Raw genomic sequence first — 143,120 nt, 5'->3', positions numbered from 1 at the left:
GATGCTGCAGTAAATGGTACTCTCCCCTAAGAGAGTACTTAGCCACTCTATCAGCAGACTGGCAGGCCCTGCAGCTCAGTTAACTCTGCTATCTTGGGAAGAGAGGTGAGATGAAGGTGTTTTATGCTCCTGACCTTTAATATGCTGTTATTGAGTTTGAAGTTTAAGCTGCAAGCTCTGGGTCAAATTTCAGTGTAAATGCATTTGCACTTGCTTTTCCAGCTGGATATCATTATTTTGCTTGCTTTTCTCTCTATCCTAACATGCTGAGGGTGCTGCAGTGCACAGCTAAGCAGATGGCTCACTTCATCCTAGAGACAAATCCATTTCTGAGCATGGGGATTCATGTATCTAAAGAAGTGCTTGAGCGAAACCACTTGAGTGAAAGCTACAGTGGAAATGAGAGATCTTTAAGGTCATTTACCACATGTATGGGTGATGTGCTCACAAGGAAGCAGAAAAAGGGAAAAAAGGTCTGCAAGAGGAATGCTTCTTGCTGCATCTCCAGCACTCATCATTCTGCATCACAGGGGGATTTCCTGAGGACACGCAATCCCATATTTGCTAGAAACAGATTTGTAAGGTCTGGTGAACGCAAGGGCCCAGGCAGAATGGTCACAGGGTTACCATCTGTGAAGGACCCTGGTAGCATCAGGCCTGCAGTTCACATGTGAGGTTCTTGACTTTCTTCTTTTATTTTAGAAATCGTTCTGTTCCCCATCCAGGAAGCTTTCCAGGCCAGACCTCATCTCCCAGAACACTGCAGTAGTGGAAGGTGGCCAGTACAGTGTGGTATCAGTATAACTCTGTGTATACTGGGAGCTTAAGTGAACCTTAAGTGAAGAAACATCATTGCTTCATTCCTGCAAAGGGAAGAGAAATTCTAATGGACCTTGATCTATGAAAGCCTTTCAAACTCACTTAGAGGGGCCACGTGATGTTGCAAATGGAAGGTCCCAAGTGTGGACATTGAGAGATTAGCGCTATCACTTTTAAATCAAAGCTCACTGAGGATTTCGCTGCAGAAAAATAGTATTTATTTAGTGGTTCCTACAACACACTGATGCTGCATTATTATAGTGTTTGAAAAGGTTTTCTTCCCCATAAGCTGTTTGGCACAGCTTGTATTAGCAAGATCACACCAAGGAGAGTCCAAAGAGCAGACTTCATGGCCATACTTGTCCATGCACAGCTTTCACAATAATTTTTTAGCCCTGAACAGGAGTGTCCTAGTAGTTCGGAATAGGAAGCCTTCCTGGTGTTGTGGAGATTTTGGCTGCTGTCTTGGCATTTGAGTTTTCTCTACTGTTTTGAGATTTTTCCTGTTGCTGCTTGCCTTGGGAATTTTCTGTGCCTTTTCTATGATTTTTTAATTCACTTCTGCATTTTGTGTGACAGTGAAATGATCCTTGGCCAGGTGGTTCGGCTCCCAAATGTCATTGACAGGCAATATGTGAAGACTTGATGAAATACCTTTGTTGAATGCAAAAATGTAAATCCTGCATAGGTATACGTGTATGTGTACTTATACACACAGGAATTAAAATCCTTAGCTAAACCAGCAGCAAAGAGAATACAATCCAAAGACTTTTTTTCTCAAAATAAACAGTTACCATTACAAAGTATAGTTTTCATCATTTCTCTTTATTTGTTTGAGCTATTTCTAAATCAGGGTGCATACAAAGTCCATCTAAAATGTGAGCAAGCTGTAACATGGGTCAGTTTTGCTCCGGAGAAAGTGTCTTCTACAAGTTGTGTCCCTTGGATAAAACAAGGTTGAATGACACAAAGTTTGAAGTATTTTGTGTATGAATGTTAGGGCAAAATAAAATGCATTTCATCAGAATACATCAGGTTAAAAACAGGTGGTTTCAATGGAGTGATTCCAAATTTCTCAAAACAGGGCCACTGTAAGCTATATTTATGATCCTCTTTCCCTACCCTGCACTTGTCTTAGAGGATCAGAGTATGAAAATCAGTTAAAAATATAGCACATATTGTCAAACAACTATGGGAAATTGCTGCTTTGAGCATCTAAAGCCAGAAATTCCTTTGTCTTGGACTACAGCTATGAGCTTCCTTTCTTGATACATCAGTAACATTTCCTCCTTTATAACGTCCTATTTAAAAACTTTAGTATATAGATTATATAGTATTTACTACAAACAGAGATATAGTCCTTATATATATTGGATATGGAAGTAATTTTCTACTGGAAGTAATTTTCTACTCCAGTCCAGTGTTTCTTTAAATACTGTGTGGTTTCAAGGCAGATAGCAGTTAAATACTAGCTAGGGAAAAGAGAAAATATATATTCTGAAACGGATTGAAAAATGGAGAATCAGTGACCTAAAGAGCATTGGATGGGTGCCCCAAAGAAAGATTAGAACATGGGCTTTGAAATCAGAGGTAGTGAGAATATGAAAGAACAAAGACAGGGTGGAAAGAGGAAAAGATGAACTAAAATGATGTCATGGATAGGGAAGAAAATGGAAAATACTACAAGAAAAACGGTACCTTTGCACTTCAGTGAGGAAGCAATGGACGTTTGAAAATGGAACTGCTGGCTGGAACACCTGTACAAATCAGGATTTCTAGAGCAGGAACAAAGAGAGGCCACAGCAGCACAGGAGGCTAAGAGAAAGCAAAGCTAAATGTCAGTGGCAGTGAAAAATGCATTTTGGGGCATAAACAGGCAAAATGTGCAAAACTCTTTTATCTGTCATCACCCTACAGGTAGCATTTGATATCCAGACAGCTGTTCTCTGGAGAAGCCAATTTAATCCCAAATTAATTTAAAAAATGACCAGCCTTTTTTTAGTAATCCCTGTGACAGGAATAGCAAGCAGAATTTGTCTGAGCCATGACTCACTGTTTTCTTCAGACAAATCTGTGAAATTACAGACATTGATTGTTTTCCAGAATGTATCAGAGGTGGATTGTAGTCGAGATGCCAAAGGTGTGGATCTCTACAAATAAAAAAAAAAGGAGAGAGTATTCCCAAATGAGTAACCAAACTTACCGAGATGGAGAAAGGTGATTAAGGAGAAAACTCGTTTTCTAAACAGGGACAAAAAGTTGTAGGCTTGATCTGGTTCTTGATCTGGTTCAGCTAAAGTCAGTAAGACACCCCTTCTACAAAAGATGGACTTGCAAAATCCTTGTTGCGTAAATTCAGAGCTCTGTGCATATACCAGTGAAGTACGTGGGCATGGGGGACAGACTTTCTGAGAGCCTGTCTGCAGACCTGCCAAATCTGCAGTAGATAACAGACTTTGCAGCTCTTTACGATTTTCTCATGCTGAGGTCAGTTGCAGTGCATGAGGAATTCATCTGAAACCCGGCTTTCCTTGCCCTCATTATTCTCATAATTTATATTAACTAAATCCAGACCGGTTGAATAGAAAGAAAATGGACACTTTTCCTCTAAAATGAAAATATTGGTATTAATACAGATTTATGAAATTGCTCATTGTCCACACCTCTGTTTGCTTCTCTGATTGCATCTCCTGTCAACTACCCACTGACTTCACTATCCAGATTTCATTTAATTCTTGGTCCATTAGTTTTCAATTATGGATGGTTTGCTCATGAAGATCAGCCTAGAAAAATCTCTCACTGGGCTGTTGCATTACTTTGTGGACTTGCCCATCGTCATCACAGTGCAAAGCTTAGAAACTCCTACTGAAAACTGTAGAGCACTTAGAAGTATAAGCTATGCTTGACCTTCTTAGCAAGATCTTACGTATATAACTTACATTATAAAATGTGAAGGGTTCTGTGTAAGCCACACAGTTTACTCAAATTATTCTTAGGTCATCAAGAGATGACAGACATGGACAAAGTATTTAGAAACTTGCTTGTAAATATTTATTGTATATTTTAAGAGTGCTTTAAAATTAAGATGGAAGCTGAAACGAGATATTTGAGCTGTATAAAGGATACAGGAATTTATATAATCACCTAGTGTCATGCTTACATTACAAATCAGATTGTTGTGTAGCAGAGTCTTCTATAGATTGAAAGCAAGCAGGTCACTTCTATATTGCAGCAAATATTTTATTAAAAAGCTGATTTGTGTAGACAGATTGGATAAGCAGCATCATCTTTGTAGCTTCATAGATTCTTTTCTTTTATCTTCTGTTTGAGGGGTGATATTTTGACATACCCTTGCACTCATAAATCCAGTGTTTATCTGCTCAACTGACTGAGGTCTCAAGATGACAGAAATGAGAAATACAGCTCCTAAAAACAGCTAGATTCTGGATGTCATTGAGACAAGCTGTTCCACTGAAAACTGGTATGGGACATGATAGAGTTAATATCTGGAAAAGAAATGCTATATGTAGTCACTTCCACTCCATCAGCAGTGAAAGGTAGTCAGGTTTCAGAAATGTAATATTCACAAATGAGAAAGTCAATGTGTCCTGACATGAAGGGCTTGATATCTTTGGGGTGCAACCCAAGAATTTACAACACTTAATATATACTGTATTTTTCCCTTAGACAGACTGAGAGAGCCTGTAAAAGGTACTGATAAATATGATAAATTATGTGTATGAAATGGAGGTAGACATAGGAATTTTAACAAATGAGACTCATACAGAGAGAGAAATGTGTGATGAATACAGCCTTCCACATCCACTTTTGTAAATGTTCAAAGAAAGGAGGAGACATTTGATGTGCCATAAAAGCCACTGTGCATGAAAAAGTAGAAAACTCACAAGCAACACAAAATTCAGGCTACAGCTTCTGTATCCATGATACTCACCTGAGGTACAGTATGAAATGATCAGTTATTCTACCTAGAACAGAACCCAAGGTTTCCTCTCAAAGGCTAATAAGTCAGAAGCCATCAAATCTTCTTCTCTGCTCTGTTCCCTTTTAGGAAGTAACAACCATCCTGAGTCGCATAGATGGATAATATGGATGGAAGAAATACCCTAGTTGGCCTGAAGCTTAAAGCAGAAGGATATTGCCTTCACCACAGGATCTGCCAGTAGATTTGCAAAAGCAAGGAAACTAATTGAGCTCAACCTTCTTTAAATCCAAACCTTGTTATAATTTGGAATAAAAAAAACAAAACAAAACAAAAAACAACCATGGTTGAGAGATTTGGTAAAGGGGCAGAGACTAAATAAGGGTAAATAATATATTTTGGGGCTGAGTGAACAAGACCATATAGCCTGGTAAGGCTCATGATGTCCTTTGTCAGAATGGAGCCCAGGCTGATTAGGTAAGGGCATTTTTTGCTGGGTAGAAATGCAATTTCTTACAGATGCAATTTTTTACAGATGCAATGGTGCATATGTGAATGAAACACTTTACTGCTGATGTGTCCCATACTGGGGAAGCTTGTCCTGGAGAAACAACCCTATTGATGGAGGGCTTCATTGCCATGCCTTGCATTCTGTTTCCTCAGACAACAGTCTACACCTCATGGCACTGAATCAAGCTGTGAAGGTCAGTCTTGTGGTATACTGCTGATGCTAAATGTTAATTTTTGACAGATTTGTAGGACATATAGCTTGTCTGTATTAATCTCCTGATGTTTCTGTTATCATTATTTATCACTGGATCATCATAGCTTCTGAGTCCCAGTGGAGCAACACTATGTTAAGTACTGTAGAAACACATGCCTGGCTTTGCAGTTTTGGCTTCACTTCAGTAGATCAACTATATTTGTGTATCTCCTGCCTTGCTGTCCTGATTTTTTCCTGTTTGACAAAAGGGATCTATAAAACACTGGAAAGGGGAGATTGCGGGGAATGATCAAATAACATCTGCTGCTTGTTAATGTAAAAGGGGAAACATAAGCTCCATTTATAAAAACAGAAAAAAAGGAAGACCTGCGGAACTACAGAACAGTTAGTCTCACCTCTGTGCCCAGAAAGATCATGTAGCAGGTCCTTCTGGAAACTACGCTAAGGCACATGGAAAATAAGGATGTGATTGGTGACAGCCAACATACCTTCACTATGGTCAAATCATGCCTGACAAATTTGGTGGTCTTCCAGGATGGGGTTACAGTGTTGGTGGATAAGGGAAGAGCAGCTGACATAATCTACCTGAACTTGTGCAAAGCATTTGACACTGTCCCACATGGCATCCCCATCTCTAAATTGGAGAGACATGGATTTGATGGATGGACCACTCAGTGGGTAAGGAACTGGCTGGATGATTGGACTCAAAAGAGTTGCAGTCAATGGCTTGATGTCTAAGTGGAGACCAGTGATGGGTGACATCGCTCAGGGGTTGGTATTGGGACTGGTGCTGTTTAACATCTTTGTTGGTGACATGGACAGTGGCACTGAGTGCACCCTCAGCAAGTTTGCTGATGACACCAAGCTGTGTGCTGCAGCAGACACACTGGAGGGAAGAGATGCCATCTAGAAAGAACCTTGACAGGCTTGAGGGGTGGGCCTGTGCAAACCTCATGAAGTTCAACAAGTCCAAGTGCAAGGTCCTGCACATGGGTCAGGCAATCCCAAGCACAAATACAGGCTGGACAGAGAATGGATTGAAAGCAGCCCTGGGAAGAAAGAGTTGGAGTTGCTGGTTGATGAGAAGCTCAACCTGACCCAGCAATGTGCACTCACAGCCCAGAAAGCCAACTGTATCCTGGGCTGCACCAAAAGGAGCGTGACCAGCAGGTCAAGGGATGTGATTCTAGCCCTCTGTTCTGCTCTGTTGAGACCCCATCTGGAGTCCTGTGTCCAGCTCTGGAGCCCTCAGCACAGGAAAGACATGGTCCTGTTGTATCAAGTCCAGAAGAGCGCCATGAAAATGATCAGAGGGCTGAAGCTCCTCTCCTATGAAGGCAGGCTGAGAGAGTTGGGGTTGTTCAGCCTGCAGACAAGAAGGCTCTGGGAAGACCTTATAGGAGCCTTCCAGGGTGTAAAGGAGACCTACAAGAAAGCTGGAGAGGGAGTTTTTACAAGGGCATGTAGTGATAGGGCAAGGGGTAATGGCTTTAAACTGAAAGAGGGTAGATTTAGATTAGATATAAGGAAGAAATTCTTCACCATGAGGGTGGTGATGCACTGGAACAGGCTGCCCAGAGAAACTGTGGAAGTGTTCAAGGCCAGGTTGGATGGGGCTTTGAGCAACCTGTTCTAGTGGAAGGTGTCCCTGCTCATGGCAAGTGGGGTGGAACTAGATGATCTTTAAGGTCCCTTTCAACCCAAACCAGTCTATGATTTAAGTATCCTTGCTCCACTCTTCATTGCACTGATAGAAAAATGGGACTAGTTCTTTGCTGGATGTGCAACTATCCCAGCACATTCTGTAAGTTGCCACATACCTACTGACTTTAGTAGGATGTGCGGAGTAGAGAGGTGCTGTGGCACTTTCAGTTATACACATGAAGCTCTGATGCTGTACAGGTTTGTCACATGTTTGGATCACATGCTGGCTCTCTGACATGAGCTTAATTGATTTATCCTACTCTTTCCTATTGAACTCTGGTGTAAAATACTCAAGACTGGTCCACTCTTGGCTGATGTGGTTGAGAGAATATCCCCAAATGCAGGTTTCTCTCCTGTGCAAAATGTACTGGAAGTGCCCTCTTGCCAAGATGGTTTCCAGCTTTGTACATCATGAAGGGCAGGGTTACAACTGCAGCCTCTTAAAGTTCGTGTGAAGTGTCTGGGCTAGACTAATCTCAGTCTCTGATGATGGAGAGTGCAGCACCAGCATAATGGGCTGGTTTTTTTCTGATACCCAAGGGATCAACCTAATTTCTTTGGGACCATACAGAAGCCAAAGATGAGATAATCTGTATTTGGGGAGGAAAACCAAACATTTTTTAATGCAGCCTGTGATAGGAATTTTGCTACTCCTGCAGGAGAAGGGATGGGTGCTCCTGAGAGTGGGATTCCTCTGCAAATTGCAGTCTAGAACTATTTGAGTAGACTTACGCTGCTGTTTTAGTTCCCAGAACCCACACTGAACACTGCTTCAGTAGTAGTTTCCTACCCTACAGTGGACCTTGTAGCTTAAAGGCTATTGGGCAACCAGGTGAATCCTATAGTGATGCTTTCTGCAACAGCTTCTAAAGGGAAAGGAAGAGGAACCCAGACCTTCTCAGACACATTTGCGGTGAATGAATAAATCCCCTCAGTGAAAATACCTTGTGCAGACTAATAGGCAAAAAGCCCCATGTAGCTGTTGAGCTGAAAGGCCCCCATAAATTCCTGTCACCTCTACCAAACTGGAACTGTCCTCAGCCCCAAACAGTTTCCAATTACCTCACAAATAACCTTTGATAATGCAATATTACCTGACAGAGAAGGAACACTTTGCTATAGCTCATTTTTCACAGTTTCGGCAAATGGGCCAAGTTCTCCAACTTAGTTAGCTCAGTCGTTAGCATTAATTGCCTCTGGGCCTGAGGACAAGCAGACCTTGCCATGTGGAGATGGCTAGCGTGGTGTCAATGCTTGGCTGACCTGTCTGCCTTCAACATTGTGAAGTGTGGAAGCACAAATGAAGAAGGAACACAGCAGTCAGGATGGAAATAATGTGGGTTTTTATCAGGATCTCTTGGGGGGGAACACGTAAAATTCCTGGGAAGGAAACAGAGGTGTTAAGGTTACCAGGCAACCACCAGTAGGAAAAAATACTGTGAAAGGAGAGCAGGAAAGAAGGGATCCAATCAAGGACCTGCCTGGCTAATTAGGCAATAGAGACAGTGATGGAGTGAGCACATTAAGATTTCATAGTAGGTGAGGAAATCTGTTTTAGGTAGACAGAGAGTATTGGGGGGGAAAGTATGTAACTAAATGGGCAGAGCAAGGATGAAAATTCTTCACTGAAAAGAAACAAAATATTTTATTTTAAGCATTATAAGGCCTGGGGTTGTTCAAGCAGAGTGATTTTTAGGTTTTTCACTCATGTTCTGCCACTAATGCTGCTCGTTGGATTTTGAAGCCTCCTCCAATCTTTAAACACTGAAATTAAGCATTTATTTCCTGATCTGGTCAGCCTGTCCATGTTTTGCATCCTCCCACTGGGTAGCACAGGGCTCACTGCCAAAAAAAGCCCTGTTTTTTAATAGAAAATACAGTAAACCAGGAAAGCAAATCCTAATTTTATTCATTAGGCTAAAAAGACTCTTTATTTTATTAAAACCTCCTTTCAGATCAGCCAAGTGAGGGTATAAAAATCAAGGAACCTGCAATTTGGCCATATCAGTGTTTATAATGCACAGTAAAATCATGGCATTCAAAGCTTACAGAGAGGTATTCTGCAAACACCAGATCTGTAGTACAATCTGGAGATTTGGGTTATTAGATTATCAGGCAAGTGCAATACAGAGGATGCATGGGGAGGCAATTATTTTGCTTTTCTTCCCTCTTCCAGACCAGCCTTGATTGTCAGCTGTCACTCACTGCGTGCTCACTGGCAGCCAGCGGGGCCGGCGCTCTGCTCCCAAGGCCATGATCTGCCCTTTGGAAACTGGGTGGAAATGAAACACCAGCTGATTCCCAGTCCAGGAAACAAATGCAGACAAACAGTGCCGGATGGAGGCTGTGCTCCAGGGGTACCTCGATCTGCTTCTTCCCAGACACCAGCTGTGTCTGACCCCTGTGTCTGTCGGGACATGGTACAGCTTCTGCTTCTCCCACCAGTCCCCTCTGGGTGACCCAACACCCACAGATTGGACTTGTTGGATTCTTCTCTGTTGTGGGCTTTTGCGTCGATGGTGCCAATGCAGCCGCAGAGATGCTGAGATCAGACATGTCTGCAGGAACACAAAAGCCAGCACCAGGAGCCTCAGCATGGTTGTAACATGTGCTCATGCACAAGATGCCACAGCTGGTGCTTCTTACTTGGGAGCTCATTTGCCCCCCTGCCTGCACGTGTTTGGAAAAGAGAAGGCTCTGGGGAGACTTTATTGCAGCCTCTCAGTACTTAAAAGGGGCATATAAGAAGGATAAGGACAGACCTTTTAGCAGGGCAGGACAAGGGGTAATGGTTTTAAACTAAAGGAGGGGAGATTCAAGCTAGACATGAATAAGAAATTTTTTACAATGAGGGTGGTGAAACACTGGCACAGCTTGCCAAGAGAGGTGGTAGATGCCCCATCCCCAGAGACATTCCAGGCCAGGAACCTGATCTAGTTGAAGATGTCCCTGCCCATTGCAGGGGGTTGGACTAGATGACCTTTGAAGGTCCCTTCCAACCCAAACTGTTCTATGATTCTGTGATTCTATGTGACATCCTGACATTTCATCTTTATTAACTTCTTTACAGATAGCCTTTGGGTTTTACTGGGTGATTGTTTTCAGGGAGCTTTTAGACTGTTAGTAAGGTTTTACCTTTTTTTTTTTTTTAACCCATCCCTTCAAACAGGTGACTCTAATAAAGCACTGTGAGGTGTATTAAAATTCTCCAGGGATGGCAGTAGCATCACTCTTCTCACTGTCCCCCAGCTTCTCTGTTCTTTGTAGCCCAGAGCTGAGAGCAATGGGGGGGTGATCCAGTTTTTAAGAGGGCACCAGCTGCAGCCATCATTGCAACCACTTTAGTTAGATCTTCCCCGTGGCAGTTTTCCAGGAGAAAAAAAGAGTACACAAGCTTGGCTATTTTTTTCTATAGTCAATGCATGTGATTAGTGGTATTTATAAAAACCATGCAGAAAACAGCATCTCAGGAAAAGTAAAAGTACAGGCAGATGCGCTGAACGAAAGGAGAAATTAACAGACTTTGAAGTCAGCAAAAGTGCCTGATTAAGGATTTAAAAAGCAGAATTTTGCAATTTGGCTGTGCTATGGATTTCTAAAGCACAATTCAACAATGGCTTTCGAGGCCTACTGGAAGCTATTCTGTAAGTGACTGCAGGTGTACTGCCATCTGAAGATATTGGTAATGTTGTCATTGTTTCTAGGATGGAAAGAAGGAAACTTCACCAGCAAAAATATTACAACAAAATAAGTGGGACAAACTCATACTAGCCTACTCATATCTTCTCTTTCTGCCCTTTAAAATTTTGTGATTTCAGCTTTTTCCTTGAACTGCCCATGACTCCCTGTCCCTGGTTTGTTAATTTTTTAAATGTTTTTCTCCCAAATGAGAAGATAAGCATTTAAAAGAACATTTTCCAGTTCCTACTTACTACAAAACCAGTAGCAAATTGCTCATTTCATTGCTAATTCAAACTCAGCAATTTTGCATTAGCATAGGAATTTAAATCTCCCTTGTAAATTACTGCAGAACTAGATCTGCCCAGAACATGGAATGCTTGTTACTCTTGATCCTTGAGTTCAAATGCAGGTTAGCAGAATCCAAGGCACTGTGATTATCTCCTCATTCAGCAGCCTCTAATATGTTTTGGAAACTGCCCAGGGTATAATAGGGATATGTAGGCAACACTTTTTACCTGATACGCACAGAGACAGTTTTCCTTCCATTTGTAGAGGTTGTCCTGTCAATTTAGCTGTGTTCATTCAAGACTATAAAGGGAATCCCTTCTAGTGTCCCCACTGTACCCATAACGTGACTGGAATGCCCAGCGCTACAAATGCTGCATTCACTCAAGATAAAAAACATTATAAATTAGGGGCAGTCTCTTTTGGTATATATATGTGTAGTGCCTAGCAGAGAGGGCATAGTAGGTCGAGATTTCCCATTAGCGCTGACCAGAGAAATATATAAAAATAATTCCACTGGGATGAGAGTGACACTAAATGACATTCAAACACCAGGGCATGAAAAGGTGCCAGTTTTTATCCAAGTATTTTATGCATTTTTAAAAGACACAAATGGAATTAGTACATCTAAATATTAATTGCTTAAGGTGCCTTTCTTTGACATTAAAAGCAGTGTGCATAAATTCCTCATTTTACCTGATAGCTTTCATTAGCTCTCTATCTGAAATCCACACCTCCTGCTAGCAAGGACAGAACCGCAATACTCATTAGGACTCTCCCTTCAGAGGAAGCTGGGTGAAAAAGCCCTAGACTTTTATGCTGCAGTAGAAGGTGAAAATGTTACCAGAGGAACAATTCTTTCCAGCAGTGCTTTGGCTAGACTTACCATATAATTGAAGCCATCAAACCCCATTATTTCCCATCCAGGAGTCTTTGCTTTTCAGCCCCTCACTCATCCAAAGACATACTTTCTAAGGAGAAGTGCAAAGTCAGCAGGAAAGATGGACAACATGAATAATTAAAATGGAGGTTGAGTTCCCATTTGCTACTGAAGAGAAATGGTTTGCCCAAAAATAAGGTGAGACAGGGCATCAGAGATGCTCCAAAACGGCGATTGTTACATCTGGTGACATTTCTGGTCTCTGGGAGGGTTGTTCATGACAGGGATATTAAAATATTAAGTTTAGAAAGGCAACCTATCATTATTTTATTTGCAAACACTCTGCTGTGGATAACGCTAGAGAGGCGTGTTTGGCAAAGGCAGAATCTGCTAACAAGTAGCAGTTAGCTCATGGAAGGGGTTCTGCACTGTGTGTGCACAAGTGAATTACCCACTGGGGAACTATATTACACGGAATATTATCTCAATAGCAAAGACAAGCACTCAGAAATGATAAAATTGAAAAATTAAAGTTAGCTTTGATTTTTAATGTAGTTGTGCCATTAAAGACAACCAAGTGCTGTGTTTTCATGGCTTCCTTGTGTATTCAGCATTAAGGATGGATGATGCTCATGTGTTCTATATTTTGCTTTCTCCCTTTGTTCAATCTTGTTTTCTTATTTTTTGCACATTAAGCAAATCCTGTTTTGAATCAGGAATTATTAATTTCCACGTGACATTACCACCCCAGCATCATAATATTTTTGCAGACATTATTAAATTTATTTTCACATACCACTCTGAGTTGAGGGATCTGTTATCACTCCCCTAATAGAGGTGTAGTCTGGAGACACAGAGATTACAAAAAATCTTATTTTAAGTGCTTAAAGTGAGAGGGATTTCAGAGAACTTGACTCCTCAGAATGCAGAGAATTATAAAACACACAAAGCACGACCAGCATAACTTCATTTGCAGTGAGGGCTCAGCACATTTGCAGATCGGATCTCCAATGTCAGCCTCCAACAAATGAGGGACTGAAATTAGTGGACAACTGTGAAACATTAGGTTGAAAAATCTTAATTAATGTAATGTATGACTCTATCACTTGCAAGAGTAGAGTCCAGTTCTCCAAAGCAGCATTCTTCTGCCTTAACTGTTTGATCTTGTCGCTTTCGGTAGGCTTCACATGGTAGCTTGGCATCTTTCAATGCTTGAAACATGTAAAGCACCTGCTCTGCAGGCAGCTTTACTTCACCTAAAACAAAACCAGTGTATCTCTGAGTCAGAGTGACCCCAACACGTTGAATGAGATGGGAATCCTGGGTGGGAGGGGAAGAGTATGTGGTTATGCAGTTAAAGTCCGTCTTATAATGTATCTGTACAGTACAAGAGGATGAAGAGCAAATAAGCAGCATCAGCTCTGGTTTGTCCTAACTTTTAGATGGCTCTTGTAAAATATTATTATTATTAGTAGTAGTAATAATAATAATAATATCCCTCTCTTGCACTTTGTGTACCCTATACACATCTCTAATGGAAAGGGAAGAAATTCCATCACCAGTTACCACCGCGAGGTGCCATGAGCAAAGTGTTGAGCTCCAGGCTCCCTCCACAGCCCCCGTGCTCCCAGCGAGGGAAGGGCTGACCTCAGCAGCCCTCTGCAGAGGCTCAGGTGAGATGGGCACCTGGAGCTGTGCTCACAGGATGGGGAGGTATTCCACACTCTGTGCAGCAGATTGGTACGTTGTGGTTCTTAGTCTAGATAAAAAGCTTGTTAATCCTCAGTGTATGTATATTCTTCCACCCACTGAATGTTGTTCTTCACCCTATAAATGGCTGGCGATGTCACTAAAGAGTCAAAATGCCAAGGACCAAACCTAGGACAGGAACCGTGCGATGTTCTGGTGGTGTGATCTCAAACATTCTGTATTATTCCCACGCAGAATCTAAATCAGAGCTACACCAGCCAATGCGACCAGGCTAGGTGTGATGGTGAGCAGGAACCTGCCACCCTCATCTCCTCCATTTTGAAAGTGAACAGCAGTTACCAGAGGGCCAAGGCGAGATGAAGATGGTTGTAAAATGCCCGTATTTCTGGTTTTGAGCAAACAGCTCAGAATCAGCATTACAAACGCGTTTAGTTTTTGTCACTAGCACTGTCGTTCCGGCTACTCATGAGTGAAGAGCCGGTCACCTTGCGGTTGTGATGCAACCAAGGTCGTTAGCCCCGCCCCGCCCCGCCCCGCCGTCTTCGCTCTGGCTGGCCCCGCCCCTTTCCCCACCCCTCCGGGCGCGGCGCCACTCACGTTCCCCGCCGCTCTTGCCGGCGGCGCTCTATACCTCGTTTCCGGTCCTTGCCTCCTCCTCTGTGAGGGTGGTAGGCGGAAGTGCGCGACGCGGCCATGGCGGCGGTGGATATCCGAGGTAGGCCTGGGGCTCTGTGGGTCTGTGCGCTCCTGGGGCTTCCCGCTACCGGTTCTGGCGAGGCTGAGCCACTCCGGGCCATTGGGGGCGGCCTCTGTGTCGCGCTGTGGGCCCTGCTCCGCCGCCGGGAGCTCCGGGGAGCGCGGAGGAGCCGCTGCTGCCGTGGGGCTGAGGGAGCAGAGTGGTGTGATGGCCGCTGTCCTGGTTATTGCCGTGCTGATAGCATTCGCTCCAAGGAGCGTCTAGATGACTGGAAGGGCAGGTGCGGCCGGAGCCATGCGGGTTGTGGAGCTGTTTCTTTATTAGTACTCGTCTGGGGCAGTGGGGCTACTGAGTTTGTTTGTATGTGTTTGAAAACTCTGCACAAGAGGGTTTAGCATCATTGTTGGTCCATCTATGTCTTGAGGAGGAACCGGGAGGAAAAGCTGTGTCCAAAAAGCGATTTTGCTGGGCGTGAGGCAGGTTGGGAGGGTGTGCTCAGGGACACCTGGGGAAAAAAAGTAAAAAGCCTCCCTTCTGCTACTTTTCTGCCTTTTTGGGTCGAATAAGGAGGTCCTGGGGTGAGACGGTAACATAAGAGAAAATCTAGAAAGGAGAGCTTTAATTCTGAAATATGGAAGAAAATGGGAAACACTGGCATGTGTGAGACTTGCACAAGAGTGAAATGTTGAGTTTGTCTCATTTTTTACAGCACCTCGGGTGGATGTGTTGAGGCAGGCCAGGTGTTAGGACAGCCTGAAACACAGCTGGAGTAACTGAGAACAGGAAAAACTTGGGCAAGAATTCAGGGATATGAACAGAAAGAATGTTTTGAAGAAGAAGGGGTGATATTTGAATGAATTATTAAAGAAAGTTTACATTGTAAGCAATATACAAGTTAAGTTGCTGTGGCAAATTTGAACTTTGAGAGAGGAAGAGAGGGTCATGAGTCAATGAGAAAGGAAAGTATTTTTCTCTATAAGAGTGCCTGAATGAAGTCTCACTGAAAGCCTGTGTGGTGGAGTCTCAGAATGACCAAAAGCAGAGATTTAGGGAGAGCACCTGAGGGGTTAATTTTAATAATACCACAGAGGTTTTCTTTTCTTTTCCTTCACATTCTTTCTTAATGATGTCTGTGTCCTGTTGCTTTTCTGACAGCCTTGTTTCAAATTGCAGCAAGGAGCTATGTGGACAATTAATGGCAGGAATGCTGTATTAAATTATTCACTGGTGTGAGAATCTTCTGCCTCAATCCAGACCATTTAAGCTCTCTCTGAGTCTTCTGTGGCTCATAATATTGAGTTTGAAGCCTGATTTTTAAGCTGTCAAACTACTTTTCATGTCAGTTTGTGAAAGGCTAGTGTTGGGCTTTCAACTGATGAGGCCACGTACAGCACATTGTGTTAACTGATCTCTTATTTCTTGCCATGGTTTGCTGGCTCATCTCCCAAATTGTTGTGACAATCATGACAGATTGGTAGTGTTGTCAGAAGCACTTTACTTCTCCATCTGCGATGCAAATCCCACAAAAAATGCTTTTGAGCAAGATGTCCTGTTTTTGAAAAGAACAGGGAAGCAGGAACACCATCCTTTCTCATATCCAAAAGAAACCAGTCCTTCTTAGTGACAATAAACATGCATGTCAGTTCATGGATGATTTTGGTTTTCCTCCACTTTTTTTTTTCAAGAATAGTTTAAGAGAACAATCTTGCTAGTTACAAAGGCAATTATTGGCACTGAGCAGCTATGGATAATTGAGCCTTGGAGCCTAACTTTATATGCTGTTTTACGATAAATTTATCACTCTGTATACAGCATTATGGATATATATATATATTTTTATATATGAAGCTTGCATGACATTCCTCTTGAGAAATATTGTTAATCATAAAAGCAAGAAAAGTTTGTATTTGAAATGCAGTAAGAGAATTTATTATGGCAAGAATGCAAGCACTTAAAATTTTGGTTTTGTTGGGAAGGAAAGCTTGTCTTTTGGTTTTGAAAGGCATTTAGGATAATTAGCACTACCACAACTTAAGTGCTTCATCATGGATCTTAGAGCTGTGTTTTTGAGATTTCTTATTTGTAGTGAGGAGAGAGAATAATGTATGTGAAATAAGATGAATGGCTCTAGACTTTCTTTGGTTCCCCCCTTCTGTGAAAGAGTTAGGCTAGCAATTCTGAGATTAACAAGGCAAAATGATTTACACATGACTATTTATGCTGCGTTTTTCTTAGTTTGCTGGGCAGCTAGTGTTACTTTATCAACTATTCCTCAGAGAAGCTGCTAATAGTATAGGAGCTGACACTTTTGGAACTGATCCAGTCATCCCTGAGCATGCAGAGTTGTCACAGAAGTAAAATATTCACAGTGGAATGATAAGTGGGAGTTCTGGGTGTATATATAATGTGTGAATGTAAGGGAATGGTTCCTGTGAGAAGGGAATTCTAGTTCTTTATTCGGTTTTCAATGACTTCTCATCACTTCTGTTTTTTAATTTCAAAGAGCGCATGCCTTTGTTTCTTGCTTTCTAATGTCTTGGGAATTCTATTTGCTGCTGCAATTTAAAATGGGTGAATTTCAGGGTTTTTCAGGGTGCATCATGGATCTTCAACATTAGCAAATTTGTTGACTATAGGACCAATTACTGACACTGGTTTCTTTGAAGAACATAATTTTGTTGCAGTGTGATAATAAAATCCAGCAATTTTAATTCAGATGTCCCAGATCTGTAGAAACTTACCTGGTGTATAATGATTTGTAGATTACAGTGTATATTTTGTTTATAAAGCTTGCTGTTTTATGTGATTCTTAATACTCATTGGTTAGATTTCTGTAATATCCACTTGTGTTATGGAATAAGAAATTTGCTGCAGGCAATTTGGCAGATAATTGTAGAATCAGGAATAGAATCTGTTGTTTCAGACTACTGGGAAACATCTGCCTAAAGTAGCATCTTTGTGTATGTTTTTTTTTTTTAATTATAGATTTCACCCACAATAAAAAAATAGTCTTTGAAATATAACAGTATCAGCTGCTATGATATCATACAGATAAGTATTTTAATAATATAATTTCTTAGAATGCCACTACTTTGTTTCATTCAGTAGTTTACTCACAGGCAAAAGAAAACTCTTAGTAATTAATAGATCTCCACAGTGTTTTACCAATTTTCAGTATCATAGTTTACAGCCTGGGAACTCTTTTTGTAAGAAAGAAACTGTTCTTAATGTAACCAGGCTCAGGTTTAATGTGAGTTGTATTACTTCCCTCCCCACCCCCCGAATTGATCCTAGCTTAGTTTAGTATCATATAATACAAGGTTGGAAGGAACCTCAAGGGTCATCTGTAAATTCAACTTACCAGAGACCTAGTTTTCAAAAGGAACCATGCTTTGGCTTTGTCTTTCTGCTAAGCTCATGCCGCAGTTCATAAAATAAGTTGTATATAATACTACGAAGTAGATGTAGTATGATAATATTATATACAGCATCAGAGCTAATTAACTTCCACCAATGCAGCGCGCACACATGTGCACACAGCCACTGCTCACATTCTCAAACCAAAAAGGTATAACAGGAGGACAAGGAAGGAGAAGTGCAGTAATAAAGACTGTATTTACATTGTGTACCTACAGAGAACTGCAGAAGATTAAAGGATGTAAATTATTAATTGAACTCTGTGAAACACATTCTTGATTAGAACTGGTTTGTGTGAGGCTGTGTTCCACCTTCTTACCCTGCTATAATCATTAACTGGTAGCAATTTATTCTTGGGGATGTTTGTAGTGTTTCTGGCTGCTTTTGTACTCAGTGTAGATTTCTTTTCTCAGATAATCTCTTGGGAATTTCCTGGGTTGACAGCTCCTGGATTCCAATACTAAACAATGGGAGTGTGTTGGACTATTTCTCAGAGCGAAGTAACCCATTCTATGACCGAACATGTAACAATGAAGTCGTCAAAATGCAGCGGATGACCTTGGAACATTTGAAGTAAGTTGTAATTTGGAACTGCTACCTGTGCAGTATCCTTTGTCCCTCCTTCCAGAGGCTTTGGTAGTTGAATAGGAACATGCTGGAAACCTCCTTCTGTTCTGTGCTTTTTAGTTCTATCATTTGCCAGGGAGCCCAGATTTTTTTTTGTATTTGCATGTGTTCTGCTTCCTCTTATGCCGTTTCAAGGAGGTATTAAGCATGAATGATTATATGTATATCTTGAGATTCCAGTCAATCACCTTCCACGTATTTCTTTGAATAAGAAAAGCTCTCTTCTCTCATCTTCCTAGCTCAACTGAACCCGAGTAATGGTAATGTAGCTAAATATTTTTCTGTGGTGAGTAGGGCTTATGTCAAAGGATACTTAGAGTTCATAAATAGTGAATATCCTGCTGGCTACATGCCATAATTAGTACATAATTCCTCCAAGGAGCTGGCTTTATAGTATAGATAATAAAAGCAGTGAGTGTTGTAAATAAATTGATCCCAGATGGTTGTGTAATGAGATTGCAGCATGCACAAGTTAACTTTCCTTGCAGTTCCCCATCTGCAGCACAAGTGAGGTATTTGAGAACTATTTAAAGACTCTACAATGTGATAGGGAGCATGCAAGCTGAGCTAGAAGTTCATTGGTAAGGTCACTTGCGCTCAGATGTGGTTGTGGAGGGGCTTTTGTGTCAGACATGTATCACAGAATCACAGAATGTTAGGGATTGGAAGGGACCTCAAAATATCATCTAGTGCAGTCCCCCTGCTAGAACAGGAACACTTAGATGAGACTACACAGGAATGTGTCCAGGTGGGTTTTGAATGTCTTCAGAGTAGGAAACTCCACAACCTCCCTGGGCAGCCTGTTCCAGTGTTCTGTTACCCTCACTGAGAAGAAGTTTCTTCTAAAATTTAAGTGGAACCTCCTGTGTTCCAGTTTGTACCCATTGCCCCTTGTCCTACCAGTGGTTGTCACTGAGAAGAGCCTGGCTCCATCCTTGTGACACTCACCCTTTGTATATTTGTAAACATTAATGAAGGTCACCCCTCAGTCTCCTCTTCTCCAAGCTAAAGAGCCCCAGCTCCCTCAGCCTTTCCTCATAAGGGAGATGCTCCACTCCCTTAACCATCTTCGTTGCCCTGTACTGGACTCTTTCCAGCAGTTCCCTGTCCTTCTGGAACTGAGGGGCCCAGAACTGGACACAGTCTTCCAGGTGTGGTCTCACCAAGGCCAAGTAGAGGGGAAGGAGAATGTCTCTTGACCTACTAACCACCCCCCTTCTAATACACCCCAGGATGCCACTGGCCTTCCTGGCCACAAGAGCTCAGTGCTGGCTCATGGTCATCCTGCTGTCCACCAGGACCCCCAGGTTCCTTTCCCTTGTGCTGCTCTCTAACAGGTCTTTCCCCAACTTATCACACAGTAGCACAGTATCACAGTATGTTTGGGATTGGAAGGGACCTCAAAAGATCATCTAGTCCAATCTCCCTGCTGGAGCAGGAACGCATCGGTGAGGTCGCACAGGAACATGTCCAGGCAGGTTTTGAATGTCTCCAGAGAAGGAGATTCCACAACCTCCCTGGGCAGCCTGTTCCAGTGTTCTGTCACCCTTACTGAAAAGAAGTTTTTTCTCAAATTTAAGTGGAACCTCGTGTGTTCCAGCTTGATCCCATTACCCCTTGTCCTATCATTGTTTGCCACCGAGAAGAGCCTGGCTCCATCCTCGTGGCACTCACCCTTTATATATTTATAAACATTAATAAGGTCACCCCTCAGTCTCCTCTTCTCCAAACTAAAGAGACCCAGCTCTCTCAGCCTTTCCTCATAAGGGAGGTGCTCCACTCCCTTAATCATCTTTGTTGCCCTGCGCTGGACCCTTTCCAGCAGTTCCCTGTCCTTCTTGAACTGAGGGGCCCAGAACTGGACACAAGATTCCAGATGTGGTCTCACCAGGGCCGAGTAGAGGGGAAGGAGGACCCCTCTCGATCTACTAACCACCCCCCTTGTAATACACCCCAGGATGCCATTGGCCTTCCTGGCCACAAGGGCACAGTGCTGGCTCATGGTCATCCTGTTGTCCACCAGGACCCCCAGGTCCCTTTCCCCTACACTGCTCTCTAATATTTAATTTCCCAACCTATACTGGAACCTGGGGTTGTTCCTGCCCAGATGCAGGACTCTACACTTTCCCTTGTTAAATTTCATTAGGTTATTCCCCGCCCAACTCTCCAGCCTGTCCAGGTCCCGCTGGATGGCAGCACAGCCTTCTGGCGTGTCAGCCACTCCTCCCAGCTTGGTGTCATCAGCAAACTTGCTGATAGTACACTCTATTCCTGCATCCAAATCATTGATGAATATGTTGAATAATACCGGCCCCAGGACTGACCCTTGAGGCAGACCACTAGATACAGGCCTACAACTGGACTCTGCCCCATTAACCACGACTCTCTGGCTTCTTTTCTTCAGCCAGTTCACAGTCCACCTCACTACCCGATTGTCCAGACCGCAAATCCCTCAGTTTAGCTGCAAGGATGCTGTGGGATAATGTGTCAGATGCTTTACTGAAGTCAAGGTAGACCACATCCACTGCTCTGCCATCATCTCTCCACCTGGTTATGTCCTCATAAAAGGTGATGAGTTTGGTCAAGCACGACTTCCCCTTGGTGAAGCCATGTTGACTGCTCCTAATGACCCTCTTATCTTTGATATGCCTTGAGATGGCACCAATGATAAGTTGTTTCATCCCTTTCCCAGGGATGGAGGTGAGGCTGACTGGTCTATAGTTACCTGGGTCCTCCTTCTTGCCCTTTTTGAAGACTGGAGTGAAATTTGCTTTCCTTTAGTGCTCAGGCACCTCTCCCATTTCCCAGGACTTGGCCAAGATGATGGAGAGTGGCCTAGCAATGACCTCAGCCAGCTTCCTCAGCACCCGCGAGTGCATCCCATGTGGATCCATGGATTTATGGATGTTCGGATTGCCTAATTGCTCCCTAACCCAGTCCTCATCAACTGAGTCAGACTCCTCCATTGTCCTGACTTCCTCTGCAGCCTCAGGGGTACAGGGTTCCCCAGGACAGGCTCCGTCAAAGAGACAAAGGCGGCATTCAGTAACTCTGCCTTCTCTGTATCTTCTGTCACCAGGGCACCCAGTTCGTTCATCAGTGGGCCTATATTGCCTCTGGTGTTAGTTTTATCTGCCAAGTATTTGAAGAAGCTCTTTCTGTTGTCTTTGACCCCTCTCACCAGGTTTAATTCTAAGGAGGCCTTAGCTTTCCTAGTTGCCTCCCTACACCTTCTGACAACAGCCTTATATTCTTCCCAAGTGGCCAGCCCCTCCTTCCATGATCTGTAAACTCTTCTCTTCCATTTGAGCTTACCCAGCAGATCCCTGTTTAACCACGCAAGTCTCCTGGCTCCCTTCTTTGACTTCCTACATGTTGGGATGCTCTCATCTTGAGCTTGGTAGAACACTACCAAGTAGTCTCTGAACACTAACCAACTATCTTGGGCCCCTTTACCTTCAAGCAGCCTTGCCCATGGGATTTCCCCTAGCAATTGCTTGAAAAGGCCAAAGTTGGCCCTGCTTAAGTCCAGAGTTGCAATTCTGCTTGCTATTCTGTAGATAGATAGTCACATCAGACACTGGTCCTCTGTTTCTGTGTTGCTTTCTTGCTGTTTGTTAACATGTTCTACTTAAATGTTGTGTCAGGTGGTTTTATCTCCTTTTGCAGCTACGTTTTGGTAGCTCAAGAAATCCTATGCCTTTATTTGCTGCACATGATATAGAAGAGCTTCCAGAGCATCAGAGCTTTATGCCATTACTGCCAGGCCATTTGCTAGCTTTTCACATCCTACAGATTTTACTTTGAGGAATATATTTATTCTGGTTGCTTCTTTTTCAGCCAGATGGTTGGAGTGGAATACATCCTCCTTCATGCTCAAGAGCCCATTCTCTTCATTATCCGGAAGCAGCAAAGGCAATCTCCAACACAAGGTAAGGTCACTCAGTTCTTGTCACTGTTCAGAAGGCTGATCAGTTAGCCTCTTTTATCTGTTCCTGATTTGTGTTTAAGCACTTCTGGTTTCCCTTTATGTCTTTATTTTAAATATAAATAAAAAAGTATGAGGCTTTGTGGTGACATGGAGATATTTTGGCTGGCAGAGTGACCTCTAGTGTGCTAATAGCAGGGATTGCCATCTTGTGGTGAAGTGTGAAGAATGCAATGAGAAAGTGCTGCCCTGTGTTAGGTGTATTTTACAGTGGGAAATTTATAATAGCGTTCATGCCGTGTTGTATTTGTCTGTTAGGCTATGCAGGAGTTCTTATTTAATTATTTGAATGTAAGACTAACAATATCCTTGCTTGGGACTCATGAGCTTTGTTTGATTTGAGCTAATAATCTGAAGTGGCTAGTATGGGATTGATTTATTTATTGTTCATTCATTTTGCTGAACCATGATTTCCATTAGCTAGGGAGAGGGATCGTTCATCCTTCTGTTTGTGTCGCATCACTCTCTTGTTTTGCACTGTTTCCACCTTCAACTGTGGAGTGGTTATACAGCTGAGTAGGATCTTGTCAGTAGAAGACCATGACCCATGTGAAAAATTACCATTATATGCTCCAAATGCTGGTTGATTTGGTTATTCCTTTGAGAACTGAGTATTTTGGAATAGTAGGGGAATCTTGTGACATCAGCACCAATCTTCCTTAGTGTCACTGATGACCTTTCCAAGTTTTAAATTCCCTAGCACTTATTTTTTTTCCATTTGCATGCAACTGGCTTCATTATTCCTCTTTAACCTTAAATGTGCTTGTGCACGTGTGATTATTTAAAAAAGTAACCACATTTCAATAGTTATTGGACTGTTTTCCGTGTTACTTCATGTATATCTAAAATAATTGGGTTATTTCAGAGTGACTCTGCCCTTCTTCTCTGTAAAAGTTAATGCTAGATTTTTCTTAACAGTTTTTTTTAGTGACTTAGGCTATCCATATGCATTTTGGTCCTGTGCAGGATTTTGCTGTTTCTAGGAATGCTTCTTATTTCTTTATGTCAGGTAATGGCTTCTTTATATTGCAGTTTTGTACTGAAAAAAGAAGAGTCCTCCTTTTAATAGATTTTCAGGTTGTTTCTTTATTAAAGGTTTTGAATCTAGCTTTAAAAAGGTGAGTATGGAAATATCATGCAACCCTTATTTTCCTGTTTTGACACTTTTTAAGTTAAGAGTAGAGCTGGAATTTCCACCATATGTGCGTTCAGACTTCCTCTGTAATGCAAATGTATGTTTGGAACTGAATTGGGACTTGTTTCCCATTTTGACTGTACAGATTGTGCTAGATACATTGCTGGAGTCACATAGTTCCCTAGGAACTGGTGCAGGTCTGTCTTATGAATTCTGTGTGGGGGTTTTTTTTAAGTATATTTATATTTTAAATTCTTTAAGCCAAGTTTTGCCTGTTTGAAGTGGTTTTGGAAAAAATCTTTAGATGCACTGACTAGGGAGAATTACCTGTCTAGGAAAGTACAGAGCTGTGAGACAGTAAAGCTTCTGTTCTTTCTCTCGCTTCATTTCTAAGGAAATGCTGAGAATCCTCTTTCTTTTGAGGAGAAGTGGGTACTGACTGTGATATGCACCCAGCTGTCTTGGTCTGTTAATCTAGGCAGGTGTCCAAGCTTCATAAAATGCAAGTAGTGGATGATTTGGGTCCTGTCAGTAAAAAAGTTGAGACAGAATGTGTTAACAGAGATGGAGGAACTGGGACAAGGGTGCCGCAGGTAAGATCCTTAGGAATGTGAAGCTGATAGCATCGCTACAGTTTCTCAGCTGAAGAATGTTTGGCAGAGTATTAAGGAGGCAATTGTCGTGTTCCTCTACTGCAATGCTAATGAAGTTTTCATGGGTCAGTGGAGGTTCCAAATCTGATTTAGCAAATGCCTTTGGAAGATTGTATTTTTTGGTCAGAATACTTTTTAGAAAGGCATATTCTGCCATCAAGTCTGGGAAATCAAGCTAAGAAGACTGTACAAATTGAAGAAAGCTGAGGCCAAAATAATGAGATCTTATGTTGTTGTGGGTTTCTACCAGTAGCAAAGGCAAGTGGAACTCTCCCAGTGTAGTTCACTTGACTCCTCTTGGGTTGCTCTGAAATCTTAACTCTTGTAAGGTCAAATAGTTGTCCACAGTAGGACAGGACTTAAAGCTGATGTTTTACTATCTGTAAAGCAGAGATTGTGTGGTGCTTGTTGTTGTTGTTGTGGGGTTGTTTGTTTGTTTTTTTGTTGCTGTGGTTTGTTTTGGTTTGGGTTTTTTTTCCTCTTATCAGTTTGTGGCTACTGTGCAAATAAAGTAACTTGAAGGAAAAAGTTAAAAAGAGAAAATTTGGTGATGAGATGAATATTGCAATTTCTGCTGTTCCTGCTGAAATTCAGCAACAAATGCAGAGTCTTCAGCTAGAGCTTTAAACTGATCCTGTGTTTTTTGTTTTTTCCCCACAGTTATGCCGATGGCTGACTACTATATTATTGCTGGAGTGATTTATCAGGCACCTGACTTAGGGTCTGTCATTAACTCCAGAGTTGTAAGTGTTCTGGGCATTTGATACATACCAGTCTATATCTGCTTTTACTTTTGGCTATTCCCCAGGCTGTTTCAGTCTCTGTTCTGAGCAAAGATCTTGTGTAGTATACGCCAACTTAAAACAAACCCCACTGCTTAATATGGTACATATCCCACATGTAAGTGAAAGAACCTGGGAGAGTGCAGTATGGTCCAAAAAGTAGGATACATTGTTTAATGATGAAGGGTCAGAATAACTGAAACTACGCAATTGATGGAACGGCATGAAGTTTGAATAATCAGAAGAAAAATTAAATTACAAATACGTATGAAATAGTAATTAAAAACATATTCAGTGAAGCTTGGTTTGGAATGTTAATGTTAATGTAATATTTCTCTTTAAATGAGGTTTATATTTTAAGTTAATGTGGTATTTCTTTTTAAATTGCATACTTGAGTTTGTTTTGATTTCTTCTGTTATAGTGAACTACTACTACTGATTACCTGAAGTCAGGAAGTGTGTCAGTTTACAAAAGCACTTCAGAAAAGGTCTTGTAAGAGCCTGTTAGAGATTACATTCTTGGTCCACAACTATATGTCCCATGTTTCCTTCTCAGAACAAGAATGGATATAGAATACTAATTTTAAAATCCCTGGTTTCAAAAATTTATACTGTATTTTCTTCTTAAATTCTGAACACTGTCTTATGTTCTTGTTCTTGAAGCTCACTGCAGTGCATGGAATTCAGTCTGCTTTTGAAGAAGCTATGTCCTACTGTCGCTATCACCCATCCAAGGGCTACTGGTGGCATTTCAAAGATCAAGAAGAACGAGGTATGATTCTTAGTTGCTTCTGTGCTCTTTGGGAGAGGGCGGGTAATGCAGGGAAAAGCTTGAGGCAATGCATAGTGATGGTGTAGAGATGAGGTTAAGTGCCTGTCTGTCTGAAGGGTTGGTGCTCCTTGTCAGGTGGAAGGAACGTTGCTTTTTTGTGCTAGTGAGGATGAACATCAGACATGGGTGGGCGATTAAAATGGTGAGCTGTGTGTCAACAAAGTGAGCAACTTTTCAACCCACTAGGCACCAGAGTACATTTTAAGAAGCCAAACCAGTTTGCAAGGAGGTAAAAATTATCCTTAATCTGTCTTCCACAAAGAAATAACTAAAGTTAAAGGGAAAACATAGCTGAAGTTTAGAGGAGAGACAAATACCAACTTGTCATACAAGGAGCTGCTGAGAGAACAGAACTTTTAATACAGCTTTCTCTTACATTTCTATGATTTGCAGAGAAAGCTAAACCAAAAGCCAAGAAGAAAGAAGAACCAAGTTCTATTTTCCAAAGACAACGGGTAGATGCTTTGCTTTTAGACCTAAGACAAAAGTTTCCACCCAGATTTGTTCAGGTATGACACTTACAGGCCATAGTATTACTGTAACTTAGAACCTTAGGCAGTTCTGAGCACTTCAACAGCTGAAACTGAATGGGAATTGTGCTTTTTGCAATGATAACATTAATTAGATAATAAATTTGAAATGGAAAGCTCTGATTGGAGTGTAGAATAAACCTTTGTAACTGAGGGAGTCATTATGACTTTGGCAAAACTACGAGGGAGAAATTTTGGTATACAAATTCTTTATCTAATCACAGAGGGTCTGTTCTTATCAGCCATCAGATTTTGCTTCTGCTTCCAGTTTCCTCCTTTATGAGCTCAGTCAAGCCACCACAGCTGTTTTGTTTTAGTTACTCCATTGTTCTGGAGGCTTATTGATTAGCGTGGAATTTCTTGGCATCCTGTGAAGTTGTTGTGATTACCTCTGATTGTCTTTAGTATCCATTTGTTCCACCAGGTCTTCTGCTTGGGAGCAAAGGAAATAATGTTTACAGCATCTCACAAAACTGTTTACTCCTCAGATGTGGGAAAGACTGACTAGCTGTGTATTTTTTGCTTTAGCGCTTTTTAGTTGTCAGAGGAAAAACTGGATGTTATAAAATGTTACTAGATTTTGTTTAAAGTGTATTTAGAGATCCTTTTTACCCTCAGCTCTTACGTACAAGGGTCATTGCTTGGTTTATATTACTAAGTGAGTAGTAGAAAGGGTTAAGAATTATGACTTTTGTTCCACTGATGTGTTGTATTTTTTTTCTTTCTCCACCACAGCAAAAGCCTGGAGAAAAGCCTATCCCAGGTAAAACTCTAATATTCTCACAAGACTTAAAAAAAAATTAGGCTCTATATTGCAGTGTCTTGCAGTTGCCATATAAGCTACTTGCTTCTGCTGCTGAGGTGGTTAGGAATTCTGGCATTGCCTAATTGTGCAAAGTACTAGATAAGAATTCTCTGTGACAGCCAGAGTGAAATTGAAAAACAGTATATTCTGGTCCTGCCCTTTCTGTCTGTAAGGGTGTACTGCCTGGAGGTCCAATTGCATGAAATGATCTTTGAAAGCAGGAAGAGGGTAAAAGGGCAAATGAGGGAACAGTCTGGTCAGTCCAGCACGTTAGTGATTTTGGGTGGTGCTACAAGTTCAAAGTGTGGGAAGGCTTTGAGTTGACCATAAGCAACTTCAGAATAGGAAAATCATAGATGTTACCTCTTCAGTCTATTCCACTTTTTTACCTTGAAAGGTATTTAGTCCTTGGTTATTCTTATACATTTGAAATTAATTGAGCCCCTTTGACATCAACAATATTTAAGTGCTCTGAACAGCATTTTAAGAATAAAAATTGGAGGTTTAACTTTCTTTTGCTGTTACTTCTTAAGTGGATCAAATCAAGAAGGAACCAGAACCAGCTCCTGAAGCTGTCAAGCCAGAGGAAAAAGAGACTGTAAAGAATGCTCAGCAGAGTGCTGGCACTAAAGGACCACCTGAAAAACGAATGAGACTCCAGTGAAGGGAGAAGTTGCTACACTTCTGGATTAGTCCAGTGCCTGGAAAACAGGAGATTCTGGCTCCACTTTCTTTATATTTAAGCTCTTCAACTGAGACTGATTTAAGGACTGAAATCCCTGTAACAGCTTTTTTTGTAGAAACCTGTCACACAAATGTTAACATTGGGATATGAGCTGCCTCAAAGAAGGTGTTATCGGTCTTAATCTTATTTTGAATGTTGGATTCTGAAGATGGGCATATTTTGCAGCCTCTCGAAATCTTTACAAACTCTTACATCCCTTACGTCTTGTTTCCTATGTAAAAAGAAAAACTGTTATGTATATAAAAAAATATATGAATTCTTGGCAAATAAAACTCCTGAGTGCTGGAATGCCTTTCTTAAATGCTTACTTTGTCAATAGCAAATATACCATATATGCTGGAAGCATTTTTTTTTTTCTTGAATATCAGAATATATTGTGTGCTATTTTGAGGAAGAAAAGTTCAACTAAAGGATTTAGGCTGCCTGCTATAAATTGCTGTGCCTTTAGTACGCTTGGGATACAGATAAAAGATTTGATAACTAGAGGCTGAAATCTATGTAATTAGATGTCAGACTGCTCTCAGTCTCTAAATGTTCTTGGGCACTCATTTTACTTAATGTTTAAGCTTTTTTTTTATTATTATTATAAAAGCTAGTGTTCTGTGAGTGAGATTTATGATGGCATAAACAGCCTAAAACGTCTTGCTGTTGCACACTCAGTGAAGCTGGCTTTATTTCTCCTTTTTTCACTGTAACTCAAATATATCAATTACATCACTTTCTCTGTGCTTCTAGCACTTTCTTGCTGCATTTGATCACCTTGATTAGTCATCTGCCTTTTAGACCTGAGGAGGTAGGTCAGTGGAAGAGAAACATCACTGACAGCTCTACACTGTGCTATTTGAGCATATTGGTTACACAAACCTTTGTTTTTGGTTGGTTTGTTTGTTTGTTTTTTCCCAGAAAATTAGAAGTCATCTATTGCTGAGAAATGACTATTGGTTTGGGTTTGGTTTTTTTCATTGAAGTAATGGAGCAATCCTTGAAATACAGAATCACAGAGTACCAGATTGGAAGGGATGGCAAGGGTTATCTGGTCCAGCTTTTCTTGTCAAAAGCACAGTCTAGATAAGATGGCCCAGCACCCTGTGCAGCTGAATCTTAAAAGTGTTCAACCCACCTGCTTTCTTTTCACAACTGTTACCTGCTTTCTTATATTAAGTTGTAGTAAGCAAGGAAAATGTCTGTACATAGCAAACAGAATGTAGATAGGAAGACTGACACATGGTTAGATAGCTGTGTCAAGTTTGTTTTTAGGTTGTAACAGACTAGCTACTGAATGGTGGAAAGAACCATCAAATTTTTGATGTGTAAACCAAAGCTTTAACATTGAATATGTAGATGAGCCAGTAGCTGTTTGCTGTTAGTGCAGATACAGATGTAAAATTCATGTATCGGTGTACTTAAGTATGTATTTGCTTTATTTCATAACTGAGTGCATCAAGTTTGAACAACTATTTCTCCAAATGTTGATGGAATTAGATAACAAGCTCGTGTGAACTCTAAAAATATGTGAAAATTCAGAAAGCAGTGATTTTGTTGTTGTTGTCTTTGGTTTGGTTTGAGTGGTTTTTTGGGTGCTCAAAGCAAGACAGCAAGGTAGTATTACTTAATTTAGAACAAAAGACTGTTTATTCTTTCTTGTGTTAAAGAAATGTCTCTGAAAGCAAGGAGCTCAGGAAGCACCAAAGCCATCACTTTGTCCACCCCCATGATGGAAAGGGGGATCTCCAGGAATGAGGCATGAGTGGTGAGGAATCTCAAGAGTCCTTACTGGATTTGTGATGTTCAGAGTAAAGTCCTTGGAAAAGGCCATTAAAGCAGCTGAACTTCTATGTAGTTATTCATACTACTAAGAACCTGCATGTCATTTGAAAAAACTTAAGCAAGGAAGATGATTAGCCTGCACTGTAATGAAGATTTAGGGTGCTTTTTTTATTTCTTCAAGGGAGGAAAAATTACTCATACATGAAGGAAAGATTTAACATGGCTAACATAAGATATCTTGCTTATTGCTGAAGGCACATAAAGCTGTGGTCAAAAATGGATGCAAGAACACATAGTATGCTCTAAGTATTCTATCAGTCACTGAACTTCACCTGAAATAAAGTGTATTGTACAGCTCAATGTCTGAAAAAGAATTCTCCTAAGCTGGAGAGGTTTGAAGAAGGGCAATAAAATGAGTAGGAGAAAGTTTCTGCTATTAAGCCACTGTGAGAACTAAGACAGAACTAAGTTCCTCAAGAGAGAAAAGACATTGAGTCTTCATAAAACTAAGTGCTGCAAAGCGGGGAGGAAAGTAGAGACCTCTTGTTCTGTCTTGCAGTGCAAGAATAGAGGGACAAGTTAATGAAGCTGAGCTGGAGTTACATTTAGACTGAATCGTTATACTCCGTGCTCAGAATTTGAGCTGATTCAGAGATGAGGGTGGAACTTGAAGGGCAGTCTGTCTTCACATCTGCATCTCTTAACAGCCTTTGTGCTTTCTGGAGAAATGTCTGGTATTGGCTGGTGTCAGAGGGCATTAGGAAGGATGGACTTTTGGTCTGATCCCATCTGAGTTCAAGTGCCAGCATCTAAGCTATTGAGAGGGTAGAAATTGGCTTCCATGCATGGAACAATGCATTTGAATGTGATAAGCCTCTTCCAGGGGAATGATCTTTTCCAGAGAGAATTATATTACAAAACAGTAAGGGAAGTTGCCAGTGAATATGTTGACTTCTTAGTAGCTGTCCTTCAATGCTGAAGGTTTGCTATATGAGGAAATGAGAGACTCAAATATCTTCTAATTGTGTTACTTGCTGACAAGATATTATAAAATAATTTTATAAGTTGTGTGCTTTGATATTAACTTACTCAAGTGACATTATGTCAGATATTACTATTAAACTCCAAGTAATTTACTGACAAAAAGCTGTTAAGCAGCTATCTTCTAGTCAGTAATGTTTTTCAGTTAATGAGAATCTAAGCCTTTTCTCTCTGGTATTTATACACTGTCTCCTTCTTTGGAGCCTGAGTGCTGAAGTCCTAAGTCCTTCAAAGAACCTTCAGTATTCCTTAAGCTTGTAGATGAAAGGGAAATAAGCAGTTCTGAAATTTGCCCTGTGTGTCACTTTCTTTTGCGTAAGGGAGAGATTTGATTGTACAGGAGAGCTATCTCTGCTTTTGCTCTTAGATAATAACCATTCAAAGGGCTTTTCTTGGCCTAAATAGCGGGGTAGCAGGAGCTATAAATGACCTAGAGCTCTAGGAGAAACATTCTCTTGAAAGCCTGAAAGAGCATATAAATCCACGTATACACAGAACAGATACTCATATGTGTATGTACATGTGCATATATATACATATGCATGCAGAAGTCCAGCCAGACTGCAGGAAGAGGGGCAGTCCAGCTACCTCTGTTCACTGTGTAAAGCTAATGGTGTCTAAGATGCAGCAGAAAAACTGCTTTTTTCAACTCTTCTCTAAGTAAGGACTGACCAGGTGATGTCTTATTCTTACCTGTCCCCCTTTGCCACTCTGCCCTCATACTTTGCATTTTGGTAACCTTATTCTAGCAAAGAAAGACTCCATTTGCAGGGTCAGTATGTGGTGTTTTCCCCAGCAAGCTGTACTTGGAACAAGTTTAGAAGGGTACAGGCAATGGGAGGGACAATGCCAAGGGAAGAGGTTGGCTTTATTTTGAGACATTGAAGGTTCCTTATGAGGAAAAGTGAAGATATGTTATGCAAATAGATTGTTGCTTCACTGAACCAAAACTGTTGGGGTACACTTTTCAATTTTTGTGGTATCTTTTCAGTGATGAAGCAGATGATAATAATGGATTCAATGTTCAAGACAGTTTTTCTTTTTTCTTGGAGATGAAAGTGAATTAAAGTGTTGCCTTGTCCTTGTAGTTACGCACAGAACAAACAAATAATCACTTATGTTGCAAGTATCCTTCTGTAGCCTAATGTGGATCATAGATGGGTGGATGATGGGGAGAAACTTTCTCAGAGGGATGAGTTTTGATGTATTATTGATCTCTCACCTATCAGAAAGCTTCATTTCTTTCTGCCAGGACCGTGGATTTCAACCTGTGATCCACAAGGCTGCAGGGGGTCTGTGAACTGTTCCTAAAGACTCAACAGAAGGTAAGTGAGAAAAGTAAACCTCTTGCTGGTAGCATTCAATTCCATAGGAGTTTGTACCTTCTCTGGAAATGTTAGGGGGCTACAAGGTTGGAAAAAAAAAAAAACAAACACAACAACAAAAAACACTGATGAATGATGAGAAAGCTAGTTATACCTTCTGCAGTTGAAGATAGCTGAAGGAGCTATGGATTGCTGCTCTACTCTAAGGTCAGTCACTTTTTCTTCCAACAGGAACTTTTCCCTCCCTCCTATTTGATCTTTATCTGATCAGGGTTCAGAAGTACAAGATTTAATAACCTGAACACAACAGCGTCATCCCTTTTTATGTAACCTCTGTTCTATTCTCTACCCCTCACAGAATCCCAGAATGATTAATTTTGGAAGTGACCTCTGGAGATCACCTTGTCCAACCCTCAGCGCTCGAAGGGCTTGCTTAGGTGCTCAACACAGTGCTGCAAACTTACGTTGACAATTCCCCACCAAGAATAGCCTGCCAAGAGTTCAGCAATGGAAACAGACCGCTTCCTAGTCCTGACTATATAGTTAGGGCAACTTGGAGGTGGAGGGCCAAGATGTTTCTGGCAAGTTGGCAGAGTGATTTAGTAGGACCTTCTCTATAACTTAGGGAGTGGTCACACAGCAGAGTATGCATTTAAGAATAGCACTACAGGCACTGCACACAAAGATTATGTAACAGAATTTTTCTATTATGGTTATTGTGGTCTGAGTTATATTTATTTCAAAAGACACAATCTGGCGTAGTTCACAGCCCTGGAAAGCCATGCAGATACTCGAAAAGTAGTGGACAATTATTCAACAACTAACTGCACATACCAGACTTCACAGAAAATAGTTTCTATAATTTTAAAAGTAATAAGAAAATTAAGGCTAACACAGGTCATGAGTTTGTTCACTTTTAGGTAAAGCAGTAATAAATTTGAACAATACACAATTATGTATATCTACAAAGATCCTATTATGAGCAAGCATCCTCATGTTCATTCCTGTAATCCGAGGTGCTGAATTACAAGGTGTGTGCTACTAATGCTGGCCACGCTTGCAATGAATGAGCAAGGTGTCAGTTCACAGAATCCGAGGCCCCTTTGGGCAGCTGTTAGTAACCTCCCCGGTTGTTGGTTAGGTCTGCCATGTGCCCGATGCAAGGTACCAGCCCACTCAGGACCCTGGGGCATGAGGCCACAGAGGAACGCTCTGAGCACTCTGCCAACCTCTTCTCTCGCTGCTCAGCCTCCTGAGGGGCAGTGCCTGTCTTGGGTAGTTTGCTGCCCATGCCAGGGTGATGGTCAGAAGTTTACAAGGTTACAACCCAGAAGTTGATGCTGAAAGGCAGGATCCCTGAGATGGAAATGAGGTAGTGAGAGGGTGCACCTCCTGCAGCTGAGAAAAATAAGGGCCGTAGAAGGTTGGACTTCATCACAGACATGTTTTCAGTGCTGAAAAGGAAGTTGTGAAGAGTTCCCAAAAGATAACAGCTGTGGCTATGTCGAATCCCAGCAGTACATGCCAAAAACCCAGTGTGCGTTGCTGTGCTGCACAGGACATCCTGTCTTACCACAGTCCAGATTGCTGTCTTAATGGAGCTGTTCCCTAAAAGAGGGATGGCAGCCAAGTGGTAGACCTACCTGTGAGCTCTCTCTTTCCAGTGCTCTACAAGCACAAACCTTTAGAAAAGCTCTGATACAGGAAAACGGCTGTTGGATCAGTGCTGTCTGTAATTAAGGCACGTTGCTGTAGGTGTGTAGCAGCTGTGGCCTAGTTAGGCTTTATGCTTTTATACTTGCTGCTTTTAGTTTGCCTCTATATTACTGAACGTAGTGGACATGAATTCTGCCCTGGATCTACCTTTTTTCTTGATGTGTGTACATATAGCTGTAGTAGCTGTAGTAAGACACGTGCTGAGAAAGGGCACCAAGGAGTTCTGTGTCCTAGTAACCAGCTAGGAGACTACTATTTCTGTACTTTTTTCATTTCAGACCCTAAGCTTTTCCAAATATTATTTTGAGCTGAAATAGTCTGTTCCTGATCTCCACTCACAAATTATCCTTCAATAAAAAAAAGTGAACAAAGCAAAAGCCAGCCTTTGAGCTATTAGAATAGGTTTTCCCCCTTGTGGTCTAACCAAGTGATCCCTTTGCTCAACATAAGCATCCATGGCAAGGAGTGTGAAGCTGAGCCGGGGCCTGTCCTTGTTGTGTCTGCTCAGAAGGAGAAACACCCGTTAATTTGAAAATGAAGGTTATAAAAAGCTGGGAGCATGCTTGTAGTAGGTTAATTATTTTTTCTCCCAACAAGAGCCTCCATACACACTCAAAGAGCAGGGGATGGCTGTCTCTGGGGTCCCTCGCAGCCACCAGGCCATGGGGTGTCATTTTGGCAGGGGGGATGCGAAGGGGCTGCGACGCCACTGCTGCTGCCCAGCTGCGGCCCTCCCCGCCCAGGGACAGTTGGTGGGGACAGTTGGAGGCATCGGGCCGGCAGTTCTCCCCCAGCAGGGCCATTCCGGACTACATCCCCTCAACAAACAGGGCGTGAGGCAGCCGGCCAGCAGTGATGGGGGTGCTGCTGCGGCTGCTGGTGCTGCTGGGCCTGTCGGGGTGCCCTTCCGCCCTGGGGGAGCTGCCTGGGGAGCTGCGCGTTGCTGCCAAGTGGGTGGCGGTGCCGCGGCAGCTGAGCCCCCGGGCTGACACCGACCCCCCGGCCGACACCGACCCCCAGGCCGTGTCCTACTGGCTGGAGGTGGAGGGCCGGCCGCGGGTGCTGCGCCTGCGGCCCCGGCGGGGCCTGATCTCCCACCCCTTCACCTTGATCACCTACGGCAAGGACGGGACCCGCTGGGAGGAGCACCCCTTCGTGCAGGACAACTGCTTCTACCAGGGCAAGGTGCAGGGGAGCCCCGGCTCCCTGGTGGCCCTCAGCACCTGTGGCAGGGGCCTCCGTGGCGTGCTCTGGGTGGAGGATGGCACCTACGAGATAGAGCCCATCCCTGACGATCCAGCCTTCCGGCACGTTCTTTACCGCATGGAGAGGGCCAACGACTCCGTGGGTCCCACCTGCGGGCTGACCTCGGAGGAGATGAAGCACCAAGAAGTTTTGCGGCCCTGGTTCAAGGCCTTCCGGGCTGTGCAGGAGGAAGAGGAAGAGGAGGAGGAGGAGGAGGAGGAGGAGACAGTGAAGGACTGGTGGTTGCATGTCAGGTATGTGAAGATGGTAGTGGTCGTGGACAACGTGCGGTTTGTGAAGTCAGGCAGGAATGAATCTGAAGTCTTGAGGCAAGTCATAGAAATCATCAACATTGCAGACTCTCTGTACAACCAGCTTTCTGTTCATCTGTTTCTTTTGGCATTGGAGATTTGGACTGAAAAGAACCCTATAAACCTTACAAAGGACATCGGCAAGGCACTCGATAGCTTTAACAAATGGCGAAAATCAGAGCTGTCTCCACGGGTGCGCCATGATTCTGCTCACTTATTCGCATATCAGCGCTTTGGTAGGAGGCTGGGATTGGCGTTTCTAGGGTCTGTGTGTGATAATCAGTGGTCGTCAGCAGTTTGTTCCTTCACTAATAGGAAGTTGTCCTCATTTATTGTCACATTTTCCCACGAGCTGGGCCATATTCTTGGGATGCGCCATGACACTGAGCACTGTAAATGCAGACGGAAGAAATGCATTATGCATGAACACGATGTCGATACCGATGCATTCAGTGACTGCAGTTACAAAGACTACTTTGACCTGCTTTCCTATGGTCTTGGCTGCATTCGTCGACCTCCAGCACCTGGCACTTTCTACACCTTGAAGCATGAATACTGTGGGAATAAGATAGTAGAAAATAGAGAGCAATGTGACTGTGGTTCACCATCAAGTTGCAGAAAGGATCCTTGTTGTCACCCAAACTGTACGCTTACTGCAGGTTCAATCTGTGCTTTTGGAAAATGCTGCAAGCGCTGTCAGTTCCTTCCAGCAGGAACTCTCTGCAGAGGAAGTACTGGCTACTGTGACCTGCCGGAGTACTGCAATGGGACTTCCCCTCAGTGCCCGCTGGATATGTACATGCAAGATGGAACCCCTTGCAAAGGTGATGCTTATTGCTATCAAGGAAAATGTCCTTCCCACAGTAGACAGTGCAAGCATCTCTTCGGCAAACGAGCCGGGGTCGCTCCTTTAGATTGCTTCAAAGCAGTGAATACTCGAGGTGACCGGTTTGGAAATTGTGGTATTCGTGACAATACCCATTTTACAAAATGCAATATTGAGGATGTCTTATGTGGTAGGATCCAGTGTGAAAACATAAACAAATTGCCTGTCTTGCAAAGCCATGTAACGCTTCTCCAAACCCCTGTTGGAGATAAGAAGTGTTGGGGTCTCGACTATCACCCAGGGATACCAATAGATGACATGGGGGCTGTGGAAGAAGGCACACCATGTGGTAGTGAAAAGCTTTGTATCAACAGGACATGTACCAGCTTGTCAGTGCTGAACTACGACTGCAACCTGACAATGTGTCACAACAGAGGAGTGTGTAACAGTCGTAAGAACTGTCACTGCAGCTATGGCTGGGCTCCTCCATATTGTGACTTGGAGGGACTGGGAGGGAGTGTTGACAGTGGACCCCCTCCACCCAGGAAGCTGTTTGAGGCAGCAAAGACAGGATTCATGGTGTTTAGCCTTGTTTTACTCTTTATTCTTGGAGTAACCCTTGCCACACGTTATAGACGGGTAATAACGGGATGGGTTCGGAAGAAAAAGGCCTGGTTCCACAGAAGATAGCAGTTGTTTGAGACAGTGGAAGTGCCAGCAGTTCCTAAGGAGAACGCCTGCTGGTGAGTCAGAATCTACCGCAAAGCAGTTGCTGAAGACCAACAAGCAGTAGCTTTGGATGCTCCTTTGGAAGTCTCCCTTGAATCTCCCAGCTGATAACTCTTCAAAACAATTCTTCAGCACATTCTGAATAGTTCTGATTTCATGTAGTATTATTAAAAGAATAGTAAATGTTATATTTGTTTTATTTTGGTTTGGTTTTTTTTTAAGCTAATAAAGACAAGCAATAAGTCATGTTGTTCTTTTTTTCTTTCCACCCTGAGCCCCTAAACTGAACTAGTTAGGCAAGCTGTAGGGATAACTTTTATGCTTCATATCAACAGTTTACAAATGTAAACTTCTTGAAACAAGTGTAAATAAATTATTTGCTTCAATTTACTCCTCCATCTAGTGCTTTCTTCAGTTCAGGGGGAGAGATGTTTGTGAACATCTTGCTTCTGTCATTCATTAATAACCAAAGAGAAAAAAAATTGCTCTTGCAGTCTTCATTTAATTCACATTTGTGTCATGCAGGCAGGCGAGAAACATGTATTGCAGTGAGATGCAGGTGTCTGTGGCATAAACTCTTCCAACTGTTTCCAGGGAATGGCCCTTCAGGAGGGAGGTAAATCACAGGGAACAGGTCTTCATTTTGTCAGACAGTAGAGAAGCATTACCCAGATCATGCCAGTAAGCATTACATTTCTGAACCATCAGATATACATCAAGAGTGTAGTGACACTAAACCTGACATTTCACAAGAACAAATTGTCTTTCTTTTCTGGAAGTGCTCCAGTGCCTTGGTTGCTGGGTTCTTCTGAGAAGTGCGAGGTGTTTTATGGTCGCTAAGAGGAGCCGTCTGTGAGGTTAAACAAGTTAACTGGATTTCTAAAATGTTTGGAACTATTCTGCAAGTCTCCCCCATCCAGAATTCCTGCGATATCTGATAGATGTTTCATCTAATGACCTCAGGTGGTTTCTCTTGGTTTACTACGTGTTTGCTTCTTAAGCTACTACTGAATGTGTCCTTGCAGCTCTACAGAGTGTCATGCAGAAGCACTGTAGGGTTCATTTTTTAACAGGAGATAAAATGTTTTTAACGTGAAAAATACAAGAGATGTGGAAGTACCATTCAATAAGTTTTACTTTTATTATTTATATTATAGCAGTGACTAGATCTTTCAACCAGATCAGCATAAATAAGAATCTGTAGTCCAGATTTACAGTGAAAACTTTATTTTAAAGAACTGGTGTTTCTGGATTAAGGACTATAATGCACTGACCTGCTTCCAAAATATGTATTCGGAAAACAAAGACCACATTTTTAGGAAACATTCTATAAAGGCAGGATAAGTACACTAACACTTGCAACATTAGGGAAGAAAGATGATGGTGCCTCTACAAATGATGGTGTTAAACTCTTGCTGCCTCCCAAGTTATGACATTTGTGTTTTTAAAATACAAAATTTTCCTCTGCATTTTTCTAAAAATGATTTTGTTCTGCATCCAAAAATGGCTGATTTCATTATGATTGGATGTGAAATACAAGGGATGTTATTCACAATTCTTCACAGCTTTTTGTCTAAAGGAAATGGGTCATTGAATTGTTATCTATATTTGTCTAGGGAAACAAGATAACACACTGTTTGTTCAGCAGGCTATGCTTATTGTTTTGATACAATATGGATGGTGTTGATCAGATGAAGAAAATTTAACCCTGCATTTATGTCAAAAGACAAGAAAACAAGATAACACCCCAAGTCTATAACTAGAGACCTTTTTTGAGGGGGAGGGAAAGAGTTTGTTTTGGTTTGTTTTGTGGGGCTTTTTTTGTTTGGTTGGTTTTGGTGTCTGTTGTTGTTTGTTTGTTTGTTTGTTTGTTTTTCCTCCCTCCTCGGAGAAATAACAATCTTAATTCAGGTGTGAGAACAAGGCATATGTGACAAACAAGGGGGATATGGATTAGATGAAAGATGGAGATAAAAAGTAAGACGAGCATTACCCCTGGCACCTTGCAACTAGCTATGCACAACTGGTAAGTACTCACAGACATTTTTTTATATTGCTTTTTAAATACATAAGCATCAGTGGCAGAAGTCTTAAGCTGCCACCTTGATGGCCTGCTGTTGTTGATTGATAGTATACCATAAATTACCAAGCATAGATCTATGCTGAGACTAGAGAAACACTCGGAGAGTTCTTATTTACAGACCTGCATACAGAAGATACAGAGGTGTAAATGAAAGCACAATTTAGGCTAGAAAGCTTACTTGCATATGTAGTTTTGGAAGAGACAAAGCAATAAATTGCTGTAGTTCCATCTTTCTCTATGCTTAAAGATTGATCTAAAACCCATGACTGTTAATTGGGAGAAGGCTTTCAGCAAGCTTTGGACTGGACTGTTTCTGTACACTTTTCTTCTATTTCTGCTTAGGCCAGATGAGCAAGAAAAACATGCATCCCAATAAACCTTGTCTGTGTTTTATTAAATGTGTGAGTTCCCTCACTAAGGTTTTCTCCTTGAAAATATTGTTTCTGATTTCACCATAGCAACAAATGCCTTGATACTTCTGGTGGCTTGTTAGAAATATCCGGGACAACATAACTGTGGGAACTGGACTGAAACCGGTGTGAAACTGAATGCTGTGCCCAAAGGTTTAAGGCAGGGGTGTCAAACTCATTTTCACCAGTGTCCACATCAGCCTTGTGGTTGCCTTCAAAGGGCAGAATGTAATGTAATTTTAGGACTACAGTCCTAAAAGACTACAGTTCCGCCCCTCAAAGGCAACTGTGTCGCTTACATGGCCCCTTGTGAAAATGAGTTTGACACCCTTGGTTTAAGGAGTCCTCCTGTGGCAGACAAGTCCTGGTTTTGCTTGTCATTGAACATGTATGTGGGTCTCGAATGCTTGCCTCCCACCTGCGAAGCAGGAATTCTGACACTCATTTTAGCACTAAGCATTAATGGTGTAGCATTAAGGTATGTGGCACACTCTTCACCTAATCCAGAGGTGCAGCACCCAGGCTGCTTCTCCCTACTAAATTTCAGAAACCAGAAGTGCAGGTAGTCTTGGAATGAATGCAGTCAAAAATATTTGTATTTGCAATACCTAACAAACAAATTGGTGGTATAACAATGATGACCAGAGCATCTGGTCCTCATTTTCATCAGAAAAGATCCTGCAACATGTAGAGGTGTCTGTCCTAACAGTGCCAAGCAGTCTGATGATTAAATTGCACTGGGCCTTGTTCGTTGTTCCCTGTTGTCTTTGTCTGTATTGCCATACTTGTAGCATGTGCTACAATAGATAAAGCTTAACAAGTAAATCAATAAGGATAAATTTTGCCTTGCTATCTTTTTGCTAGTAAACTAATGTTTCAAGAGCTCCCTGAGGTACAGGAGCCCCAAGTTCAAGTGGCTCCTCTGTTAGGAGGATAACTAGGAGTTGGCATGGATGCTCCCTGTGCTACCTACCTGCATTGGGCTTCTGCTTCTGCCCATCACTGTCCGATCAGCTTTTCGGTTTGCTGTGTGCCCAGCTGCAAGGGCTGGGAGCAGGTCACACCCTCCGTTTCTCTGCTATGCCCACTCCAGCAAGCCGCTCCTTCACCTTCATGAAGCCCCCTCCCGCCTGGGGGCAAAGCATGGCCAGGCAAAGGTGCCTGCGGGCACGGGGAGGCCGTGTTGTGCAGCCGGGACAGGCGGGGAGGGTTCCCCAGGGCCCAGGCCCTTCCGCCTCTGCGGTGAGAGCCCATGACAGGGGCACTAGGGGACCGCAGGGAAGCCGCGTCCCGCAGGCCGCCGGTCGCTCCGCCCGCAGGATGCCCGGCTCTGCGGAACCGGACTGGCACCTCTTTCCTTGGCACGGCTGGGCCGGCTGCAAGAGCCGGGCCCCGCGGGCACAGCCGGTGCTGGGCCCGGGCGCGGCCTCACCCGCCGCCCCCAGGCCCGGGTGCCCGCGGCGAGCTGGGGCGGCCGGCTGGCAGCGGGGCCCCGTCCCCGGGCGGCGCGGCCGGGTGCGGACTACAACTCCCAGCGCTCCGCGGCGCGGCCCTCCGGCGGCGGCCGAGGAAACGAAAGCGGCCGCCCCGGGAGCCGACTTCACCTTCAGGCCGCAGCATGAACGGCAGCGTGGCGGGCGGCGGCGGCGGCTTTTCCGAGGAGGTCATCAGCCTCACCCGCAGACCCTCAGGTATCCCCGCCGGGCCCCGGTGCTTCCCGGGCCGGGCAGCCGCGCCGCGGCCTGCGGAGCCCCCGGCGGGGCCGGGAGGCCGGAGCGGGAGCGCGGGGGTGGTGGTGGGGGCTGCCCGGGGGGCTCAGCGGGCGCAGGGCGGCGGGACGGAGGGTGAGCGGTGCCCGCGCCCCGGCACCGGCGCGGCAGCCCCGAGGTTCCCGGCCCCAGGGCCTCTTCTGCCGCGGCGTGCCCTGGAAATGGCCCGTGGCGGATACGCCGCTGCGGGAGAAGCCGGTGACCTGCGAGAGGGAGGGCTGGCTGGGTCCGGCTTTGTCCTCGGCGAGAACAGCGGCCAGGAGCACCCGCTGCGGCTCTAGACCCCTCTGAAACAACCCAAATCTGTTTTTCCCGGGACCAGCTGACTGCGGTGCAGCTCCTGTCGCTTTCAAGTGAGGTGCCAGGCGCTCAGCACTCAGCCGTGTTGGGTACCCAGAATTAGGGGGCATTTCGAAAGATGATAGCCAAAGTGATCGTACCCTATATCGTCAGCTTGTTGTGAGTTGCTGGGGTAGCTACAGAGAGGGCTTCGGGTGCTCAGTGAAGGAGGAGCCCTGGCTGGGAGAGAGAGGGAACTGCGCAGTCTGAGGGGCAGTTTTTTGGCTTTGCTCTCCCTGTCACGGCAGCGAGTGCTGTCATGAAAGCCTGCAGACGCCTGCCTGCCCTCATATTTTCACAGGATTTATGATGCCATTCAGATCACCCTTTCAGAAGTGTGGCAAGTTAGCACCAAATGTACAGCTCTGGAACAAAATCCTGGCTCCAAAGAACCGCAGGCTCCAGAGAGGTTTTGGGGCTAGAGCTGTACTTCGGTGTGCAAGCCCTTCTCTTTAATTAAAACAGGCATGGAAACAAATGCGACAGCCGTTCAGTCCGCACGGCTGCTGGGTGCAGCTGCTCCCAGCCTTGGCTCCGCGCACTGCCCGGGCACCCGCAGCACCCGCACCGCTGGCGTGTGTGCCATTTTGCTTTCTGCAGGGTGGAGGCAGCTCCCGTGCAAGGCTGGGGTCGATCCTGACCCCCGTGCTAGCAATCGCAACCCCAAGGGTGAGCCTGATGGGCATCCCTCTGCCTCCCCTGCTCGCCAGAGTGGCCACCGCTCTGAAAATTGTGTAGCCCTGCCTGTGCAGCCACGAGCCCAAGCTAGTGAGGCCGTGCTTGTCAGTGAAAATTATTTGCTAAATGAAGCCAGTTCTCATGGGAAAAGTGTTTCCATACATTTGGGAACCTAAAGTTTTGAGGGAGGTGGACGAGGATGTTGAAGGGCAGAGCTGAGAGGTCTTGAGTGTGGCCACAGCAATTTAAATCTGATTGTCACCAGCACCATTTGTCCCATCATTAAGGTGCACTGAGTATTTTTAGAGTTAGGTTTCTAACTACATCACTTGATTTGAAGGTTGTACAGCCCCTAACGACCTTCATGCATTTACCATTTGAATTATTAATTTCTGTGGAAGGAACAGTACGCTTTAATGTGTAACACATGGTATAATCCCATAATTTCTCTAATCAGAGTTTTGACTGCAACTTTTTAAAGTGGGTCTGATGCTAAGCATCTCTGGCAAAAGTTTGCTGAGGAGGCTAATGTGTTTACAGAGGCAAAACAGGATGTTTATGTCTCTTTTTCAAATTTCCTTCTGAAGTACTAGGCTGAATTTAGGAAAAAAAAATCTGGTTTTATGGAACTAAATATGGAACTAAATAACTTAATCAGATCAATCTGCAATATTATTTGATTTATCTCTTCCTAATCACAATTTTTTTAATGTATTTTTGAGGAACTTTTTATGTTCCAGGTGGGGTGAATGAGGCATAGGGTCAGAGAGGGTCAGAAGTTTAACCAGAAGCTTTTAAAGCTCTGCCATTCCGCTTCTGGTCCCTTGTAGGCAAGGGATTTAGTGCTCCTTTTCTCTCTGTTGCGCTATGTCTCTTTCTATGTCTGCATGAGCTGAAAGGGGAGAATAGCACAGAGCTCAAGGGATGATAGGAAAGATATTTTTAGCCAGAGTGGAAGTTTAAGTGCTGGAAAGACAGTGAAAAAGCCTCTGAAGGCTTAACTTGGTCTGGCATGAACTGCTGCCTCTTTTTGTCACAAAGATCTGCTCCTGTCTCATGTTGCCTCTGCTGATGAAAGCTGTGACTTTTGATTGTTTTTCTAGTTATGGGTGAAGACTTGCAAAATGTATACTTCTTCATATCTATATATATTGGGGAGGGGGTTTATATATGTGAAAGAATCATTATACTCTGAAACTCTGATTTCTTCTTTCTGGCTTTTTAATAAATGTTGATCAAACCTTAACTTTCTGTAGTATTGATTCCTCCTGTTCCCAGCTTATTGGTTTCATAGCAGATAATTTTTAGGTTTGTGGATTTTTTTTTTCTTTCTAATTCCCATCAAAGGGTGTGTTATTGTGCACAAGTGTCCTTTCTTGGCATAGATATTAGTCTAGCTGAAATATCAGTGTTTCTTCAATCTTCTGCTGCTTCTATTTTCTTCTTCATTTGTCTGAAGGTGCCAGGAAGGGGAGGGGAAAAAAAAGGGTGTGGCAAGATTGCTGATAATATTTTTTTACTTCCTAGCTGTAGATGCACACTTAAAATAGCATGACTCATCCTGTACATCCTTTGATCTCCTATGACTGATTTAAAATGCTGCTTCCTAGCAGGCACAAGGTGGTTTTACTTTCATTTGTAACTCTCCTTCTCCAAGTTTCTAGTCCCAACTCTAAGAGAAAGCAAGCAAGAAAGAGAAAATAAACAAATCAGCCTGGCTGAGCCTGGGGAGAACTTGCCTTTAGCTGTTCTTGACAATAGGTTTTGGATGAGTCATTTATGTCACGAAAAAAAGGGTGTTGTGGGTTTGTTTGTTTGTTTGTTTTTTCCCCTCCATTTACTTTGATTGCATATTTGATTTTTTTTCCTTTGATCTTTCTTTTTTTTCAGTTGTGAGCCTCTTCTTAGGGAATGCTTCCCATCCCTTGTCACCTATTATTATTTACAGAGAAACTTAGCTGCATGTGCAGTGAGGAAGTGCTCTTGTAACCTGCGTTTTTCCAGATTTTTAATTCAATTTGATCTTCTGGATTTTGATGAAACAAGAAGTTTTAACCTTTAACTGCACTTTAATCCAGCAGCTGGTTCCAGCTAGAGATCTGTAATCAAGGCTTACTTGAAAGAACAGTAAGAAACATAGCAAAAATGTGAAGTGGACATAATTTCTGTTTACTGTGTGTGTATTCCTTTTTGTTTTGCTTTAAATCAGAGAACTGTGTCTTTATTTCCTGTCATGTTTTGAATTCCTAAAAGAGAACAAAGTGATTACATACAATTTGAAGTAGCTGCATCTAAGCTCATCTTGTTCTTGGAGGCGAAGGACACCGGTTCCAGCTCCTGAGATGTGGAAGGGGAGCCGTAAGAGCTCCAGCTACCCCCGAGCTGGTGGCACAGCTCTTGCCTGTTTCCTCATCCGTGGACAGGGTCTAATGCTCCTTGCCTTACCTAACTGTTTTGCAGCTCATGAAATGCTTGTCAGGCATGATTTCTTGTTGGTCAAAGGTAATTATTTACTATAGGCTCCTGTGAAATGCAGAATGCTTTCCTTTCCTGCTGTGCTGAAGAGGCGTATTCCTGCTGAGGGCTGAAGCGACAGCTCAGAAACGGTGGCATGTCCCTCAGTATTCCCCAACACCCACCTGAAAACAGGTCATGGATGCTTTGTGGAATGCATCCTCTGGGCCTCCAGGCATTCAAGGTCTCTCCTCTGCTTTCAAGACCAGTTTCATGAGAATAACTTTTCTAGACGGTGATTGGAAAGGACAATGCAGATCTGTGTGCTGTGAGTTTTAGTACGGAGGAGAAAACAGGACAGCATAGGAGGGTACAGACCCCAGCAACAACAAGAATGTCTGAACCTTTGAGCTTTTTCTCATCAGCTTTCTCTTTGGCTTACCTTAGGGCTGGGCTTCAACATTGTTGGAGGGACAGATCAGCAGTATGTTTCCAATGACAGCAGCATCTATGTCAGCCGGATCAAAAAGGATGGGGCAGCTTACCTTGATGGCCGGTTACAAGAAGGAGATAAAATTTTAGCGGTAAGCCCTTTCTTCTGTTGCCCCGTATGTTCTTGAAATGCTGTGATCAGTGATGTGATATGAGATGTAGGTTTGCCGTTGTAGTGCACAGAGAGGAAGGATGTGATTAATGCAATTAGGTAGTGCTGAGCAAACCCCATGGATGAGCTCTCTTGGGGGTGGGGGGAGAGCTTTGAGCACTCAGAAGATGAGTGCCTCCACACATGGGCCCATCTCTTCTGCCTTCTTGATTTGCGTCACAAGCACTCCTTGATGCTGCGTTGATATTTCCTCTGTGACTTGCCTCCCCAAAGTTTTAGGATCCATCAGACCTTCTCTTGCTCACAATGGATCATCATTTACACAAAAAAGGTCTTCTGCCTCTAAGTTTCCATGTTTTGACTGGTAGTCAAAACCACCTCCTTTTGCTCACCAGGATTTTTAGGCTATAAAACTTCTAGGCCATGAAACTCTTCATTGCATCTCATCAGGAACATGACAGGCTGCTTCTCTTTTAAGAAAAATGTTTTAAAGTGACTGAGGTTCAGTGTCCCTAGTTCTTCAGACAGTTGGCAATCATACAAGACAATATGCTTTACAAAGTGATGAGTGAAGAAGTAGTCTCTCCTAGTGTGATATGTGATCTTTTAATACTCTTTAATTTTATTTTGTACTTGGTTATTGTGTTACACATATAATCATTTTAGCCCCTATAAATAGATTGCCTTGTACTAGTTGGAGCCTTTTATTGATCCATAAAATGATACTAAGTTAAACTGCAGAATATTATCCTGTCTTCTCTTGGCAGTTTAATATTTATGTACTTGAATTTGGGCAGTCTAAATATCAAGAGAGGCACTAGATGTGATCTCAGCAGATACAACTAGGGGTAATGGGGATGAAACAGGAAAATTAGGATTAATATCTTTAGTTAGTGAATTAAATAAAGTAGGTTATAAAAACTTGTGCCACGAGAAATTATTTTAAATTAAGAAAAATGCTAACTTTCATGTGAATGCCAAATATGTATGCAAGTCTTTGTTTTATTACATCAGTATGTTTTTAAATATATGTTTACAAGACTCTTTCAAACAGAACATTTCAAAGGTAGACCAGTAGAGGGAACAATGTGGAAATGATGCTTATAATAGTAATTTTGCTGTAGCAGCTCTTTTATTTTCATTAGCTGTCAGAGTTACACCTTTGATTTGTTTCCAGTGAAGCAACCGCATAAGAAACTGCTATTGACACAACTCTTTTCTTATATTCTAGTTTTGCTTCTAGGTAGTTTTTTTCAGTACCTCTGTTTTTTGACTTGGAGTTTCTCATGTTACTTCTCAACATAAAAATGCATCTATAATATGAACGAATTAATGTGGATCTTGCTGATTATAGTATCATGCCCCAAACACAGAATTTTGTGAAAGAGGAAGATTTTTATCTCCTGTCCTTCCTATGTTAGCCTGCATCATTAAAAATTTGATTTTTGCCCTTCAGCAACTGGTTCTCCTTTTTCTTTTTTGCTAGGTCAATGGCAAAGACTTGAAGGATTTGCGGCACAAGGATGCTGTGGAAATGTTCAGGAATGCAGGCTGTGACGTGTCTCTGAGAATTCAGCGCAGGGTATGTTTTACCCATTTCTTAGAGATATTTTTGGTTCATTTTAGACTGGTTTCTATGACTGATAGCTCTTTATTTCACTAGGCAGAAAAATACCATGTCCAGGTGCTCAGTGTGAATTATACATGTAAATATTTTGTTTGAAATATGGCCTTCTCTAGCTGACCATGGCTGTTATCATCTGTGCATTACTTCTTTGTAACAGTATCAGTGCAGCAGTGAGTTTGGAGAAGTCCCCAGATCTTTATTTTGTTGGAGTATGGTGTGTTTTCTCACAGATCTCCTTTCTTGGAGGCAAAAGTTTGTCTGTGAGGACAGAATCTCAGGTTCTCCAGTTTTGTTTCAGAGACCAAAATCTTACTGGAGACAGAACTCCCATGTTGTTTTGGAGCTCATTGCTCATGTTAGTGTTGAGATGTGTGTGCAGCCCAGCACACAGGAACAAATGTGGGCTGCTATAGTTTAAATATACTGGCACTATTTTGGACATGGAAAGAGAGGAATCATTTGAACATCCCTGGCTAGCATTGACATTGACAAAGGAAATACTGATCCGTCTGAAGCATGCTGGTGGGGAGAGGTGGATTGAGGCCCCTTTTCTACTCCCTTAATAAAAGCAGTAAATCTTCTGGGCCAAGATACAGGGCAGGTAAGAAAAACAGAGAATTAGCGATGCCCTTTTCCTGGTAAAGACGCCAGGAGATGTTGTGGTGCGAAGTGCATCAAGGGGTGACTGGATGTCATTGTTTTTGCTGTATGAGACGTATGCAGCTCCAGCTGTTCCAGTCCTAGTTGTCCAAGTGGCAGAGAAACGTGAGGGTGCCTGGTAGTGACTGGGTACCCTGCAGTAAAGCTTGGTTGGACCAAAGCTTTTCTAACCCTCCCCTATGTGGAGCATACAGGTACCTAGGAATACTATCTTGTACATCCCTAAAGAACCACCTGGTCCTGACACAGAACTGGGGGTTCTCCTGTGATGGGCTCTGACGTAAATACTTTTTTTTCCTTGTAGTTGCAGCCACAAAATGGCCCTGTGGGTCATCGAGGTGATGGAGAATCAGGTGGGCTTCCTCTAGCAGCTGTTCTTGTGCCAGGCCTGGCCCTGGCTGCGGCAGCGGTCTGGATCTTGCTGAGGTATCGGCAACGGATATGAAGAGTTCACATTTTGGATATCACTGCGTATTTTACACAGCTATGATGTAATTTAAAGATAGAGAATCAACGATCTTATCACAGACTGATGTCAAAAAGGATCATTGCCTATCGTAAAGCTGCTGCTGATGTTCTTTATATATTGATTTTGTTCCAGGGTGGATGGAAGCAGAGAGGAAAAGAAGAAGGGAGATGACTATGTTCATGTCTAGAGTGGGATAGCTCTATTTTTGACTAATCTGAGGAGGTTTTGCCATCTGCCTCTATTTTGCACCATGAACTTTCAAGCACACTCATCTGTTTCATGGTTTAAGATGCGATTTTTGGCTAAAGGGGGTGGTTTTAAATCAAAAACATTTACTTGAGGCTTTGCCTTGTTTTCACTGAATTTTTCTTGAAACTAATGATACCTGTCTGAACCACAAATAAAGAGGAGCAATGTGGAGGGTATTATTTTTTTCCATTGAATTTTTGTTGGTTGTTGCTAAAAAAATGCCTTAAGAAAAATGTATAAAATCTAATCTGTGATTTCACAGGTGAAATCATCAGTGTAGCTGCTGATTTAGCAGTAATATGCAGTATTCGTGAGGTATTCCAGTTCTGGAAAGACAGAAGATAGCGTACTGCTAGAAAAAGACCTTGATTGTCAGAATGACTGCTCATTCTTGGGTCAGAGTTCTAAGAGAAAGCTTTCCACAAAATGCTAGCATACTGGAGAGAGACAGGCCAACAATTGAATCACAGGGATGAATAGTGGTGAGAGATTTAGACATGCTGAAGCTGCAGTGGGGTCTTTAAATTAGCGATGAAGGAGTAGTCCCTCCATCTGTCAAGTGGGTTGAAGTGTGCATCTCTCAGGTTAAAAGGCCATTTGGTGGGTTATTTTGGGGGAGAATACTTTATGTAAAGTTTTCTGTAGCAGCTGACTTGCTTTCCACGGTCAGAAAATCTTGTGATGATTGGAAGGGAGAAGCCAAGAACGGGCTGGTATTCTCCTGGATATTGCTTGTTTGTGAAGATGGTTGTGATGTTCAGGAGATAGACTGACAGGTCAGGTGTAGGCCAGGCTGAGGCTTAGTGAGTAAAACAAAAGGGAGAGACCCTTGCTCTGGAAAGCTTGTTGCTGAATTTGCCTGCAGGGTCTCATCTCCTTGCTCTGATTTGGATGGTTTTAAATGCCCCAGCTGATGTGAGTTCTGCTGGGTGAGACCTGTTTCTCTTGTCTTTGTAAAAGAAAAGCAAAATGCATGGTCTGGTCTGTTTGATGCCAAAAAAAAAAAAAAAAAAATCACATATGCAATATATGTATTCAAACAAAGAAAAACTGGTGTTGTGGTGCTTTACTTACCTTTATTATTCTAGTAGATCATTGCTGATGTATTTTAAATTGTTGTATGTTTGCTCAGGGCTGTATTCCTCCTGTCTGCAGGAAACAGAAATGGTGAGCTGCTACACATGACATTCCTAGATCACCATGGGGTTTCAGAGCACTTAGACCACCAGAAACCTTGCTTTGGCTTGTAAAATGCTCTAGTGTGAGGGGAAGAGGAAGCAGGAGGAATTTTGCTTGATGTTCTTATGGGACTCTGGGAACAGACTTGAGGTTTGGTGCACATATATTGGCGTTGGATGGCCTGGGCCGATCCATGCAGTGACTTGCCCTGGCCTGCAAACCAGTTGTGCCTGTAGCACGAGGGCTGCTGCTCGGACAGATCTTTGCAGGTGCAGCATGAACCACCTTGGTTGTCCACGACCTGCTCTGAATGTTTGACTGTGGTTTCTACATGGAGCACACACGTGTATCAAGGCAGATGATTACATCTTGATGCCATTGCATCCCTGCCGTCAGAATAAAGACGTAGACAGTAAGAAAAAGGTCTGTCTGGGACAAACCTCTTGTTTGAGGACCAGGCATGTTCGGACATGTTTGCCATCATTGCTGCAGGCAGTTCATTGCTGGGGGGGGATTATATCCAATGTCCTGGTAACCGATGTGGCTTACTGAGCAAGAAAAGGCCCTTCTGGTGCATACTGTTCCTTTGGATTTCTTTTCACAATTACTGAATAATTTTTTAATACCACAGCATTACCTCATTGGCTTTTCCAGAAGTCTGAATAGTAGTTTTTACTTGGAATTTAAGCCATCCAGTCTAACCCTCAGGAACACCTTCCTGTGTCTACTGCCTTCAAACCAGTGTCTGAGGAGTTCCAAACAATCGTTTTTCCAATGACCAGCCACCTCTTGTCTCATTTATTGACAAAATCTGTGTGGAAGCTATACCTCAACCCCAAACTGTCCTGTGAGCTGTGACTCATATTACTTTGTCTCAGCAGCTGGACTGTCTCACCTAAACTTTGTGTGTTTTCCAGAGTCTTTTCCACCATGTGGTTTCTGTAGCCTTGAGTTTCATCTTTACACTGAACATTGTTTATACATTTTCTGTCATTGCAGAAGAAATGAATTAAAAAACAAACATGTAATGAGGACAGCTTGTAAATGCAAGTGATCAGAGAAAGTTTTAGCTTTCGTTACAACTTAAATCTCTGGGTTTTGAAAAAAAAGATAAGTTGAAATCTTGAAGACAAACATAAAAAAGCATCGTAACTGTTAATTCTAAGTTTGGGTTTTTGAGAACTAATTTGCCATTAATACTGATGGCAGCTGAAAGTCTTAGATTTCCATGTTTCTCTCCCATTCTCATCTGTTCCCTAAACCTTATTGTGAACTTACTAACCTGCTGAAGCCTGAATTTTTTAGTTTAAAGACAAATCCAGCTAGTTTGATTTCCTGTACATTCTAGGCACTTGGATTTTACTGAGTCTCCTGAATTATATCTGCTAAAATATGTATTTGACTTGGGCATAACAGTGAGAAAGAGCAGCCAGACTTGATCTCAAGATACGAGGATGCACTACTTCTGGCACTTTATAATTAAAACAAACTAGAAAGGAGTGTGTGGGAGGGAAAGGTGCCTTGCTTTCAATTTGCCTTTACGTTCCAACAACTGGTTTGTTGGGTTATTCTGCGCTAGATTAAAGAGGCCTCTAATAACTGATAGTCCCTCCCTGTGAGGGGATTTGTGTGTTGTAATTGCCTTACCTCTCACATTATTTTTAAGAAATGAAGCCAACTGAGCCTGTTAAGATTCTCAGTGTAAGATACTCTCTCTGTGGCTTCCTGCACCTTTTACAGTGTTTTTCTGTGTCACTTTGTAAAATGCAGACACCCCAGCTGTGTGCAGAGCCTCACTGTTGAGGATACCAATGCCATACACTAGAAGTTTTCCATATCACTTTTATCTGCAAACCCTTATATTTTTTTTTTGGTGAAGGTGCAGGCACCTGCAAAGCAAACACCTAAGAGCTGTATTTTCTTAAATAACTTTCACAAATCTCTTAGAAGCGGTATACATCTTTTCCCCTCTTTCTTTGCTTTCTCAAGTGCCTGAAGGAATCTGTAAACCACAGAACAAACATCATTGCCTTGTGAGAGGTAAGTTCTCTTAATTCCAGTTGGAAGGTCAGAAGAGCCCTTTTGGTCATAGGGTGACACTAGAAACGAAGTGTTAAGTGTCTGTATATTCTGACTTCTAAATCCTTGTCCATACCCAGATGTGACCTGCCTGCTATGGGTTAAGGTGTCTGACGTTGCATTTTGTTGAATGACTGCATCTCCTGTTTGAATTGGCTGCACACACTGACAGGCCCAGATTACTCTCTCTCTGCCTTGTCTGCTCTGTTATTTACCAGTCCACTACCTTTAGCAGTACTGGTTTTGTCTTCTGCCACATCATTGGTGAAAATACTGAATGGCGTTTGGTACAGAGGTACGTTTCCCCCATGGTTATGGTTTTTCAGTAACTGTTGGTATCTCCTGATTTTTGGATTCTTTGTTTAATGGATGCATTTTGATAGTGTATAGCATTGATTTAAAACAAACAAACAAACAAACAACCATGTACCAGCATGTTGCATAGTACTAAGTGTGTTACATTGAAATGGTCAGTAAACTTCAGCTGTTGTCTTGCAGGCAGAAGCTGATATAAGGGTAATAATCAGATCAGGTGAGCTTGATGAGCCAGTCTCCCTCCTCTTTCCTAATTTATTGATGTGGGTTTTACCTCTGGAAGTCATTTTCCTCTACTGACGTTGAAGGAAGGAACAGGTAACTCACTAATGGGACAGTGTCCCACACACTGGGAGCCCAAGGAAGGGATTACATAGAGAAGACTGAAGGAGGACCTTGGCTATACCCTTGTGCTCAGGGTTTCCTCATCACTAGCTTTGGGCAGACTCATGCTGTGTCCGTGCTGCTGTGCTTGGCATGTGTCCTGTCCAGAGCTCTGCTCTGTGTCTCCCCACAGGCGGCTGAGGGGGACTCCAGGCCTTTCAAAGCTTCCTTGAAGAAACATCAACATACAATGAGGAGATGCTGCTTTAAATGAAGAGCAATGGTGGCTCTCCTTCTCAAATTTGAAAGCTTTTGTCCTTGCTGATGCAGCTGTAATTGATTGCAGGCAAACCTCACAGTAAAGCAAGCTGTATTTCTCTTACCTGGCTGCCAAAACCAACTTTGCTAGGCTGGCGCTCTCGGTAAACAGGAGTAACTGTTCTAAATATGCAGGGTAATTATTCAAAGTGACATATGAATGACTAGAGATCATTCAGCAAGCTTTCATGCTTATGTTTGTGTCCAAGTCTTCCAGCCAGGTTTCCTTTTGGTAAAGTTATTTTCCCTCTCATCCCTCTTCACCACCTCTCAGCAGGCTGGCATTTGTGCCTGGCTTGCATTTTTTGCGGTAACTCAAAGCAATTGTCATAGAAAAATTGCTGCTTTTGCTCTGTGTCAGCAGATATTGGTATTTGTTAATTCATCTGTGTCCCCTCGGTTGCTCTGAACTAGCTATTGAACTTGGTGTTACTTATTCCTTTCCTTTTCTTGTCCCTTTGGAAAGCAATGTTGGCACTTAGTTCTGCGACTGCTCTCGTTCTGGCTGGTTTGTCAGCTGTCAGAGGACACATCACCAGAACACCAAGCACAAGCGTGTCCTCCTCTGAGGCACTGGGGGCCGTACAGTTGGAGCAGCTCTGAACTGAGCCCAGAGAAGCACACTGTGATTATGTGGACACTAGAAGCTCTTGCTGATGATCAATATTTTAAGCAGGATGGTCTGGTCTCTACAGCAATAAGGTCTGGATTCCAGTTTTGGGAATGCCGCTGAAGACCTGTGTTGATGCCATGACAACTCCCAGCTCCACGCCTGTCTTACCTGCCCTTACGATGTGTCTGTCTTGGCTTTCCAAGTTGCTGATCAGGGAAGTGCTGGGACAAAAGGTGTTTCCAGTTGTCAGAGTGTGGCAGTCACATTAGAGCTGTACCCCACCTCCCGCTGTGGTTTGGTTGGGCAGCATAAGCAGATCTGGAGCTCGCCAGACAGATGACTATACCCAGTACTTGGGAGAGTGCAGCAGAAGTGCAGTTTATGCTAAGCATATCATTCTGCTGGGACAGAATGTTTCCAGAGAAAGAAGAGAGAAATAGAGGATGTTTAGGAAAGGCAAGCAGAGTTTTAGGAAGGTAGCTGTACTTGTGCTTGAGGGAAGGGTTGTCTAGATATCTGTGGCTAAACAATATCTCTGGGAAAAGTTTTTGGGAAAGACTTAGAGTGGTTAAGAAAAGAAAGGCTGAAGAAAACCTGTTTGTTCTTATACGTAGTGTGTGAGGGAAGTGTTCTCCTAAAGAAAAGGAAATGAAATTAAAATAAATGGCTCAATAGGACTGCTTGGGTTGGGAGAGGGATGGAAAGCTGGGCAACACAGCTGGGGCTGGGTGGTTTAAACAGCATTTTCTGATAATGGAGAAGTAGCAGTGTAAGCTATAAGCCATGCTGTTTTTTATCTTTAATGCAGCTACTTTAGTCTGACTAGTAATAAGCACTTGATGAACCATTAGAACTGCTCTGGATGTTAACATTCATGTAAATAGACTAGAAGCTCTGTTTCCCTTAATCACTTAACATTTACAGTTCATAGTTTTCAAAGTAGGTTGGTGACATTAACTGAAGGGCATCAAGCTATTTAATAAGAGATAGTCTGAGATGGTTCTCTGGTTATTTAACATTCCTGAGTGCAGGAAAATGCTTGAGTTCTTAAAGGTGTTTTTTAAATCTAGAATGACTGAAATACTAGCAATCTGGTATTAAAAGTTGTTAGCATAGGGCTTTCCAGTTGGAACTGGAGGCTGTATGAAATAAATTACTTAGCTAACTGGTGAAATATTTGCTGTCTCACTTAAGTACACAGGCTGCTCAGGAGTCCTAATGCAGCATGGGAAATAGTGGGTTCACAGTTACCCCAAATGGTCTTTTGCATTCATTGCTCCTCAGCATGTTTTAGTAAACTTTTGAGTCACTGAAACAAAAAAAACATGGAAGGAAAGGGAAAAAAATAATTATAATATTTAGGGCTTCTTTCACTTCTTTCTGACTATAGCAAATATGTTATGAAGTTTAGGAATAGAATTCAGAAATTTAAATTTAATTTTAAGAGGTGAGTAGTAATCCAAGATTATGTGGATTTTTTTCTTCTTTTATTGTGTAGACACATACCATTCAAAAGGGTTTCTAGTGAGTTTAGAGAACACTTTATGCAGCTCTGCTTATGCTCCTCCACAGACTGTTGTCAGCTGGTGCACAAAAAGGCACGCTGGTCTAATGGTAAACTGCTGAGGAAGTGCTGTGTAGACATTGTCAAGGAATCTGATCAAACCGTTCACTTTTTGCTGATGGTAATTAAAAGAGAGTGTTTCTATCTGTACTGAACTTAAACAGCACAGTGGTTTATGGGCTCCACTGCATTTTGCTCAGAGGTTGAAACAGGGCTTCAGATGTTCTTGTCTGAACATATAGACATGCTGGAATGAGGAGAAAAAAGCCTTCCTCATTCCATATTCAAGTTCTCCCTGCTTGGCAAGCTTTAATTAAGCTTTCCTTGAACTGCTGGTACATCCCAATTTGCTCCTGAATTTCTTTGTAGTGTATAAATACTTATAAAAATCCTAAATGGAGGATGTAAGAGTCCTGATCAGCCAAATGAGAACATGTGGTGCTGAAGCCGTGGTGCAATGCTGGAAAATAAAACCAAGCACAATCCAGCACACAGACTTCTGGGGCTGTGCTTAATAAAAATGTGTAGTCAAAATGCTGCTTCAGGGAAACCACTTTACTCTGCTACTCTTGTCTCTAAGTGGTATTTCAAATGCTGGCATCAGAACATGTCTGCTGTTGTTCAAGGTGAGCACCACAGTACAGAGACGCAGGCTGGATGTGAAAGGCATCAATTGTGAAAGATTGGCTGGAAAGGGAGAAAGGTTTGGATAATTCTGGGGACTCAACAGTTGTTGATAAAGGACGATATTTGGGCCACCTTGTGGCACCGTTTGTCTGTGCCTCTGTCAATGTCTTGTAGAGTATCTGTGCTGATTCTTTGAGGAGCAGACCCTAATGTGCGGGCTTGTCTTTTGCATAAAGCCAACATATTCTTGATTTTAAGGTGGCTAAAAGGAGATGCTCACAGTGGCTTCAACTGACTGAAATTGGTTCTGACAGTCATGATATTTAACATTTGAGAGGTGAGATTGTAGGCTGCACTTTAATAAGGCAACCATTTCTGACTCAGAGCTTAACAACAGGGGATACAGAGGATGAACGTCTTGCATTGAGGAAACAAAAGCAATATTGGGCTGTTGTTCTGCCACTCCCCTTCTGGCAGTGAGGGCAGGTGGGAGGAGAAGGAGGAAGGCGGAAAGTTGTCTCTCTTGCTTGTCTTGCTAATATATTTTAAGAGCACCAAGCTGGACACTGTTCTCTAAAACTTTGCTGTGACTTTCTAATGACTTTTTAAAAATGCCTAAAATACATTGTTGTGGTGTTTTGTTTTTGTTTTTGTTTCCTGGGCCATCAGCAAAACAGGTTTCTACCTAATTCTGAAAGTTTCCTGCCTGTCACTGCCTCCTCCATGTGCTGGAGGGACACAAGAACTTTTTCAAGCCTGGAATGGAAACCACAAATTTGAGACTAAACATACACCGATGCATTTTCTCAGGTTTTAACTGTGTTATGTTAATCAGATAGACAGCTTCAGAGAGAAAAGTGTTTTTTCTCTGTGGAGAAGAGATGTCTAGTTGCCCTTACTGAAAGGCAGAGGGGTATTTTCACCTGTTGGACAGGGTTGGGTTAGCAGGAGGGAAATCCTAGTGTTCCCCAAAACTGTCCTCCTGAGATTCTAATTCAGAGATTAATTCGAATTGCTTGACTGGCCTTTCAAAGATGTTCTGTACATTTCCCATATGGATTAAATCTAAGGTGTTGAAAGTAGGGTGCTTGTTTCGTGAAACCATCAGTAATGGCATAATTCTGTCATTTAACAATTGCCCTGGTAAATTCTTTTCTGATGCGTAGGATTTGTGTTGTTTAGCCCCCATACTTTTCATGAGGGCACCTGATATGCTTTCGCTATCTGAATGTATTTTTAAGTGTATAGCAAAGTAGGGATGAAAAAAAATGAATACTGTGTACATACAGAAATGACCCATCTATACCAAATATATCTGTTGAAGATATATAATCACTGAGCATTAGTGATTTGTTAGCAATTTTCAATTAATTGGTTCCCAAGATGGCCATATCGAATCAATGTGGTGTTCTTGGTTATGATCAGTGGCTCATCTAAATACATGTGTTGATGGTGGCTGTTTTATGGGGAAGGGTCAGACAAATGTTCCTGCGAGTTGGGAAGCATGAATGGGAAGAAGAATGTGGAGCAAGGAAAATGAGGGATTAATGCAAATGACATGTTGTCACAGATGGTGAAGGAGATGAGTCAGACTTGAATGCGCTGATAGCTGTTATTGGTGAAGGAACTCTTTCTCAAGCAGTTGTTAGGATGGTTTAAGCTTATCATTAGGAGGCCTGTGTGTTTATCTCAGGCTTTAACAACAAAGGCTGTTCAAGAGCTGAGGCTTGTAGCCACTTGTTCACAGCTGCTTGCACACAAGGCTGCATGGAGAGGGTCTCCAGCGAGATGATTTATGCCAGAATCAGTGACTGGCTGTATTGCTTTTCCTTGACTAAGAGGATACTTGTTGGTTATTGAAATAACCTTAAAAGAGTAGGAAAAGGGCAGAAGAACAGAGAGCTTTAAAATTCTAGCCAGAACATCTTCAGCTTTGCAAACCTGAGTAAGTGGCACATTAGAAGTGTCTAGTTATGTCCAGCAGGAGGAAAATCTGCCTGTCAGTGGAGTTATCTATGTTGAAGAGAGGGGGTGTTGTTCTTGCCTTTCACTTCTTTCACTGTCTCGGCTGCAGTTACTCCCTTTTAGAAAAGGTTGCATTGATTGTGCTTCTTTCAGGATGATAAAATTGAAATTTTCTGTAGGAGGGACAACTCCAAACTAGGGAGCTGGGTCCAAATGTCACACAAATTCAAATAGACATAGCTGGACAGAGTGTTTGTTCAGAGTGGAGACTTTGAAAAGCTTATCAAAGTGAACAGTGCCACAGCTCTCTAAGCCCTAGTTCATAGACACCAACTATATTCTAGGAATCTGGTCTTTATGCAAATCCTTGCTGTTTTTTGATTTGCAGAGCTTCTGTTGAAGCTCTGCCCTGTCTTTGAATGGAAGGGGCCTTCACACAGATAACTTTGCTCTGGTCAGCTGTTGCAAAAGATGCCTCAGATGCTTATGGGAGCTCAGGGAGAGGCACAATGAAGATCTGCTCTCAAGTGCAAAAAGATTTGACTGTGTCCTATACCATATGCGTTTGGCCACAAATTCTGCTACAATAGTACCCCTAGAATACTGAATCCATGAGAGAGTCATCAATATGAAGTATATTTAGGTGCTCTTTTTCCCATTAGTAGCATAGGCTATAAAAACACACCACGAAGATCTAAAGCTTTTGATGTCTTATGAAGCTAAATTCTTACCGAGAAGACAAGACAAACTCTGTGATTCTGTGATTCTATCTTGGTGCTCCCTTTCATGCCATTCTACTTTCCTGGCTGTAGATGGTTACTAGCTTTCCTACCAGAGGATCTCTGAAATGCTGCAGGAAGAAGTATACTTAGCTTCCGGAATGGCTCTTGCTCACAACCCTTGATATTAACAATACAGAGATGCTTTGTGTATTACAGAAGTTAATGGGGAAGCTTGATCAATCCTCTTGGACATTTGAACAACAATTACCCAGCAGGAAGAGCTAGTGATTGAACCAGCTACATGATATTACCTACTAGACTAGAGCCTTAGCAGAAGGAAAAATTGAGTCATTAACTAAAAAACTTGCTAAGTGATTTTTGTATTTTAAGCCTGCATTCAGTATGAGCCAAGTATATCTTTAAGTCCAAATTATCACTTCTTGCTGTGCTTTCACCTGTGCTGAATTTAAAGTTAACTGGTTGCTTAATAAATGAACTGAATTTCTGAGCTGTGGGAATTCGTCATGCAGGTGAGGAATGTCAGCACGTAATGTGTTTTTCTACTAAGGAGTGGAGGCCTGTTCTGAACCTTGAGTACTACTTACTGGCAAAAGAAATGCAGCAGTGAACGTACATGGGTAAAATAATATTTTTATAAGATGGTATTAAAACAGCCTATGTTAGAAGAAGAGTCAGTACTGATATAAGGAGAGTGTGTATCATGAAAGTAATAGAGATAGAAGTGCCACTACTTTGGAACAGTTTAGAGATCCTTCCAATTCGGGCCTGATTCCAGTTCCAGTCTGTGCCTGGGACCAGTACTGGCTGTTTCAGATGAAGATGCAATGGATCTCCCAGAAGGTGTTGAGGAGATGGATCTTTTCTATAAACATCTCTAATTAGTCATTACCTTATATTTTGAAGCATCAAGGTCCCGCTATTATAAACATCTTTATGTACAGATACAAGCATGGCAAGTTTCAGAGGAAGAAGTTATTAGCCTTTTCTATTCTATTCTCAATTCTATTAGCCATCAGCTAATAGAATTGAAAACAGACAGGCAGGTTGGAGAAGATTTAGCATGCCTAAATGCTGGCTATTTTCTACCAGCTGTATCCATTAGTCAAATAAACGGTATCACCTCCCTGTATAAAATTTGCTTTTCTATGTAATGGTATCACTTGAAATACTGTTATCATTTTACTTGTCTTCTCCTCCAGTTCACTAGCATGTATTTTAAACAAAATACATCCAAGTGTTGCAAGTTCATGGATCCTGCTGTTGACTTTCTGTCACAGAGGAAATTAATTTGTTTATTTCCATTTTTCTGCCCTCAGTCATAGATCAGGATGATCAAATGGTACTTCTTGCAGCTCAAACAATAATTATTCGTTACTGCACCGTGAAGAGGTTTGCTAGATGCCTTCCAAGAATGGAAGTTTGTTGCTAGTTCTCTCCTGCTGTTTTATTGATACAATCAAAGAATTATAACAGAGGATGCTTCTTCTTTGCACCCTGATCCTGCAGGGGTTTCTTTAGGATTCTGCTTTCTAGGAGCTATTCAGCTGATTTATTAAGAAGGCAAGCAAGGTGTAACTTGCCCAGATTACTATCTGAGCCTTTTAAAATTAGATAAAACAAACTTGGTTTCTAGTTCTCTGGAAGAGATGCTGGTCTTAATAAGGCTGCATGTTTTTACTGTCTATCTAGTCACTTGAACATTTAACACCAGGCCTCACCCTTTGCTGCTCACAGTCCAAATCCCTTTGGGTTGTTTACACTGAAGAAACTGACGATAGAGTTAGGAATCTTTGATGTTACCTTCCAATTTAGAAAAATATTCAAGGTCCTTTTCTCATCTACTGCAGCAGGCAGTGTCTGTGCTTTCTCCTTGTCTCTTTCAAGAAGATACCCAGATCTCACCCCAAAACTCCCTTTCTGAATTGTTCTCTGAGCCATGTTTCTGCTTGTTCTGGCAGTTTTTTTGTTCTTTTCCTACTCTTTGCTGGTTCCTGTGGTGTTTCTCCTGACTGCTCTCTCACTCTTCTGCAAGTGTATACGTGCAGCCCTCTAAGAAAACCAATGTACAACTTACCCCCTTTTCTAGAGTCCCTAGGCAGGCCCAGAAATGCCTTTGTTTTAGGCAGTGACCTATGCTCATGTTTGGAGTAGAGACTGCTAAACTCTTTCAGATAGCATCTTAAATAATAGCTCCTACTTTTCTATTGGTTTCAATATGTATTATGTTGGTTATGATAGGTTCTTACCTTTATTATCAAGGTTCAAGCCAGCTAAACTTCCACACATGAAGATGTGATGGAAGGCGGGTTATGATGTGTCAGCAATGTGCCATGAAATGCAAAGGTTGTTCCAAAGAGGGAGCTCTGGTCTCTGCTCCTGCAGGCAAGCTCTGAGACTTTTAGTTGCTTTAGTCTTTCATGAACTTCAGTTTTTCCTCTTCTTATACCACTCAAGTTTACCAGGAGGAAAAGTCAGTATCTTTTTGCTTACAGTTCTCCGAATTTCTCCCTGGGCCTTTTTGGAACATCACACACTGTTTTCCACACTCCTGTCTTCCAGAACAGAAGCTGCTGCACTAACTCTCTAGAGTTTTTGGTGATGTTTTGCAGGTCAGGAGAGTGCCAACTGAAAAGGCTCCTTCTGAAAGGCACTGTGTTTCTTTTTAAGGGACTCTTCTGGGCAACTATCAGTGCCCAGCTCTTTGAAAAGTCACTGACTGGGTTTTTGTGACTCCCACAAGCTCTGAAATTGTATAGCAGTCAAAACCAACCCTTTACAGATGACAGCACCAAGAAAGATTCAGGAAGGAGTAGTCTAATAATATTGCAGTGAAGCAAGTGGAAGTGCACCCAACAGGTAGTTCTTTGTCTTTTGTGACGATTTAATAAAGCTATAGTGACTCTGTAGTGTTGGGGGAGTAATACATGCACCCCTTAGAGGTGGTTATTTCTGTGGAGAACCAAGTTATTAGTGGTGTTCTAACAGCTCTTTTCAATTTCCAGGTTGTTCCATGCTTGTATCTGGTTCAGAATTGGAGAATATTGGCAGATATATCCACAAAATGCCCTCTCCTTTCCTTGCCTTTATCTTTCCCTCTTTGAAACATCAACAGTTGTGGCAACAGGAAGGTTGGAGTCATATAAGCAGCGGGCAGTCTTCCTAATGGGCAGAAACATAGGCTGGAGTCTCTCGTGAATTCAACAGCGTGGTGGTAGAATTGCAGTAGCATTGCTAGCAGTGGCACAGAATGCATTTTGAGCTTGCAGTGTAGCTGGATTTAATGAGGTGAGGTATTGCTCATGCTAAACCTGCTACCAGAGCTGAACAATGTGATGCATACAAATGCAGAAAACATGTTCTAAGGTTTTAAAATGGCTTTCCTTGTTTATTTATATGGCTATTTATTTATTTGCTTGTTTATTTTCTAGGACAAAATGTTAAAAGGTGGTCTGGGCTTCAAAACTAGGACTGAAAATGCTGCTTAGTTGCTGACTCTGATTTACTTTAAGAGAAAAAAAGAGGGACATCATGGCTGCCTCTCTTATCTGGCTCTAATGCAATGGCCTTCTTTTAGCCTGACAAGTTTCCCACAAATGAGAGAATGAGAGGGGGTAAAAAAGTAGGTTTGAGAACTATGGAGTTAGATACCAGTGTTCTGGGGGTTGATTTCCAATATACTTTTATCTAATCCCTCCCTCTTTTGTTGAACCGTTCCTCTGTAGATTGTTTTTCTGACATATTTATATTATCCTTCAATCCATTCTTTTTTTGTCTGCTGAGGGTTTCCTTAGCTCAGACTGTTCCCAGTTATAGGATTAAAAAATACATTTTACAATCAGTATGCCAATAAGGTGAAAATGTTTGGTAACTGTTACCTTTATTTGACCCCAGATTTGAATTGTGCAGATTTACCAGGTCTATTGGGACAGATTAATTTTTGATGTTATTGAAAAGCATTGAAAGACTGAATATGTCCTTAGTTATCTGTTAATGGAGGTGAATACTCCATATATCAGATCTCAGTCCTACTCTGCTGAACTTTAAAGGAGTTTTGATAGGAATTTCAATCCAAACTATGTTTCTTGGCTTTATCTGCCTATTGGTTTGAAATGAATCAAGACTTGAAACATCTTCCATGTTTCAGGTTGACTCAAATTTGGACTTTAAGGATGGGGAGGAACAGGAGGGAGGCAGGAGGGAAGCTAGTGGGATTCCCTAATTGCTAGTAACATTTTAATTAAGTGGAATAGAGCTACAAGAGTTTGATAATCTGAGTTCCTCTTTAGAGTATTGCTGTCTGTTAGGAGATGCCTACAGTGAAAGTGGTTCCTGCTCATAGCACCACAGTTGTGTGAGAGCCATTTTATCCTGTCATTTTTCATGAAAATTATACCAGGTGTGATAGTATTTGAAGGCTGTCAGTTCTGGCCGACAACTACTTCATCTTTGTTTTCATGCACTCAGCTTTGTGTTTATAAGCAAAGCTTAAATATACAGACTTCTGCATACCTGTACTATATATGGACTACCTGCAAAATCCATTTGTCTGAGAACTATTCAAAAGTCAATGTTTAGATGTGCAAGGTATGAGAGAAACAGAGACTTTCTGTTTGCATTTGATGACAAAGTTTGGATTTAATCCTGAAATAACTCCCAGGTTGTGGCTATAAACACGATTGTTGTAAGCAGTAGTAAGGCCAGCTCAGTGTGTGTCAAGTTATACGGTGGCACGTGTCGACAAAACAGCTCTTCTGCAGTCACGACTATTTTTAGTGCTGGGGCATCCCAGAATACTACAGCTGCTGCTGCCTGCGCTGAGATGCTCATGGCTTTTCTGTGGCCACTGTTGGCTTCTGCTCCTGGGGTCCCTTCTTCCTCTTCTGTGATGGAGTGGCCATGCATTGCCAGTCCTGCGGATAATGCTTGATGCCCCTGCATTTTGATACCCACCAGGGAAGAAGGAATTGGAGCCTTTACAGCACTCTGGGGTTGGAAGGGCAGGGGAAGTGGAGACTGGGGCCTTCTAGACCTATGTGGCAGTGAAATTTTACTGAATGGACTTTCTGCAGTGCTTGGAGCAAGCTGTCACTGTGCTCCAGGATTTCAGGACATTAAAAGAAATTATGGTCTTTACAAGCTCATCTAAAAAGTGTAGTGCTGCTGCACACTTAGAGCCTGTGAGTCAAAGCCTCACGTGGAGCATGTTTGCAGTTTGTAGATCAGTAGAGGTGCTGACAGGGATCGCCTCTATGTAGTAGTGCTGAAAACTGCAAGAAAGCCCAGTAGCAAGGAGAACAGGGACATTCTTCTTTTCTGGGGGGAATAATTTGCAATCCCTTTTTAATAGCATTATATTACAGAGGCATTTAGGCTTCAGTGACTTGGCACCACGAGATGTTGCAGAACTGGACGTCACCCACATTAGAATGGCCCATGGGCTCTTCCTTCTTTCCCTACACCTTGCGTTGCTCTCCCAGTGTGGTAGGACACTTCCTCTGTCTCCCATGCTGTGATTCCCACACCCATGAAATTGCTGCTGTTTTTTAGCACTAAAATCCCTTCTACTCCCTGTGTCTTTTGGGTCTGCTTTTGCTTCTGAATTCAGTGGGGCTTCTGTCCATAGTTTCAATATATGAGGAGAGGGACACTGTTATTAAAAAGCAAAGAAAAAAAAACATGAATTTTCAGCAGGAAGGCACTTTTAGGGTATAATTAATTTTATGGCAAAGTGCTTTTGAACTGTGTAAAAAATAAAAAAATGCTAAAAAAATCCTTCAACTATGCAAAGCAAAACATTAAATAATGTGCTAATAAGCATCTATAAAATAGATGATAGTTTGAATCTGATTTATTTTTCCGCTGTGTGTAGACAGCTGATGAATCATACATGGTTATGGCACTTTTGAATTGTAAGTCTCCTCACGACTGAAGGTAAATGTCAAAGACACCGTGTGTTAGAACAAGATATTTTGCTTGGCAGGTATGCCTTATTCAGGAAATAGGCTTCTGTTTTATACATACACAGTCTGCATTGCTCAATTGAGTGTGTTGGTTCCTTGAGCACCCATCCTGTAGCTGTCTTGTGTGGTTGAATACCTCCTCCTCATTTAGGCAAATAGCATTTTCTTTGGTAATGGAGAAGGGAGAGGGTATGATCAGTGAATCCTTTCTCTCTGGCGCTCTTCTAGTAAGCCATAGGCAGAACACATCTGTCACCTGTGCGGAGGCGCAACGTGAGCTGGGTTAGAACTGAGTTGCCAGAAGGCAAAACGTTTGTAGCCGTGTCCTCTGCTCTTGCTGACCTTGCCTTCCACCTGAGTGGGAGTGGGTTTCTCCTGTCAGTGCTCAGAGCTCTGGCCTGGCCTTTTTCCAGCAAACAGAAGAGGTTTCAGACATTCAGGCTGAGCAAAGGACATCTAGTCCAAAGCTTTCATCTCCTGACCTTCTAGGAATTTTCTGAGAGAGGCAAAAGCTTTCCTAGAGGACCTGGCTCTGAAATGGTTCCCTGGATAGTTTTCACATCTCCTGGTCTCATTTAGCTTCTCACTTCTATTAACACAGAGCTTAAATCCAACAGCCCTGGAGCTGCCTTTTGAGAGAGTAGCAGAGAGAAGTGCCTCCTGTCCCACACCCCTACCCTCCTTTTGAGCAGTGACAGTTGCAGTCTGCAAACTTTGCTCAAAAGTGAGTGCTGTTTTTGGCGGGCAGTGTCTGTGTGAACACGAGTCGGTCAAAGAGGGAAGACGATGGAAAATGGCTCCATGCTTGCAGCACTGGTGGTGAAGCACTCTCTGGAGAATGTGCTGTATCTGCCAGAAACACACTACAAAATATTTCCTGCTAGGCCTATGCATTTTCTCCCTTCACCTGAGAAACTAGTGTAACTCAATGAGATTGGGAGACTCCAGGTATGTGGACCATCATAACTCTAAGACCTGTGTATTGCTGGTGCTTTACTGACTCTGTATGAAAGAACAAGGTGCCACTGCTCTGCTGCTGTGCACCACAAAAATTTGTGGTCTTGAGTCAGTCTCTGTAACCTCAGGCACTCTGCTGGATGGTGTTTTCCACCTGTCCTACTTTCTTCTTTCTGGATGCTGCTTCCCTCACAGCTTCCTACAGCTGTGATGAGGCATTATGGGGCAGTTTATAGGAAACGCTTCAAATGATAGTCCATGATGGATTCTTCAGTTCCTATAGAAATGATTGATCCCTTCTTCTATTGTAGTCCCAGGGGAGGTAAGCTCATCTTTGGCCAGTGATGAGTAGTGAAGTGGTTACAGAGGAAATGTGGATGTAACCCTGATGAAAACCTTGTTGGAATGGAAGGTAGGATTATTCCTGTGCTGTTACACACTCTACACTTATCTAATAAGATCTCATATGTGAAAGTCTCCCAGCTGCTAGCAGTGAGTTTCCCAGATGGAGAATTCAGGTGTTCTGAGTTGTTACAGATATATTGTATCTTGGCAGAAATATAGCTGAACTGGTGCAAAGGGTATTGTTGACTGTCCCTTAGCTGCTAGGGTCAGGATATATTTTTGGGGTGTATGAGTTTAACTGAGTGGCAGGGACAGGAGATGCCACTAAGCAGATTTTACGAAATTTCCTTTAAATCAACATTTTTTGGAATCTGGCATCTGAATCTCTCTTCTCATACCGTGTGGTTAGCAGAGAGATTTCAAAAGCAATGTAGTTCAATATAATGGAAAACACACGTGACCTGTATCTGATTTCATTTGGGATCTCAGTAACAGCTGTGAATGAGGCCAGACTGAATTCCATCAGCATAGAGAGATTTCAAAAGCCCCTTTGCAGTATGCCTGGAATACAAAATACAGCTAAGCCCCTTCCATTTATTAGCATGACAGCTCCTGGAGTGGGAGAGAGAGGATGTGTACGTGTGCAACTTGGTGGCTGAAGGTGGAGTTGTGCTGCTTAAATTTATAAGGATGAATTTGTTGAGGCCTTGATGCTTGAAGAGGCTGGGATGCTTTTAAGCCAGAGAAGAAGGGTTGAGCACCTGCTGGGGTTCCATTTTGCAAGCGGTTCCTTTCTTTGTAATGACATGAGCCGTTCTGCTGTAATGTGTTTTTAGTAAAAACTCGCTTTTTCATCCAAAAGGTTAAGTTTGTTTTTTTTATTTATATTTTTTTTTTTCAGGAAACATTAATTCCCACTTAGTCTCAGTGGGATTTACCACAAGAAGCAAATTCCCTTCTTCTCCATTGCCCATGGAGACGATGTAGGGAGTGGGTAAGGGGATTTTAGCCAGGTGAGAAGAATAATGCACTGAACTTTTATTGAAAGTTGAGTTTTTTATAGATATGTGAATCTATGTGTACATAAGAATATACACCCACATGCATATGTATTTAATGAAACGCTGAACACCTTTGAGGAAAAATGTCCATGCCAATATATTCAGTTTCATCAGACTTTTCCTTTTTGGTTCTAATAACACTAGTTACTTTAGGAATGGTGAAAACCTGCACCTGTGATATCACCCTTCAGTTAGTTTGTGTTCAATCAAACCCTATTCATTGTCTAGCTCCCGCTCTCCCTCGTTCTCTGATGATGTGTCCAGCCCGTAGCCTCTGCATCCTCATGTGCCAAAAGCGGTACAGTCTCCTGAGTCCCAGAGGGCCCTCCAGAGCATAGCAGGTGGTCATTCTGGGGCAGAATGGGGAGGCCTGATGAATGCAAATTATGTGCTTCTCCTTCACTACCCTCTACCCACCCAGTTCAACACAGCAGATCTTCCCATCATATCTTTTAATTTTTTTTTTTTTTTTTTCCCGCCTGTTTTGGCTGTATCCTTGGCTTTGTCACTTCATAGTGCCTTCAATGTCAGGAACATGCCTGTGTATTATAGCCGAGCCTTGCATGGCTTAGCTCTGCTGGTTTGGTCTCTGCCTTCCCACCAGCTCGCAACATTTCCCCTTGGTATAAATACATTAATTGCAGTCTTCATTGGTTCCCACTTCAAGAGCTGTGTCCCAGGCTCTAGCAGGCTGGTGTGTCTCCATGCCAGGGCTCTCTGCTGGTTGTGCTGAGGCCTGGTGTCTCCTCCCCTCTGAAAATGTGAGACATAAGTGTGCCAAGACTCTGATAGGATGGGTTAAAAAGGGTCAGTGTCCAGCTGCCTTCCTCTTTCTCCCTTCCCTTTTCCCATCAGCTGCTCTGTAAATCATCTCCCTCTTCTGGCCATTCCATTATTACAGAAGCAGAGGGGCTGCTTCTCTGTCCCCCATCAGCTCGAGCTCCCTGGCCAGGGTTTCCTCTTGGACACAAAGATAACTTTTATGGCGAGAGAAACCTGAGAGGAAAATGGAAAAGAGCAGAAAACTGAAGAGCTGAAGGATATTGTCTTGTCCTGTTGGTGAGAAAGGACAGTGGTTTGGGAATGAGGGTGACACCTGAGAGGCTGTTTATTCCTGCACATTTCTTACCCCAGGACCCTATTACACACCCCGTGGGAGACACATCAGCCTATCTCCTCAGCAAATTGGGCCCAGGAAGAGGGTTTTGCTCATCTCCTTTTCTCCTGCCACAGCACTGTCACTTTTTTCTGCCATTCCCCACACCTGGTGGGTGAGATGAAGGGTTAGAAGGGAAGAGGGGTGCTGGTCTGGGAATTCACAGCCCCCTGGTAGGAGGAAGGGAGAGGGCACAGGGAGGTTGAAGCCCTTCTGCTCCAGTCAGTCCACAGCCATCTGAAGCATGTGAGTGCATTCTGGATGTAGCTGGTACCTTTGGAGCCATAGTGTAAGGACAACCATTTTGTCTCTTGCACTAAGTGCAGTGATACTGAGGTTTTGCTATATGTTTTGGTGTCACTGCAACAAAAGATAGCAGGTGTGACACCTTCTAAGGATCAGAGGGCTATCCTCTTGGAGCAGATGGCATAATTTAACTCCCTGGGTTCTTTATACAAGATTGGTTGGAGACTGGAAGATACAATTCTCAGATCATTGTAAGGCATGTCATAATCTTAGATTTAACACCTGACAATCAAAATGTAAGTTATGAAGCATGAAAGAAAAATTGCACCGTACTTACAGGAGTGTCAAATTTGAGAAGCTGGAAGATTTTGCTATCTCTATCTATTGTCGTCCTCCCAAGTGCTGTCTTGTACTTATCCTGCCTCTGTTAGAATACTGCTAAGGGTGTATTTTGCTTTTCAATAAGGAGTAATTTTCTAAGTAGTAATCATGTAGGAACTTTTATTCTAGAAACTGTCCTTCAGGCTAACATGTCCTTCACTGTAATTCAGAGCTGGAGATGTTTCCTTGCAGTTATTTTATACATGAGAATTATTGTTGTTATAGAAGGTGACTGATTACTGCTGTGCAAAGATGCAAGTAAGGGCAAGGTGGGCACTATGTATTTTTTCAAGACACACAGAAAGATAAATGAAATCTCTTTGTTGAATAAAATAACTGAAGACAGTGTGGGCAATCCACAGGCAGTACAGGCTAAGATGGGGCCTGAGGAAGGCTAAGGCACCTGGGCTGGGAGTGTTGAAAATGCAGAGGACCAAAGGTGCATACACAGGTCTGCATCAAGGGGTATGAGAGTGAGAGAGAAGGTGTCAGGAATGATGCTGATGGAGCAAGGCCCAGAGTTCACTGGGAGCAGCAAGCCTGCTATGGGTTTTTTCTCTGGTGGTGGAAATAGGACCTTGTGTATATTTTTGTGAGCCAGCAGGACTGTACCTGTGTGACACCTTTACTGATATAATTTTTAGGAACATAGGTAGGTCTGCAATACTGACAAAAGGCTTAGACAGAGTAGGCAGCACAGGAATTATTTTATTTTAATTTTATTTTATTTTATTTTATTTTATTTTATTTTATTTTATTTTATTTTATTTTATTTTATTTTATTTTATTTTATTTCAGGGCTTTAACCAGAAAGGAACAGTCTCTTTTGGGCTGGGTTCTGGCTACAGGTGGGAATGTGTGTGCTTTAGTGTTCATGACACCTACAATGAAAAACTGGCAGAACGGGCAAACTCTGATATATGTCTGAAGCAATATTGACATTTGTATATACTTACTACATTACTTGAAGCAAAGTTATGATGAGCAGTACTTCAGGGAAAGTAGGCTTCTATTGGCTACTCATTCGAGGACTGACTCTGCAAAATTATGTACTTAGACCTGTTGCCTTCAATTTTACAGTGATCGAAGGTAAAGAAATCTATATTGGCCATGAAGCTTGTTGGTAAGATCACCAAATTCACTTAATTAATTCCCATAGTAATAAGCTAGTCAATTAGCCTACAGTGCCACCTAGCCTCCTCATCCTTTGGAGAGCAGGGAGTATGGTGTGAATATTTAGAATGATAAAAAAAAGAAGCTGGAAAACATTAATGTAATGAAATTTTATCCCCTTTGTTTAAAAATATAATAATTCAATCTCATCAGAAGATATTCATCAGCATGCTGAAAATCGTTGCCCTGGGGAAAAAAACAGTGGGGGAAAAAACAGAAGAGAAATAGAGATTATTTTTCTTCAAAATGTTAATTCCCTGTTCAATGCAAGTATTACTCATAATTTGTGAGGTCTGAGCTGGATAAGGAAGCAGCAAGGCTGGTGCATGACTATTAAATATTTTAAGAGTCTGATTCATCAAAAAGTGATTCAGAAACTATTGATAGTAGTCCTGTCAGGAGCTGCCATCTCTGTGGTGAAGCTGGGGCGGTCAGTGACATACCAGTCGCGCTTTGTGGCATTTCACAGCATCCGCGAGTTAAGAGTATGCAGGGAATTGAAGGCAGCAAGTGGAGTTCTGCTGGGACACTGATATTGGCATCTCCGCTGCCTGAAGAAGTGATGCAGAATTGGCATCTGTCAATGATCAGGTCCCCGGGCTGATGGCTGAGGGGAAAAATGGCGCTGGGAGAGGGGACCGAAGGCTCTATTGATCTGACTTGTGTGTTACAGACTGGTAGTAAGTGATGGGGAAAATAAATTCTAATATTCCATTTTTGACCAATACACTTCCAAGATACCTGTGATAGCTTCTGCCTCTCAAAGTAACAAATGTATTTAATCTGAAGCTTTGGGTTTCTGTAGCTCCATAGAAACAAACACACGGCTTTTTATTTTGGCACAGTTAGCCAGAATCTCCCTGTATTTAAACTTGAAAGAGTTTAGCACATAGATGCTTTGTGAAAGACTGCAAATGGTGACTAAACATGGGGCTGCTCATGGTGTGAACAAAAATAGGCAGAAAATGGAAAATGTGGGCTGCCACAGGCTGCCTTTGTGCAGTGGGCTCTTCCAGTTATTATAGTTTGTCATTGCCAAGTAAGACCTTGAACTAAGCTCAGTGAATGTGGGTGGGATGGGACGTCATTACTGGTTTTGTTTGATATGAATTTCAGCTTACATTATAGCAGTATGCAAAAAACATTGGTAGCTAGATTGTTATGCGTACCACAGCAGGCTTGTGCAAATTTGGGGGTGGTAGGAGTGAGGGGAAAAAGAAAAAATCTATTGAGTTCCGTCTTGAAATCCTGATAGATTTTCCTCTTTATCAACAGCCTTTCCTTCACTGTTTGATGATCTTTTTATATAATACCAGTTGTGTTTGAGAAGGTACTGCAGTGAGTTTGGGCTTGACTAAATAAAGAATTGGCTGAGTACTGTACATGTGTCCAATGGTGAGCCACAGCCTGTTTGCTCAGACTGATTATGTCCAAAGGCCTGTTAGAGCCCCCCGGGTATGCCTTACAAAGTATGTCAGGTTAAACAAAGCCAGTCACTAAGCCTTGTAAATCTTTAAAATGACATCCACTTTCAGAGATGCAGTGAATCGACTTAAGGGTCTAACACTGAATCCATACCCTCCTGTTGTGTTGAGGGAATGAGCTGCTCATTCTCTGTATCTAACTAGACATGGGGCAAGGTACTCCTGGGGAATTAGAGAGCTCCTGTCCTTTGCTTGGGCACAGACTGATATCTCACTCTTTAAAATTAGCAGAGGTTTTTGAGTGGCAGCAGTTTAAAGCAGTCAAAAAGAGAACCGACTAAAGCTGGCATGGAGGTACCTATAGGTGGTGCTGGTCAGTAGAGCGCAGTAATCATGAGCTTATCAGAAGTACTTGTGGATGCACCTGCCATCAGATGTGGGGTTTGGTGTGTTGTGCTAGAAGCTAAAGGGCTGCTTGTGTTGTCTGGATGCTATAATAGCCCCTGAGAATCGCAGCATACTACTGTATCAGCTGGCTAATCATCCAACATGAGGTTAGGGTAAGTAAAATAAGAAAAGAGAATTAAGTTTTTATATTCTGAAACAAAAATCCCAGACAACCACAGTGATTTGTGAAGAAATTAATACAATCATGGTAAAGACAGTGGAGCACTTTTAGTTACTAACCACTGTTACCAAGCTGTAAGACTGGTTTGCAAGTTGTATTTTACTGTACTTTGCACATGCAAATAAGAAACAATGGAAAAGTTAAAAATTAGGACTAGTTTTGAGACACCTTTTGATATTTTTGTGATTTCTTAATTTCCTCTATGTTCAAGTTCTATGAAAGGACTGCACAGACAGGCTTAGGTACAGAAAAAGGAACACCTATATTCTGTGAATAGCTTATGATGCTTATATGCATCCCTTTAATTAATATGTTGTACCACTGGCTTTGATAACTTTTCTAGAATGAGTGGACTGGAGCTATGGTGCAGCTGCAAAATATGATGCTCAGCCTGAATGAAAAAAAGACAATACCCGGGCACCTAATGCCTGGACATGAATCAATAGGCAGCTTGAGGGTGCTGGAACAGTGTGATTTAGGAGCTAGGGAACATGTCCACGAGCAAATGCTGGAGCTCCTATCTCCTTTTCTGTGGATTGTCTTCACCCAGTGTTAAATGCATTTGGGAATGGAGCCCAGGGCTCTTGCATCTTTTGCTGTGTGCTGAGCAAGAAGGATGTAAGGTGCCTACACCAGCTCTGTAACTGGAAGGTTTGGGTGCTCTCCTTGATGGTGTTAGCTTTAAGTCTGCAGGACTAAGAGCGCTCAGGTTTTCAGTTCCCTGTAATCTAACCAGTGATGATACAAAAAGCAGTCAGTGGCCCCAGCAATGTGTTTTTGAAGGAGGTTGGCCTTTTCTTCTGGATTCTGTGTTCAGCTGCCAACACGTGGTAGGAGGGATTAGAGCACTCAGGCAGACTGAGTTGTCTGGGGGTATTATGTGTCACCATGCTGATTTCCTGGGTCTCGGTCAGACTGCAACAGGAGCGAAGAGCCACAGTGCCTCGGTTGGGGTAGTTTTTGACTTGCTCAGCAGGGTGACAAAGATTGTCCTGGTCCAAGAGGGAGGCAGCTGAGACATATTCAGAGTTAAGCAGCATCTGGCTTTTTGGATCACAGCTTATGGTGTCAGTTCCTATCTTCTTTACAAGTGTGGTGTTGCACCTCACTGTAGCTCTCTTTGGTCCTGACTACAGCAGATTTGCTGTTTGGCTGTAGCCTGGTCACTTCGCTTCCCCATACCTCTATGACGCAGGGTTGATGATGTCTCTTTTCTCTTGCCATTGCCTTGTACCATCTCTTTAAATTACCACCTTTCATTGGGTGAGTGTGGTTGCCTCCTGTGAGTTCATACAGTGTCCAATAACTTGGGTCCCTGCACTCCCCTGCAGCTTCTAAACATTATTATAACATAATGCAGTGTTGCTTTACATAAACAGATGTGATAAGAGTCGTATACTCCCTTGGTGCCTGCCCATGGCCCAGCAGCACCATTTCAGCCCAGGGCCATAAGATAGGATTCTGGTCTCCAGCCCTGCCCTGCTGGGCCTGACCCATGGGCTGATGTCCTAGCTTGACTTTAGTAGAAGTGAGATAAAACTCTTTCAATCAAAATGCCTTCTGTGGTGCTCCTGGAGTAAGCCTGCAAAGCTCCAGCACCTACTGAGGAGATGGTTTGCTGTTGTAGATCAAGGAAGGGTGATGCAAATCTCTTTACATTCTGAAATACCCTCCACCATTCTCAGGGACCTGAAAAGATATTGTCTCTGGTTTTTAAACAGCCATTTTATACTTCCTTTTAAAAGAATAGTCTTGGCTAGTGTACTCAAAATAGGATCATAATGACAACTTGACGTGGGCAAAAGCCCTATATGCAATCCAAAATGACAAGTTGTCAAAAAGTATAATGGACAGCCGGGGTGGTGTACCTGATGTAAAGATAAGACCATTATGTGTCTTGAAGTTTAAACTGGGCAGCCCCGCTGTGAAACATGCTTGAAAGTTTCATTGTCTACTGGGTTGCTAAGTAGTCTTTGAAATTGCGTAAGGGTAAATTAAAGAAAGGTGTTAATTTAAACTAGAGTTGCTGAATAGCAACACAAGCAGACAGACCCTCAGGTATGAACATCATCTCTAATGCATCCATTAGTTCCCTCTTGCACTGCTGTTCTTTTGTTCTTGTCCCCAGTGGGATGTCACAGCACTGTTCACAGTGCCCAGCATTGCCTCTTTTGTGACTGGGACCTGGAGGAGGTGGCTGAAGCCCTCAGTTACTGCCTTGGTTAGTGTTTCAGGCAGTTACTGAAGGTTGTACCTGATTCTTGGTTTTGTAATCCATGTTGGATTGTGGCGTTGTTTTCCTTTTAACACTTTTCACTTCACCTCTTTCTTAATCTAAGAACACGTGTAAGACCACGTTGTCTGCTTTAGACAGCGATCCTGGAAGATGCATACTTATTTCTGTCATGAGTAGTAAGTGTGGATGACCACAATTAAATACATTAATCCCTTTGACAGGATGTGAAGAAAATTAGAAAATTAGGCCTTGCAACAGGCTGTTCAAATTTGACTGAAGGTGTTGTCTAACTTCAGGCATATGTATGGGAAAAATGTGTTTCCACTATATCCTATAAGTAGCATAAGTGGTTAAAAGAAGAATTCAAAACAGATCCCAAAGCTCTAGTTCCAGCTGCTCTAATCAGTAGTAAGAAGAATCTCCCTTTTCCTCTGTATTTGCAATTCATTTACATGTTAATGCATTTACAGGGCAAGACTTGGACTCTGGTGCCTGTTGGCAGCCTGGCTGTCTGCAGGATTGTACTTACACACCTGAAATAGAACTGTTCAGTTTCTTGGCTGGTGTCAGCTTGAGCTGTTGATGAAACACTTCAAGACACCCCAAAGCAAACCAGACCTTGTAAAGAGTTTGTGTGATTGTTAAATAGCTTACTTTAATGTTAGCACACTTGTAGTCAGAATGATCCCTTCTGTCTGGAATTACAGTAAGTCTCCTAGAATAGAATGGGGTAGAAAAAGGAACTTTCAAAGGATCACTGAAACACTGATGAGGCTAAATTACCATGTGGAACAGCTTCTTTCCATGAACATACAGGGAGCCTAAAGCAATGACATTTGTAATGTAGCTCTCACAGTTATGTTTCAAGTTAGGGGGAGTGAATCCAGGTCTTAATGTGCAAGTGACATTTACTGTCTCCCCTACAGCAGAAGTCCTTTAAATAACAAATGCACTTGTAGACTTGCTTTGATCTCTTAAAGCAAGAAAATGAATTTAAAGACAAGTTTTTAGCTTTGAATTATTTACCTTATTCTATGTCTAAAATTTAGAAGTAAAATTCTGGTATTAATCTATAGTTGTGGATTTTATTTTGTTTTGTTTTGTTTTGTTTTTTTCCACCCAGGTGATTATTTTAGAAATGTTCATGTGACAAAACATCTAAGCTTGTGACTGCCTGTCACCTTTTCAAAATGCCAAGTATTTTTAGGTATTTTTCCATGGAATGTGGATCTGTTTTGAGTCTGTTAATTTATTTTAGTGAACTCTGGGCACAGCAGATATTGGAATTAATTTAGCAAGTAAGCATGTGGACAAGTGTGGGAAGAGCTGGTGTGCTGCTTTTTTTTTTTTCCAATTACATCCATCTGTCTAACACCAGTCATTCCCTCTCCTTTCAAGTCTCCTTAAAACATCACCATCACCAGAGCAGGACACATACCTAAAAGTGACAATCTCATGGTATCTTTGACAGTTTGGCAGAAGCTCTGTGGGCTTCAGTGGAGGTTTGTTTTACAAGTTAGGGCATGGATGATGATGTGCTTAGCCCCTTACAGAGGGATGTTTTCATTGCTTCACAGTCTTTAAGGGTGATGATGGGGGCTCAGTCCTCTGAGCAGTGTCTGGACTCAGAGATCGTAGAGCAGAGAAGGAGGCATCTTCTCCCATCTGTGCAAACTGCTCCTGAAGGCCCAGGCTGCTGAGCCAGATGGTTAATGCACTTAGTGGGGAAACTGGAGTTGGTGGGTGAGTGGGCTGGGTGGGGAATTGGGGCAGTCAGGGTGCTGGCCCAGCCCCTGTGACAGGTGTGTGTAATTGCTTAGCCCACCCATCAAATGAGTAGCCCAAATGAAATTACTGTGCTGGAGTCCCCGCCATGTTGCATGCCCAGGCCCCAGCCCTGGCTTTGCCCTTTCAAAATGGAAGTGCTTACCATTAGGGCAAAGCAGTTCTGGGTCTCCTGTGGCACTGCCTGGGGGAAAAGTTTTGCCTGACTCTGTCAGACTGGCACTGAGCTATGTAGGACATGGACTCACTTTCCTTTTGTACTGCATGCCTCCATCACAAATCCTCTTGCATGCCATGTCACAAGTCATTTACAAGACTGCAGCTCTATGGTCTTGTTCTTCTACTCCTGACAAAGGGAGGTGAGTCCTTATCCCGGACAGGATGGTTCCCATAAGGCTGGAGACAGTACTGGGAAGGGCTGGGGGCATGCTGGGCTTTGCTGATGTAACGGGCTTCCAGCAATTTTCATCCAGATCTGGTTGGCTGTGAGCTGGCAGAGAGCCTCAGATACGCCTCCAGCTCAGATGAGGTCATCCCTGCTGTGTGGTTTGATATTTATTTATTTATTTATTTATTTATTTATTTTGGGGGGGGTGCGGGGAGGCTGTTTCGGAAAGTCTATCTGAATGTTTGGGGTCAGCGTGCTAATTCCCACACCAACGCAAATCTCTAGGTGCAGGAGCCCCCTACCCCCCTCTGACTGCACCCTTTCCCAGCTCCATCACACAGAGACCCTGCTCTCCCTTTAAAGGCAGAGGAGGAGCAAAAGGAAGATGAATTTACCGCAGTGGATTTTATAATTGACTCTCGCATCCAGGTCAGATGGGAGTGTTTGCTGGCAAGATATGGCAGAGCCGCGCGGACCTAAGACGAGTGCAGAGTAGCTCCAGGACGGAAGAAACTCCAGACCCTGCTGCTGCCAGAAGTGAAACTACTCGCCCTGCCCAGTCGCTCTGTCCCTTCCCCGCCCTCCCACCGTGTGCCATGCAGAAATGCATCCAGCCAGCAGAGGACGGGGTAGGTCCCCCCGGCTGTCAGTCAGTAGGGGCTGCCCGACTCGGGACGAGCGGATCCCAGAATAAGGACTGACCCTGTTGGAGAGCAGAGCACGCATACTTGGGGGTGCCCAGCCCCGGCCGTGCACCGTGCCTGGACGCATCGCCTCCTCGGCATCTTCCTCCCGGCGCTGGGAAATCCCGCGCTACCTCCCGCGGAGAACTGCCCACTAACTTGGGCGCCGACGCCAGGTCTGCCTGCAGGGCTGTGGGCAGCATGGGGGTTACAGCATCCCGCCTCTGCCCCGGGGGCAGCCAGCCGCTTCCTCTTCCCCCTCTCACGGCCGAACCCCGCGCTGGAGCCCCTCTGGCACAGCCTCTTCGCGATGTCCTGCCAGAGCCGGAGCGCCCTTCCCGCAGCGCCTGAGCACCGCGGCGGCTCTCGGCGGCCGAGCCCCAGCCCCGCGGACGGCTCCGGGCGAGCCGAGCCGCAGGACCGCGGACAGCTCCCGGCTGCCTGCCGTGCGAGCCCCGGGTGCCGGTGGTTCGAGAAGCAGAACCGCGGACAGCTCCCGGCTGCCGGCCGTGCGAGCCCCGGGGACGGCTCCCGGCTGCCGGCGGGCCCGGGCCGGGCGGGGGGTGCCGGGCGCCACCGGGCTCTACCTGCGGAAGGGACACCGGCGCCCCGTTCCGGACCTGCTTCGTTCCTTGGTGTCCCGGTTTATTGCGTGTTGCGGGCAGCCCTCTGCTGTAGCAGCACGCCGCTCTGCCGAGGAGGACGCCGAGAGAACGCCCCCCCCACCACGACCACCCGCCTCTCACGGAGCCAGAAGAGGGCTTATCTCTGGGCTTGGAGTCTGTCTTCTGTGGATCGGGATTTACAAGGCTGGACGGTGCCTGGTTACAGTGGTGTGTGTCTACAGACCCCGAGGTGCACTACAGAGTTAGAAAGAAACGTTGGATCTGTCACGCAGTGGAGGGGTAAAATAAATCCTGTACAACCAGCAAACCCAACCCAAGCCTTCCTGCCTCCCTGCAACCAACTTTACTCCCCCCAACCGCGAGAATTCCCTCCTCTCCTCCTCCCTCCACACTCCTTCCTCCGGAGACTGTAGGATGAGGCATTTCCTTCTATCTGGCTCAGGGTAAAAGCATACCCTGGGGGCAGCAACACACATCTGGCAGGGACTGAAACGTTTTAATCCAGCCTCTACTGCAATCAACAATGGCAAATGAACCAGTGATTTTGAATGTTTATGACATGGTGAGTATGAAACAGTACTGATTGGGGGGGGGAAGGAAGGGAAGGGGGGCCGGGTGGGAGTTGGTGCTTTGAGGCAGGCATTGCACGAAGAGGAGCCAAGCACTGATCCCCAGAGAGGCTGATCCCCACCCCCTCCCAAACTCCTCATCCAAGCATGTCATGTTCTGGCTGTCAGAGATGATGCTGACCCTGGCCTTTGAAACGTTTAGCATATTGAGCTGGATTACAGGTAGAGCTGTGCCTGATTTTCTGCAGGATGTTTCAGGAGCAGAACTGGGTGAGGAGAGGGCTTTTTAATTTCCAATGTCCCAGTTAAGGAAGGAGATGTGATCACCCCTCTCTTTGTTGGAGCTAATTGTCCTTTAATTTTGTGTGAGTAAGCACTGCCAGGCTGTGGGGAAGGGGTCAGGATTTCATCCATGGAGGAGAAGCAACTGTAGAATTGCAGTAAGCACATAGTTTCTAGGTCAGTAATCTGGATCAGTTCCTCTTATGAATAAGATTGTAGTTAATTATTTTCTCTGAAGGTTAATTGCAATGACAGGAGTAAGAAATTGTCTGAACTGGTGAAGTTTCAACAGAGGGAGGAGCGCAGGGACATGCTCCTTGGCAATGTTTCCTGAAAGTTAATGGTGTAGCAAGTAGCTTTCCTTGCCCTCTTCTTGCAAGGGAGAATGTGAATGGGAATTATCTGTGCTAGAAAATCAGAAGGTGCAAATCCTAGCCTTGGCACGAGCCCCCAGAAAGAAGATGGCTTGGCAAAACTTGTTTGCTTTCTGGTCCAACAGAAGTTTAGGTTCAGACAAGGAACATTTTGATGATGATGTACTTTCCCTCCATTTTTTGTTTATAAAGTCATTATTAAAAAAAAAAAAAAAAGGTTTTCAGGTCTTCCAAAAATTCAGTGAACTTTGCTGGGAAAAATATAAACTTATGGGGCCCAGGTGCTGGCTGAGCTCTAAATATCTAGCTCAAACCTTTAAGATTATGGCACACATTTGGTTTTTGTCATCAGGCAGTGACAAATTTCAACAGGAAGCCCACAGAATAGTGTGGGTTTCCCTGTTAGGGGAATCCAGAGAATAGACACCAAAGAGATTAGTAGTGGGTTGCTGTAAATGTCAAACACACAAGAGTTTCTCATTAATACTTTGAGGAAGATAAAGGGGTTGTGTTTATTAGAGCCACTGTCTTGCTTGCAATTTTTTTAGTTTGTTCTGCAGCAAGTTGTGGTCTGAACTTTGCTCTCTCAGCCACTGTTGAGCTGTCCCAAATCAGTTAATATTTTGCTATTGAGCTGAAGAGATCTGGATACTGGATGGACATGGTCTTTGCCTTTTTTGTGTGTGTGATTGACACCAAAAATGAATCCCAAAGGAATTATGGGAGAAGGGACTTGTTTTTCATGATCACTGTGTTCTCAGATGGACACCCAGACACAGTGAACTGAATTGAGGTCATCAGTTTAATTCAGACTGAGTGATTTTTGCTGCTCAGCAAGCCATTAAAACCTTAATGTGTGAGTACTAACTCCATGGGTTAACTACTCTGTACACAGGAACCGTTCTATTTTCATATAGCATCTGTTTGACTACCACTGAGTCACCTCTACTTGAAGCCCTACATTATGATTAGCAAGGCTACATGCTTTTCCATTGCTGCTATGATTTTAACACCATGGAGTTTGGAATGTAGCCATGCAAAATCTACACTTGGTTACACTATGGTGGGGAATTGCGGGGGAACTGGGAAATGAGCACATTTGCTTGAATGACTGTTGGAAAACTAGCCTCAATGAAAAAAAAAAGAAAAAAAGACAGCTGGGTATAACAGTTAACTGTATGTGAAGCTCTGCTTTCTTCAAAAGGAACATGACCCCTGTATGGCATCTGGAAGCACTTACACTGCAGGAAAACTTACCCCTAGGGCAGAAGTTCAATTATGGGCTTTGTGCAGCTATGAAATGCCCACTCTGTGTAGTTTTGTGTATTCAAGGATTATAGCCATTTATCCTTTTACCCACTGGATATATACCAGGCTTCTTTAGGAAAAAAAGTGCTTCTATTTAATGAGGTGTTTTGCACAAATAGAGGAAGCAGGTAGATCTATTTGTAGATTTATTTTATTCGACATAAAGGAATTCAGCAAAAATCACTGGGTATTCCAGGTGTTCAGAATACTGCCATCAAAAGCAAGTTCCTTCACCCCTACCATGCAGGGTGATTATGTCCTTTTTTAAATCTGTTGTTAAAGAGTTTGTACACACTTGTGCACTTGCAAAACAGACAAGGCAGGAGAACTTTGCTGATCAATGAGGACATTTTAAAGAGTGAATATGCAGAATACTGAACTCTGATTTAAGGTGTAAGTGTAAACACAGAATAACAACAGAGACAGGGCGCTGACCATGGATGAATCTCTTTCCCAATCTGAACCTGTCTCTCACATGGACTTACTCTAAGCCAACAGCTGTTTGGAGACCTGCATGAAATAACTGGGTCTATAAAATTTATGACAGAGTTTGCTCTGATCAGTCAGTTATCACTTTGCTTTCAGAGGGATAAATCAAATTCCCCTTCATAGCTTGCAGCTGTCTTCCCTCCACTCCACCTTAATAAGCTGTTTATTGTGCATCAGTTCTTACTTAGATCACAGGGTTGCTTTCTTCAGCCAAGATATCATCCTGTTTCCTTATTGCTTTAAGTCTTTGTGGCTTACTTTAGAATAGTTGACTTTATCACTGTACATTAATAAATGTTGCCCACTTAAATCAAACAGAAAAGTAACTGCAATTATTGCCTAGGTTTAAATCTTTAGCAAGCAAGCTAAACACATTCCACTGAAAACAATTTGCTTGGCAGGGATTCAAGCTGGGGGCTCTCATAATATTTTCAAGCTTATTACATAGCACATTCATGCTATTAACTTAAAAGCAAAGATATTCATATCACTGCTGTCTCTCTTTTATTACAAATATGGTTGTCCTGAATTTCCACTGTCTTTGCAGCTGATAACATACAAACCTGACATTTTGATCTACTGGTATTTTTGCTTACTATTTATGCCAGGGAAATTGAGCCCCTGGGATGTGCTGCAGAGGAGAATGAGAGCCCTGGTCAGCAGGGAGCAATGATGTAGGGTCTGCTTGGATGGGAGGGGTGACTCTTTCTCAGCTTTGTCCCACTGTTATTTCATTGATTCCACTGACACTACCTGTCATCCTCACTAGACTGAATGAGGGGGAAATAAGATTCAAGGCACTGTAGAGGCACTAGCTCTGAGATTTTCCACTGTGACTTCCAGCTTCAGAGAGGTAGCCAAAATGTAATTATTTTAAATGATTCTCCCACATTCTTTCAGTTTTTTATATAATTTAAATAATTTGCCAGCTAAATGGCTGAAGGCCAATGGCTCATGGCAAAGGGCGGCCCTGCAGGTAAGTGGCTGGTGTCTCTCTTGCTTCTCTGATCAGTGGGTGATGGTGTCGTTGACTTGATTTCTCCATCACACCACTGAGTTGCCCTGACAGGAAAACAAACACAGTAGCATTCTTGTCTCCACAGCAGTGATAAAGGCCTCTGTTTTGTGTTTGTGATATTACAAGGGGAAGCCCGTGTTGAAGTAGGGGTGGGGTTTTGGTCTGAGGATGTAAATGCTTATAGTCGTGTGTGCTGTTTCTCAAAGTTCTAGAAACATGAATCTCACTCCTGATTTTTATTGGTGCAGTGGATCAGAGCATCCTGGCAGGCTGCATCTGCACACAGGGCAGCATTTCTGGGGAGGGAGAGAAGGAGAAAGGTGGTGTTACAAACCATAAAGGTTTGTAATGAGTTTCTATTCCTTTATGAGAGAGGATAAATAGTTTCACTTGTACCACCAAGAAACACTGACCATGCTCTGTGTCTCAAAACAGCTTGTGGTCTCCCAGCAAAGGCTGATCAGAAGATGATTGTAGCCTGTGAGTAGCCAGGCAGGGAGAAGAGCTCTGATGAGGTTCTTTCCATCTGGCTCTACAAGTGTCTGTCATCTTACAGTTGCTTCTATGTAGAGCCAGGCTTGGGGACTGAGGGCTGGTAGGAGGGTGCTGGTTCAAGAGGGAGAAATTGCAAGAAGCATTTTGGCTATTCTGTCAGTCCCAGGAGGGAGGTAAGTCAGATTTTTGGACAAGCAGTTGTGATGTGGGAACCTATATGTGGGACTCTGCAGCAGACCCTGGGATAGGGTGAAAGTTGAGTTTTGGTTATGTGCTCTGAGAAAAGGATTGTGAGAGAGTCTGTGTGTGAAGAGGACACAACAGGTATCTGTGAGGTAAGGGATAAAGCTAGAGGGTCTTTATGGCCACAGAATAAATGCATAAAACATTAGTACTTTAAGTCAACTTCTCTGATAAAAAATAGTATTATAGAGCTGGAAGTTACTTTTCCTTTTGCACTTTTCAGCTGTCATTTTCACCATTTTGCTTTAACATCCATTGCTTGCATGACCTGTGTGTGCCATTGAAAACCAGCACAGATTTACTATCCTAATATCATTTTTGGTTTCCTGTGCAAGTGGAAAAGAGTGAGACTCTTGGCCACTATAAATAAATGATTGAGACTGAAGGAATAGAGGTAGTTGGTACCTCTATCTTCAGTATGTAAGGAGCCTTTGAGCAACAGGATTGCAATCACTTTATTCTGTGATTTTTTTAAGCAGACTACATCATCTAACATTTTATTGTCTCTCTGGAGGAAAGAATACTCACTAGAAAATAACATATTTGTGATTGCTGTTAGTAGAGGTCTCGGATGCTCTCAGCTCTGTTAGTCAGAAGAGTGAGAAATCCTATTGTAGGTGGTGGTCCCAACTCTGCATCACTCATTAGTTATTTGTGAGCTACTGTGTGTGGAGAAGTACAGCATCACCTGACCCTGGTGTTCCAGGAAACTCCATGGAAAGCAAGGGAACTTTTTTGTCAAGTAGGTTGGTAGCTGTGGAGTTTCTTGCTGCAATGAGCTGAAGGGACGCTCTAAGTCAATACAGCAACTTGTGGTCTTAAAAGATTAAGTGATAGTCACTAGCATGTCGTCTTTCTTTTTATTTCGTATTTGGGTCAAACTGAATGAATTCAGCAGAGAGCAAAACACAAAATATTGCCTTCTGGAGATTTTAATTAAATTCTGGCAACTCCTCATAAATATATATAAAGTTGTTCTGAAACAAAATCACCACTTTTTAAAACATACCAAATGAAGTGTTTTGACTTTTCCTTAAAATATTTGCCAGTCATCTCTGGCCAAAACTGTTTGCCAAATCTGAATCATTTCAGTTCTCCAAAACACACTGTTAACTCAGAAGTTTGCCATGTTCTTGGAAGGGTTTCGTAGGTGTGTAAAGTTCTTATTTATTCTTTGGTCGCTCTCAAAGCTCATAAGAATTCCCTCTTCCATGAGTAAGACCTGGCTAAGGAAGATCTGGGATGTTTTATCTTCTTCATAGGCTTGTTGTGGGGGTAAGGTCAAAAGTAAATCCTTAAATTCCTGAAGGAAAGGGGGAAGATTTTGGCCTTGGAATTTTACTTTAACACTGACTCTTCATTTATCCAGAGCCTTATTCATTTTGCTGTCTTCAAACCGTAACAAGTACAGCGTGCTGGGTAACAAAACAGAGTGGTGAGATAGCAGGTGCCTGGTGTCTCATAGTGGGTTTCCCCACAGTGTGATAACATGTCCTACCTAAGTGCTAAACTTTGTTTCTAAGGTAGTGGAACATAGTGACATAGTGTTAATCACAGGCAATAAATGTGAGGGATCAGGTAGATCTCGAATGCTTGTTTTCTGTGCCTTCCTAGAGCTTTTAGTTGGCCTTCTGTGCTGTTTGGTTTGGTGTGTTTACTGCTTGTGTTTTTGTTTTGGTTTTTTTTTTCTGTTTTTTTGATTGAGTTTAGACTGTTAAATTATGCTTATGCTGCATAATAGGTCTGGGGTTCATAATCACTCAGGTAAAGTAATGGTCCCACTGCAAAATCTGTAACAGTAGTATCATACTATGATACTTGTTATTGTGGGCCCAAAAATGCTCTGGGAAGACTCCTGGTTAGAGGCCAAAGTTAGAGACCAGTTAGACCAGTGCTGCGAATGAGACAGGGTGCAGAAAAGGCTGCTCTCAGTGTGTGTCAGCAGAGTCCTGAGCCCAAGAGATGAGAGGGCTATCCAGGCTGCTTCACTTTTCTTGGTTGCAGCAGTTCCCAGTGCAAATGTTCTTGACTTAGAAACAAGAATAATACATTTTAAAAATGTGTATGGAAAATTTGATAGCAGTATATCAGAGTTTTCAAATAAATCAGGCTGAGCAGCCTGGCAGTGCATGCGGGTGAGGAAAACTTGCTTTGTTTCTGTTTTTCTTTTCCTCCTAGTCTGCATCAGTTTTATTTGAGTGACAACAGGCTGATCTCAGGCAGGTCAGTCACAGCCTTGCCCTGCTTGAACTTGGCAGCAGAGGGAAAAGGAAAGCAGCCTGGTGATGCAGAGCACTGTGTCATAGTCAGTGCCTGGTTCAGGCCTGTGACAAAATGGGGAAATGCAACTAGACATCACTTCTCTCATATCTTTGGAGAGAGAAAATCAATTGGAGGAAGAAAAGATATAAGAACTAATACACTGAGCTGCAGCTGAGTTCATTTCTTCAAGAAGAAGGAATCCAAACATGGCATCAGATCCTAAAACAATGAAGAAGCTAAAGAGTAAGTGGCATGGCCTGCGTTAATAAGTCCAGTTATGAAGTGTACGCATTTATGCATAATAAATGGATTTTTGTTTTCTTAGCAACAGCCTGGAGATTTATTATCCATCAGGGGAACAGTCTGTTTTGATAATGTCAGGGTGACAAGCTGGCTACCTGTCCATGCTGATCTGCTCCAGCACTGCAGTTCTTTAGCTCACTGCCCTGTGCTTATGCATGAGAGATGTTCAGAGCTATTTGCTGTACACAGGGCATTGCTGTCTCCAGCTGCAGCATCCATCCCATCAGCAAGCTCATTGAACCTGTGCTCTGTTGCCCGGTGGACTGACTTGAACTGACCCATCCACGGCAATGTGGGAGTTCTGGATTCCGCTAGTCCTCCATGTGTTAGGAAAACTGCTCCACAACGTGCTGTGCTTTACATCAGCAAATACAGTAAACCCTTATGAGTGAGGAGAACCTAGGAAAGCAAATGCAGTGTTAAAAATGTGTGAACTCTGCCGCTGGAGCAAAGCTTCACAGGTCCTGTTATTAGCCCAGTTATCACATCAGTGCTCTTGGGTTTGGTCCTGAAGATAACAGTATTAATTAGAGTCTCTAAAGTACTCTCTACAGGGCAGCCTGAAGTCCTACAGAGTCAGGAGTCTTATGGGCAGGATTTCAGGTGTAAGCCCAGAGGCTTAAGGTAAGGTCAGGTCTAACCTACAGCTACAGAAAACTTTTGCTGCTACTGGAAGTTGTCATTGAACCCCATCTACAGGTAAAGTCACAATCCCCTGGCCTGTCTCTGAGCAGCTCTGAGAAAAATGATTGTTTCCTTTTGAAACCATATGGAAGCTGTTTTCCAGTGAATTTTCTCTGATGCTTTTGGGGTTTCCTCAAACAAGAAGGCAGACTCCTTTTAGAACATGACACTTCTGTCAGCAAGATTTAGCCTCTGGCTCTTTAGGCTGTCAAAGTTCCTAATGTCACTTCGCTATTCTTTAAAACAAACAAACAAAACCCCAAACCAAACAAAACCCTCTTAGTATTGATGGAAGATGATGTGTTGACAATACTGAAGACTGTCACTCTCCTACCAAATAAATTTATGCTGTGGTAGCAAAGCAAGATCCCGCTGCCTTTGTAACTCCTTCCTGATTTATAGGTTGAGCAGCTGTGGTGTCGTGGCTCAGCTGGTCATCCAGCTTCCTATGGAGGCAGCCCGCAGGGACCAGTTGTGCAGGTGGTGGGAGCTTCTGCTGTAGGGAGCTGAGCACTAGTGATGGGAATGGTGTTGCTAAGTTGGAACAGCTGTCGGATCCATTTCTAAGTGTTGTGATGGGCAGGTATATAGTTGTGCGTTAGTGCAATGGACTGAACTTAAATGTATGTCCTAGGTCCAAAAGCTATGTTAAGTGACCTGGGTTGCCCTTGTTCTAATTCTCTGTTTGTTTCAGTCTTTTTTGTTCCTGTCATTATGCCAAGATGACGTAGCTGAAGCTGGGGAGGGAGGCAGAGAACAATCAATACATAAAATCTATATTTCTGCTGGGGAAGAGAAGAAGCAAAATTCACAAGTCTGATGATTCTTTCTCTAGCAAATTGACTCAAACTGTTAGGAAAGAAAAAAAAAATTTTGATACCATTCTAGATAAAAACTGGATGTTCTTGAGTATGGAAGATCAAGAGGAGTTAAAGCAGATATCTCCTTACTTCAGAGCTTTATCTAATCAGCATGTGAGTCTGTGAGACTTTTCCTCTCAGAGCAAAATATGGGGCTATGTCCTAAGAGTGGAAAATTGTTTTAATTGGCAACTTAGTTTTTCAGCAATTAATCTTAAGGTGTCTGGAAAAGCAATGATAAGAAGAAATACTTTGGCTTACAAATTATCTGTGATAGGTACGAATGCTTATCTGCAGAAGCAAGTGTAAGATGCTAGAAATGCTGAAAGCATTTCAGCCTGTTTAGTAAGTGCCTACATCGTATGGGTCAACAGGAGTCGAATGCCATGTGACTATCGATAGATCCACATCTCTGAGACATGGAGGACCTGGTGCAGTGCGAGCTCTGTCAATAACACGGTTTGCCAAACCTTCAACCATGGACCTATTACTGTGCTTTCCATGCAGTCTTACTTCAACCCACAAGGAACTGTCAACCCCTTTGCTGTTCTCTTCAATATCTTCTGCTAGTGATTAATTTGTACTGAATACTGATAGAAGGAAAAAAGCTTCCTAGATGCTGATTGCTGCCTCGTGATTTAGAGTGCATGAGGAGCCCAGTGTTGCTTTTTAGAGTGAATTATAGGCTTTGCCATAGGTTAGCTTTCCCTAGGTACATGGTGTACTTCTAGACATGTGTTCTCGACTCATCTGTGTATGTTACTCAGTTTGGGATTACTTGGAGCAGATGATTTTGTAATTGCTCTGTATTTGTAATTTTCCCCCACTCTGGGTTAGCCTGGTGAGTGTGAGAAGTGACAGAAAGAGAGGACCAAGAGGTTTAGCATGTGACAAATCTGATAAGTCATTACCTCTGTCATTAACCTGCACTTTTAGGCAGCACTTGGGGAAGAGACTCAGCAGGTTTCTTCTAGTTGCTTAAGAAGAGGCCTAGGCTGTACGTATTTCCAGGCAGGTCTGAGGTGCTTTCTTAGCACATTGCTTATCTAGAAAATGAAAAGCTTCATTCAGCTGCTGAAGAACAGACACCAAGGGCAGTTTTAGGATATCCATCTGACCTCTGGCTTCCTCTAAGGGAAGGTCCAGGTCTCTTCCCTCATAGATCCTGTTTCGTAGCTATCAACTTTGTGGAGATGTCTTGAATATTTTAGGGCATTTGAGATGGCATGACATGCCCAGAGGTTCTGGCATGAGCGGTACTTATGTGCTAGGGGAGGATCAGTAGTAGTTCTGCATTTGACTTCTACCATCTAGTGTGCTGATGCATTTGGAATGACAGAGACCTGGTTAAAATCCCTGAGGGACTTGAACACAACTGCCCCATCATGCAGGTCTGCCAAAGAAGCAGACAGCGAGAAACTCTGGAGTTGGTTGTTCTGGGCCTCTTGTGTCAAAGCATTTAGTTTGTGTTTAAAATACATATCAGAAGAGTAGATGTTCCCAGTGGATCCTAGCTGTTCCAGGAAGCTGTCCAGGCTAGAGCCAGGCTATATATTCACATTTGTTCTCTGGCCCACTGAAAGTGTATTTTGCATGAAAGGAATATTTTCCTCACTTTATATGAAAGAAAACTGCTTCACCACAAGGACTGAGAAGGCCTCACTCCAGGTAGACTATGAAAGAGTGACCAGGCCGCTTCCCTCTGAGGCAGGTGGAAAGCCAAATCCCCTCTGGCAGGCTGAAGTGGTTAGAAAGTTGGCCTGTACTGTCCTGGAGAAGCATCTGGACTCCTGGTTATCAAGTACAAGCAGAAAGAACTTGCTCTTCCTGGTAAGCAGAGGCCAGTGTAGCTCTTCCCTCCTCCTATTGATTTGTTTCTATTCAGGGCATTTTTAGACAGATGTCAGGCTTTTGTTGCCCTGAGAAGATCTCTTCTGCCTTCTCCTTAGCTGGCTAGCTAACCTGAAGAGTCAATTCTTTGGGCAGCTGTTTTTCTGAGTCTGTCCCAGCACTAAGAATACATAGGCTAGTGCATCTTTAGAGTATGCCTGTGTTGGAGGCATTGTGGAAAGGCAGTACTGGAGGTTTCCAAATCTGCGCAGGCCAGAGCTAAAAATGCATGTCCTGAGCCGAAATCCACCCACCATCTGTCTCCAGTTCTGACATTCATTGTTCTTGATTGCAGTGCCATTTGCTGTGCCCTTGTTCACGCTAATTTTTATGGATGCTTGTTATCCAAGGCAGCTGCCTGTCTTCTCTTTGGCAGTTGTTTGGGATGTGGAATAGACCTCTTCTATTTTCTGCTGCTGGAGTACTGTGCCTCTTGCGCTTGCTACTGCAAGAATATTGGGGGCCAATGCATTGAGGAACAGGTTGTACTGAACTGAAACAGAACAGATTCATGCCAGTGTAAGCCAAGAAGAAACAGATCAGAGAGAAAGGGGCAAACTCAATGGGTCCATTTCAAGCTCAGGTGTTTTTGGGAAGAGAAGAAAGGAAGTGCTACAAATCCTGTCTTCCCCTGTGTATCTCATAAGAAAAAGAGAGCTGTGACTTCTGCTAAGCAAAAGCCTCTGGAAGGATAAACAAATGTAAACCATGTGGATCCATGCAAATTTTGCTGGGTTTTATTGTCTGGGCTAAATTCTGTCTCCTTCCTTGGACAGAGTGCTGCTGGCAGGAGATGCTCTGCATCTTGGTAGCCAGAGGCCTTGGCAAAGCCAGTCAAGCAGGCAGGACACCCCATGTGGGGCAAAGGAGGACAGAAAGGAGATCGTCTCAGCACCCTGTTAATTGGATTGGTCACATGTCCCCCTGACTGCTGAGCATACTCTTCTGTCCTCTAAATTCAGGCAGAGCTAATGGGAGGGAACACTTCTTCTGAGAGGCAAGAGAAAAGGTGTATGGGGAGGGTGAGACTCCTTCTCTCTTTCACAATCCTCAGCTCCACAGAACCAAATAGAACTTGAACTTTTTCAACACTCTTTAAAACATCCTCTACTTCTGAGAGAAAGGCAAAGAAGCAGGAAGCAAGTTGGAGTAAAAGTGACATTCTATCTTCCTGTTTCATCCCTGCAGTAAAGTTTTGCTAGTAGGCTGTGGCTGTGGCTTTTTAAGTGCTGTTTGTAAATGGTATTGAAATGCTTCAAGGATTCCCTTTGTCATGTGTAATTACTTTAAGACATGCAGTTTGGTGTCTATTGCAGCTGCTGTTTTAGATAATCCTGATATAGTTAAAGCTGTTGTTGGATCAAACAAATTTATGCAGATGGAGATTTTAAAGTTGTCATAAAAAAACATTTTATAGTTTCTAACATGTCAGGTGCTTAACAATCCTGCACTTGGTACCTCTGAACTCAAATTCTACTTCTCATACCCACAGGACTTTGAAGCATGTTTCCAGCCAGCTGTCTGTTACCTCTCATGAGGTTTCAGAGGTGCCTCATTTAAGCTGATATTGAGTCTATTAAATACATGAATGCAGCTTCTAATGATGCATCTCATTTAGGCGAGCTGTCATCAGGAATTGGCAAGGATCATTGCTGCTCTGGTCCCCAAGTGACTAAGGCAGTAAAAGCCACCTGGAGAAGTGCAGAATAATACCTTCTTCTGTATTGGGAAACAAAAGGCAAAGTACCTCAAAAAGGCTGCTGACTTCCAGGGACACACCAACCTTGTCACCTTCTCACCCTACCACCTTCCATCCCTCCCTCCTGCAAAGTGCAGCCTCAGCTCCCAGAGTTTGCAGAGGGGAGGCATCTGTCCTTGGGCATTTGGTGTCTCCAGCCAATTAATTATTAATCATCACAATATCCCTTACGTCAAGCATCTGTACTACCCATGAAGCATGGAGAACTGTTTTGTCAGTTGAGTCATAAAGGTTTTAGTTCCCTGCCACTCATTATTTGTGAAGTTGTTGTTCTGTCAAAGAACTTAAGCATCCAGAAGTGATAATTTTCTCATTTTAACCCCTACACCAGATGACCTGCTGCTAGCAGGGGCAATGAAGGTGTGAATTGGGAAACCAAAAGAGAAAGTTAAGCTTGCATCATGGATCCTGCAACAGTACTGGTGCTGCACCATTGGGTATGTTCACCATGGTAATGCTACTGCAGTGTAGGTATATTGCCCATTATGAGCATTTACTAGGAAAAACACCTAAGTATTTAGCTCCCCTGAAAGATACCAAGAGGGCTCTAAAATTCTGGGGGGCACAACTGATTTCCTGTGACTCAGCTGGCTGTTGTACCTCCTTTTGGGATGCTCCTGCTTACCATTGCTCAAGAAACAAGGAGATGCATGAGCTTGTGTGGGGCTCTAGGGCTTGCCTGCTCCTTGTATGCAGGTTGTAGGCTAGTCTAAAAGAGTGAGATTGAGCAGAGACAGACCAGAGCGTAGGCAAGAAAGAAGAAGAAAATCACTCAGCTTGTATCAAGGCACTTCTTACTTTTGGGAGTATTCAGACATGAGAACCTGACCCCCACCTCCTTCTAGCTGGGACTATTCTAGTGACAATGGACAGCACTGGCACTTCATTTCTGGTGTAGTTTTGATAACATAAATTGAAGCAGATCTGGAAACAAACTAAAATCCTGGCCATTTTCCACACATCTGTAGAGCAGTTTTTACAAGGAATAAATGTTTCCTTCTGCCTGTCTGCAGAAGCAGCGTTTTAAATAATGTCATACTCTTAGGATCACGTAAATAAAAATATAGGTCCTGAAGCCTCTCTTACCAACGTGGCACAAGATACCTTCACTATACTATGTTGTAAAGCCTGCAGCTGGCACTTGTCACAATGGTAACTGTCACTAAGCACTGCCAGCCTCTATGCCCTTTGCAGAAGTTTTTTAGGGTACTCCAAAGGATCTGTCTAGCAAGAGCATATCTCTAATTAAAGTTTCTGAGGCTTACAACTCGAGACAATATTATACTTTCCTGCCACCATTGAAAATCCTACTGTGGGAAGCCTTGGGTGATGCAGGTAAGTGAATCCATTAAAACAGGATCATACACATGACAACCTGTGCTCTTTAGTATCCCTATGACATGATTAGGTGCTGAGGTACTTCTGTGTTCTCCTCCACCCTTCCTTCTATCTCAGGATGTCTTCGTGCAGAGTGAAAGAAATGATGGTGGATTTGACAGGATGCTTTTTTGTCTCAGTAAATTGATGATATTAGATAATAGATCATCACTAATGAGCATGGCTAGGGTCAGGCTCAGTCTTATTTCATTCTCTACTAAGATAGCATGATTGTGAGAGACCAGCTCTTATTTAAGTGTAATAATAGATGGAGATAGGGCTTTTTGTGTTTGGTCTTACTTTTTTTGTTTTTTTAACTCATTTCAGTTCAAACATAACATTGTGTTCAATGACACCACAATGTTTTGTGAAAAGTACAAGTGCCTTGAACATGTGGGAATCAAAAAGCTCTAAATAGATTATGTAATGCTGCCAACAAAGCATGTCCTTGGACCCTAGCCGAGAACAACCAAGCCTTCATTTTGTGTAAAGCACTGGATTTTCAGAAAAAGAAATACCAGAACTTTAGTCCTAGATTCCACCTCAGTTGTCCTTCTATAAGAGCAAGTCACTTCAGCCTCTTTGCCTTGGGTTGTCTCACCTGTAAGAAGGGAAAGAGTGCTCCTGTTGGGGTAGGAGGAGATGCTTGGGAGGTTAAAACCCTAACTGCTTTGTGGCAGCTGAGGTGTAGCTGCCTGGGTTGCTGTGACTTCCAGAGGACCGTGAGGCAGCTGCAGGGTTTCTGGGTGGTGGGCTGGGGGGCAGCAGCCACATCTTGGTGCAGCACCTGCCAGGCCTGAGCCCAGGTGAGCACCTGCCCTGTTGCAGCCTCACGCCTGCTGCCTCGGCAGCTCTCCCTGGCCCTCCTGTCAATCAAGAGGTGGTGTTCTCTCTCCCTCCCTTTCCCACCAGAGCCTGCCTGGGGAGAGTGGGGAGGCTCTGCAAGCCCCCACACCTGCGCCTGGCCTTGGCTTTTACTGCCCTTTGACCGCATATGGCAGATGAAGTATTTAGAGGCAGCTGCTCTTTCTGTCATTAGCACACAGACTTCCTAGGAGAAAACTGCTGGCTTTGTGACAGCTGAAATCTGATTCAGAGGAAGCTTTTTACTTCAGTATGTACCAAAGCAAGGGGAGGGTGAAGTAAGGGGGAGGGAAAGACAGCACTCAATTTGTTATTCATTTAATCCTGTCAGGAAAGCCCAAGTAACTCGAGATGATGGCGTGCAAATTGCAGACACGCATGCTGCAGCGCAGTGGATATTGTTCAAGAGGTTGCGGATGCAGAAGCAGTGGATAAGAAAACATGGCATGCAGCCCCCTTGTGCTGTGTTGCTTCTACCAGGGCACATAAGCTCCTGCTGAGCAGTTCTGGGCTCTGGAGCCTGCTGATGATAATTGCCAGTTTAAAGCAAATTTGAGTATCTCTGTGTTGTGCTGCTCTTGCAGGCACTGTAACAGGAGGGCACCCAAGAGATCTATTTAGCCTTCTCTGCCCCAGTGCATGATCCTTTCTCAGTCTTCTCCAGTGTACTTCCTAGTATGTCTCTGGATAAGGAAAAGGCTGTTATTCCCACTCTGCAGCTGAGGCACTGGCACGCAGAGAGGCTGACTCGTCTGATTCTGCGACACGAGAAAATAGAATGAAGCTGCGTCAGGGAAAGTTCAGATTGGACATTAGGAAAAAGCTTTTAACTGAGAGAGTAGTCGGTCACTGGAACAGGCTCCCCAGGGAAGTGGTTATGGCACCAAGCCTGTCAGAGTTCAAGGAGTATCTGGACGATGCTCTTAGTCCTATGGTTTAGTTTTAGATAGTCCTATGAGGAGCAGGGAGTTGGACTCAATGATCCGTGTGGGTTCCTTCCAACTTGACATATTCTATGATTAGGTGCCTTGTTGTTGTGTCATCTCTTGGGTTTTTATGTTGAGTTATGTTCCTCTTCTTCAGCTGTGGCTGCTGAAAATTCTCTGATTTCTTTTTAAGGACCATGATAGATGTTTCAAAGCAGAGCATTTTTACCTGTGCTCCCCTTTGATGGAGTTCAGATAGCTTCCAGTGCTGGAGGAACTGTAGGTCTAAGCACTCTCCCAGCCTCGGTCTTCTTGAAATTAAATTGCAGGCTTTCCATTGCTATCATGATTTCCAATTTGAAAGAAAACTCCTAGGATTTCATGTCATACTGTGACACCGACAGGATCAAAGATAGCTGCTCCCAAACCAATTAATTTACAGAGCAGCTCTGGTAATATAATTCAAGAGGCTTTCTGAAAAGATATCTACAAGGCTAGATGAGCCAGAACATGAAGGATTAATGCCCCCCCTTGTTTCCCATGACTCTGTACAAGCCTTGGACTGAGATAGGAAGAGCTAAGAAGAAACAGTCAGTCCTAGTTCTGCCCAATGACTCAACAACAGGATTGTATGAATGTTAATCTACTAAAATTTATCCTCTGCTTTAAAAATAAAAATGGTTACTCTGGGCCAGCCTGAACTCTTTGTGCTGGCCAGTTTACACAGGATACAATGTAATTTGATGGCCAGTGGATTTGAAAATCTCCTTGTGTTTTACTTGGGACTTGTCAAAATAAAATGCTACCTAGGACTTTGAGGGGTTAGAAACACAGTTACATTACACACTAGGGTTACAGGAGGTGATGTGGTTAAACACTGCATGCACATATGTGCATTGGGGACAGCTTGACAGACTACGGGCTTTTGGAAAGAACTAGTCTAGCAAAGGAGGGGAGAAAAAGCATCTGTCAGTAAATAGATGGATAAAGATCCTCTGTGCTGCTTTTAAGAAGCACCAATCATCTTTATAACTTTGACAGGTGGCAATGGGGCAGGGAGGGGAGGAGGAGATTCAGAGAATTGTGTGGGTGGTGAAGAAATTAATCCTGATGAAATCGAAGAGCAAATCCACAGCAGGCAGAAAGCTTTGGATTTCTGCCCTGATGGATATGAATAAATGCAAGAGAATCCCCTCTGCACGCAAGAGCTAATTGGGTAATTACAATGTAATCTCCAAACCTTTGCTTAAACTGTATCCTGAATATCATAGTGTGAGGCAGATTCTCTTCTGGTGGTTCATAAGGCTTGCCCAGAATCTTTGAGATGGGTGTTTGGAATAGGTCCCCCCTTTATCTTTCCCTTTTCCAGGAAAGAAAACGTGTTACTCTCTCTCTTTTTTCTTTCCTTTTTTTTTTTTTCCCTTTTTTAAAATATCCCTGTGCTATGATGGGAGAACTAATTTCTAAGGCTTCCTTTCAATGTTTTCATTCTGCTTTGCAAAGAAGAACACAGAAACATAAGAATGGCCAAACTGGTTCAAACCAAGAGTCCATCTAATTCAATATTTTTATTCTTCCCTCAGTGTCTACTAGAGGGAAGTCTGGAGTCTGCTGCTCCATTACTGGAGATGGAGCAGCATGAGCACATATGACATTTCCTTATAACACTCTTGCAGCTTCCAAACATTTTCAGCTCCAGGGCTTTTCTGAGCGTAACCTCTGTCTCTTTACTAAACCTTGATGGCTCTTTCTTCTACTTAGTTCTCTTAAAGAAATGCAAAATTTTGTATCCACATGCCTTGCCACAGAGTTTGCAGGCCTACTACCTAGTGGTGAAAAGCCAAGTTGTTTTGTTTCGGTTTGTTTTTATGGCTTTCTTTTGATAGGTTTTATATCTGACAGAATAGTCAACTCCAATCTGCTTTTCTCATGTCACCTGCAGAGCCCTACTATATCTCTGTGTCTCATGACTGGTTACATCCTTAAAGACATTTTCTGAAGAATGTAATCAAAACCAATTTTGAAATAAATTAACTGTGTCAATGATATAATTGATTTCGCCAAAGAATAGCAAGAGGTGGGTGTCACAGGACTTCCCCTCACAGAAGTCACGTTGACCCTTACCTAAAATATCATATTTATTGTCTGTCAATGCTACCTTTTGTTATTACTTCTACTAATGAATCCAGTCTAGATGCCAGGCTTGCAGACTTGTAATTCCCTGGCTCTCCCGTGGGCCTCTGTTTGAAGATTAGCACTGCAGTTGCTACCTTCTGGTGCTCAAGTCCCAAAGACATTTTACATCAGAGGCTGCCCACATTCATCTAATTCAGCTATTCTGTCCCTGCAGTTCCTCTGGAAACTTGAGGAAGTGTTGTTCTGCCACTGGGATCCTCCAGGGCCATTTCTGTCTGTCTGTATCATACATTCATCTATGTCAACTTTAAACAGATCTGCTTCTGATTTCTTCTTCCTACTCCTTCTACAAAAATGAAAGTGGGAGGTTCAGGCATAGGAATCTCACCAGTTTTCTTCTGGTGAAAACAAGAAAGCTCTGGTGCAAAGGTTTAATTTATTTTCTCTACAGCAGCTGTGTCAGGTCTGAGTTCTCCTCTACAGATTTGCTATCACTTGACCCTGCAGACTTTTCTGATATGTTGGAGGTAGTATTGAAGAAATCACTGAATGTCGCTAGAGAGGCTATCCTTATCTTTTTTAGATATCTATCTAGAAGCAAAAAGCGACAATGTTTTTATCTACTTTTGAAAGCCCAATGTCCTGAGACAAGTTGAATGAGGGATGATCAGTAAGAGAGCTCTTTGTCTGCAGTGCTCTCTGGATACCTTGGGGTTTTCCCATCCCTAATTTGTGGGTTCATGTTGTCTAAATCTTTTATGTGACTGCGCTTGAACTAAGGTTTGAGTGCTACAATGCCAAACACATTTTTACACTTCAAGGAAACATAACATCGAGGTGCTTCTAAAAGCTTGAGTGTTCTTAAGGCTTTGTAACTCCAGACTGATTCCTGTTTACTTCAACCATCTTTCAAAGGCTCACTTGTAACATGAAGCATGTTATTGCCCATCCCATCTCTCCACTGAACATAGCTGTTATTCCTTCTTTCGGAAGGAGCTTTTTTCTTTAGATCTGGCACCAATGCAGTGATTTGGCATCAGGCTGGTCTTGGTCACATTCGCTGTGTTTTGCCATCTGATCAAACAGGTGAAAAAGAGCCTGTGCCTTCCTAGGACTGAGTTGGAAGGGAAAGCAAAGAAGGTATTTGCGAGAATTTGTGCTCAAACCCCAATGGTATCCGTGTTCAAGTAAAGTAGCAACCGTGGCTACAAGATAACACAAAATAGAAACGAAGCTCACCATGCAGCTTATGGTGTATTTTTACAAAGAGAGTGGAAAAGATGCATTGGTGGCTAGTATTTATTTGTCTAGCATTGCTTTCATGTTCGGTCACCTGGAAGTTGCTGCTGCTGAAGACTGGCAAACATAGCTATGTATTTACTCTCATGGTTCACAGTGTACAAATACACCTCAGAGGATAAAGTAAGCTGGGAGGGAGTTAAGAAGTTTGCCTCTTTATGTAATTTATTTGCTGAAGGAGGCTGTCCTCTGAGCAGGCTAACTATTGCCACAGAGAGCACAGGCATTTCCAGGGATTCAGCAGCACTCCTGTGCAAGGGACCACGTTCTGGAGGAGGATGGTTAGGAGAAAATTATTCCCATAAGGATACTTGCCAGGGCCAAATCTATCATGCTGCACCTTTGTTGCAATACTGGGCCTGTTTATAAACTTGATTACTAAAATGGCTTATGTGAAAGGAAGCCGATTGTTGATCTAGCTATTGTTGGCTTTGTAGATATGATTGGGCATGTTTGCTTATCACTAGCAGGACACTGTCTATAAACCAGACAGTTAAAATGCTGCTGTTCTCTAAGACTTCGCTGTATACGTACAGACTGTGTTTATGTTTGTACACATGATGCATGAAAAAATATATCCTATTTGCTTGTGCAAGTTTTATCTGTGCTCTCCTGTGAAATGAGGTAATGTTCTCTTGCTTACAGCATGCTGGTGCCTGCCTTGTCCTGCTGTTAATGAATTATTTGTGTTACCAACTATGAGCCCCAGCAATGACCTGGGATTGCACCATATTTCATTAAGATAGCATGTAAATGGGAACAAGAGAGAGTGCTGGCTCCAAAGAGGTTATGAGCTACTTTTCCTCTAGCTCTGATAGGATGCATGCAGACAGCAACTGGCTTATTAACTCCATCTGGTGACCCTAACCCCTTCCAAGATGAGATCTCTCAGTAATGCAAGCTTTCCTTTGGTCATAATGTCTAGTCAAAGACAACTTTGTGCCCTCTGTGGAGTTTTATACTGACTACTTTTTTTTTTTTTTTTTCCTCCAATCCCTTTTGGATCCCTTCCAGTAAGATGAGCAAGATTTTTGAGGTGTTAAAGGGGAAGCATGGTAAAATGATTTATATAAACACTACTGAACTCATACTTCAAAGACCAAATGAAAGTTTCACATAAGATGAAATATATAAAGCTGGGACTGCTGATCTTATTTGTTTGATGAATCTGTTTACCTCTTGTATGCATTCATCTAACTTGGGAGAAGGCAGATATATGGAGTGGGAACTGAATGGTCTCAGACCTATCCATTCATCACTTGCACGATGCATTGCTTGCATGACTTAGCTGGAGCGTCCAGATATTTCCCTGTTACATAGGAATAGAAATCTTTGTTTTCTCTTGATCTGCAGGGTAATTAGCTTAATTTATAGGTTTATGGCTGTTTGCATTCTCTAGCTTGCGCAAGTGAACTTGAAGAAAAGGGGCACAGGAGAACAGAGATCCACATCTGTTGAATGATACCTTTCATCTCTTGTGAGAGTCATGCCCATATCTAAGCTGGGCCCAGCTGTATAGAGTTCTGCTCTTGTTCTCCTGCCCTGTGGATCAGTTTGGAAAGAGTGTGGTGACTTCTTTAGGTCTCTGGTTCTCTGGGAAGCATTTTTGGGTGACTATTGAATATGATTTATGTGTGTAGTGTCCTATTATTAAGAGCACAAGCTCTTATTTTTGGTACTAATCAAAATGGAGGTGTACTTGGAATGTGCTTCTTCATTCCTTAGAAATGAGTTACAAGGTGGTGCGCTGTTGTCAGCTAGGGCTGAATAAGGCTTCATTTTCCTACAGTAGTTATCTGGGCATCTACAGCGTTCTTAAAAGGGCCAAACCAGGGGGATAGTTTAATCTTGGAGCAAGTGTCTTTGATATTAGAGGATGTTGTGAGCTAGATGAGATATTTACAGTGCTTGCTGCTTTCTCCTACATTAGCCTGGCTATAGTTCAGGTTGGATGTCTGCTCCACATGCAGGAGAATTTTTTGGCAGGGTTCTGGCAGACAAGGCCATTTGCATGCCATGGTACAAATATACAACCATTTCTCTTTTCACTAAAATAAATAGCAGCCAAGATGTTGTTGTAGTAGCTAATGGATTTTTATATAAATAAATACAAATGGGTGGAAAGAAGAGGAAGGAATATTCCTAGTGAAACGTGCTTCATAGGGCAAATTCTCCTGCTTGATCTTACTGAAGTATTTCCCTATCTTCCTCCTTCCCCTTCAGTCCCTGATCTCACTGTGTACATTTTAGATGTAGAGATACCATAAGATGCATGACCATGAAGAAACCATTTGGCTGAATCACTAGAGTCATTTCAGGTCCGTTTCTAGATGTACGTAATACACAGTGGAGTCGCACAACTAGCACAGAATTTTGTTTTAGCACAAGTGTAAAACTATTACTGTGCCCAGCAGAAGGGAAATATTTGGGTTCAACACCAGTCTCGTACATGCTATGATGTTGGGGTGCTGCACTGGCATGTTTGTGCCTCTCCCTGTGCAAGGGTGTGTGTGGCTCTTGGGAGAAGCAAGCACAGAGGCTGTTCTTTTGAAGGGACAAACACCCATGTTTTAATCTGAAATGGTTTTCACACAAAACAGTATATTCATAGTACTAAATGCTGATGATTTGTTGCCAGGCACTGCTGCTAGCTGTCATCTCCATCCTTCAGCAAGGGATGGCTATTAAATGGTATTGCAGAGCTGCATGCCCAGTGCTGCTCATTAAATTAAGACAGTGGGAATACTTGGGGGATGGGGGGGCGAAGAGAGAGAGAGAAAAATAATCCCCTGTAGCCCCCAGACAAACCAGAGCAGAGCACCTTATATCAGAATTGTTAAGACAGTTCCAAAGCTTTTTAACTTTTTCCCAGCCATCATGGCATGCTATACTTATTAATCATTCCGTTGTATCTTCATATGGGGGGAGTGGCCAAAGTTTCTTTAAAGCAGTTTTTCAGCATCCAATAGCTAAATGCCAAAAATCAGAAATGATTACTCATTTCCAAAACTGCTAGTGGTTAGTATCTTTGGTCATTTTAAACAGTGCTAAAAATCACTCAGGATAGAAGCCCCTGGGTCATGGGTTATAAACAAGTTTCTATCTGAACTTCCCTTACTGCTGTTTTAATATCAGTTTTGTGCTTTGTAGAAGATAATAATTCCAACAACCCGATTTTGCATTGGGCTAGGTTATACAGCTAACCCTTCTTGCAACAGTTCCCTTCACAAGGAAATGTTTCTTGCTCTACTTTTTTTTTTTTTTAATTTTATTTTTATTTTTCAGGCCAGCAGAAAAGGAGTTTTTGGGGGAGGGTGTGTTTGAATCTCTGTGGCACAACAGCATTTTATCATTGCTATATTCCGATGCATTGCTTTCTGTTTTATCCCTTAATCTGGTGACATCACCGCAATGCGATTCTTCAGTAACTGTGCTGGAACAGCAGAGAGAAAGTGTACGATTATGGAAAAAATGCACCCATATCCTTTTTCTTGTAGGAAAAGATAATGCATAGAAATGAAACACTGTTTGAAATTGGCACTGTGTTTGAAGAGTTTTATCCAAGACAGGACAAAGCACTGTAGGAAAAAGGACAAGTCACTAGCTTCAGGAATCTCTCTTTCCCAGTATTTTTCTAAGCTAAGCTGGTTAGGCACCCTGCCAGCTGGGCATGGCCCCTGGAACCTCTCCAGGAAAAAAAAAATGGAGCTCACATTGTGAAACGGTTTCCCCCATCTGTGCTGGAGAAGAGATTCCCTTCTGGGAAGCTTAGACATAAATATTGATTTTTTTGCAATAGCAAACTAATGTTAATGGCATGTAGCCCATTTCTGTCATGGGCACCATGAAGTATTCTGAACACATGCCACCAAAGCCAGCATGAAGCATAGATTTCTTAGGTGTAAATAGCCCCTAGCACACTGTTTTCTGATGCTGCTGCTGTTGGCTCACAGGATGGGCACAACCGTTTCTGGCAAGTGAGTGGGAATAAGACAGTGAGAATTTCCATGCCTTTGTGACATGTAAGTGCTGGACTGGATTTTGACCTTGAATAACACTTGCATGGAGAGAAGATCTGATGAGTGTTACTTTGTTTTTTTTAATTTTCTGTAGGGATCCATATTTGCTGGTGGGTAGCTTTAACTCCTGGCTATGAGATGCTGTTGATGCCAATAGGCACCCCAGGGTGAGGCCTATGTCCATGGACTTCCAGCAGCAAATGACCAATGCTGGAAAGGAGAGCTAGAAGACCCATCTCAATTGGGGATTCTCATTATCTGAGTGAGGAGCCCATCTGTTTTAGCTGCAGTGGAGTGGGAAGGTCTTCCATTTAGATTGCTGACACTAATGTTTTTAAAGACTTCAGGGTAAACGAGAATTTGAAGAAGAATTTGGAGGATCAGAATTTTGAATTTAAATATAGCATCATGCTGATGAAATTTTAGTTTTGACGTGGTCCAAAGTAAATCTGTAGTAAGTCCACAGAAGAGCAGGGAACATGAACTTCTCATGTCCTTGGCTGACGTCCTAGCTATGGGACTATCCTTCATCAGTCTCTCTGTGGATGTTCAAACTTGCTTCCACCTCCTGTTTGAACCCAAGTTTTTTTTTTCTCTGCTTTTCTTTTGGGCAATAATTTTCTTTCCTTTAAAGTCCTTTTTTTTTTTTTTTTTTTTTTTTTTTAACTGAAGACGTCAGCTTTTGTCTAACAAATGTAAGCCTGCCAGCTTGCAGATTTATTCGACGTAGTCTGCTATATCTCCCTTGGGTCTCTGCACAACATGTTGAGAACAATACGTTATTGTGCTCTGCATTAATGGGATGGAACAAAAGGAACTATTTATTCCATTGCCTGTGGTGTTCTTGGTCCTTCTGTGACATAATAAAGGGACTTCTTATCCCTTTGTGACACCTGTAATTACAATGACTTTGTTGTTACCTCCGTCTCCTCCAAGTAGTTGTCTATGCAAGAACTTGACAGAAGTCAGAAGTTGTTTTAACTAGTTCCTTAGACGTTCTTGGTATAAAGAGAGTCGAAGTCCCTGCCTTGTGTATCTAGGAGGCTGTTGTCCTTGGTGAAAGCATAAATTATTTGGGTTGCAATGCAAATATGAGTACATTGTTGTCCACGAAGGTTTGACTTTTAAGGCTAGAACTCCCCAGGAGCTGAAAAATCACAACTGAAACTTCTAAAAAACTTCCTCCATATCCTTCTTCTCTGTTTGTCAAATGGGATGGTAGTTTTTAATTTGGTTATAGTGTTTTTGGCAAAGAAAGCCATTGTGATATTCCATTTCAGAAGAGGAGCTGTGTTGGATCAGCCTTGCTCCCTTCCACTTCATCAAGTCTTCTGACGGTTCTGTAGATGACTACTTTTTGGTGGGCAGTATGGAGTGTTGTTGGATTGTTAAATTTTGAGCCAGGATGTTGAGCTCATCTCTGCTACCAATTTACTGTGTCTTCATAGCACAAAGTGTATGCTGGTATTTTCTTCCTCTATTCCTAAAATGAAGAATGCCTTCCTGCTTTGCACAAATGTTGTGAGGCTTAACAATTTAATGTTTGTAAAGCATTTTGAAATCCTAGGAAGAACTGCGAAGCAGAGAAGCAGAGTGTTGTTGAATGAGCTAATCTGACACCACAGTGAAACAAAACAAACAAAATACCCACACAAAACCCCACAACAACACACATCACAAAAACCCCTTGGAATATACCTTTAAATTTATAGAAGAAAGTGTACCTTGATAGTCGCTTTCTCTGCCATGCATAAAAACAATCTCCAAGTCCCATGGTTTCCAGAGTAGTAATTCCTGAGCTACTTTCCCCTCTAGTATTACATTGGAGAGGTTTGCTTCTCCGAGTATAGCCAAAGAGCCAGATGATGATGAACCTGCTTGCTTGCTCTCTCTCATGATCTCTCTCCCCTTGCTTTGTTTCTTTTTTGTTTTTAACCCTTTTATCTTTACAGAAATTTCTAGCACCAAGTCAAGCTCTGTTCCTAGTTCCTTCCACTGGGTAGTCATCCTCGCGAGTTTTTCTCCTGACTCCTGTTCTATCTCAGCACAGTATGCCTTCAGCTGGTAGCACTTAAGGGAATGTTCCTGACAAAATAAAGTTGAAAGTGGGCTCCATGCAGCTGATAAAAATTTTAAAGTTCATATCTTTGACAATAGGGTTTAGTCTGATGCATCCCATCAGGATGCATCCCTTCAGGATGATCACAGCCTGGCACTTTGGAGATGATTCTCCCTTCCCCTACCACTGACTGAATATGGTTTGGAGAAAAGGCAGACTGATCTCGGCAGGTAAGCAAGCCTTATGATGGGAATTGAGTGTGTTTGTCTGGATCACCTGGCAGGTCTGAGTAGCTGTTGGAGGATAACAGAAAGAAACACTATTCAGGAAGAAGAGCAGATGTTCCAGTCCACCAAGCCATGGAGCTCTGTCCCTTGTTAGCAGGATGAGCAGACAGACTTTATTTTGTCATAGGTATTTATTTTCTTCCTCAAAGGCTCTGATGGCTGTATGTATGAGTTGGATCCTGCTGAGCAATCCTTTATTCCTGAATTACTTATGAATGGAGAGAGCATAGTGGAGGGTATGTTTTGAACTATGTCATAGCTTGAAAGACAGTAGCGTTTTGGATGTTGTCATTAGAAACCTGAGAAGAGATCCCAAGAAATCTGCCTTATGTTGTCAGTCATGGATTGTTGGTGTGCTTGAGCTAGCCAAAAGTATGTATTTGTTTGGCCAGGCAGGAACACTCCAAGAGAGCAAACCGATGAGGAAGAATCAGTGTCGTATTAGCATTTTGATACTATGGGAGAGAAATTCAGGAACCTGAGCAAGGATCTAGATGACCCCTTGGTAGGAAAAGTCTTGAGTGCCAGTTAATTTTGTGGCATGGATCTCTTCTGCTGGAACGGTTTACATGTGCATACATCACTTTAAAGGAGAAGCTATAGCTGGTGATTAGGGTGTTCACCTTGTATATGAAAGGCTGAAGTTTGAATCCCTGCTACCGGTCTGCCAAAGCAGAGAGGAACTGTGCTTTTCAGCACTCCAGAGACATGCTACAGCTGTTGAGCAATCAGCTGGTCCATGGAGGGCTTGGGATTCATGTTACCTGCAGCCCAGTTCTCTGAACAAAGACTGTTGCTTGGCCCTAGGCAAGATTGATATGTAGAATGGAGTGCGTTTTCAAAGGATGCACTAAATGTCTGTTTTCCCTCTGTAATGCTGGACACCAGGACAGGGCTAGTCTCTTCTTTGGTGAGAAAGACTGGTAGAGGTCCACAGAAGACAGCAAGGATGCTTACCAACAAGAAGGAGGTGTTAATGTTTCTTGGTCTGAGCAGGGCCTAGCCACAGCATTACTCCACATCTGAGAAATCATTTAACAGCCCGACTTGTTATTACAGTTCAAAGTTACATCTTTCCTGCAAGATGAAGGGCAGAGAGGGCAGAGAGCCCTGAGGTTGTATTGCTGACCCTAGCAGGCACATTGGGGCTTAGCTAGTTTCCAAGTCAAAACACCTGCACTGTACTTCAGATATCTCTTGGTGAACTGTGGTGTAGGGTATTTATCTCCCTGTTTTTTTTCCAAGTCACTTGAATCTTCTTTGATGGGAAGCCTACTTCCTGACACAGTCTGAAGATCGGGCTGAGGGTTCATAATACATGTAGATGTGCAGGGTCTGAAATATGCTCAACTGAGGATAGACATTAGCAGAGGGAAACATTTCAGATCATTCAATACTCTGTCCTGCACAGGCACACTAAGGCTTTCTTGATATCTGGCTTTCAGTCACACAAAGGTTTTCCTGGGCTTTCTTATTGCCAGGAAACTTCTAAACACTTAGCCAAAGTATCTGCTCTTTTTAAGCTATGGTACTCATACTTGAATCCTTTTGTGTCATTCTTCAGAAGTCTTCTCCCGTATTTCATGTCAGCCCTTCAAATATTTGCAGATTTGTCATCTGTACTCATTGCTTTGCCAAGCTATTAACTCTTCTAAATTAATAGTCTTCTAAGTCAGTCTCACTGTTTCCCTGATAATTTTGCCATTGTTCTTTTTGAATACCTCTCAATTTGTCATTGTGAATGCATCTAAGGCCAAAGCATTGGCACTTTGCTATGTTTATAACACATCCAAGTTTCTCGGACACACTCCCTGAGTAAATACATTTCAGTGTAATCCTACAAATGGACACTTTTTTTTTTTTTTTTTTTTTCTGGTTCCATATACTTAAGGTTGAGACCATATATGAAAGTTTTCAAAACTGAGGAGATACAGCATGTGAAGTGGTGTGCAATAGCATGGATAGTCCTTCTATGGGGCTGCTTGTGAGACCACTGTCTGGGGCAGGCTCTTGGCACTGGCATGCGCTATACCCATCTCCAGCAACTCTCGCTCAGTGACTTCTGTTTGATGCCCCCACTCCCACCCCAGACCTTCAACTGATTTCTTCAGCCACGGTCAGGACTGAAGTTAAGGGAAGCAGGTGTAGGTTGGGAAAATGGCATATTGCTTCTCATGTGGCAGAAAACAATCTACTACAAATATCATGTTGTGTACACAGACACCCAAGTTGGGCCATTAGTGTCATGACTGGTGTGACAAACCCTTGGGCTGGTGGATTGACTTCTGCTGGCTTCTGTGTGAAGTTCCAAATGGAAGAGACAGGTATGTTCATTCTGCCAAGAGAGAAAATAGTTACCTAATTGAGTTAGTTAGTTGCCCTGTCTCTTCATTGGTAAGGCAGGTTCTTGCTCAAGCTCTGAGACATAGGTTGGATGAGTGTTTAGTGTTCCTAACAGAGTAAACTGTATTTAACACAGAGCATGCTGGATCAGCTACTTTCTGAATAGCAGGCTACAAATGTGTATCACTTGAGGCAAAAGCTACACAGTGGTAAACTTCCTCCCAGGTGTGGCTGCAGGAAGGAAACCCTGCTCAGGACAACACCTCCCATCAGTGCAACAGGGTAGAAAGTGGAACAGTGATGGAGAAAGCAGAAGATTATGAGATTTCAAGTAATATTTAGATGGGACTATACCTGCCCTTTTGTAGAATAAGGCTGTAAAATTTAGACACTGAAAGTATCCCATTCTCACACCTAAATCTTGTTTATGATTTTTCAAACAAAATACTCAGAATACTCAGAAGTGCTGAAATTCATGCTGTTTCCTTCCTGCATCATGATTAATATTTCCTTCTGTCCTGCTGTTCTTCCAGTAAAATCACATTGCGTCACAACATTGAAGCGTAAGTAGACTTCCAACTCTCCTGCGGCAGCAGCAGTTTTTAATCCACATACAGAATTTTAGAAGCTGCTGAAATGAGCTCTTTATGCTTCATAATTGTGAAGATTTTAGCATTGGCTCAGGCATCAGGCAATGCAGAAACATATTGTAATGTTTGAAGAGCCATGGCAACCTCCAAAGAAATTCCTCCTGTAGAGGAGCTAAGGAATGTATTTAGCCCAATCTGAGAGGAAAAGATCCTTTGCAGGGCAGAACCTGGCTGAAATAGAAGAGCTCCTGAGACAGAGTTGGCTGTCATGGTCCTGCAGAGGCTTGGCCTGTTGTTCCTTTCAGTGGTGTAGTTGAGCTTCTTGCCATGTGTCTTTTGTATTGGCATTTGTAGGGTTGCATGAGGAAATACATTTAGCAGTATAAGCTGCAAATTTCAGGATGTTATTTCCCAGGAAATTCTTGGTCTATTAGAGTGTATTAACATGAAGGGTGGAGAACTGTCCTCGGCAGAAACTTCTTTCATTCAAAACACAGCAGAGTGGAGTCACTTGCATGCCAAGAGATGACTTGTCTTTTTTTTTTTCTTTCTATAATGTGACTGTCCTCCTCAGATGTCTATTTTCTAGCCAGTACTTCTGTTCTGGTCCAAGTCTGAAGTATCCCAGTCTTTGTGTCCAAGTCTGAAGTGGGGTCCTTGAGCAGGGTCCTTGTGTAACCCTGTATCCCTGCTTTATCAGGACTACATCAAGCTCTCTTGCTGCACGGCAGCTGCAGATTTCTCAGTGCTTAGATGCTGTCCTGTAAGAAACCCTGTAGTTCCTCCAGCTTTGATCAATTCTGCCAGTTGGGTTGCTTGCAAATATGCCAATAACCACACTCTGAGAACTGTTTTTCCTGAGACCTGCAACTGGAGGCTTAGTCTGTTGATAAACAGAGACCTGCTTACTGCAGTATTCTGTTTCTTTAATGCTGTCTGGCATGTTAAGTGGAAGTTAGTATACTCAATTCAAGTAGGGACTTTTGCCTAACTGGATTTGGAGTGACCTGATGGGCTGTTGTGCCCTGGCCAACAGCAAGAGGACCTGGCATAGGACATGATCCTCCAGCCAGGAAGAGAAGTGTTCTGCATGTGCTCGAGTGAGGACCCGGCCCAGGGTCTTTTCCCAGGTACGAAGTAGCACAGACAGGTCTGTGTCATCACCCCCATTCTCAATATCCTGTTAAGCTGCTTTTTCAGTTGCTGTTCTAACCACATGCATTTAAATCCTTTCCTGCATAATCTGTATTCACACTATATTAGGAAAATAGCATTTTAGGCTTCATTAATATACAAGCCCTGGACCTCCAGAGAGCTGAGTGTAAGGAAGACACAGGTCACACTGAAATGAGCTTGGATCTCATCCAGTTGCTAAAGAGAACACACTGATAGCAGCCATGCTGTATAATTTGATGTCATTCTACACAATAGCGAGGTTTTTATTATTAGAGCTCCAGACCAGAAGGGATGACTAGCAGAAGGACTGAGACATATTGGCAGAACTGTGTGCATGCCTGGGGCTGTGTGACGTGAATGAGTGTTGCTGCAATGTGACTGAAGTGCCTTGGCAAAGATCTGTGGGAAGCCCCCTGTACTGTATGTCTGTTGTTGAGGTAATGCTTCCTTCACCAATGCAAACATTACTCAAGGAATAAAGTCTGTGATCTGTTTTGGGCAGATAAGTGGGGCCAAGATTCTGGATCTTTGTTTAGAGAAATATATTGTGGAAAACTGAAACTTTTCTGAAGCTGCTGAGTGTTTTGCACTTGACTATATAGGGCTGGGATTTCACTCACTGTTTTCCTGAAGTGATATTCTCTAGCTTTGTCTTTTGTGCTCTCATATTTCATATCTGGAGCAACACATCTCAGGAAATAATGCTGAGCTATTACTTTGATGCTCCCTGGCTGGTCTCCTGCATCATTCTGAGGTTGCTTTAAATACTGGGTTTTGTGTTGAGCTTTAACATAGCAGAGAATTTTCCTGGTGTTTGAGATATGATAGATCACTGCATTTATTAGTACACATGCTCCTCTGTATGTTTTTATGAGGCTGTTTGAGTTGACCACAGGAGCCAAGCACTACTGAGCCCAGGACAAAGTCGTTGTGAAAAGACTTTTACAGTGTGTGCAATAAAAGCAGAGGTGTGAAGAGATGCTCCTTGGCAGTCTAGCTCTTTCCATGGAGTGCACGAGCTAGCAGCTGGAGCCCTGGGTGTCTTCCACTTGGATTTGTTGAGCCAAGGGTCTCCTCTGCAGTGAACCAGCTCCCCCATCCTACAGAGAAGAAACAATATCTCTAAAAGGAGAGGTTGGTGTTACTGTGTGTGATTTGGCTCTCAAAGAGGAAAGCCTAGGTGGTAGGGCAGTCTGTTATTGGACCTGTGTTGCTTGGAGTGCTACATGATCTGAAGACTAGCAGAGGGTGAGGTAATTTAGCCATTTATTTCTGTCTCTTAACATGGCCTTTGCTCACCAGCAATGTCAGAATATCATCTGTAGCTCTGGTCCCCTTTTACTGTTACTTTCTCGCTCCTAGAAACAAAGCTTTGGTGGGGAAAAGGAAGTAACTCTACTGAACGATATGCAGATAGTGATTTGACAGGAGAGAAATGGAATATTACTTAGTGTGTTGGCTGCTCAGAAAAAATAATATCTGAGATAGCCACAGAGGTGGTCTTGTCTCCAGCCTCTAGGGAGCTGGTTAGTTAAGCTGCTCAGCACAGTTATGCAGGAAAGATTTTGGTGATACACCATGGAAAATAATGGTCTGAATTAGGGAGGTGAAGAGAAAGTTAGCAATAGAAACTTCAATGTTATAGTATTATATTAATTGATGGTAGAAGTTAGTAGTTACATGGGTGGGCCTCTCCTGTCTGGAAAGCCATGTTTCCAGTGGGAGTTCCCAGGAACTCCTGCTCTGAATAGTCCCAGGATGGCATAATCTGCTAGTATCATACCATCTGCTTCTCCATCCTAGACCTACCAGAAGCATATCAACATGTATCACTTCAACTTGTGAAGTGAGTGAGTACCACCCACACTGTGCTACAGCAGCAGGTGTGGTAGCTTGTGCAGCAAGGTGCAGAGGTTGTCACTCCTTGCTTGTTAGACCATCTCACCTATTGGCAGTGTCCCAGACTGCAGCTGACCATGGTCTCCTCCAGACAGAGAGCTTGTCACAAAAAGACTGTGGTGACCCAGACCGATGGCCTGCCCCAAACCATGGCTGTTCAGGTCTCAGGCTGCAGGGAGTGCCAGAGCCTGCTGCTGCCCGGGGAGGATGGCCAGCATCCCACCTGCGTGAGGTGTGAGCAGCTGGAAGATCTGCTCAACATGGATGGTGGTGAAAACTTAACGAGGAAGTCGAGAGACTGAGGACCATCAGGCAGCGTGAGAAGGAGATTGACTCGTGGAGTAACTCCCTGGTGTGCCACTCAGAGAGGCTTCAGGGGGATACCCCCCAAAAGGTGATGGACCCCTCACCCTGTCTGGCAGAGCAGGGAGACCTGGGACAGCCCCTGCCCTGTCACTGTAGGGCAGAGGCAGGGGACCAAAAAGATGAGGAGGGTTGGAAGCAAATTCCAGTTCGGCATCATGGGCAACCCCCTCCCTACCTGCTTTGCGTCCTCAGGTGCTCCTCCGTAATAGGTTTGAGGCCCTGGATCTTGAAGGAGAGGTAGGTGATGATGTGGTACAAGGCCTGCCTACAAGGTCACATAGGAAGAGGAGTTTGACTCCACACCTCAAGACTGCCTCCAGTAAGAAAGAAAGAAGGGTAACTGTTGTAGGCAATTCCCTTCTGAGAGGGACAGAGGGACCAATATGTAGAGTTGACCCTCATCATAGGGATGTAGTCTACCTGGAGCCCAGATCAGGGGTATCACCAGGATGCTCCCCAGCCTGGTGCGCTCAACACACTACTACCCACTGCTGATCTTCCAGACAGATGGGGAGGAAGCTGCATCCCGCAGTCTGAGGGGAATGAAGAAAGATTTCAAGGCCTTGGGATGGTTGGTGAAAGAGTCTGGGGTGCAAGTTATTTGCTCTTGCCTCCTTCCATTTTTGGGTGATGACATGGGATGGAATAGAAGAATTCAGTCCATAAATTATTGGCTACAAGACTGGTGCTACAGGCAGGGCTTTGAAAATGGCTGGTTTTATAAGACACCAGTCCAGACAGTGATACGTGAGAAAGGTTTATCTCACAGGGGCAAAAGGATGCTGGGGCAGGAATTAGCAGGGCTCATTTGGAGAGCTTTAAACTAGACTCGAAGGGGAACTGGATTGTAGCTGGGCTTGCACCAGTGGGGCAGCACTCTAGAATTGATAAAGACTGGGAGGCCTCCCATCCCCCTAGGGTGAAATCAGTGTGCTCAGCTCGCTCCCTGAAATGCCTGTACATGAGGGCACACAGCATGGGAATAAGCAGAAGGAGTTAAAAAACTGTGTTTGATCAGGAGATTATGATCTGGTGGCAATTACAGAGACATGGTGGGACAGCTCACCTGACTGGAATGTGGTCATGGATGGCAATGTCCTTCTCAGGAAAGACAGGCCAGCCGGGCGAGGTGGTGGAGTTGCTCTTTACGTGGGAGAGCAACTACAATGTATTGAGCATTGTCCAGGCATAGATGAGGAGCGAGTTGAGAGTCTGTGGGTAAGAATTAAGTGGCAGGCTGGCAGGGGTGATACTGTTGTGGGTGTCTGTTACAGGCCACCAGATCAGGCTGAGGAAGTTGATGAGGCCTTCGACAGGCAGCTGAGAGCAGACTCACAGTCACAGGCCCTGGTTGTGGTGGGGGATTTTAACTTCCCTGATGTTTGCTGGAAGGACCATTCAGCCAGCCAGCCACAGTCTAGGAGGTTCCTCCAGTGGATTGATGAGAACTTCCTGATCCAAATGGTGGATGAGGCAACTAGGAGAGAAACACTGCTGGATCTCATTCTCACTAACAAGGAGGGTCTGGTTGAAGCAGTAAAGGTTGCCCTGGCTGCAGCGTCCATGAGATGGTGGAGTTCAGGATCTCATGTGCCAGGAACAGAATACCAAGCAGAATCACAACCCTGGACTTCAGCAGGGACAACTTTGGCCTTTTCAAGCAATTGCTAGGGGAAATCCCGTGGGAAAGGGTACTTGAAGGTAAAGGGGCCCAAGATAGTTGGTTAGCATTCAAGGACTGCTGCTTCTAAGCTCAAGATCAGAGCATCCCGACACGCAGGAAGTCAAAGAAGGGAGCCAGGAGACCTGCTTGGTTAAACAGGGAACTGCTGGGCAAGCTCAAGTGGAAGAGGAGAGTTTACAGATCATGGAAGGAGGGGCTGGCCACTTGGGAAGAATATAAGGCTGTTGTCAGACGGTGTAGGGAGGCAACTAGGAAAGCTAAGGCCTCCTTAGAATTAAACCTGGCAAGAGAGGGGTCAAGGACAACAGAAAGAGCTTCTTCAAATACATGGCAGATAAAACTAACACCAGAGGCAATATAGGCCCACTGATGAATGAGGTGGATGCCCTTGTGACAGAAGATACAGAGAAGGCAGAGTTACTGAATGAAGCCTTTGTGTCTGTCTACTCTGCTGGAGGCTGTCCTGGGGAGCCCTGTACCCCTGAGGCCCCAGAGGAAGTCAGGACAATGGAGGAGTTTGCCTCGGTTGATGAGGACTGGGTTAGGGAGCAATTAGGCAATCTGGACATCCATAAATCCATGGGTCTAGATGGGATGTGCCTGTGGGTGCTGAGAGAGCTGTCTGAGGTCATTGCTAGACCGCTCTCCATCATCTTTGATAAGTCATGGGAAATAGGAGAGGTGCATGAGGGCTGGAGGAAGGCAAATTTCACTCCAGTCTTTAAAAATGGCAAGAAGGCGGACCTGGATAACTATAGACCGGTCAGCCTCACCTCCATCCCTGGAAAGGTGATGGAACAACTTATCGTTGGCACTGTCTCAAGGCATATCAAGTGTAAGAGGGTCATTAGGAGCAGTCAGTATGGGTTCACCAAAGGGAAGTCATGCTTAACCTCATAGCCTTTTATGAGGACATAACCAGGTGGCTAGATGATGGCAAAGCAGTGGATGTGGTCTACCTTGATTTCAGTAAAGCATTTGGCACAGTCTCCCACAGCATCCTCACAGCTAAACTGAGGAAGTGGGGTCTGGACAATCAGGTAGTGAGGTGGACTGTGAGCTGGCTGAAGGAAAGGAGCCAGGGAGTTGTGGTCAATGGGGCAGAGTCTAGTTGGAGGCCTGTATCTGGTGGAGTCCCTCAAGGGTCAGTACTGGGACTAATACTATTCAATATATTCATCAATGACTTGGATGAGGGACTAGAGTGCCCTGTCAGCAAGTTTGCTGATGACACCAAGCTGGGAGAAGTGGCAGACACACCAGAAGGCTGTGCTGCCATCCAGCGAGACCTGGACAGGCTGGAGAGTTGGGTGGGGAAAAATTTAATGAAATATAACAAGAGCAAGTGTAGAGTCTTGCATCTGGGCAGGAACGACCCCAGGTTCCACTATAAGTTGGGGAACAACCTATTAGAGAGCAGCGTAGGGGAAAGGGACCTGGGGGTCCTGGTGAACAGCAGGATGACCATGAGCCAGCACTGTGCCCTTGTGGCCAAGAAGGCCAATGGCATCCTGGGGTGTATAAGAAGGAGGCTGGTTAGTAGGTCGAGAGAGGTTCTCCTTCCCCTCTACTCTTCCCTGGTGAGACTGCATCTGGAATATTGTGTCCAGTTCTGGGCCCCTTCGTTCTGGAAGGACAGGGAACTGCTGGAGAGAGTCCAGCGCAGAGCCACGATTATGGAGTGGAGCAACCCCATCATGAGGAAAGGCTGAGGGAGCTGGGTCTCTTTAGTTTGGAGAAGAGGAGATTGAGGGCTGACCTCATTAATGTTTATAAATATGTGAAGGTGAGTGTCACGAGGATGGAGCCAGGCTCTTCTCGGTGACAGACAATGGTAGGACAAGGGGCAGTGGGTACAAACTGGAACACAGGAGGTTCCACTTAAATATGAGAAGAATCTTCTTCACAGTGAGGGTGACAGAGCACTGGAACAGGCTGCCCAGGGAGGTTGTGGAGTCTCCTTCTCTGGAGTCATTCAAAACCCACTTGAACACATTGCTGTGTAACCTCATCTATGTGTTCCTCTTTCCGGCAGGGGGATTGGACTAGATGATCTTTTGAGGTTCCTTCCAATCCCTAACATTCTGTGATTCTGTGAAACTTTTTAGTTTCTTTCCTTTCTGGAAAGTTAGAGCATGGTTCACTGTGCCTGTGAGATTTTTCACTTCTGCCTCTGTGGATAACTGAAATGAATAGCACAACAACTGACTCAGAGTATTTCCTGGAATTTAAACTGTCTCACCTGGTACTTTGATCTCTGAACCAAACCAACTAGAAAATCAGAGAAGGCTTAAATAAAAACTGGAGAAGTTCAAATTCTACTTTGTCAGGGACCTGCATGAAGAGCTCTTAACTGGTACACTACAAACTGTAAATGCAAAGAGGTTCCTCTCTGAGTTAGAATGTTGACTCCTGGGCTATCTGCTGCTTTTCTGAAGCTGCTGCAGCCTGGGTAGCTTTCCTCCCTGCTTCTCTTCACTTTTGAGCTGTTCTCTGTTGAAGATGGAAATGAGACAGAATGCTCCAAGTCCCTTTGTGTGGGGTTTACGGCAGGATTTTGCAGTCAGTATGTGATACAGACATGAATCACAGTTCCTTTAAGATACTGCTGTGTTTAATTCCCTGATTCTTCCATCCAACTCAGAACAGGCTGCATACTTTTGATTTTAATTTAAGGAATAGCCAATTTACTCCAGAGATGAGTATTTGCTGACTGTTGCTGCTGTTGTAATGCTCAGAATTGCAAACCCCTTGGAAAATGAGGCCAGCTCGTGCATGTGTGTATAAACTTGGTTTCAAATCTGGCTTGGATTCTCTCTTCCAGCTCAGCAAGTGATTGACATGTTCATTTTAGCATAGTTTCCTCCTGAGACAAGCCGTGGGCTGTGCCAAAGTGCTGTGAGGCATTCACTGCGTGCACTGGAGGCAGATTCTGCAGCACCCTGGAGACAGGGTGAGATGAGGACAGTAGCGGCCATGATTCAGAGCTGCTTTGCATTTTGGTCTTGCTAATGGATAATACAGAAAATTTTTATTTGCAGTGAACCAAGAAGCAAATCAGACCCCACTTCAATAATGGTCTTGTGTTATTGAAGTTATTTGAAATAAAGTATTAAAGCAATACAGCCTCTCTTCAGTTCAAATTTAGGTATGGCTGAGGTTGATGCAGTTCAGTCCATAATAGCTCATTAAAGGGATTCACAGTGAAAAATACACCATTTAAATACAGAAATGTCCTTGTGACGGTTGTAACACCTGCTATCAGCCAGAGAAATACTTTTTGCTCATCTCTCCTTTATATTTGGTGGGGTATCCTCATCATTTGTGTTTCCAGAGCTGTCCTGCAGCCTGGCTCTTGGGCTCTTTCAGATGGGCAGGAGGGGTCTTGGGGGCTGTGACTGTGCTGGGAACAAGGGAGGTGCAGGCAGATGAGGGATGGGGAGGACTTGTGTTCTGACAGTGCTGTGTAAATATGAGGTGAACAGGTCTCCAGGCATTATTTTAACGTGGTAGTCAAGGAGAAGTTTGGTTTTCCCTGCTTGTTTGCTTATTTGTTGTTTGGATCCATCATAAACTTTAACATGGAAAACAAAAAGCTATAGCTGAAAGTGGCTTTCCATTTAACTTCCTTGTTTGATATACAAAGTCTGATGCAAACCAGCCTCTGCAGATAGCTCTGACTTTGATAACTAGCAAGAGCATTTCTAATTTAAAAAGTCTCCCTTCTCTTCCTATTAGTTACTCTTACAAGCAAAGCAGCTGGCATGACCTGGGCATGTTGTTGTTCTGTTGTTGCTGTGAGACAACAGCCCAGCCTGAGGGAAGACGACAACCTACTTACCATATCCTCTGGGAGCTGTTACAGTGGGACTCCATAGAAACCAGTGTTTCTCTGAAGCTTACTTGAGACTGTCTGAGGAGTTAACCCATGAGATCTGGGAGATGAAGGAACTGAACTGAGGGCCATGTGTCCATGAGAGACAGCAGATGTGGCTGGTGTCACATGGGCTTTCCTATGCAGCCTTCATCTCTGTATCTTCTTCCCCAGTCAGAGCAGGGATATACCTGCTGCAGAGGACAGGGCAACAGAGATCTGTGGAGAAGGGCAGAAAAAGGCAATGGCACATCTTGTCCCTAAATACCAGGCCTGGTGTTCAACAGAGGGCTCACTGCTAATGTGCTGGCAGAGGTTGAGACCTACCTGACCTAGCTAGCTCCAGTCCAATGCTCTGATGTATCCTAAAAACAAGAGTTTGCATAATTAAAGTGAAGAGGTTATACAAAGTCTGAGGAGAGCAGTCAGCAGGGGTCCAGTTAGAGTCAGGTGGTTTCCTCCCTTCCTGCAGTAATACATCATTCGTGATACCAAAACTTACAAAGAACAAGCAGCATTACAGCATTTTCTGGAGGGAAAGAGAGCTGCTATACTGCCAGAGGCAAGCATTTTGGGGGATGTGGTTTAAGGTATCAAGACTGGCCGTATATTAAGTCAGGCTTAGGACTGCACTTTTCATGTCAAAGTTACTGTGTTTTTCCACAGCAGCAGTGGTCTCACAGAAAGCATTTCCAGGTGATTTACAGAGCTACTGCAGTCATCAAAAATACATAAGCAAGTGGTGTGAGGAAAGTAGATGGAGTATACCAGATCTTTGGTTACCTGACAGCAGAGGGATTCTCACTCATACTGTGTCAGTTCAGTGACACCAGATACCAGGGAAGGTGCAGCTTATTCTGGCTCCACCAGAAGCAGCTACCAGATGCAAAAGAGAATTTGAGCTGAATGAACCTGTCATGTCATTGTACGGAGAGAAATGAACAACACTCACTTTTCTTGCAGTGTTTGATCAAAATAAGAATTCAGTTACTCTGAGTTACTAGAGATGCATCTTCACTGAGCAGTAGCTGTAGGTGAACTGTAAATATAACAAGCACAGGCAGTTTCAACTCATTGCCTGAAAACATAATTTCTGTAGCAGCACAGCTCTGCAGCTCTGCAGCTAACCTAATAAATACTGGTGCTGAGCAGGGCTAATTATCTTCAATGCAGCACAGCCCTGGCACGGCTGTGCAGCTTCCCACCCCAGAATTAGCTTAGCTGGGACTTGTCTTCACTGTCCTTCATGGTGTGGTGGAAACAGTGAGCAGTGCTTGATGGAGGTGTGTTACTTGCCTGCGCTGGACTGCAGCATTCTCAGCTCTAAAAGTACCAGGGAAGTGCTGGACTCCAGAGCAATGAAATCACTTAATACTTCCTCTGAAAATTTGTCTTTGACTTGGGTGAAGTTGCGGTCACCTTGGACATAATTTTTGAGCAGAAAGCCTTTGTCTCTGCTGGAAATGATGCTTGATAGTATATGGTGCCTCTAAGCTAAATGTTGACTAGTATGCTTGGAGCTTCTTTTTTCTAGAAGGCAGTTACCAGTGTCATAGAGATAACTACTAAATGGTGCTCTTTTGACCTGGATCTCTGTCTCCAAGATCTCATTGCCTAAAACCAACTTAATAAGAAGTAGGTGTTAGGAGGCGATATAAAATGATGTGCAGAAAATATTTGGGGATTTTTTAACTCAAGATTTTGAAGATCAGATAAATGAATTGGTAAAACTGGCTCAGTGTCAGCTATAATATTTGACCTGATGGATAAATAATCACACTTCCCGTAGCAGCTAGATTTATGCAGGTTCAGGTCCATTTATGTCAAGGAATACAGGGAAATGCCTTATGTGGAAAGGACTAGATAAGCATTTTTTTGGAGACCTAATCCCAGTCAGCTGCATAAACACAGTACCCACTACTGTTGGTCTGTAAGGAGTCTCAATTTGTTTGTGTCAAGATAATGTCAAACTCACTCTTGTCCTTAAGAGAAGTTGCTCTGAGGACAGGTGATGGGGGATATATCCTAGACCGAGATAGTGTGTTTCTTTTCCACTAATGCTTCCAAATGTGGCTTTTCTTTTACTGTAGTACTGGATAAATGAATACACCTCCACCTTGGGGATTGGTGTCTTCCACTCTGGCATCGAGATCTACGGCAGAGGTATGAAGTATTTCCTTTTCACTACCTGCAGAACACGGAGACAACTGTATGGCTAGTCTGATACAAAAAAAAACACCCTAAACTTCTAGCTTTTGGTCAGGAATGTTTTGAGGAGTGAAAAACTCAGCCAGTTCTCTTTTTTGAGTCCATTATGGAGTTCAATAGGAATTTGTGCCGTTCCATCATGAACCATGTAGCCCTTCTTACTTTCAGTATGTAATTGCAGCCCCTGCATCTTGTGCAGCTATATAGCAGGATGACAGATAGAAGGGACCAAGTAATGCTGAAAAGCCATTCTGCAGTGAAACAGGAGGTGAGAGAAGGGGAGGAATAGGGGTGGGGGAAGAGAGAGACAGATCAGTAGATGTCTTGAGACCTGCGTAAAATGTTTGTGCTTATTCCATGTCAGGATAAGTCAGATTTGTAGTAATTATTTATGTATGTCTGTTGGCTAGAAATGATGGTATCTGGATTTCCAGATCTTGGCAACTGTTCTTTTGAAATAGCAAAGTTACAAGAAGACTTTTGAAATGGTCTGAATGGGATTGAAGCTGATTAGAGCACCCATTGCAAAAGGAGCAGTCAAGAGATCTGGGAAAACAGCTGTAGTGCAGAGAAGTACACAATAGCATCACTTCCCTTGTCCTTCTTCAGCCGTAAATGAGAATGACTTTGGCTATCTCACTCATGGTATTTTTAGCCAATGCAATGCAATAGATAAAGCCTCTGAGCTGCCATGTTCTATATCGAGCTCAGAAGGTTTCACAGACTGTGTGAGATGGCATGCATGACACTGTAGGTCCACAGGTTGTGTTTCACAGGCCATGCAAGGTGGTGTGCATGACATGGAGGGATCTCCTGGCTCAACCTGTGTGCCTGAGGCAGCAGAGTGCAATCAGCTTGGCTTTCTGCAAGTAATTCCTGGTTGCTATCTGTAAATTGCTCTGGAAGAAGATTGATTTCTCCCTACTCTAGAAGAGACTTTTTCCAGCTCAGTATCACCACCACCAGCTTCTCATAGTGTTTCTAGATGCCTCCACCACAGAACTTTCGATGGAGAGGAAGGCATCTGAATGACAGGCACAGAGGCAGACTCAGAGTTTTCCTGGTGCTGTGGGAAAGCAGTGCTGTTAGCAAGGACGGAGACTGTGAGGGTATCCTCGGGCTGATAGGAAACTGGGCAGATCCTGGCTGAAACCGGTGTTGGCAACAGCCCAGCCCTGGTGCTGATGCTGAGCTGTGCTGACAGCTGCCATAGACTTTTTCCTGACATTGCATTCATTCAATTGCTCACAGTCTGCTTCTTTCCTTGTCAGAGTTTGCCTATGGAGGGCATCCCTACCCTTTCAGTGGGATTTTCGAGATCACACCTGGCAGTGCTGTAGAACTTGGCGAAACCTTTAAATTCAAGTAAGGGCCCTTTTCTGTGTCTTACCCTCTCCTCCCTGGTAGCCACTGGTATAGAGGGAGCAGGGGAGCCCTCTCCTCTGGGTCCCCCTTTTCCCTCTGCTCATAAGCACCATCACTGCATCCTTTACATGATCCTGGTTCAAAGTCAGCCCTGCAGGGATTTTGGAGGTAGATAAAAGAGCGTGTACAGCAAGCAGGGAACAGCACTGAGCTGTGTTTGACAGCATTTAAAAGGATGCTTACAAATTAATGCAGTTATCTTTTCCCATTTTCTTTGTTTTCTATGCTCCCAGTTTCACCCGTCAGCAAGCATGGGATTAACTGTGTGTTACACAGAACCAGTGCATGGGGGGAAAAACAAAACCTAGTTGTCTTATGAATGTCACCTATTTATGCATACTGCATAGAGTGCCAGAAGTCATCACCTCGTGTGCTTATTGCTACTCTGTCACAAGGCACAGGGCAGTTTCTAGAGGAGTCTGAGAGGATGCTGCATTAGCGTGTTGTTCAAGGTGCTCGGACTGTGGGGCTGTGGGTCAAGGAGCTGCCCATAGCAAGTGGGGCTTGACCTTCCCGAACTGCCAGTTTATGTTGAGGGTTGTTGGAGACTTTTAGAAGCCTGAGCACTATTGAGTGAATACTGGGAGAAGCAATAGGTTTCTGCATAAAGTTCCCAGTCTAATCCTTTCTGGTCCACCCCACACAACCCCCCTTCATCATGAGAAAATAATCTCTGTCCTACTGGAAGTTTCTAATGGGGGTTGATGGGCAGAGTGGGAGCAGATCCCCAAAGCTGAGACTTACCTGGTGGTGAGCAGGAAGGTCTTGGGGCAGTTAGCTGTGCTGTAACCTGCTTTGGGGATGAGCTGGAGATATTACTGCACCATTTTGTTAGTCTTGGATAGCCCAAACATGCATGTCCATGTTTTAAGCCTGTCCTTTTTGCCAATGTCTGATCATTTCCCTTTCCCTAGATATGTATCACTCTCTTCGCTGTATCTTTCCATGTTTCTTGATGTGTGTTTTGCTTTTAATTAGAGAATCTATTGCCTTGGGCACTACAGACTTCACGGAAGAGGATGTGGATAAGATTATGGAAGAGCTGGGCAAGGAATATAAAGGCAACGCATACCACCTGATGCACAAGAACTGTAATCATTTCTCCGCTGCTCTGGCTGAGGTGAGCACAGCTATCTGTTGTTGGTTGTTTGTTTGTTTGTTTTAATTGTTGTTGGGTTTTTTGATGGTTTGTGTGAGTGGTGGTAGTTTCTTTTGTTGTTTGTTGTTTTGTTTTGTTGTTTTGTTTTGTTTTCTTATTTTTTAAATGGTATTTTTCCTGCTTCAGATCTGTGGTAATGCTTACAGAAGGTGAACTGGGGTCAGCATAGCCTGCCAGGCCAGAACCCATAGCCAAATCTGTCTCTGCCCTTACTATTTTTGGAAGCCTTTTGCTGTTGAAAGGGATGTGATCAGAAGGTGGAAATGCAGCAGGTTTATCACATGTTTGGTCTGAACTGTGTGGGAAATTAGGAGTGTCTGAATTTTGGTTCACTGAACAGGCGCTGAGCGCTGAGCAGGAGTTGGAAAGACAGACCTGGCTAGCATGCAAATGTGCATCATTTTAATAACAAGCACAAATAACCCTACATGATCTGCAGAGGAATAAAAATGGCTTATTGGTGTTCTGCAAACAAAAATTTGCAGCAATCAGGAAGCGGGTGTCCTTTTTCTTTATTTAATGTGCACCACCCAAGACTCATTAAAAAGAAGCATTGATTTCCTCAGACATCTTTCTTTCCTTACTCATTTTCATGTTCATGAAACCACTGTGAATTATAGCAGTGCAGTTATTTCTCTTCAGAGAGAACTGAAGTCAGAGAAGCACAAATTTATCTTGAGTATCTGCTAATCTGGGATGTTTGATTTTTTCAGTTCCTGAAGATCTGAATATTTTGAGGGAAGCTGCCTTCCCCCTCACCCCATAGATGAGATGTCTAAAGTGTGTTTTAATTAAGGTGTCAGTATTCAGCACTTGTGTAAATCTGAATTCAGATCTTGACTCAGAGCCAGAAAAAGACATAAAAAGCACAAAATGGAAATCACCTTCCATAAAAACTGTTTCTATGTTTTCCATAGGTGTTTTATGGAAAATGTGAGGAGAGAAACTCATTCTTCACAGTAGAGTTCAACTGCTTTAACAGTGAAACTTTCATTTCTCTTTCTGGAGTTCTCATCCCCATTCATTACACATCTCTCACTTTTCTTCATTATGTGGGGCTAGAGTCCTATGCCAATAACCTCTTTAGCCTCAAATGTCCATTCACTCCCCAAACAGGCCTATCAGGAATCCTGAGTGAGGTGAGATTCTGTAGAAAAAATACTGTATGATTTTATAAAAAAATCTCTGGTGAGTCTGTGAATCAGCAATTAATTTACGAGGGACCTACTTAGGCTCTTAGGATAACCAGTTCTCTACTGGATTCATCCTTGCTAATTATAGGAAGAGAAAATGACTGAGTCCTTTCTGTAAATGTTATAAAATAAAAATAAGCAGGAAGGAATTGTATTGGTGCAAACAGAATGAAGTTTCAAGAAGAACAGTGATCAAATCAAAGTTAGCTGAACTACTGTTTTGAAGTCTAATAATCAAATTACTAGAGAAGAAAACGGGAACTTTAAAAATTATGAAGGAAACTCAGGAGAAAGCTGTGCGATTATCAGCAAAAGCTAAGAAAACCCCTTTACCTGCAGCAGTGAAATAAGGTCATTGCTTATTACATATTTTGACATGTAGAATTTCTGTCTTATGTCCAAGCCAGAAGCTCAAAGCCATTCTTCCTTGATCATGCTGCTGCATGTCCATGAAGCCCTCATTGCCCCTTCCTGGTCCAACCTTTCAAGCAAACAAGACAGATCTCAATAAAAACATACTAGCGTGTTTTAAATTCTGTTTTCAATAAACCTTCGATGGACAGCTTTACAGAAGTGGAATTTAGAGTTAAGTTTTCCTGCAAGAGCTTTCTTGGTGGATTCTGTGTGCTTGTTCATTGCCCCATAACATGTCCAGATAGTAAAACAAAAGCCTAAATGGCTAGTACTATCATTTCTGTTCCAAGGAGGAGAATTTGCTCAGGACTTAGGTCAGTTTAAATAAACCCTTCATAGGCACACAGGATCTTTTGTTGCTGTTGCTCTTCGTATATGCCTATGTTTATCATCCCTCTCTAAAGTACTACAAATGCAAAACCAGAGGACGTACACTTTGGCCCTAGGAGCAGAAGGCTGTGGATGGTCTCTAGCATCAAGATATAGAAAATGGGAGCTGAAATTCTTAAAGAAATAGCTGATGTTAAGACACTAAGAAAAAGTGCTAGCCATTCAACGTGCCTCAGTCAGCAATATGATAAATACATGTGGCTGCTTTATGACAACTGTCTCCATTCTTTCTGGTAAGCATGGTAATTTTGCAATCACTGTGTTTCAGAGCTGGGTGAGAAGTAGCATCGCTTATCTTGGGATACTTTTTACTTCTTGGCGGAAAGAAAGACTGCTTGAAATCTGTTGAGACAGAGCCTGCTTGAACTGAAAACAATGGAAGTTTCTATTCTCATTTCCAACATCTCAATGCTTGGAATGCTTGGGGTTTTTTTTGTTGTTGCTGGGTTTGTTAGGTTGGTTGGTTGGTTTCTTTTTTTTTCTTGCTGTAGTTCAAATGAAAACTAAACAAAACAAAAAATCACCACATCAGGAAACTCCAAGCTCTGCCATGTAGAGTTATAAACTGAAGCCTCATAGTGCTCAGAAGGTGCCGACTACGTGGCAAGTGGCTCTCAAGACTGTGTAGATATGTAGAAAACAGAGCTGATATTTGTGCCGTAAACATAACTCTGAGATGAGTCTGTTTAGTGTTTGTATTGCCCTTTCCTCCAGACTCTTAATCTGTTAAGCTGCACTAATAATAAAAAAAAAAAAAAAAAATAAAAATAATAATAATAATAATAATAATAATAATCTACTTATGAATAGCCATGTTATATGGCTATTAAAGACAGGAAACTGGGAAAAGTAGTCAAAGAATTAAAAGAAAGATGTAGAAATCTTGTTCAGCAGAATAGAATTGCTCACTGAAACTGAGATTTAACTCCAGCCACACAAAAAGCCACAAAGATTTTAAGTAAGTATAAATTCTCGGTCTCTCTGTTGCTGTAGCCCAGCTGGAAGGTGATGCTATTGGTACCACAGCGCCCTTTCACCACAGAGAGGGATCGGGGTGGAGATGAATTTTTAGCATGAAAGAGGGAATTACCAGCTTTGCTCCCTACAGGCCTTCAGGCCTTTCTGCTCATGGGTGGTGTGGTTGGGTGGGTTCAGCATGTGGTTGTTCTGGGCCTCTGAGGTAATGCCAGGCAAGTCATGTCCCTGCACTGTGCATAAGTATCCCCTCTTGTATGCTGAGTTATTTCCTTCCTTTAAAAAGGGCTCTGAAATCTTTTGGTGACAGCTCTCTTATCTGCCAAGGTTAATTAGCTGTTTTATGGCTTGTGTTGTTCTGTGCCAGCATGCAAACCCAGAGCTATGTGGCAATGTAGGAGTTAATGTGTGTTTACTCAAATCTGTCTGACAGGCCTTGAGATCTGGCTGCACGGCCATGTTCTAGGTAGCTGCATTTGGCTCCCTTAATTTCCTCATCTGGCTGCGGGCTTGCTAATTAGTATCCATACAGATGTTGCCCCAGTGGCTGGGCCATGGGTTGAGAGATAAACCATCTGTTCACATGGGTTGAAGGCAGATGCGGCCATGTGTCCTGCTAGCTTATGTCGTGATTCTGCAGGGGGAAAAAGAGGGACGTATAAAGCTGGTTCTCCCTCCCAGATCACCTTTCTCAGGATCACACCTGAAGACAACATCTGCATGTCTAGTTGCCAGGACCTGTAAGCCAAGTTCTAAATCCTCAAAATGATTGCTGAAGCCACAGGGGTTGGACTTTACTTTTGAAGTTTCTGTTTTCTTGTCCTTTACCAGTGCACTCTCAGCAAGTTTGCAGATGATACCAAGCTGAGAGGTGCAGGTGACAGACTTGAGGGATGGGATGCCACCCAGAGGGACATGGACAAGCTTGAGAAGTGTGCCCACGTGAACCTCATGAGGTTCAACTATGCCAAGTGCAAGGTCCTGCACGTGGGTCAGGGCAAGCCCTGGTATCAATATAGGCTGTGGTCTGAAGGGATTGAGAGCAGCCCTGAGGAGAAGGACTTAGGGGTACTGGTGGATGAAAGATTGGATTTGACCCAAAAATGTGCACTTGCAGCCTAGAAGGCCAATTGTATCTTGGGCTGCATCAAAAGGAGCTGCATCAGAGTCTCTGCCTAGTAAGTGCTGCACACCATCTTCATTACAGTTTTGAAGGAAGTTCTAATGTAAAGCAGGGCAGAATTTCCCAGTGGATAGTAATGACAGTTACCAGATGGAATCCTTGTGCATGTGCCCAGCTTCAATTTAAGACAGCTGGTACATGCGCCACTTAATGCCACTTTGCAGTCTCCCTTCACTCTCCCAATCTATATCAGTGTGGGAAGGTGAAGGGACCTTGATCTAAACAGTGAAAATCTAGTCAGGGTTGCCTCAGCCACTCCGACCACTGCAACATGGTCCCGTGGTACCTATATTTATAAACCACTTAAACAAATTGTTTGTGGCTTAAAATGAAGAGGTTCATCAAAGTGAGATTAGCAGTTTGCCTACCAGAAGCTTATTCCTTTCATGTTGTTTATGTTGACTCTCCCCAAAATCAAGTAGTTTCAGTACCAAGCTCTCTGAAGAAACTGTCCAAGAGAATGGTCAGTCCTTTTGGGGGACATATGCCTGTAATTTCTATAAAGAAAAGTCAGCCAGGCCATCAGCAGCACAGCCTGAACTTCCCATCCTGTTCGAGCTACTGTGCCTTTCTGTGTCAGTACCCCAGATGGGTAATGCTGCTGGCACACCACAGGGATTTTGGCACTCTGATAAGGTTATGCATGGGTGGGGAATTCAGTTAGGACTGCATCAATATCGGGTGAAGTCCTTCTGTTGATTATCTGTTGTTAAGTCATTATGTTCATAACAATCCCCCATGTATACTTACAGCAATATATTCAAATGGCCCTTCAAGGAATTTAAAAATATTTATGTTCCGTATGGTTTGTCCTGGCCGATGAAAGAGGATATTTAAGCTCTTCCAGATGGAAAAAAAAATATTGGCTTTTAAGCATTAGAAAAACCTTTTAAAACAAAAAGAAAGGCTAAAATAATTAGTTTTTTCCATGTGATGTATTGAATTTCCTGATTTTTCAGGACAAGGAGATGTGAGATAGCAAAAGGATAGAAGTTACAAATTGCTGTAAAGCAGACACAAAGGAAGATGAGTACATTTGTAGTTTTGGGAAGAAGCCAAACTCAAAGTAATTCCTGGGCTGATATTCCCCCGCAAGGACCCACCGGTTTGCGGTCCCAACCATTCCAGTGCTTTGCAGGAGCACTTGTCACTGCATCAGTGGGCCACAATGCAGTGTGCCATGAGGTGCCAAGAAATACATGCTGTTACACACTCTTTGTCACCAAGACTATTCTTTGGCCACAGATAAGGGCAGGTGCATGCAGATACAGGGAACTGTGAAATTATTGTTAGAGGGCTCTTTTCAATGTGAGAAAATGGCTCATGATGGCCCCTGCAACTCTACAATACAATTTGGGCTTGTGTAAGGCAGATACTAGGTAAGGCAAATGCAAACTTGGCACAGCTTGTACCCCTAACCGTGTGTAAAGGAGAAAAGTTGACTGCCAGGGGTTCAAATATGAGTGTATAAGAATATGAGCCCTACTGATGCGTAGGCATATGGCGAGCAGGCAGTGCCTGAGGACAGCTTCTTTAGAGAAGATAGCAGTAACTAGAGGATCAGAGGGAGGATGGTTTTCTTCTTCAAAGGTCTTCTCCATTCTCGTGATATTCCTCAGTGATACCATGTTGCTGCACCTTAAAAGACTCCAAAAAAGCTTTTACTGCTTACCCCATTCACAAACAGAAGATGACTCATTTGACTTCCCACCAGCAATTTTCCATGCTTCTGAAGTTTCCTGCCTAAGACAAGCTATGGAGCTGTGTTCTTACCAGAGTGATGACAGTCACTACAGCATGTCTCAGAAAAAGGGCAATTCACCATGGGAAGGGGGAAAAACACTTTTGAATCAGCACCAGAATGGGAAGATAAATGTAATGACTCAAAGGAACCACTCCTCACTTCATTTCAGTGTGATTACTGCCAAGCAACTAGAATGATCCTTATTTAAGGAAACTCTTCAACACATTGGTATAGGACATTTGACATATAATTATCAAAGCTTCTGAACACCAGGAAATATTGCTCCTTTTATTCCCCAATAGCCTTACCAGTGGTGGAATAGCAATGAAGTCAGTGGGTCTTATGGGCCATTTTGATATTAAGTTGATGCTCCTCGTAATTGGAAATGAACTGAGATGCACTGATTTGATTCACCTTAAAAACTGTTGATGTTAGAACTTTACGTGAGGACAGCAGTGACAGAAGATTTTTATTACCATGTATTTCCTTCTCCTTTTTGAAAGGGGAAGGATTTCAGGATTGCCTTCTGATTTGTGTGCATAATTTATTTTAAGTACCAGAAAAGGTCAAAACCCTCAGTATTTTGTAGCAGTTTCCCAGCCCCTGCAGTTATTTTTTTTTATTATTTTTTAATTTTTTTTTTTAGGAGAAGGCTAATTATGCATTAATAGGACCTGTTTGTGGTTTTTAAAGTACAGTCAGAAAATCTGCAGTAGCCCTCTGGACAAACCTAGCTCAGAAACACCTGAATGGTCCGGTACGACTTCTGCTAGAATCACTGAAAGCAGAATTTGGCTGTATGACTAAGGGATGGTGAAGCACAGTTAAACATCTGTATTTGCTTCCTAAATTATCACTACTTTATTTTATATCTAGAGAAAGCTATTAAAAAACATGAGAACCAACTCTGAAGTTAGGGCACACAGTTCATGTCCCAGGCAATGTAGGCCCACTGATGAATGGGGTGGGTGCCCTGGTGGCAGAAGATACAGAGAAGGCAGAATTACTGAATGCCTTCTTTGTCTCTGTCTGCTCGGCCGAAGGCTGTCATGGGGAGCCATGTACCCCTGAGACCCCAGATGAAGCCGGGTCAATGGAGGAGTTCGCTTTAGTTGATGAGGACTGGGTTAGGGAGCAATTAAATAGTCTGGACATCCATAAATCTATGGGTCCAGATGGGATGCATCCGTGGGTGCTGAGGGAGCTGGCTGAAGTCATTGCTGGACCGCTCTCCATTATCTTTGCCAAGTCTTGGGAAACGGGAGAGGTGCCCGAGGATTGGAGGAAAGCAAATGTCACTCCAGTCTTCAAAAAGGGCAAGAAGGAGGACCCGGGTAACTATAGACCGGTCAGCCTCACCTCTGTCCCTGGGAAAGTAATGGAACAGCTTATCCTTGGTGCCATCTCAAGGCTTATCAAGGATAAGAGGGTTATTAGGGGCTGTCAGCATGGCTTTACCAAGGGTAAGTCATGCTTGACCAACCTCATAGCCTTTTATGAGAATGTAACAAGGTGGATGGATGATGGCAGAGCTGTGGATGTGGTCTACCTTGACTTCAGTAAAGCCTTTGACACAGTCTCCCACAGCATCCTCACAGCTAAGTTGAAGAGGTGTGGTCTAGACAATAGAGTAGTGAGGTGGGTTGCAAACTGGCTTAAGGAGAGAAGCCAGAGAGTGGTAGTCAATGATGCGGAGTCTAGTTGGAGGCCAGTATCTAGTGGAGTGCCTCAGGGGTCAGTACTGGGGCCAGTATTATTCAATATATTCATTAACGATTTAGACGAGGGAATAGAGTGTACTATCAGCAAGTTTGCTGATGACACTAAGCTGGGAGGAGTGGCTCACACGCCAGAAGGCTGTGCTGCCATCCAGCGAGACCTGGACAGGCTGGAGAGTTGGGCGGGGAATAACCTAATGAAATTTAACAAGGGCAAGTGTGGAGTCCTGCATCTGGGCAGGAACAACCCCAGGTTCCAGTATAGGTTGGGAAATTACATATTAGAGAGCAGTGTAGGGGAAAGGGACCTGGGGGTCCTGGTGAACAGCAGGATGACCATGAGCCAGCACTGTGCCCTTGTGGCCAGGAAGGCCAATGGCATCCTGGGGTGTATTGGAAGGGGGGTGGTTAGTAGATTGAGAGAGGTTCTCCTTCCCCTCTACTCTTCCCTGGTGAGACCACATCTGGAATATTGTGTCCAGTTCTGGGCCCCTTCGTTCAGGAAGGACAGGGAACTGCTGGAGGGGGTCCAGCATAGGGCAACAAAGATGATTAAGGGAGTGGAGCATCTCCCTTATGAAGAAAGGCTGAGGGAGCTGGGTCTCTTTAGTTTGGAGAAGAGGAGACTGAGGGGTGACCTTATTAATGTTTATAAATATGTAAAGGGTGAGTGCCACGAGGATGGAGCCAGGCTCTTCTCGGTGGCAAACAATGATAGGACAAGGGGTAATGGGATCAAGCTGGAACACAAGAGGTTCCACTTAAATTTGAGAAAAAACTTCCTCTCAGTAAGGGTGACAGAGCACTGGAACAGGCTGCCCAGGGAGGTTGTGGAGTCTCCTTCTCTGGAGACATTCAAAACCCACCTGGACATGTTCCTGTGCGACCTCACCTAGGCGTTCCTGCTCCAGCAGGAGGATTGGACTAGATGATCTTTTGAGGTCCCTTCCAATCCCAAACATACTGTGATACTGTGTGACACTGTGATACATGTGATTTCATTCTTCAGAAGGCTCTTTGAGGTCATTTGGATTTGAGGGATTAAAAACTCTTGAGGAAAACAGATTGGTATCTCATTGTCCAGCTTCCTTTTGTGCCCATTGATCCTTTTCACCCCTTTATTCTTTTAAATATTAAAGGATCTGTTTCCTTATTGCTCAGCATTTCTTGATCCAAAGGATTGATCCAGGAGACTGTGCTTGGAGATGCCATCACAATAAATGGCTAAATTTTGATCTAATTATTAAAACTGAACTAGAATTTTTCGAGTAAACCAAGTCATCAAAAGGAGAACCTCTTAGAGAGATCTGCCAGTTTTATGAAATCTTTTGCTAGGACATTTTGTCGTTCAAACAGAACTTTTAGCTGGTGAGACACACTCATCCGCAAGTAACTGAATGTTTCCCAGATAGAGATGCTTGCTGAGGTGTAGGGGAACAAGTTGAACTACAGATTTTTTTTTTTTTTTTTTTTAACTTTTTGTACTATATTTCAGCAAAAATTCTCCTGAATATCAGCCACAAGACGCTCTGGAGCAGGGAGTCCCTCAGCCTCTCTTGCGGGATCTGTCCTACTTCAACTATTTACATAAACAAGGAGTTAACACATTTCAGCAGAAGAGAGAGCCCTGAATAAGAATTTTTCTGCTTGTGGTTGTAGAAGCTCATTTTTAACTTGTAGAATTTGCAGAGGTTTCCAGAGAGAAAAAAATATTTTGGGGAATGGGGACTCTTGCTCTTGAGCCCAAGGGGCCTTGGAAAATAGACTTGGAGTTTAATGAAATGAGCTTGGCCCATTCTTTTACACAGGAGGGGAAGAGAGTCTCCTAAGCATCTGAGGTGGCTTAGGTCAGCCTTGGAAAATTCTTAAGCATCCTAGATGAGGCTGTCTTGTACATGGCAGGGATTATGGACCTTATCACAATCAAATGCTTTGCAGCTAGAGTCTTAGAGCTGCAGCACTGCAGTGCTCAACCTGGGAGGTAAATCGCTCCCAGTCTCCCAAAGTCTGTAGGACTCTCTCAAATCAGCCTAAAAGGAAGGTCTCCTATAGGAAATACCTGGAACACTAACAGATGGAGTCTTCACAGTCATTCCTGCAACCGGATGGTTACAGAGGACTGAAATAAGCATATAGCGCACCCACTATGGATGATGACACCACAGTGATATTATTAAACCCTCATGCCAGATTGGATGGAAATGCTTGGTGAAGCCACACAATCTGAATCTCCTTAGGAGGGGTGCAATCAGTCTCTCCTGCATGTGGTTAACATCTAAGCTGGATGCTAGGGCTTCTTTCCCCTTTTCTTTGTATTATTGGTAATGATTTGTCCTACTGATAGTAGCAGGGAGAGGCTTTGTCATTGTGTATCAGTGCAATAGCAGGAAATATGCATCTTTCATAACTGAAGCACAGTGTAAGATATCCCTGTGACTGGCTTTAGAGCTGTGTTTGATGTATGGTATGTCCTGATGGTATGGCTGTCTTGGTTGTGCTTTGTCAGTGTGGTTGGAGCTTTGAGTAGAACAGCGGGTCTTGCTTTACTGGTAGAGGGTGTGGAGCTGTGCTGAAGTGACAGGAGGTGGTGGCCAGTGCGTATTCTTTTCTCTGGCTATTCACCTGTCCTTTATCAGCCAAGGCAAAGCTGATGGCATGTGTTATAACAATCTGACATCAGAAGCTTGTTTTCCTTAGAGGAATTCAACTTTCAGTAAATTCTCTGTAAAAGACAGGTTTGCTGAATCAGAGACCAAATGAGGGCAGTTTTTTAATCATCGGTGAATAATTCAAGCCTAAAGCTTGGGGTCCATCCCCAGGCACATATGAGTTCTCATCATAATGTTATTAAAAACTAGGAAGCTCTCCTTAGCCTGAAAGCTATCAGAGAGATAGGATTAAACACTAGAGAAGGGAGCTTCAGGTGACATGTGAGTCACAGTCAGGCAGAATCTTTTATAAACGAGTCTTCAGCAGATCCTAAGTAGACAAGTAATACCTGTGTTTTTCTTAGTCAACAATTGCTTTTCTGTTGTCTCTGTTGTAGAGGAGGAGAGAGGTGTTTTGTTGCATAAAAGCCTACGTGGGATTCTGCTAATGGCAAGGGACACAATGCTCCCAACAAACAGAGAGAAATAAATGAACAAACAAACAACAACCACAGGGCATGAAAGAACATTAGGAAAGCTTTATTTCCCAGCTCCTGAGCCAGTCCTGCTGAAGCTGATGGAAAGACTTGCATCATTGCAACAGCCTTTGAATGTTGTTAGCTCTATGGGGAACAGACTGTGTTTGTTTTCTGTTTTTTAACTGCCACATACGTTTGGAAGAAGCATATTAATAAAGACGTCCTGCACCCATAAATTATCCTCATGGTTTCAGATAGATGTCGTTTTTTCTCTCATTTCTGCCTTCAAGTATGCACAAATTTGACTGCAGGCAGTTAAAAGAAACTGCTATATTGCATTCTAGAAGTGGCTTCTCTGCAGTGATAAAATGAGATTTCTAGGTGTAGTTTGTGTATTAGTTGAAATTGATGACATCTTTGGGAAGTCCTTAGAATGAAGGCTGCTATTAAAAGATAAACTTTTTTTTCCATCATTAACCTTTCTAGCCTTGCCTATCCTGAATGAATTCTTATGCACCTTTCACTTCTCAGTCCATCCTCTTTACCCTGTCTATTTACATGTGCAGGGGAATAGTATGGGGTAGCAAGTAATTTGAAACAGAAATCAACTGCCCCTAAACGGCAAGTTCGTAGCACATAATTTCCATTTTTTGGAAAAGGGCTGATTTTGCCACATGTACTTCTGCAGTTATTTCAGGTTTTGCTTTAATGTGATCTATGCAGCCAAAAAGATTAAATGCAAAGATATTTTAGGAGTAATTCTGAAGAAAAAAAATCTTAAGCTCACTGGGGCTGGTATAAATGTGGGTGTTTTGTACCATTTATTTTATTTGCTTTTTGCATTTGTCCTTATCTAAATAACCATAATACCTTGGCTAAGTTAGTTCATTTTATCTGGGGCATTCATCTTAAGTCATCAAGGAGCCTTTTGAGTCTTTCTATGTGCAAGTGCCTGAGAACAGATGCCTCTTTTCCACAAATGAAGATGGCAAGGAAAATCCCTGATCTTTTCACCACTGCCTGTTGATAAATGAAAAATGTCAGGAGTGTAAATGAACTGTCTAAGTGTGTTGATAGGCTTTTGAAACTGGAACCTTTTGCTTAGGAGTTTTGCCGATGCTGCCAGACAGAAGGTATTTCCCTATTCCGATGAGTTCCCGTATTCTCTCTTCTCATTGTATCTCCTTCCACAGTAACCTCCTGCTCTCTAATTTTAGAAAACAAGGCTTGATGCTGAAACATAGGAGTTTCTTTGTTAGCAATTCAGGAAAAACAAATGCTCTTGATGTCCATCCCTCTATGCATGTGGGTTGCCTGCTCAGATTCAGCATGTCTGTAACATTGGAAAGGTTGACCCTCTTGGGCAACAGCTGTTCTTAGCCACTGGTTGCAAAACAGCACTTGTGAGGAGAAAGCAGTTCCCCTTCATGCCATCATAATAATAAGAATGAATTGCAGTTGTTCATTCATTTGGTGGGAGTTTCATTATTTTAAATGTCACTAATGAGGCCAGACTTAATTATACTCAGTTTTCCCAAAATGATCATCTGTTATGAGGCTACTTGCTGCCCACCTTGTCATCCTGCTACTGCTGGCTATACTTATAAGTGTACAAGGTGGATACAAGGGTCTTTATGGTGAAAGAGAGTACTGCCATGCTCCAGTGCTGGCACACAATTAATCAGCAATGACACTCATAATTCAGCTCTGAATGTAGTTCATCAGGATGTTGCATTTGCAGCTACTGTGCCTCTCCACTGGTGGCCTGGACAGTGGGGCTGAAACAGCGCTGCGAGTGCTGAGGAGCTATAAGGCAGCTGTCTCGTTTGACCCAGAACTACCTACTCCATCATCTCTGTTCCTGGCAACCCTCTGCATGCAGACTCTTGCATAGAGGCAGCTCTGTCCTTTTGCCACAGGAGAAGTGACTGACACATTTCCACTAGCATCACAAGGGAAGCAAGACTGTTGGTATTAGTCACTCCTTTCAATGTTTTCATTTTTCCTCACTCCTGGCTAATCTTAGGGAGACAATGCAGACACTTCTGTTTTACATAGGAGAAATGCCTGCCATCCTGGGGAGGATCCACAGTAGTGGCAGTGCCCTGCCTGCTGTAGAACAAAAAGGGATTGCATGGGAGAATGGGGGAATTTTAGACAGTCACTTGAACTCATTTAAAAGGTTTTTCACTTCCTCCCTTTGACTCAGGCTACTACCTCCCAGAATGCAGCCGCATTACAGAGCTCATTCAGCCTCATGTACAGATTTTCAGCTGTACCCTTTCCTCTGCAAGATGCCGCCCATGCCTGGCTCTGCTGAATGTGTGCTGCGTGCAGCTTCAGGGTCCAGTGCCACCTCATCTGTTCTGTTGATACCCACAGACTAGTTAGGTTCCCTAGAGTAGAAATTGCAGTTTTTACACACTAACTGTACAATACATTTGTTTCAAGAAACTGATCCTAGTGTGCCAGCTCTGCCAAGGTGAGACTGTGTTTTCAGGTGTGTTGTGAAGGTGGTATGCCCATTTTCTTTCAGGAATGTTATTTTCAGTGTATACACCATGTGCAATAGCCATTTAGGAGTGCATAGCTAGAGGTATGTTCCTCACTGACATGAGGAGACTCCCTTAGCTCTGCCAGCATGGGGCAGTTATACTACCAGTTCAGTTTTTGCCAGGTAGTTAAAAAGATATCTCTGTGCATTGGGTTAATGGTTTATTCCAGATATGTCCAAGTACTAATTTTATTGCATTGCCATACTTCTCTTTCTACATATGTTTTTTGGCTGCCCTAGCAGAGCCTACACGCTTTGCCTGGCCAGTTGTGTTGGTTTGTATCTAGTGACCTTATCTGGAAATTCTGATAAGCATTATCTATGCTATACTGTCTAGCCCTCGTTGGAGCCAACTCATGTGAACACTGGAAAGATTCCCCTTAGGCACCAGAGGCTTTGCTTTTAATGTTCTATGTCATGTGTGTTAGACTCCTCAGGCAGCAATTAAAGCCCTTTGCATTTTCTAAGACACAGCAAGGGAAATACTGTATAGTAGCTCAACTGGATGCCCCATGTGGACAACACCTCATTTTTAGCAAGGCTGCTAAATGGAAGTGGCAGTGGGTTCAGCAGATGTTCAGTGCTGAACTCTCGGAGTCTCAGTTTGAAGACAAGAATTGAAGTAATCAGCATGTATTGTTTGAGGAATGTAATGTTGCCTCTGCTCATCCTGATTTTCATGGATCGGAGCACTACATAGTGCCTTTGGGAAGGCTCACTTAAAAAAAAAATTTCTCAAGTGCCTTCAGTTATAGTTCTGTGCATGGTTTGAATTGCCCCAATTGCATCATCCAGCGCAATGCAGAACTTACTGTATTTGAGAGCTTTGTCTTAGGATCTACAAATAATCAGGCTCATCTTGAAAGGGGCTCAGCCTGTTAGACTATCATCTCAGATAATGTCTAGCCTATGCCTATAGACCCAAAGCCCTGACAAAATGCAGCACATTATAGCATTGTCCTCCAGAAGGCAGGAGACTGATTCTTCTATTGCTGGATGACATTTAAGCCCATGTTTCCCAGCTGCTAGGGAAGCTCCCTAGGAAGTTCCCCTGCCCAGAGTAAAACTTTACAGGGAAGCGTTAAGGCCTTGCTAGGCAGTGACTCCTAAGTCTTATGGCGCTTAGGGCAGGGAGGAGTGATGGGGTGCAGTCCTTACTCCCAGGGCAGTTTGTACATTTTAACCAGTGACTGTTCAGTACAAACGACACTGCTTAAGATGCTCAGAGGATCTTTTTGTACCCCAAATTACTTGGTTCTTGATGATTTGTAATCCTGGTGTGGATTTGACAGCTGCCTAGAAGTAGCACCTGAACTGTCATGTCCCATTTCTCCCGCACATTTGGCTTCAGCCACGGATGTCTGAACTGCTGTTTCCACTTGACTCTGCAGATGCCAGCTGGGTCATGTACAGTTCTTACACAGAGTCCCCAGAAGAAGCTGCAGCTATGGGAGACTTGGCTCTCTATCAGGAGGTGCCACTCAGTGGAAGCTGCAAGTACATGCAGCCTTTGGTGAAGTTTCTGCCTGAAACAAGGACTGATCTCTTGGTGGGCAATCAGAAGCTGTGCTCGCTGTCCCATATGCTGGATTTTGGTCTGTGACAGGGACTCACTTTCTCTGGGGGTCGAGAATAACTCACACCTTCAGAGACCTGGCAGTGAGAAAATGAGGAGGAAGTGCTCTGCTCAGCAAAGGTAGCTGGACACTGTTCATGGGAGGTTTGCAAAGCTTAGTGAAACCCTACACGGGCTGAGATGTTCCAGGCACTGCTGCCACTAGTCCAGCCTTTCATGTACTCTGCAGGGTTACCCATCCCAAACACTTTTCTGCCTCACATGAGCTATAACTAGCCCCTGAGCTTTTATCTCACATAGGATTAGCCCTTCTGTGACTGTTTCTTTTAAAGTTCCTTCTTCAGTCTTCTACATATCAAAAGGCTCAGCTACTTTCTTATCCAATGCCAAGCTCAGGCTCCACTACAAGTGTGTTAAGTTTCCTGAAGGGATAGTAGCAGGACAATTTGGTATGATGGTCAGGACCAGCAATTTCTGACCCATAACAATTTATTATCTAAAAAACGAGTTCTACTGGTGGAAAAAATGATAACAGGGTTCTGTGAGTTTATTGTTCCAGCGTGTGGTTTTGAGTTGAGAATTGCTCTGAAGAGCTGCAATAAGTAGATTTTTCTGTGGATTCACGTGCAATTGGAAAATGCTCGCTTCACTTTGCTTGCACTGTTTTTTTTTAAATCAGTCTGCTTAATCCCCTTCAAGTCAGGTTTATTTGATGTTTCTCCATTAGCTAAGTACTGCTGGGTGCTCCAGCACAATATGCTTTATGGTAAAGAGTGAAAAACATAGGAGCAGGCTTTACTGCCAGTGGCATTCCCTGCCGTTGCTCTTTTTCTTTTGTTGAGGATTGTGTGTTGCTGTGGAATAGTAACAAGGCTTCACTGACAAGAAGCAAGGACAAGCATGACTGAGGAAAGGGAAACCACTTTGACTCCATCATTATCCTTAAGCTCCACAAACTGTCCTTTGCTGACTGATGGCTGGATGCCCACACATCTCTGTTCTTTTTTCTGGCTCTCCCTTGCCTCACTGATTCATTCTGTGTGAAGAAGCTCCCATAAGCACAAAGCAAACATCTAAGCATTGCTTCCACATTGGGAAATGCTATTTCAGTTGCTAGGGGATCTGCTTAGAAAAGAAAGCCAACTCTTAAACACAATATTTTCATTTCAGGCCTCTTACCTTGTGCTCTTCTGTTGTTTCAGCTAATTTTCATGCCCTGGTTTTGTTTTCCTGTTAATATCGGGGCGGGGGGAAGAAGTCTTTGTTGAGACTTACGACTGCTTGAGAACTAAACTTACATGCACAGATACATCACAAGGAGCCTAAACTGAGTCACTTTCCACACTGGCAATATGTTGCCTAACTTCTTGGAGAGGAAGAAAAACACTATGAAATCTAGAGGGAATTGTGCTGCTTTTTTGGCTTTGGCTCAAGTTCAGTGTTCAAGTAGAACATATTGAAAACAATTTAGAAAATTCAGTAGAATTCTTGTGAAAATGATCAGAAATGTCTGGAGAAAAGCAACCAGATCAGCAAATTTTCTATGAATGAGTCTTAAAAGCAGGTGTAGAGGTCATCTCCTTACAGGCTCAGGCAATAGCTGTAACAATGAAAATGAGGGATCTGGATGAAGATAAATAATTGGGTTTTTAATAATAAAGAAATAAATAAAAGTACATGTTCCCAGGTTAAAAATTTTAATAATACAGATTCACATAGGTTTATCTGAGGTTAAGTAACACTGTTACGTAGCACTTACCAGCACTGGTAAGAACAGAAATCAAAGTCCTTGGGGTGTATTAGATAAAGAACAGTCTATGCTTGCAAGTAATTTTAGCAGTGAAATGGCTCTGCTCATTCTCTGATACCTAATGATAATGTCTTCAATTTCACACATTGATTTTTAAACAATGCATGCCTAAATAAAGTGAGTTCTGTGTTCAAATTAACATGGTCACAGGTTTGTTGCCTTCTCCATAACTCGTTGGAAATTCCATGCTGTTGGAGCAAGCTAATTCCCTTATCCTCAACACCACTGTTGGAATGGGCTTAGATTGTTCTGCTCAGGCTATATGCATGAAGGACCAGCAGGTAACAACTATTATATAGTGCCACACAGCCCATGCTCTAGCAACTGCTTCTGTGATGCTCTCTGAAAATCTCTTGAAACCTCTAAGCACGGCATTTCCATTGTAAGGAACAGATGTCTCACCAAATAATCTCCTTAGTGGGTTACAGTTAGTTTTTGTAGTAAATAGTATTAAATTAAGTGTAGTTTTAAAAGGAAGAAGGTTGGAGGAAGAACAGAAGAACTTAGTATTGGCAGAAGGTGCAGTATGGACAGCTCTAGAACCAATAACCCATGTAAATTGTGGGACAAGGTCAGTGGGATGGAGTTTCCATGGGAGGCAGTGCTGGGAGGTAAGGAAAATTCAGGTATTATGACTACTGTAGCTGCCATGGACTTCAGGCTCTAGCATACCGGTATAGGGCCACATTGGCAGTATATTTACTAAAGACAGGCTCTTGAGGCACGCCGGCTGATCAGTTCCACATGTCGCTTCTGTGCCTGGCATGGAAAATGGTAAAATGTAAAGGGAAACTCTCATTATGTGGTCTAAGCCAAATACAGCTAGTAAATCTGACACCTGTTGGCATGCATGGTCAAATGCAACAGAAGAAAAGGTCTGCTGTCTGTAGCAAGTTGTTTCATTTTGCTGAATATTATATGACCTTGGAAAACAGTATCTATGCTAGCAGAGTGTAACCCAAATCAATGCCTATTGATGAAACACAGGCCTAGTGAGAAGCTAGTATTTTTGTTTTTTACATACTTTCCCACGTTTAGGAAATACCATATTAGAAGAAATTAAAGGGTGATGTGCTAGGATAGGAAAAAGACCTTCAGATACTGTAACTTGACTGACTTGAGTGTGTCAGCCAGCAGAAGAAAAGTGATTAGCAAGAGTAGCTTATCAGGCATCTCTGTCCACCTACTCCGGCTTATCTTCTGGGCTCCTCAAGGTCTGGCCAGCAACAGCCTAAATAATATTCCAAATTTTTCCAAATGATTGTAATTGTCTTGGTTGGGAAGTACCAGCAGGCCTGTCCTCTTACCTGTGGACTGCCTGGAGAACAGAGTGGCCGAAGATATTGAGGGCCATGAACTATTTTTCCCTGGTTTCCACTAAGATGCTGACAAGGGCTATGGCTGGCAGGGCCCTCTGTGCAGGTCCAGCAGTTGTGTAATCATTTGCATTTATAGCTGTTTCTGACTGCAGAAGATGCTCTCTACATTTCAAACAGCTCTCTTCTGAGCAACAGGGACTTCACCCTGCTGAGGTGGTGGTGCAGATGGGGATGGCATTGCCACTACGCACATGTTTTGGTACTATTAACCATGCTCGTTTTTGGTTTGCTCCACAGATACTATGCGGGAAAGAGATCCCCCGCTGGGTGAACCGCCTGGCCTACTTCAGCTCCTGCATCCCCTTCCTTCAGAGCTGCCTCCCCAAGGAGTGGCTGACCCCAGCAGCCCTGCAGAGCCACATCAGCCTTGGCCTCCACAAGGAGGAGCAGGGGGACACAACGGATGAGGAGTCCCCTTCCACCTCCACAGCCCCCTCAGCCTCAGGCACCTCACGAACCTGTAGACATACTCGGGTCTAAGCTGTGCCCAGTATGCCCTCAAATAGTATGCCCTCTCTCTCTTGTACTATTTCTTTCTCACACCCTTTTGCACAGCTTGGTTTCTCTTTTCTTCAACGAACAACACGAGAAGGAACACTGTTTCTACTAAGGAGGTGAACTTCAGTCCCTTTTCTAAGGACTGCCACTACAGTTGCTTCAGCAAAATGACTGTGAACCCCAATGATGAACTGGGGAGTGTGGTGACTAAACTGGATTCTCCTCCCAGGTCCCTCATGCTCCCTGATCCATGGAGAACTGCTGGCTCTCTCGGGCATGAGAACATGCATACGGGCTGGGAGGCGCCATGCTGTGATGTTCCTTCTCTGGAACTATTTTATCTTTTTAACTCTTCCCCCACCCATCTGAGCCCAGCAGCTTCCTCTCTATTTTGGCTGGGTTTGATGTTCCCCTATGGCAAATCTCCTGCCCACACCCAGTGAAGGAAGTGGAGCCAGAACTCAACCTTCTCATCTCTTAGACCAGCAACAAGCTCCTCTCAGCCCCATCCCTTTTGTAATTACCAGGTTTATAACTCATGTGAAAGACAAATGAAAGGTGCTGCTGTTCTACAAACATCAGTTTTCAGTACTCAAATTTAAGAGCTCAAATGACTGTCCTGCTCTTGAAAATAATAACAAAGAACCTAGAAAATGAATGTGTTACCATGGGTTTTCTTTGGGGTCAAAAAGAGGATGGGGCTAGTGCTTAGAGGCAGCTACTAAGCAGGTGCAGAGGTGGCTGTTGACCATATTGGTGCTTTTTGGCACAGACGCCCTCTCAGTTCCCCTAATTCTAGGCAGTGTTCCTGGTTTCTGTTTTATTCCCTGGACTCCCTGAGGAATCTCTCTCCTAGCTGACATTTGCTGGTTGTCTTGGGGGGAATAGCCCTTCTGAGCACAAGGAGGAGGAGAGAGAATCTGTTGGGAAGGGCAGTATTTCCTTCAGCTCTTCCTCCTGCACTCACAGACCTAAAACATGGCTCCTAAACCACTCTTCCCCAGCCTGTTTTTGAGCCAGCCCAAGAAGGTAAAAAATAAGTGGAGAAGCCAAACAATGTCAACCTATTTACTTCTCCTCCCTTTTTGAAGGCGGAGGGGGAATCTTAGGGCCACATCAGGAAAGCACGGATGACCCTTCCAATGCATGGGCCACCATGGTACCTTTCATTGTATGCACTATTTCAGTGTCATGAAAAATGGGCACAGCTGGCTCACTGGCCTCTCCAGGCTGGCTCTTAACAAGTCTGGTCCTTGGATGTATTTATGCTCATTCTGACAGCTGACAAGAAAGCAGAGCAGGAGAAAAGGACAAGTACGTCAACACTTCCACTCTATTACCTCACTAGGAGTTCTAGTCAGAAGATGTAGGAGAGAATCAAAGAGGAAATCCAGGCTGCCTCTCTCCCTCACAGTTCCTCTTGGCTACCCAAAGGAAGAGGAAAAAGGAGCAGGCACAGTGTTGAGAAGGGACTGCCATTTTAGAAATGCAGTTCTCAACAGCTACTACTAAGTAAGGGTTTCCATCCTACACCCAGAAAGAACTACAAGCCCTTAAGATTGGTGGTTGTTTCCTTTTATTGATTGCAATAGTAAGTGAAGTCCAAGCAGCTGTTTCTTTAGCTCAGGTATACAGAGGTTTGTGCTTTCAGGGCTGAAGATCTTGACTATGATGTAAATCATACCTGCATAGGCAGCGCTTAATGGTTTGTTACATGTGCATGCTCTTCATGAAGCTGGAGGCTTTGGAGAGATCTATTGGATGGAAATGTAACTCACAGGATGGGCTCACTCCACCACTTCCTGAAGTGATGCGTATTTGGGCAACAAAACATTTACAACATGCCTCTCATTTACATTCTCTGAACAAATTGCTCCAAGTTCTGTACTGAAATAATGTTTCTTATTAACCTTGGCTACTCACAGCCAATACTGCATTGTGAGCAATGCTACAGCTCCTGGTATCCAGCCCAGCACCAATCTTGATTACCCTGGCTTGTCCAGGGATGTTTAATAAGATTTCTATCCTGTTCTCCATCCTGCTGCCCAGAAACCACGTTACACAATGTACTGTTGCACTCTGTATTCCCCTGCAGTCACGATCATTGCAGCCCAAACCAGCAGCGCAAGCTCTATTTGTCTGGAGTTCCCAGGGTGCTTGCCAATAGCCAGCAGCACATTATGTGCAGTGAATTTTAAAATCTCTTTTTAGGTCTTTCTCTGGAGGAAGAAGCTTTTCCAGAGCTTTTGTGTAGGCCAGGGAAAATGCAGCCAGAAATACCTAGTTCCTGACATGACAAAAGCCAGCTAGCTATCACCCTTGTTGTTCTGCTCTGCACTGCACAGATAAAGCACCATGTACACATCTAGGAGAGAATTAGGGCTCCAGAGGAAAGGTTTTCACATGGAAAACCCTGTCACAATATTTTACAAAGTGAAAAATGCTTAACTGGCTGAATGGTAGCCCAGACAAGAAAGCTACATTCAGCATCCTTGGGGATATGAATATGTGCTTGAAGTATTGGGAACAAGACCTAGGGCAAGCTCACAATGTCAACAAAGACAGATGTTTGTTTATCTACTTCTATGTTTGTTTATGGCAGTAGGGGTCACATCAAAGAGGTATCAAACCTCTGTTGTAGATCAAAACCAGAATATATTCCGATCTTAAGAAGTGTTTCTCCCCACTCCTCTCCATGCTAGGTGACTGACCAACAATGACAAGAACAAAGGGACACTGTGGAAATAAAATACATATTGACAATAGCTTTATCTCTGTAATTTAACAGCATTTTAGATTATTAAACGTGAAGACATTTTAAAAATCTACTTCACTGTTCATCTCTGGAACAGCATGTTTGTTTTAAGCATTCTTCTTACCCGTCCAATATTACAAAATTATTATTATAACTTTTAGTGCCCTTTTAAAAGTCAGAGTGAGAGGGCACCAAATGTGCGTATGGGCATCAGCAGTTGTGTGTTATGTCTCTAGCAGAGAGCCAATAGTACTCAGGTGGGACAGTAAGACTGAAGATGAGGTTAGCCTAGTCCTGGAATGTTAGAATTACAAATCAAAGTGTTTCCAGGGAAAGTTAGGGTGAGAGGAAAGAGGTAAGTCATAACCTCTCGTCTCAGCACATCTGTGTCTATAATAGCAACTCTCTTAATTTCAGGAGATTATTTTTACTGATTTTTTTGGTCCGTTGGCTTCCTCTTCCTGAGTCTGTGATTTGAGGCCTACATCTCTCAAGCTCTTATGAAGCTTTAAAAGGGGGACAGCTGTGCTTTCAGAAGCCCTGGGTGAGCTGGTGGCCCAGCACTGAGCCTGTGCTCTGTGATGAGTTCATCCCAGTCTCAGCATAGCTCAGGGATGGACACAGACTTGTTCTCGTTGCTCCCAGCTGAGACTTTGCATTTCTGGAATTCAGACCCATGTTGCTGCTCAAGAAGCAGTAATTTCCTGCTGTTATTTTTTTATTCTTCAGTTCTATTTATTTGTCTCTTGGCTTGAGAGGCTCTTGGAACAAGTTAGTGGCCACTGGATTGTGATAATGTTAACTTACCTTCTTATTACATGTGTTTGATTTTCTTCTCATTTTATTTTGTATATACGAGGTGGCTATTGACATGTTCAGAAAACTTAGATGCAGTACCACTACCAGTTCCTTGATGTGATTAATGGAGAAGACAAAAGGAAGTGATCATCAGTGTTTCCTTTTACAAATGATTTTAAACTGTTCTTTGATTTGAGGCAGCAGGTGCCTTGTTCTACTTTCCTCCTGCTGTGCTTGCCATCGGGCAATGGTCTGGGTTGTAGAAAGGCTGTGTAGTGACTCATGAAATATTTAAAAAAGGAACTTTCATTATGCCAACTCCAGTCTACCATTGCCACGAGCTGCCTGAGCATGGCAGAGCCTTTGGCTGCAGTAATATGTGAAAACATCAGAGTCTGTGCCTGAAGAATATGTGCTCTTACCTCCAACATGTCTGCGCTCCACTGTTGTGCATGTGGCTGTAGCTGAAAGGTGTTTGAGTTGATGGCAGGGTACGCTTAATTACTACCAGCAAAAAATGACAATGGCTCTAAATCTCAGAGGAAGACTGTCTGTTAGTGCTGCTGTAGCCAGCTTTGTTTTGAAAAGACTGTAAAAGTTTCTGGGAATCCAGTGTGATTGGGGTAAGGGATAACAAGTCAGGAAAACAGACAGTATAATCATGGCAATCATCTTCTTTCCTTAGGGAACCAGGCTACAGAATGAAAGACATGGCTAGTGGCCAGATCTTGATGACTGCTTTGGTCAATGAGCCTTGATGGAAAGTTCAAAATTACAGAAGGTGACCCTCAGTAAAGATGTGTGCTCACCTACAAAATCTAGCAGGGACTGCATGTGTGGCTCCACAGTGTTGAGCTGGCTTCTCTTGTTAAAAGTAAAGATTCCGCTGGCTATGTTCTGATCAGCCTTTGGGTGAATAATAACACAGCCTTCAGCTCTCACTGGAGATGGCAGAGGCTGCATGTTTCTCTCCAGTGGTGCCCTCCATCCTTACTGATGCCGAATGGCAATGTTTCCTGCCCTTCCAGCCCTGATCTCCTGACCTGCCAAGGTATGCCAGGTGTAGGCTGCAGAAGCAATTAGCCCCTCTGTGCCGCCCTTCTGAAGTGTCCCTGACCTCTGTTCTGCAGGCTGCCTTTCCTGGTGTATGTGGGCAGGTGAAATCCCTAGCTCTGTTGAGATTCAGTGAACTAGTCAGTCATTTGAACTAGTCATAGTTTGATTATGATTTTTCAGAGTGGCAGATTTTTGCCTTCGACATCCACTTTACCTAAGCCAAGCCCTTTTACCAAATACCCCACAGAAGCACAAAAGGAAGTTCAGAACACAGAAAAATGTCAAGAATCTGAGTTGAGTCGTCTCACTTCAAAGTCTTTGCAAATGTTCAACAGAAAACAGGTAAGTATGCGCAGAGGCTAGTAACTCTACATATGTGAAATCTCTTTTGCTGGAAGTTCTTATGAAGTAGGTATATGCAATGCTGAATCTGCTATAGGCTCCAGACTACAGTACCTAGGTGTCCTCAAGCAAGAAAAGGCAATCTTTGCCTTGCTGATGGGTGGAGGAGCACGCTTATCACTGCTGGGAATACTGTGGAAGCTATCAATGCTTGCATGGATTTTCCTTCATTACACACAGCAAGAGCCTTCGTTTCTTTCCAAACCATTCACTGCAGGCTTTTCCTCTGTCTGCTGAAATGGACTTTGTTTGGAGAAACATGTTCTTTCTGTTGCCTTTGAGGTTCTTG

General features: G+C 43.2%; 4 protein-coding genes across 5 annotated transcripts; all 4 read left to right on the top strand.

Annotated features, from left to right (window-relative positions):
• Nucleotides 1-14,322: 14,322 nt before the first annotated feature.
• MED6 (mediator complex subunit 6) lies at nucleotides 14,323-29,481 on the top strand. Its single transcript, XM_080344925.1, has 8 exons — nucleotides 14,323-14,458; nucleotides 18,271-18,430; nucleotides 22,325-22,416; nucleotides 24,921-25,003; nucleotides 25,706-25,814; nucleotides 26,268-26,383; nucleotides 27,140-27,167; nucleotides 27,743-29,481. The coding sequence occupies exons 1-8, from the start codon at nucleotides 14,437-14,439 to the stop codon at nucleotides 27,871-27,873; spliced, it is 741 nt and encodes a 246-aa protein (XP_080201051.1). The 5' UTR covers nucleotides 14,323-14,436; the 3' UTR covers nucleotides 27,874-29,481.
• Nucleotides 29,482-34,405: 4,924 nt separating this feature from the next.
• Nucleotides 34,406-37,276, top strand: LOC308041110 (disintegrin and metalloproteinase domain-containing protein 20-like). Its single transcript, XM_080345591.1, has one exon. The coding sequence runs from the start codon at nucleotides 34,659-34,661 to the stop codon at nucleotides 36,873-36,875; it is 2,217 nt and encodes a 738-aa protein (XP_080201717.1). The 5' UTR covers nucleotides 34,406-34,658; the 3' UTR covers nucleotides 36,876-37,276.
• Nucleotides 37,277-40,705: 3,429 nt separating this feature from the next.
• LOC308041052 (synaptojanin-2-binding protein-like) lies at nucleotides 40,706-49,395 on the top strand. 2 transcript variants are annotated; one of them, XM_080345510.1, is made up of 5 exons: nucleotides 40,706-41,098; nucleotides 45,095-45,231; nucleotides 46,738-46,833; nucleotides 47,843-47,964; nucleotides 48,140-49,395. In XM_080345510.1, the coding sequence occupies exons 1-5, from the start codon at nucleotides 41,026-41,028 to the stop codon at nucleotides 48,192-48,194; spliced, it is 483 nt and encodes a 160-aa protein (XP_080201636.1). In that variant the 5' UTR covers nucleotides 40,706-41,025; the 3' UTR covers nucleotides 48,195-49,395. The 2 variants fall into 2 exon arrangements, with proteins under 2 accessions (XP_080201636.1, XP_080201637.1); XM_080345511.1 differs by having other exon boundaries at nucleotides 47,843-49,395.
• Nucleotides 49,396-77,555: 28,160 nt separating this feature from the next.
• LOC308041051 (deubiquitinase DESI2-like) lies at nucleotides 77,556-137,932 on the top strand (the record flags this gene model as incomplete). The annotated part of the gene is made up of 5 exons (XM_080345509.1): nucleotides 77,556-77,594; nucleotides 116,558-116,630; nucleotides 117,947-118,040; nucleotides 119,079-119,220; nucleotides 137,560-137,932. The coding sequence occupies 5 exons, from the start codon at nucleotides 77,556-77,558 to the stop codon at nucleotides 137,800-137,802; spliced, it is 591 nt and encodes a 196-aa protein (XP_080201635.1). The 3' UTR covers nucleotides 137,803-137,932.
• Nucleotides 137,933-143,120: the final 5,188 nt, after the last annotated feature.

The sequence above is a fragment of the Nesoenas mayeri genome, assembly GCF_963082525.1.
Source record: "Nesoenas mayeri genome assembly, chromosome: 5".
Classification (NCBI taxonomy): domain Eukaryota; kingdom Metazoa; phylum Chordata; class Aves; order Columbiformes; family Columbidae; genus Nesoenas; species Nesoenas mayeri.
Note: the sequence above shows the minus strand (reverse complement) of the source record. Positions and strands in the feature narration are given on the sequence as shown.

What these genes read in the sequence shown, in the direction of transcription:
- MED6 (XM_080344925.1), top strand. Translation starts at nt 14,437, where the DNA reads ATGGCGGCGGTGGATATCCGAG. An exon ending in TTCCACCCAGATTTGTTCAG is followed by an intron (nt 26,384 to 27,139) that starts GTATGACACTTA and finishes TCTCCACCACAG; the next exon opens with CAAAAGCCTGGAGAAAAGCC. An exon ending in TGGAGAAAAGCCTATCCCAG is followed by an intron (nt 27,168 to 27,742) that starts GTAAAACTCTAA and finishes TTACTTCTTAAG; the next exon opens with TGGATCAAATCAAGAAGGAA.
- LOC308041110 (XM_080345591.1), top strand. Translation starts at nt 34,659, where the DNA reads ATGGGGGTGCTGCTGCGGCTGCTGGTGCTGCTGGGCCTGTCGGGGTGC.
- LOC308041052 (XM_080345510.1), top strand. Translation starts at nt 41,026, where the DNA reads ATGAACGGCAGCGTGGCGGGCGGCGGCGGCGGCTTTTCCGAGGAGGTC. An exon ending in AAGGAGATAAAATTTTAGCG is followed by an intron (nt 45,232 to 46,737) that starts GTAAGCCCTTTC and finishes CTTTTTTGCTAG; the next exon opens with GTCAATGGCAAAGACTTGAA. An exon ending in CTCTGAGAATTCAGCGCAGG is followed by an intron (nt 46,834 to 47,842) that starts GTATGTTTTACC and finishes TTTTCCTTGTAG; the next exon opens with TTGCAGCCACAAAATGGCCC.